The 110,905-nt window shown below is 47.0% G+C and overlaps 2 protein-coding genes across 4 annotated transcripts; one reads left to right on the top strand and one right to left on the bottom strand.

Moving 5' to 3' along the window:
* Positions 1-715: 715 nt before the first annotated feature.
* Positions 716-65,966, top strand: SLC66A2 (solute carrier family 66 member 2). Of its 3 annotated transcripts, XM_086472655.1 has the most exons (6): positions 728-930; positions 10,552-10,685; positions 14,762-14,815; positions 15,339-15,380; positions 45,016-45,232; positions 65,759-65,966. In XM_086472655.1, the coding sequence occupies exons 1-6, from the start codon at positions 728-730 to the stop codon at positions 65,964-65,966; spliced, it is 858 nt and encodes a 285-aa protein (XP_086328781.1). The 3 variants fall into 3 exon arrangements, with proteins under 3 accessions (XP_086328783.1, XP_086328781.1, XP_086328782.1); XM_086472657.1 differs by lacking the exon at positions 15,339-15,380 and having other exon boundaries at positions 716-930; XM_086472656.1 differs by lacking the exons at positions 14,762-14,815; positions 15,339-15,380.
* Positions 65,967-74,250: 8,284 nt separating this feature from the next.
* Positions 74,251-98,666, bottom strand: KCNG2 (potassium voltage-gated channel modifier subfamily G member 2). The gene is made up of 2 exons (XM_086472700.1): positions 97,911-98,666; positions 74,251-75,063 (listed from the first exon to the last, which is right to left on the bottom strand). The coding sequence occupies exons 1-2, from the start codon at positions 98,664-98,666 to the stop codon at positions 74,251-74,253; spliced, it is 1,569 nt and encodes a 522-aa protein (XP_086328826.1).
* Between the last annotated feature and the right edge of the window lie 12,239 nt (positions 98,667-110,905).

Raw genomic sequence — 110,905 nt, 5'->3', positions numbered from 1 at the left:
GGCCGGCCCCGCCAGCCCCGCGGCCGCCTCCCGCCCCACCGGCTGCCGCTGCCGCGGGGGCCCGCGCGCGCGCGGAATCGGCGGGGCGGCCCCGTCGCTCATTGGCGGAGAGCGCGGCCGGTCATCGTGGCGTCACGAGGCGCCCGGGGGCCGCCGCTGCCGCCGGCCCGTTGCCCTCTGTTGCGGCGCGGCGGCGGGCGGAGCTCGCGGAGCAGGTGGGGAGCGGTGGGCGCGCCGGCGCGGCCGCGGGTGAGCGGGGCGCGGCGGGGAGCGGGCGGGGGCGGGAGCGGGAGGCCCCTCAGAGGGACGCCCCAGCAGCCGGGGCGGCGTGTCCGAGCGCTCCTTGCCCGCCGCGCCGCAGCCAGGCGCCCCCGGTCGTGGGCGGGAAGTCCTCTCAGCGGGCGGCTGGCGCTCCCGGGCCGTGCCGGAACCGGGGTTCCCGGCTGCGAGGGAGCCGGTGCGAGGGCGGGAGCGCCGCGCTGTGTTGCGGGGGCGGCCCGCGGCAAGGCGGTGGTCTCGGCTCGCCGGCGTCCGGCTGGGGGCGGCCCGCGGCAGAGCCGGGCTGACGCCCCGTCCCCTCGGCAGGTGCTGCCCCCCGCCAGAGCGGCTCGGTCATGGTGCCGCATCCCGTGCGTGGCTGAAGGCGACCCCCCGCCGGCGAGCTGCAGCGGACAGGCGACCCCTCAGCGTGACTGCCCCCGGGGCAGCCTCCCCGCTTCCCCCCGGCATGGAGGCGGGGGGCTTGGAGTGGCTGCTGGTGCCGGTGCGGCAGCTGGTGTCGTGGGGAGCGGCGGGGGCCATGGTGTTCGGCGGCGTGGTGCCCTACATCCCCCAGTACCGAGACATCCGGCGGACGCAGAACGCGGAGGGCTTCTCCACCTACGTGTGCCTGGTGCTGCTGGTCGCCAACATCTTGCGGATACTTTTCTGGTGAGTTGGTTCGGGGAGGGGGGTGGTGTGGCTGGCTGGCTGAAGGTTCTTCTTCCTCGTTGTAAAGCTTTGGTTTGGAATATTTGAGGAAAGAATGGGGTTTACGTACTTCTTCCCCGCTCCTGAAGAGCAGAGCGCTGCCTTCCCGTGAGCGGGGGGAGCGAAGGGGGCTCAGGAGCGCTGCCTGTGGCCTCGCCAGGTCGGATTGTCAGTGCTCCCGTGTTCCGAAGTGCAACTTTTTAACTCGTCGGTGAAAAAAAGAGGTTTATTCGAAGTCAGATCTTTTTTGTGGCTGACCGTATTTTACGTTTCTCTTGCTCCTCCTGCTCCCTTTTCAGAGCAAAGGCCGCGGTCCCACATGCTTGTTCCAGCACCTAGAACATTATTACGGCACTGGGACACTTGCCATGCGTCCTTGCGTTTTCCCGGGATGCCAGGTGGCTTCAGAGGGGGTTTACTTCTGGAACTCTGTGCACGGCTACGGATGAAAACATTCATTCTTTGATAAGCAGGCAAAAGGTGGTCTGTCTTTCAAAGCAAATTCTTTTTGTTTTCAACACCACTTTCCATATTTAAAGGTGAATTCGTTTCCATATTTAGATCTTGTGCTGCTGGTCAAAGAAAATGTTACTAGGGCGAGATTTCCGTGAATTTTATTAACGTATATTCCTAATTGGTTCTTATAACATAGATGTTACAGCACTGGGAATGTACTTGAGAAACCAAAGATCAAATAGCCTGGGAGATTACTGCAGCCAAGAACAGTTACTCTAAGAATATTTTGACTACAAAATGCTGCTTTGTAGTCCACAAAGAACTGATGGGTAACAGGCCACATTCTTTTGTTGGTTTCCAGTTTCTTTTTAAAGCTCCTCTGGCTCTTTAAGTATAAGGAGCTTCCTGGATTCTTCTACAGCAAAATGCGAGTGCTGTGCTGGAGAGGAGAAAACAGGAGACCCTCTCTCAAGACCAAGCTGGCAGTCCGACTGAGGAGTCGGCACTAGACCCGAGCTACTTGTTGCATTGGACCTGTGTTTTCCTGGGGAGAAGTGTATGGAGCAGCTGTTGGAGAAAGCAGGGAGCAGAAGGGAAGCAGAGGAACTGGCAGGGGGAGAAGTGAAAAGCCCGAGCTGACAGTTGGAGAAGTAGAAGTTGTCTAATTTTTTGTTTCACTGGAGGTAGTTGAAATACATGAATGATTTGCACCTGAGTGGAGATGCCGGCAGTTTCTGGGTAACCCAGGCGAGTACATCTGTTAAATGAAACTTAGGCTATGGAAGAACTGAGAGATCTTTGAGTTGAGTTGATTTTAAGTATATCTAGTTAAGATATGTGGCAAAAGATTAAATACTACAAGTAATGAAAAGTTATAATTGATGTCAATGTTAAAAGATTTATCAGTGCTTCAAAAGAGAGAGAATGCAGTTCTGTTGACAAGATTATGTAGTTTTTAACTGTGAGTATTTAAGCCACGTAATAGTATCACCCTCTGACATGGGCTAGCTCTGCGTAGGCTCTGGTCGTGGAGCTTGGTGATGGTGTGGAATGGCTTCCCGCAGCACGCACATGCTTAGGTGTGCCTGGCTAGGGGGGTGTGCAAGGCACGCTGCTGGCTTGTGGGGCAGCCACTGCTGTGGGGAAGCGTTGCAGGCGTGAGCCTGCAGGATCCTTTCTGCCTGCACTTGCAATGAATTGTCTCTTTCTAGTTCTGTTGAACTGAAAGACAGAAAAGAAGCCTTGCAGATGATAATTCAGTGTTCCCTGCGAGAGAATGTTTTGCTTCTCTGCGTATCAAGATCAGGCATCCCTGGTAGTTCATTATAAACACCAGTAAGTCGTGAAAGCAGCATTGGGGCATATGGATGATTAAAGGAAGGCAGCAGAGCAGGAGCGTCTGATTTCTGTGAACTTGTTTAAAATGCACCCGTAGAGCAGCTTGGCAATTCAGTTTTTGCATTAGTTGTTTAATGTCACCTACGGTTGATGTATTATCTGGGACACAGCACTCCAGATAATTTGACATAAACAGCAGAATTATTTTTATTGTGTATGTAATATTCATTGGAGGGAATTGTTTCTTTTGTTTTAAATTCATTAAATAATTCAATCCATTCTTCTGCTGGAACAAACTGTTCCTACAAGTAATTTTGTTTGTGTATAATTTTTCCCCAATCTGACTTTCAAAGTACCGGTCGATAAGATTACTCGTACTTCCCTTTAGCAAACCAGTCAAGACCTTAACCCGAGTTTCTTCTCTGAAAACTTTACTGACTTATAGCTGCTGGTTTCAGTAGGTTTTAGTTTCTATTCATTACCCCTGGTTATTAAGCATGTGATTTGTGCCAGATTCATCCCTCCCGACTTCCCCTCCATCCTGATCCAAAAATAAGCGCTTGAAGTGGTAACCTTAAAAACTTTAACTTTCAAGTTCCAATAGTGTTGCTTTTCAGGCCTTAATTATTTCTTTAGCTGGCTCATGTTTTGTGTTTTTGTTGTGTTTTTTTTTTTTAAAAAAAAACTTCAAAAACATTTCTGTAATTTGTTTCTGTTGTTACTTCCAGATTTTCCCTGAATTTCATATATTCTTGAATTTGGGGCTCACAGAGTGGAATGTTATGTAGGCAACAGGAACAGACAGTTCCTGCCTTCTGTGCCACGTTTCCTCTGTATTTTCACTCTTGAGTAGCGCTGGTCTTTCTGTACCTCTGTCACTTACAACAGCCCCAGTCCCCCCTTTCCTGTGGCACTACTGTACTTTGTTCACCTCACCTGTGGGGGCAATTCCCTAATTTCCTATTTGTGAAATGGCAGATTCCATGTGTTCTTAAACTGCACTTAACCTGGGAGGGGTTTTTGTTTATGTGTTTTTTGTTTGTTTGTTTTTTTTTCCTAAATGTCTGGTTTTGCAGTAGGTGAAGTTTGACCTTTTGTCTCCCCTCCAAAGAGAATATTTACTTCCTAATCTTCTTGGTGTGTTTTATGTGTCAGTAGAGTTGCAGCTGGTGTATTGGGCTGTGACAGTAGACAATGAACAAAGTACTGCTGAGATCAAGGGTAACAATCCTGCTCCCAGTTACCTGTTTTCACAATTTCTCTTCCTCCAATTAGACTGTCTCTGGTAAGCCACCTTTTAAAGTCAAGAGAACTCAGTGCAGTGCCTCTCTTCTTTTGTCTTCCTCCCACCCAGTCCCTTATTTTCAGGGTATGCTCAAAGAACTTCTGTTTTCGAGTGATGACAGTAACACATGATCCATTAAGTTATTTTTCATGCTTCTCTACTTCACCATGTCTCAAAATGTCATCTTTAAAGAGACACTTAGGCTTTCACTTATGTGTGTTTGGCCTTGCTCTGCTCCAACAATGAGTTACACACCAGAACTTTGTGGAAAAGCGGTGAGAGAGGGCTGGTTTGCAAGAAGGAAGAGTGCCTATGGATAGCACTGGGTGTGGTTCCATTTCGCTTTGTTTGTGCAGACATGGGTTTTGTTTAGGAAAAAGAAAGTAGAAATTTGACCCTGCAAACTTGTGTGGACTGTATGGGAAGTCTTTAGCCCTTTTAAAGAGGATTCTGGAAAAAAAAAATAATTTTGAGAAGTAGACAGTCAGTGCTCACTGCATCACACAATGGGGTCTCTGGTTACCTGTGTGGAAAGCAGATTTTGTGCCGTGACTAGACTTAATATCAAGTTAGCTTTATTTTTAGTAATAATCTATTGTTATAACTTTATGTAATGCTTTAAAGCAGCATTTATTTTGGGGTGCCAGTGTAGCTGCTGGTCATGACTTATGATAGATACCAGCTGCTTCTTTGTTCTAGTCCTCCTGCCATTGTCAGTACTGCTTCTCCCGTCTGTATTCTCCAGACCCCGGAGGTCATTGTTTCTCGCTCTCCACTGAGATCAACTTCTAGACTGGTCAGCCTGGAGAAGATCTGCGCTGTGGGTGAAGAGGCAGTGCAGAACTCAGTGCCTTCAGTTCTGGTACATGAGAAGAGAGAGGGCGTGCTCCAAAAAATCTGATCATTTTTTTTTCCCCCTCTACATTTTTAATAAAACACTTCGTTACCGTTTTTGTTAGCTGATGGCTTATTGTACTTGCTAGAGTTAGCTCTGATTACTTGTTCAAGACTGGTTGTTAAAATACCTGAGGGATACCCTGAGTATTACTGATGCTTGAGCTTTGGGGTGGTTAATCATCTGGTTAGGCTGTCCTAAGCTGTTTTGAAGTTGTGGGCCAGCTTCAGAGTGCACCGTGGCACTTGAACTCCATTGTGACCAAGATGGACCCGTCCTCATGGTTGATGTGGCCTGCAGCCTGCCAGCTGACTAGCTTTGCATCGTCATGATCAAGAACAGGAACAAGAAGGCGGGTGAGAGTTGTGTAATCAGTTGGGGGTGGAGGATACAGAAGAACTTATTTGTGAGTTCTCCCTCTCTTCCCCCATTCTTTTTTTTTTTTTTTAAACAGAGCTTATGATGAGATAAATTATGGATTGGGGTTTTTTTTAAATATTAAAATCAGAATAAACAGCTAGAGGAAAGCGAACTACAGATTTCTTAGAAGTCAGCAGTAGGCATTTTTATTTGTATCTTGAGTAAGTTCAGCCAAAAGTACTTACGCTCCCTGCTAGTCCCAGAATTCTTTGGACTTTTTTTCAGTTTTGCAGCCCATAAAATGCTTTATGTAGTAGTATAATACAGCTTGTATGTTTTCTAGGAAGACAATATTCTTTTCAAAGTTTTTGAGATGCGATTCTGTGGGCCACTGGCCTAAACCTCATACAGCAAAACCATAGAAATCCCAACAACCGAAAATAAAACTGTCCAGTTTTGGAGTTGTTCTCACAAAATAGCTGCTTTAAGACAAACTCTGGAAACAAGTTCTGACAGTCAGGGAAAAGATGAAAGCCATGGAGCGTGTTATTTTTGAGCAAGGGTAGCCCTCTACCCATTCCACATCAGTTCACCTGAAACAAAGTGGCTTCTGAAAACTGTAATGTCAGTAGAACTGGGAGCGCTCTGTGCTGGAGTCAGTGGAATAAGCTCCCTGTTACGAGTAGAGGTTTATTGAGACAAGTATGCAGCTGGAGGTAATTTATAGGAAAATGTTGGACTTGCTGTTGTCTGGGGTGGATTCCTACATATTTATTTATTTTGCTGTAGCGCCTACAGCGCTCCTTGTGGATCAGGTCCCTGCTGTCAGGTGTTCCTGTCGTTTCAGATGGTGGGTCAGCAATGCCTACCTGTAGGGCTTCCTGTGGGAAGGAGAAACTTTTGCTTTTAAGACTTCTGTTTCAAAAATGAATCTTGCCAGCTTTTACCATGTGGGGAACGTGGGATGATGCTATAAACTAAGCTGACAGAGTGACTACAACTTTGAAAGATTGTGTTATATATGGCCTGCTGGTGGAATCTTGCTCAGGCATCGAGAGCAAAGGTGTTATGCAATTCCTCCTTTTTATAAACGTTGGAGAGCAATGATAAAAGGCACTGCTCTTTTGTACAAAAAGTAAAGCTAGGGAGGATTTTGTATGCCCAAGTGAGAAGTTTGTTTTGGGTGCTCTGTAAAGTCCTGGAAGTTTACACGTCGAGGAGAAGCTTGTATCGAGATCCTGCAGTAAAACTAGTTTGTTTCTTGTTCTTCCTGCCGATTAAATTCTGCCGTTGTACGGGCTGTCTTTCAGACAGCTGCCATGCTCCTGCCCTGGGCTATCCGTCATGGCCCCGGGGGGTGTGCGGTACCCCCCATGCCTTCCAGGTTGCCCAGAATCCATAACTTCCCGAAGAGCTGGAAAAGTCAACCCAGAGTGGTGAGGCCTGTGGTAACGATGGTGGCTTCCACTCTTGCAGTGAGCGGAACCGCCGCTGTGAGCTGCGGCGGTGCCATGCTGGGCCTGCCCGTGTCCAGGCGGAGGAGAGGCCCGTGCCCTGCCCCGGGACAGCAGCTGCCGGCGGAGGCCGAAATGGCCTCCTGGAGTGCAGGAGGAAGCAGTGCGGTCAGGGTGGTGGTTTATCTGATTGAACCAACAGCAGTCAGTTCCTTTTCTGAGACATCTTGGGGGAAGAGATGCGCAAACCTCTTGCGTTTGGTCCCGTTTGGGCTTCTTTTGCAGAATTGGCGTTGGCCGTTTTGAGTAGGCCCAGGGCTGGAACAGCAGGGTTATTGTAAGAGGATTGAGTCGTAAGGACAGAATTACATAGATTTGTCAATAGTTAATCTCTGCTGTGACTTGGATGTTTGCTCCCCTTGTCTTTGTCACCCTGAACGTGCATTAATTGTTTTAAGGCTGTTGAAATACTACTGAAATGTAAGACCCTCCCCCCCTTTATTGTCACATTTGACTAGTACAGGAAAAAAATAAGTTCTTTCATTTTTACAATACTGAGTAAACAGCAAAAAACCCTTTGTCTCTTTGTAGTGTGACATGATTATAATACTATGTATTATTATAAGTCTGAGTTCCCTGAATACTGCACGTCACTGTTGTTCACTTTATGTTGCGTAACATTGTAGTTGTGGGGTGAAAATGCACAATAATGATGGTGACCCTCTCATCCCCAGGACTTCGAAGTTGTTCTTTTCCTCAAGCCTGTTCTAGTATCCTAAGGCTCTTCTAATCTGCTTTAATGTTCCTCTCCTCCCAGCTCCTGCTTAGGCAAAGGGATAACGTCTGCAGGCAGAAAGCAAACACCATGGCACAGCACTCTCTGCTGCAGGGCTTGCATCGTGCAGTGCTCCCAGCTCAGGCTGGCTTGAGGCGTCTTAAACTGGATTAGTGTTGCTTTGGCAGGCCCTAATACCAATGCAAGGCACCGTAAGCAGCTTGGAGTGGTGTTTGTTTCCGTGACCCTGAGCAAAACGAGTATTCTGGCTTTACTTTTGAAGCTTCAAGAACCCAACAGTGGTCCTCGACGCTGGTGTTCCCTTCAGCCGTCTTGTCCAGATAGTGTGATGTAGGCCATGTCCCGTGTGCTCTGCCTGTCGGTGCCCGTGGCAGCTGTTTGATTCCCTGTAGGTGTGACCTAGCTTAGAGGGTTGTGCTGCCTGCAAGGCTCGACTTGGAGTGGTGTTGGAGGGATGTATTTCACATGAGTATGTTTTGATGTGTAACCTGTATTGTCTTTGACTGGAGGGATGTAAAAAAAAGAAATCTACAGGTGGTGTGCGTTGTTTGAAGTTCCTGTAAGAAATTTTGCATTTCCAGTTTACCTGTGTGAGTTTTGTTTTACATTTTTTTCAAATTTTAAGGGATCGAGGATCTGCAGCAATACTTCCAGTAAGGCAGTGGTGATGGCAGATTGTGACGATCAGACAGCAGGTGGCCATGCTTATGTGTGTTTGTAGTGGGTGGGTGTTTATTCTGCAAGCAATACTTCTGTGAGGCACCCATTACTGAGTGGCAAATAATCTCATCAGCGGGCAGAAACTAACCTTGCAGTGACCTGCAGCTGGATTTACCATCATAATAGCTTCTAGCTTATCGTGCTGCTAGCTCAGGCCTTCTTAAATGCATTACTGTACTTTGACATGCAAATGTATTTGTGATCAGAAACGGTTTTTCTAAACCTGATGTAAACCGTTTTAACTGCTCTGTAATTCTGAGTAAGTCTTTCCCATTTTTTTTCTCGTTCCCTGAATAAGAGACAAATGGAACAGTAGTGAATTCCAGTAGATCAGGGGAACTGGGCCACAGTCAGCAGCACAGGGTGACTGAGCTTTAGGATCGTGGGCATAGGGCATAGGCTCTGCCAAACTTGTTCTTCTCCCGTTTTAGCTCCTAGTGTAGTGAAGACCTTATCCAGAGTGCACGCTGCCTGTGATTACGTGCATCAGTTGTGTTCCTTACTTCCTTCTTCATAGCTTCCTCCAAATCTCTTATGATAATGGCTCTCATGTGCCCACCGCAAATCCATCAACAGTAGAAAGAAAGGGGGGACTAAGGTACACGAAACTGCTATTCTTCCAGTAGCTACTGGTGGTGCCTTTGGCAGCGGTGCGGAGGCTTAAGGTGGTGGTGGGGCACTTCTCCTTAGCTGTATGCCGTTAGGCAGGAAATAGTTGGCTGTTTTCATTGGCGTGGGCTGCTTGGCTGTTCTGCACAGGAGGATTTCCAAGGAAGCTAGTCAAGGACTTTACCATCTCTCTCCTGTTTTGTGTTAGTTGGCTCGTAACAAGAAAACATCTCTGGTGGAATGGCTGTAGTGGGAATATGCAGAATTGTGTGAGAGTGTGTGATGGTGAACCTCGCTGGTTTTTACTCATGTGGGGCTCTACCATGAAAGTAGCTCAAACGTAAGAAACTAAATTTTGCCAGGGTGCTAGAAACCAAAACTGTCAAGAGGAGGGCAATGGCTAACATGCCTGTGGGGCTGGGGTCTGAGGCAGCATGATGTGCTGTGAGGAAATGCAGAAAGCTTGCGTGCCTCACGGTGCAGGCTGAAGGAGTTGGGGAGCACAGCAATGTGTTTTCACCACATCCCTCCCTCAGCCTCTCTTGTCTTCAGGGTGTGAAACCTGGCAGAACTGAGCACTGTGATGTGTGTGCAGCCTTCCTATTGTAAATCTAATACGCTTTGAGGGCTGCATATGAAAAGCTTCCACCCTTTACCCCTGATGCGCTTCCTGAGTGAGTCTGGTGGGGATTGCTGAGCTTTCATCAAGTAACGCAGGAAGAGGAGCTTGGAGCTTCACTGGCCATCACCGCAGGGTCTCATTTTATTGGGGCATAACCTTGTGCAAGGACCCAAGAGTGAGCTCTTCGGTCAAGACTGGCCACAATCTGAGTTCGTCTCTCTGTGTTATGTGCAGGAAGGGCTCAGTAGTCCCAACCAAGCATCATCTGTGAGCGAGGAGAAATGAAATTGGGGCAAGGGGGGAGGGCAGTGGAGGACAAGTTACGTGTGTTGGAATCCCACAGCTTTTGGACTTCATTACTTCCCCCAGCCTTGGTCCAAATTGGACACAAATTGATGAATTGATTGGTGTGTTCTGCAACCAGCTTTTTCCACTCAGGTGTCTAGAGGCGGTTGAAGCAGAATACTTTCCCAGCCTTGTAGGAAGATGTTGTATTAAACCTAGCAAGCAAATACCTGTGGGTATTTATTTCTTTGTAGGGCAAGTGCTGTTGTTTTTATGACTTCACCTTAAAAATGAAAAATGGAGAAAGGTAAGTTTTGCACAGAAATCCTTGTGAAATCTACAGACTGGATGTGGAGAGGACACGTAACTGGTATTAGTGCAACATAACTCTCTGGTCTGTCTGTACTGCCTTGGCTGCTCAATGAATCTGCTTCTGCTTTCAAAATAATAGGTTTGCTACTGGCTTTGGAGACAAAGCCTTAAGCTTCTGGTTTCAGAATTTCTAGGGTCAGACCACAGGGATGTTGTAATAAGGTTCTCATACTCCTGTAAGGGGATGGTGACTCTGAGCTGCTCTATGTGCATCTAGGTTTGGCTGGTGACTTTCTCTTCCTCAGCCTTTTGTACCTGTTACTGTTAGGATTTGCTTTTTCAGGTGCTTAGATAGGATCAAAGAATGAAAGTAACTGTGTAACAAGTGATATTTGTCATCTTTGAGATGTTTTATATATTTTCTTTTCCTGTTTTTTTTTTTTTTTTTAGGTTTGGAAGGCGTTTTGAATCCCCCCTTTTGTGGCAAAGCATTATCATGATCATTACTATGTTACTGATGCTGAAACTGTGCACTGAAGTACGTGTGTCCAACGAGCTAAACATAAAACGCCGCTCTTTTGCAGGTTAGTGACAGGAACTGGCTTTTGCAGGATAAATCTTTTTGAAAGCATGGTGTACTGAATTTTGGACAAAAGTTCTGTCTGAATTGCGGTCCGGTCTCCTTTCTTGATAATTCAGTGTAGCATTTCCTGAACTTCTTTTTTGCAACTGCTTTTTTCCAGATAAATATGTCAAGCTGTAATTTTATTTCAGACAAGTCTTGGTTCAGTCTAGAAATCAGAGTTCTCCTTCATATTTTGAACCACGCCCTGGGTATAGAGCTGGATGTTATGCCATTGTGCTAGCCTGGGTTTTTTTTAAGATCTTGGCCAGATTAAGAAGTTATTTTCTTCAGCTGTGCTTTCTACCAAGTTCTTAGGTGTGATCGTACACTATTATCTGAAATTTTATTTTGCAATTGCAAACACTTTCTTTTGTACATTATTTTCTACTTACTGAGTTATTTGCTGACAAAATAGGAGGTGCTGTCATATCGTAGTTGCGAAACTGTCTTTTTGTATACTGTTTCCTTGGGCTTTAGTGTGGGATTAGTTGGGGTTTATGGAAATTTTCACATATATTTTATTTTGGTTATTTTTTAATTTTTAGGCATTGATAACTTCAGTCGGGGCCAGAGTATTATGCTTTACTTAACGAAAATGTTCAAGCGCTGTGAGAAGTCTGTGCTTTTTTCCCCAGAGAAGAAATGTGAGAAGGGTAGTTTTTGTGTTTCTCTGTTGACTTTAACTTAAAACATTTTGTTACAGCTTATTACCAACAAGAACAGAATTAATGCTGTCAGCTTTTTGTCAGTTGTTTTGCCAATATGGATATATAATTTATTCTCTCCGTCTGTTCCCTTCCCTCACTCCCTAATAGTCGAGGGTCTGAGCCAGTTCCAGATCTCCGCAGCCGTCACTCGAAGGCAGCAGGAGCTGGCTGTGCAGTGGGCTAGTTTATCTGGTAGCTCAGGGAGCTGCTCCCCTTCCTGCCCATGGTGAGCGTAGTGGGAAACCACTCAGGTAAGTGAACTCACGTGGCAGAGGAGCGGCACTCCAGCTCCCAAACACGAGCTGCTGTGTTCACAAGGGTTGTTGGTCTGGTAGGATGAATGGCTTTAAAACTCCTTTCAGCCAGATTTAGCAGCAGTTAAGATCCAGGAAGCATTTGGGAGGGGCATGTGTGCTTTCTCCCTCCTTTGCTCTCTGCACTAGTCTTTTGGGAGGTGGCAGAAAGGTTTCTCTGTTTGCCCTTTCCGAGGGGAAATGATCCTCGTGCACCTTTACACACACACACACACTCTTGCAGGCTCCTTCGGTAGCCTTTGGACAAAAAGGGAGGCTATTCAGTTTAGTAGCTAGCCCTCTTTAAACATATGGTCTTCTAAAGGATCATCGCTCTTTCCCTGGCCAGGTAATGGAAACTCCTCGAGGTTGTGTTGTGTCCTTTGATCCTTTTTCCTGAAACTCAGTGTGTCATGTGTTCGATTGGCTGGAGAGACTGATTTTTACCTACTTGTGGACCTTCGTTATTCGTTTTCATGGAGAAGCTTGCATCCTCCCACGAACTTTGAGAACAGCTGAAATCTTTTTCTTACCTGTGATTGATTTTTAGTAAGGCCAGCTATAATGTGGTGGCTCAGACTAAGCGTATAAATGCGTAGAGAGCTCCTTTCAAGTGAGGCAGAAAGGTAGGTTGTATTTCAGGCACAGTGTGAGTAGGAGCGAGATCCGTGTTTCTAATCCTACGCCTAATCTTATCTCTTAAATTTTATGGTGATCTAGGCAAGCTGATAAATCTGTGACTTACTTTCTTTCCTCATAGCTTACTGGGGCGGTGAGAAGCCAGGTTTGAAGTCAGTGTTTTTGATTAACCTTACAGAATCCTGAGGGGAAGGTGCATAATTTCTGAACGATAATATAATTTAGTATTTCTCACATGGCCAGTCTTCAATTTAAACATTTTTCTTCTTTAATTTCTATCCTCCCTCTGAATGTTTCTGCAAAATAATACAAAATATTTGGAATGTGAATACAATAGTATATTTCAGTGGAAGGGAGTTTGCTATTTTCTTGTATTGCTATTAAATGTGGTATTCCCCCCCCGCCCCAGTCACATTAGTATATGTTTATCTGTGTGTTTTGAATTATTTGGGAGTTGCCTGCCTTTTTCTTTTTTTTTTTTTTTTTTTATTATTCTCAGATAAGGTCCCTTAAGTAATAGCTAGTTCAGAAGGAATCTACTTAAAATTTCTTGAAGCATTAAGCAGCAATCTCTCCTAATCCTGACAAGCTTGTTCTCTAGTCTGTTTTGTGGTGTTACTGGGTTAAAATACATATCAATAGCTATTCAGAACCTAGACATAAAGCCATTCAGTTGAAATGCTTGTACTTTCATTTACAGGGTAACTATCATAGCATGAAAAATACAGTCTCCCTGGACTCGTTGCATTAGTGTTTGATGATTTCTCTGTTATTTCTCAATTATGGGATTTCCTCCCCTGCCTTCTAGTCTTGAAATGTGGAAGTTGAAAGTGGCAGAGCCCATCTTGTGCTGCTGCTGCCTTCTCTGACTTTCTGTTACGGGTACATAAACTTTGTCCTTCAATTACATGATTGGAGACAGAGTAAGTCCTCTTTATATATCCAACTAGTATTATTTTTAAAACTTTGACCGTATAGACTGTTTTTAACTGTTCTGAATTGGAAAAAACCACCAAACAAACCCAAAACAACAAAACCCACTGACTTTATTTTAAAAGCTCCAATGATAAGACAGTTCTCTGTCCTGCATATGAATACTTTGAAAGCTATGTGAAGGAGATTAAATCGGCAGGCATGAACAATACCTCCTTATCTTTTAACCTTTATTTCACGCCACTTTAATTACATCTTGACTGCTTTAATGCAGATCTCCTGGTGCTGCCATTGTTGTGGTAACAATAGCTCTCCTTATGAAGTTCCCACTTTTAAATTGGTGTCTGTGCAGCTCTATGTATGCTGTGTCATTGGCGCAGCGATAGTTTCTTTTGTTACAGTTGGTTTTGTTCAAAGCATTGCAGTATTTCTGGGGCATGATGGTGCTACCGCGCTGGAGAGCTAAAGATTGAAAAGCAAAATGTGCATGTGCCATGTGTTGACTGGAGAATCGGGAGGAGGCTGAAGCAAGGTGCGTACAGATACAGACAGCTAAAAACGCCTGATCAGCTCTCGAAAATGTTGGCAGGCCAGAGCAGTCTCTTCATATTCTTGCAGAGACAGACACTGTACAAACAACCCTCTCCTGCTTTCCCCAACCTCTCTCACACAAGGATTTGATTTCCGTTATGCCCAAGACGTTGTGACAGCTTTTGAGCGCCTTCAATGATTCTGAGCATGCTGAGTGGATGAACTGTACTGAAAACCAGTGGATGGTGTTTGTTAAAAACGGGCTCCTGGACGTCTCTTCTTATCCCAGTACCACCCAGGCTCCTTCACAGGAACACGGGCTCCTGTGTTTTCACGTGAAGGTGATTTCCTCTAGTCACTCGTGCAGTTTTGTCTTCCTTCCAACTGCTGGTTGTCTTAGCCTGCTTTAGAACCTGTATCCTATTATAGCACTCTGATCCCTTGAAGAGCTCTGGTTTTGGCACTGGAAAGCACTCTTGCGTAATACAGGGTTTTCAACTGACAGAAGAAGGCTGGAGTGAGAAGATTTAGCATGCAGAATGATTGCAGATGAGGTCTGCTCTGTCCTTTTTGATATGACTGGCTTAAGCTCAGGCTTTTTGAAACTATTTTAGAACAGCATTTGCCACAGGAGGCAAGGCAACTGTTATTGTCTTAGCTGATTATACACACATATGTCCACGCTCGGTGTTGCTGAGGTGACAACTTGTTTTCTCTGATCCTGAAAAGTGTATACAGGAACAGTTAAGCTGTCTTGGTTCGCTGTTTTTAAGTCTTCATTTTCTTCCTCTAGGTACGCTGCTGATTATTTTTTTTATAAGCAAAATGTACTAACTGACTAAACTGTAACTAAAAGACCCACTGTTGCATTTAATCATACAAGTCTGTTTGTCTCTCCTTCCTTTTATTTTCCTCAACTGTTTTTTATGTAGCTGCAGATAGTAAGGATGAAGAAATCAAAGCACCTCCCAAGAGATCCTATCTGGGTATGTACTGTACAAACCCATTCTGCATGGAGTTGTCCTCTCAACTGCGTATTTCGTGCTTTGCTACTTTTTGTAACCATTTTTAGAAATGACCGCATGATCATTTCTGTAGAGAATTTTTGTGTTACCTTTTCTTGACATACTAAAACTTGGTGCATGCTTTTTTTTTTAATTTTCCCTTCCCCACTTTTAATTTTAATAGAGGAAAAGCTGCTTTTAGCTCTATTTCAGAAACCAGATTTTTGAAGACAGTTGAATTTACCACGTTGTGTATCTTAAAGTTATCTTCCTTTTTCCTTCCCCAAGCTAGACAACCAAAATGTTACATAATACAGGGATCCATCTTTTCAGACTCGTATTCCTCCTCTTCCAGCTCTGACTCTGGAGTAAACTGTGAGAAATACAGGAGTATGTTTCAGCATTGTTCAGAGTGCTAGATAAGGCATTTCCCACAATGCTTGCTGTTCAAGCAAAATGCCTTCATCCTTGTGACATTTTCTGGCTTGTTCCCCTCTTCAATTAGAACAGCCTCAAAGTCATCATTTGGGAACTAGTAACACTTCAGGTGAGAGCTTCGAGTCTTCAGTTTCAGAGTAGGACTCTATGCTCTTTAATTTACCTAGGGAAGAGGAGATAGTAGGTGAAAACCAGCTTTGCAGTATTTTAAACTCTCAGTAGTTGAAAAGGCAGTTTTAGCCAAGTCATGGCAATTTTGTTTTAAATTAGTTGGGGTATTGCATTAAGGAAGTTGTACCAACTGGAGACCCAGAAGTTCCCCGTAGTAACTTGTAGGCTGATTTTAATGGAACTGACTCAGAGTCTCACATTGATACTAGTTATGCTCTGCTGCAATTCTTGAGTTAGCAAAGGGTCAGCTGCAAAAATACAGGGTAAAGCAGAATGTTACTGGTGCAAAAGGAGAGTCTCCTGTATTTGCCAACACGCACAGTTAATTAAACTGGAGTTAGCTCTGAGAAACACTGCCGGAGAGTGATGTTAACCTGAGTGCTTTCTTGAGGCCATAAGACCGTTCCTGCTAAGGTTAAAGACTCTCTTCTAATGATTCATCTTCCATATCTCCCCTTTCAGATTTAGGGGCAAAATACACCCTTTGGGAAATTTACCTTTATTGGTCCGATACCAGTATTTTGCAAAGCACCTTTTCCTTTTGTGTTCTCAAAGCGTTTTTTCTGGACTTGGAATAAAACTATTTTGGTTTTCTCTTTGTCTTTAATTGTAGTTTGTAGTCATTCTTACTGGCTTGCAACACTAACCAATGGAATGTAAACTTTAAGCAGTCCTGTCTTCCTTGTGCCTGTATTCCTCTTGTCTTTTACTGGTATTCAGCAATGCTTTATTTACAGTGTCAGAGCTCCTAGCTGTGATTGAGTGGATTATTTAAAAATGCTTTAAGTGGTTAAAATTAAACAGAAATAAGTTACTTAATGTGACCTTTTACTCATTTAAGATTTTTTTTTTTTTTTCCTTGTCTGTCTTTGGTTGAAAAGTCGTTGGCTTGGTAGTTTGATAGGGTAAAAAGCTGAGTTTTGTAGAAAATAGCACCATACCTCTTAATCCAGCTGATTTAAGCCTGAAACATTTAGTTAATAAACGTTACTTGAACTTCATTTTGGGATTGCTTAGCAAAATGGCATGAATTGAATTATCGCTAAGGAACAGGACAGTCTTACACTACCGCTCAGAAGTTTAAAGACTGGGCTGGACAAGTCTGAATGGGGTGATTGCTCCTGGTGTAAACAAATGAGAAATGTTTTGAGGTGTTTGTGTGTAAAGTACATACAGAAGTGTATCCTGGTGGTTCAAGGAGTGGGATGGTGCTTTACGTCACAGCGTAAGTCATACTTCAACTCACGGAGGGCCTAACTGAGCGGTGTCCTGCAGTGCTGGGCTTTGCTGCAGCTCTGGGGAAGCTCACTTGGAGGTTAGGTAAGGGGAGTATTTGCTGTACTGTCACGTGGTAGTGGATTCTCACAACGTCTTTTAGTGAATTTGGATTAAACTTTTGTTGAAGAAGAACAGATTGGCTTTTTCATTTCCCCTGTTTATTTCAGTGGTGTAAAAAATATTCTTCAGTATGTTTTTAGGCTTCAGAAACCATTATATTACTTTCTTTTTCTGGTTACATAGTAAACATTATTTTCTTGTAGAACCATTAATCTGAAAATGTGTTGGTCTACCAATGAATGTCAGGTGAGCTTGTTAGATAAATACAGAGGCATTTGTTTGATGCCTTTCTTTGAATAGCAACTGAGCTCCTGCTGTGCTCCCTGGGGTTGCTTTTAGGTCTGTGTTATTGTCAGTAATCTAACAAACCACTCAATGCCACTGTTTTTCCACACGTTACCTGAAAAAAGCCTTTATCTGGCACATGACTCTGAAAACTGACTTAGCAGTCAGTGCTGAGGGAAGTTGAGGGTGTGGGGGAAGGTTGCTGCAGTTTCACTGACCTAAGTAAAATAAATATCATTTATAGTATGGTGGGCCCCGGAGTGTAGGTTTCCTGATTTCATACAGAAATAAAATTATTCCCCTTTCTCTGGGCAAAGGGAGGATTAAAAAGGATTAAGTATCCAGTTCTGAAGGAACGATGCTTTATTCCCTTTGTTTTATGATGCAAGTATCTAGTTCTGCCTAGCGCCGGCTAGCGTTTGATGGCTGCCGCTGAGGTGAGCAAAGCAGCAGCTGAGTGATGTTGGTTTGGTTTTTTCTTGATGAGGTGTTTTAGAACAAATGTGGATCGATGTCTTAATCTGTTACACTAAAATACAAGTTTCCTGGAGGGAGAGCCAGCGAGTGCGCGTGCCCTCTGCGTGTTGGAGATTGTTGGGGCAGAGGTAAGAGAACACGGAACAAGGCATTGCTCCAAAGAGGCTGTGTCTTTTGAAGGTGTTCAGAGTGGTCTCCTTGGTGTGGCAGGCAAGTGAATGGGACTGGTTTGATTTTTTTTTTTTTTTAAGTAAATGTTTAAACATTTTGAAGGACTCTTATAGTAGATCACAAGGGTTTTCCTTCCTCCTCTGAAGCTGGTTTTAAGACTTGCCGTATTACTGAACCCTGAACCTTGCTTTTAGCCCAACCAAAGAGTTGTCCAAGTAATATCAAGTTTTAAACCAGTAGTAATAAAATGACAAAAACTTAGATTCACCAAATAGCTGTTAAAAAATATTTAAAACTAAGTTTTTGGGAGGAAAAAAAATGTACAGCATCTGTGTAGTTAACTTCACAGAGTTAGTATCTGCATAATAACGAAGAGAAGATATTGAGCAGGTGCAGTTATCTGCTGCATGGTTTACACTGGCAGTGTGACTGCCTGGTGAATAATTCACACTTTCACCTCTTTTTTTGTCCACATGCTTTACGTACCATGAGCCAGCCGATGCCCCGAGTTAAGTTAAGCGTTGGCACTCTTTGGAACAGCACTATAGCTTAGGTGTGCCGTGAAGGATGTAAAGGTCATTCAGTCAGCTCTCTGGCTCCCTCTGTTCAGAGTGGTTGGTCTCCTGGGGTTCTGTGCGGGCGTCTGGCTTGCACGCGTGCGGGCGTCTGGCTTGCACGCGTGCGGGCGTCTGGCTTGCACGCGTGCGGGCGTGCGCTGTGATTTTCTGCGGGGCCCTGTAATAACGTACACCCTGAGCAGAGCTGAGGACGGAGCAGAGACACGGTTTCCCTTGGCTGGTGGTGGCAGCCCTTTGGTTTCGTTCGAAGCGTGTGACTTCTGCACCGCTGCATTCCCTGCAGGGCTGCTGCAGCTACGTACCTAACAAAAGCACAGCTGCTGCTGGGCTGCCACTGCCACCGCTGCCGCTCGTGCATGACCGCACATGGACCTGGAGGGCTTTAGATCCCTTCTCCCCAGGATTATGTGTATCCTTGTTAAACTAATTTTAGAGGATTTTGTGGATTTTTTTAGGGGGGGTGTCCAGGAGAGGGGATTGTAACGTGTGTCTCTGTGAAACTAGGTTACCAAAAGGACTTTTTTTGTTTATTAACAGAGTTCTAGTTGTTGAAGAATTAAGGTCTATTTTGCCTGAGGAAGTGGCACCTGGCTGCTTTGGCACTTTGGGTGTAGTTCTATGTACAGTAGGAACAGTTATTTCCCCTTGTCTTTCTCTGCACCATTATTTAGACCTTTTCAGGAGACAAAAGAAATGAAGAAATGGAGATTCTAAGGATGAAGTGGCAATTTTCAGTTTGTTACAAGTAAATACTTAAGTTGAAAACTGTAGAATCCTTGGGGTTCTTTTCCTAATACATAATTTTGGTTTCTTAGTTGATGTTGCAGATGAAACGAACAGAAGTCTGGAAGATATCTTGTCTATCCAGGTATGGGTCTGTGCTGGAGGTCTAAGTTACTGTTCAGACATTTCAGAATAATTCAGTCCAAATGGAACACTATTAATTTTTTTTTAAAGGAACTTAGAACTCTTTGGCGTATTGAATGATAACTTTTTTTTTAAGATGCAGACAAGGGGAGGGAATCATTTAATTAAAAAGGTTGTTCTTTTATTTTCATGATGAATTTGTTTCCTGAATCATTGCAAAACCAATACTAAAATACTTTTCTTTCAGAAAACTTGAGAAAAATAGGTTTGTGTCAGTCTGTTTTCTGGGTCCAGTGTTATGTTTCTCAGTAGACGCTCTCTTTCAAGCTTCAAAGTACCATTTAGTGTAAATCTTTCTTCAGTTCCTCAGGCTAATGGGCCTCAGATGAAAAGTTGTACTGTGGCCTTTTCTGTCCTGTTGAAAAGTGCTGGAAGTCCTCAGCGGGAGGGCATACCTTTTTGCAGGCCTAGCTAGTGTTATTCAGAAGTTATAAACGGCAAGAATGAGTTTATTTACTTAAGCTCTATATTCCAGAGAGACGTTTTCCTTTTAGAAAAGACAGCTGGGAACAGAGGAACCCAAATAATGGTTTATGATTGTTGAGGCCTCTGTGCAACTATGATCTGCCCTCTGGTAGTTTGCCCTTTCAGTAGCATGAGAGACTCAAACACATACACATGCACCCAGTGAGGTGCTGGGAGGAGGCCAGTATGTTTACTGCCCGCCTGTGTGCTTGTTACAGGGTGGAACATGGCGCTCTGTGTGAAAGCACATTCCTGGCCACGGCGCAGTATTGGCTTTTCTCTTGTTCCCTGATTCCCCTGTGCCGAAGGCAACTGGGGCACACGGCTGTGAGGGGGAGCAAGGAGGGAGACTTGCAGTAAGTCTGTCCGTAGACTTGGAGCTGCTGTGGAGAGGGATCCAGGTGGGCAGGTTGCTCTGGCAGTGCATGGCACGTAGCAGGTTTGTACGTGAGAGACCAGCGGTGAGGTGCGTGAGGGTGAAGTGTTCACCAGCTGTTTGTTTTCGTGGGAAACATGGGTGAACTCGGCGACGGTCGGGGAAGAGGCTGACGTTGTCTGCATGGGCGAGACATAAAGTATGAGGCTTCCAAGCCTTAAGCCGATTTCAGGTGTATTGCTCCATCCATGAACTACAGACATACCATCTGTAGTCGGACTAAGGCCACAGGGAATAACGTGGCTGTCCCAGTGGTGTGGACTTTCTCGGGTCGGCAGCTCAGCCCCACCAGCCGCTCGCGCACTCCCCTGCAGCGGCGTGGCGGGGAGAATCAGAAGAGTGAAAGGGAGAAAACTCAGGGGTTGAGATAAAGACGATGTAATAGGTAATGCAAAAGCTGCATGGACAGGAATCTCAAGCTTCAGTAAGGTGCCTCTATCACAGGCCTGTGTTATCTTAACACAGGTGTTCTACTTGGCCAACACACGAGACTACACAAAATTAGTATGATACGCGTGGTTTTTCGACACCCCAGCTGCCATCACTTGAGCATGTTTACAGTCTTCCTTGTCAATCCTACGTTATTTTCCCACAATGAGCATCTGCATAAGGACCATTTATCTAGATTGATTAAATACCAATATTGCACCAAGTAGTCAGTTTTTAGACATCTTGGCATTCCTGCCTCAAATGGTTTGTCTTGAGTTTCCTCTTGGAGAAAGGTAAGGTATTTGGAATGTTTATTATATAAAAAGAGAAGAAAAACAAAAAGAAAAGCTGGTTCTGTCCAGACACCAAGAAATGCCAAGGACTCATGTCTTAATCCTGCTTTCTGGTTTATTAGTGTGTGTGTGTGTGATCTCTGGAGAACCTGTTACTTCATGCTAGCACAGGGGTCCTTTTCAAGTTGCAGTCTACATTCTTAGTCAGCACAGTTCATGCTGAGTTCTTACTGGGTCTGACTGTTATCTGAAAGTGGAATGACGTGTATCTGCCAAGTAGACAGCTCTTTTGCCTGCTGCCCTGCTGTTTTCTTTGTGTAGGTGGCATCATTCGGGGACGAGAGGGGTCTTGTTTGGGTGGTAGCACTTAATCCTGTTTCCAGAATTTTGGTTAGCACAATGATGGCTGAACAGGTTCCTGCTGATTCCAGGCTTTGGATTGGAACTTACATATTTTATCTTCTTTTAAGATGAGACTAAGATTGGCAGGCAGAGAGGTGATGTCCTTTAACAGACTGCTTGGACGGGGGGGGGGAATGTTTTCAGCTGTACAAGCTCTTGTGCAGGTCTCAAACAGAAACAGTGAACTTCAAGCTTGATTCAGTTTGGAAGCTATTTTTCTCCAAGTTTAACTTGTTTGTCAGACCAGTTAAGTGAGAAGAACAGTGTCTACCTGTCAGGTCATGGTCCCCCGTGGGATGGAGAATGGGATAAACACCTGCCGTGGAATGTGGATGGGTGAGTTGTGTTTCAGGAAATACTTTTAGCATGCAATGCAGCCAGCAGTTCTAGAGTGTCTATAATTTTTGATAACCATTGATGAATTTTAGTTTCTAGGCTTGTCATTTGGCACCTTGACAGGAAAAATTTCTTCCTGGAGGCTTCCTCTCAGAGATCAGAGATGGCGTCTTTGACAATGGAAACCTTATCTGGCCGGTAATGTTTCTGTCCTTTGAGTTTGTTTGTGAGAGTTTGTGTATAGTGGTTGTTCCATATTAGCCACATGTTTTCCACCAGGCCATTTGATACACTGAGTGAAATATTTTACATTCAGTGATAAGTATAAGTAGCATCCCTAGGCTTAGAGGGCTGTATTGGAAGGGTCGTTGTAGAAAGTATTTTTTCAAAAGGCTTGGGACACTGGGAATGCCACTGTCCTGGTTTGGCTGGGACAGAATCGTGGCTCAGCCATGCTGGGCAGCCCGTTAGCAGTCTCACACCAGCCAGGGTGGCTGACCTGAGTGAGCTACAGGTGTAGCCCATACCATCGTGTCATGGTCACTATGAAGGGGGAAGGTTTACTGAGGAGAGAGAGCTTCTGTGAGGTTCCTGCTGAGGTTCCTCCTGCTCCTTCTCTGGCTTCTCCCGAGGACTGCTCTCCGGTCGGTTGTGACAACTGCACGTTCATTTGGCTGAGTACATCTCTGTTGGTATTGGTGGTGTTTTCATTAAATCTGTTGCACTTCTGCCCACGGGGCTGCTCTCGTTTTTTCCCCGGTTTCCCTCCCTGGCTGGTGAGGGTTCATCGGGTGATAGAGCGACTGTTACAGTTTAGCCCTGGGTACAGCCTGCCCACACCTTCTTTTGGTTCTTAAACTTCCAAAACGTTAAGGGCTGAAGGGATTATTCTTATCAATGCATGATGTGGGCAATAACATTATGCTTATGTAGTATTGTAGTACACGCAGTAACCTGTAGTCAAGCTGGTTCATCATCATAGTTTGAAAATCTACAGTTTCTTGATCCGAAAGGTCCGAAGTACCACTTGGTCAAGTGAAATGTCCTCTGGTTTTATATTTTAACAGGTTAGCTTTGAACAAGGGACTGGACTAGATGTCCTGCAGAGGGCTCTTCCAATCCAGGCCACTGTGGGATTGTAAATAAAATATTCTGCTGATGGTTTACTGTGAGACCACCACATGTGATTTGAAAATAAGTCCTTTTGTTCCTTTTACTCACTTCTCCATTTCAGTGTAGGATATGTATGTTAGCTAATGAAGAGTACTTCTACAGTAATCAGAAGTACACTATGTTCTTAGTTTTGTCCGCTGTATTAGCTTTGTAGTGTTTTGCATCGTACATGTTAATTCATTTGGCTCCTGTTGGTGGTGGTAATCGAACAATATACATCTTCTCTATCCCTAAAACAGGGAGTTGAGAACGTGTTAACATGTGTTTACTAGTGATCAGGGCAGGGAACCTGGAGGGCGGTGATATATTTATGGGGCTACCACATTTTAAAATTATTATTTAGCTCCCTTTGAGTTTTCAGCTTGCAGGCAGTAGGGAAAACAGCCAGACAGAGACTTGTAAAATCTCTGTTGAGTCAGAATGGGCCTTCTGATCCCTCCTCTTGAACCAGCCTCGCTACTGCTTTTCAGTGGCTTCAAGGCGCAGATGGAAGCAGGCCGTTCTTTTTATTGACTTCTGAGGCAGTTTACAGTGCTTGAGCTTCTAGCTGAAAATGCTCTGCCAGGTTGAAGGTGGCGTGTGAAGGGCCCATCCCTGTTCTGCAAGCCTGTCTGCTGCGGGAGAAAGGGGCTGGAGGGGCAGGACATGGAGGCAGGTTAAGTGGAGCGAGCGAGGCTTGGGCAGCAGGGAGGCCTTTCCTTTGCCAGGCAGCGTGGAGCGCACGCTGCAGGGGTTGGGGGAGCTGGGGGGAGCACTGTGGCTGTTGGTCTCTCAGCCCTTTTTTATTAAAAAAAAAAAAAGAAAAAGAAAAAGAGGGGGGCAGGGAAAAGAAAAAAATCCTTATCTGCTACAAAGAAATTCTGGTTTTATCTTAAACTGAGAGAAAACTGTCCTTCCACACCCTGGGAGAGAAGACAGATGCTAAAGGTGGCTCTCCAGTTTGGCGTGAGCAGTAATACCGACCGTTTCAGGAGTGTGCTGCTCGGGATTCTCGCCGGCTCTGGCTGCGCGTGCCCCTGGCCAGCCCTGTGGGACCTGTCACCCAGCCCTGGAGTCTTGTGGAAAGAAGATGGTGTGGACAAGGTCTGTTGGAAGAATGTGCAGCGGGAGAATTGTCACTTCTGGCACAAGTACCGCTTCTAGTTGGGGGGCGGGGGGGGGGAACAAACCTGCGAATAAAACGTGGCCTTTGCTTGTGCTGCCTGTGATGTGAGAGGAGGAAGGAGAGCTGATAGCCACATCGAGCCGTGCGGGGGTGTTCCAGGGTTTTCCAATCTTGCCTGCTGAGCTGCTCAACTGGAACCTGGGTGAGGAGCCTGATCCTGCCTTAGGGCTGCGATGGTAACTGTAGAAATAGTGAATAAACAGAGATTTTGAAAAAATCCTTTCCTTCGTGGTGGGAGCCAGAATAATTAGGTGCTTTAACATCAGCAGTGAAACATCTAAATGTTCAAAGACAACCAATTTCTCTGCCCATCCTGCAGATTGAGGAGCACGTATGCAGCAAAGCTGCTGCTTCAGTTTGATGGATGTGAGAAGCTTTTGCAGTTGCCTGCTGCTTGAGCATGTCACATGCAGCTGTGTACTTGGTCACCTCTGGATCTAAATGGTGAGATTTGTTCTTTAAACAAGGTCACAGAATAATTTGGCTTGGAAGGGACCTCAGAGGTTATTTGGTCCAGTTTCCTGCTTGAAGCAGGTCCAGTTAGAGGAGGTTGCTTGGGGTCTTGTCCAGGTAGGTTGTGAGTATCTCCAGAGATGGAGATTCCACAACCTCTTTGGCACCTGTGCCAGTGTCTGACTGTCTTCACGGTGACAAAGTTTTTCTTCCATCTAATTGGAATTTCCCATGTTGTAACTCGTGTCTGTTACCTCCTGTCCTGTCACCATATGCCTTCAAGAAGAGCCTGCCTCCATCTTTCCTACACTCTCCCCTTAGATAGCTGTGGGTAGCAAGAAGCGTTATCTTCTTAAAGAGAACAAGCTTGGTTCTCTTAGCCTCTTCAGGTACACCGTGTACCTTAGCCCTTTAATCATCTTGGTGGCCCACCGCCGGGCTCGTTTCAGTAGGTCAATGTCGTTCTTGGACTTGGGAGCACAAAACTGAACACAGTACAGTCTTGCAGGTATTGAACAAAGAGGAATAAACACGCCTTTCCATCTGCTGGCCACACGCTTGCTCAACTGTACAGCCTAGTAAGTGATCAGCTGCCTTTGCCGTGAGGACACACCGCAGGCTCGTGCTCAAACTGTCTGCCAGGCTACCCTGCGCCAGTCTACAGAGCTGCTGTCTAGTGAGTCAGCCCCTGCACCCGTACCGGGGTGTGTGGTTACTCCTTCCCAGCTGCACGATAACCCTGAACTTCACGGCATTCCTGTCAGCCCCTGTCTCCAGGCTTTTGAATAGCCGTGCTGTCCCTCAGTTTAGCACTCGCTCACCCTAATTTGATACCGTTAGTGAACTTGTTAATAAAAGATATTAAGAGTGTTGGGCCTAGTACTGATCACTGTGAGCTGCCTTGTAACTGGCCATAAATTGAGTGTTTTTCCTTTGCAGGAAAAATCCTTTGAGCCTGATGATCCAGCTGATTTTCTACCTTTTTTATTGTCCACTTGCCAGTTGATATTTTGCTAATAATGATACTGTAGGAGACTCCCAACAGCCTTGCTAAAGGCACTGCAAACAATAGCCACTGCTCTTGTCCTTAAAGGCAGCTGTCTCACAATAGAAGGCAATCAGGTTGGTCAGGTGCAGTTTGCCCTTGGTAAATCCGTGCTGGCTTTTCCTAGTCACCTTCTTGTCCTTCATGTGCTTTGAAATGACTTCCACGAGGACTTCTTCCATAACTGTCCCAGGGATGAGGTTAGGCTGACTGACCTGTAGTTCCCTGGATCATCCTCCTTGAAGACAAGTGTGATACTTTTTTTTTCTTGTCTTCCCCCCCGACCAGTCATAGAGAACCTCTCCCCATCACCGTGACCTTCCAGAGGTGATAAAGCAGCCTTGCAAAGATGTCAGCCTGCACCAACACCCTCAGATGCTTCCCATCTGTGTCCCATGATATGCATAAATCCATCAATTTTAGGTGCTCCCAAACCCATTCCTTCCTGTTCTGTGGGAGCTGCTCCACACTCTCAACTTTGCTAGCAGGGCTCGGGACCTGTAGGTGGCAGACCTTACCAGCGAAAGCACATTAAAGCAGCGTTAATGCAAGAAGGCAAAAGTAAGTTTAAAGCCATGGTGAGAATTAGTTGTCTAGCTTTCATGGTGATATCCTGCTTCGCTGCTTGTCTGGTCTTTCGGTGTCTGTAAGCAAAACAGGTGAGAAGAGAAAAGATGATTTTCTAGGTGATGGCCAGGTTGCCACTTCAGTGCGAAAGGTATAAGTAATGGAACATTTAAAGGGTAACTTGACTCCCCACAGACTTCAGAATAAACTCAAGCTGAGGTGATTTTAGTTGTTAGTAAAGTTGCATTAATAGCTCGCTTCTATTTTTTTTTTCCTAAGTGTTCTGTAACCCTAGGTGACAGGGTGTGTGCTTAAAGAAGCGCTGTTACCCAGCACTGTCTGCTCAGACGTAATGGATTGTCTAGACAGCTTGCTAGGGGAAAATAGTTCTGGCTGCAGTGCATTTTTAGGATCTTGTTATAGATCCTGGCACCTCCACATTTTGTAGATTTCATGTATTTTTAAAGAATATTATCTTTGCATTTATGTAAGTGGTATAGAATCAGTAGTTCAACACGTGAACACATCATCAGAGTCAACATATGAAGAGTTCGATGTGCTGTACAGGAGATGGGCGCACAGCACTGTTTCTGCCGCTGGCTCTGTATGTGGACTCCGTGTGACACAGGCACGCTGTCACTCTGGGAAGCTGCTCTTCGTATGGTGAGGCCCTGCGGGCATCATTTGCTCAGGACCTTTGCTTCTGTTTACAGTTTGTCTTAGTCTGTTGAGATGAGCCTGCTGAGATAGCCATACCTACTGCAGTATAGGGAGTGGGAGGAATGGACAATGACGTGACCCGAAGTCTAATACTTTGAAGTGCTGAGCTGAGTGACAGCTCTCGCTTGGTCCCAGTTAAACTGGTGCTACAAGGGGCTGGTGTGACACAGTAGGATGTCTGAGCTGACATAGTATGCTCTGTGAACTGCGTGTGGAGGTGATGCTCAAGGCACAACCTGAGCGTTGCACTGAGCCTGATTTTTTTTTTTTGCTGCATTTTATGTCTTACATGTTTTATTAGACGCCTTTTTTTTTTTTTAAAGTGCACTGGGTATATGAAGTTACTAGTTTCTATTAAGCTAGAAATAGGAAATATATTTAATAAGTCTGCATTTCTGAAGCTCTTACAAATAATGATATGTTAACAAGACATTTCCTTATGCTGGATATTGAGAAGTACATACCACTGAAGCATCAATGCGTTGCCGTTTTCGTTGCTGTATCAAGGGAAAATGAAATAAAACCTTTTCTATTTAGACACAAATGTCATTCTTCTAAGCTGTAATGCACTCAGCTGACCATCCTTGACTGAAAACAGTTAGGGACAGCTTTATTTTACTGAAAGATTGGCACCTTCCCTCCGCTCCACACCCGCACTTTGCAAGCAGTGATGCACATTTATTGGAAAAGGCTTTTTAAGCCCCAGAGGGACGTTTCAAGTGAGAAAGAAGAGTGAGCTTTGTTACAGTCCAGTTAGCCAGTCTCCCTTGGCTGTTCACTTTTGAGAGATGACGCGGGAGTTTCCATGTTATGCCCCAGCTCTGAAGCAGGAAAGCTGAGCAGTGGAACCTAGGTGCTCCATATCTGTATTGAACTGTGGAATAGTTTGGCCTGAAAGGAACCTTTAAAGGCCATCTAGTTGTAGTTCGATCAAGTTGCTCAGAGCCCCGTCCAACCTGACCTCGAATGTTTCCAGGGATGGGGCTTCTACTACCTCTCTGGGCAGCCTGGGCCAGTGTTTCACCACCCTCATCATAAAGGATTTCTTTATATCTAGTCTGAATCTGCCCTCCTTTAGTTTAAAACCATTACTCCTTGTCCTATCGCAGCAGGCCCTGCTAAAACAACTGCCTCCATCTTTCTTATAGGCCCCCTTTCAGCACTGAAGGCCGCTCCAAGGTCTCCCCGGAGCCTTCTCTTCTCCAGGCTGAACACCCCCAACTCTCCCAGCCTGTCCTCACAGGGAGCTGCTCCAGCCCCTCAGCATCTTCGTGGCCTCCTCTGGACCCGCTCGAGCAGGTCCGTGTCTGTCTCGTGCCGAGATGGCAGTGCTACGCAAGGATGAATCGGGGCGGGGGGCTCAGGTGCTCCTGCTTTCCTCTGTGTTCTGGATCCCCTGTTGCCGTCACAGAAAGGATGCATGCAATCGGCTCTGATTTGCCCTCGCCCCCATTTAGTTTGTGCCTGCCTCTGCCCCTGAATGCTTTTAGCCTTGTAAAGACTGGTCCTGAAACAGCCCAGCTCTACCGGCTCTAAGCCAGGGTCGTGGCACTTGCATGGGATGCGAAAGATGGAGGTGGAGTTTTTCCCACTTGCATGGATAACTCGGTGTATTGTCTTGAGCAAAGCAGCTCTGGTGGTGCCCCGGGAAGCCAGGCTGCAGGGGGGGCCCAGTGGGAGCCTGAAGAGAGCACGCTGGCCCTCAGGCTGTTCGGGTACTCAGGTTCCCTGTCTTTGAACGTGCGTGCGTACTGTGGGATTTCCTCCTGACTTGGAACGGAGAAATATCTGAAATCTCACCGTTTCCTCTACAAGAAAAAGGCTGCCTGTCCAGTTCTCCCCTTGACTCCCCGTCCTCGCCCAAGGAAGCTGAAGGCAGGAGAGCCTCTCTCCATTGCTTGTAGAGGGCCTGAGTCCCCAGCTCAGGGTGCTGGGCTGGACTCTCAAGTCTGGTGAGATGGGTACTGCCCTTTGGGGTGTTGAGCTTAGTGCTGCATCACGGAAAACTTGCCTCTGCCTTACTACGTTTCACTGAGTAATTTTCTTTTGCGACAGTAAGTTCACAGTTGCCTTTATTTGTGTTTATTTTTTGAGTCCTTTTTTTATGAACCTGCAGGCCCAAGGCATGCTGAAGAGTGAAAACCAAACCAAACACCCCTCTGGTGTGAATGCCAGGTTGTCGCTTCTGATGTTTGGCAGTTAACAGGTGCCCAAAGAACAACTTACAAATGCTGAAGAAATTTGTTTATGAGTTTTTCATCGGCTCTGTTCCTGTGTGTGGGGAGATGGGCATTGTTACGGAAAATGGCATAGACCTTGGCATTTAGTGCGGAGGCAGTTTGGTGGGGATGCTTGAGTAGCACAGACTTGGCCTATGTATAGAAGTTAATAACTAAACACTCCTGCTCTGTTGTACTTTTGACAATATAAGACATTTGTTTCTTCTGAACTCTGTGGCTCAGCTACCTTTTTCCTGTCCCCATGTGCCGTCTCATTATCACTGAGACATGACAGTCAACTTTTGAAGATAGGCAGTACATCATCTTCTCCCCTCCTTCTCCCGGGCACGATACCTTTTAGTATTGCACGCACCCTAAATAGGTTATTTCAGGAGAGGTGATTGTGTTAGATATTGGGACAAATTATTTAGACATGTAGTGGTGTGACGGTGCAGAGTGTTCCGCAGCACCGCCTTACAGCCATGTTCCAGATCGTGTCCAGGACTGCTGGAGAGTTGCACAGGACCTTGTGTCAAGGGGGAGACAGCATTAAGGTGGAAGGATTTTTTTTGCAAGCCATATCAGGTCCTGAATTCACTTCAAACTCTTGTCCCACTAACAATTGTTCCTACTTTAAGGCCCAAGCCATCTCTCTTTGACTTCCAAAGACTCTAGTTCCTTGAAGTGTGATGAGGAAGTCTTATATTGTAAAAGATTTTTTCCTCTTTCTTTGTGAGGGTGGTTTGCTTTGGGGCTGCCTTTGCCAATCATGGTTTAAATTATCAATATGGGAATAAAATAAATGATTGTATATCTTCCATTTACTGATGAAAGCTTGGTTCACATGGTGACGTGTGTAGCAATATAGTCATTGTGCTGAAGTAAGTTTTGTTGCCGATGAAGGAAATGTAATACGCACACATTCTAGTAATGATACAGTATAATATGTGATCCATTCAAATTACATTCTTGATTATGTTAAAAATACATTAAATGGTCATGTATTAGATTACTTTTACTCACAACCTGTATCAAGCTGTTTTGGTTGAAAACAGCTTTTAGTGATAGGACGAGGGGAAATGACCTCAAGTTGTGCCAGGGGAGGTTTAGATTGGACATTAGGAAAATTTCTTTGCTGAAAGAGTGGTCAAGCACTGGAACAGGCTGCCCAGGGAAGTGGTGGAGTCACCATCCCTGGAGGTGTTCAAAAAACGTGTTGATGTGGCACTTCTGGACATGGTGGTGTTGGGTTGATGGTTGGACTTGATCTTAGAGGTCTTTTCCAAATTAATGATTCTATTCTATGAAAATTGATTTCAAATAGAAATGTGGAATGCCTTATTTAAATTTTAAAAGTGTAAGTAAACTGTGGTGTTTGTACTGAAGGTACATTTTGTGGAAACATCTTTTTTAAAAAAACAGCAGGTATTATTTTTAGATAGATTTTTAGTATAATTCATTTACTTTTTTTTTTTTTTGCTCATCCCATCCTTTTATACTCTCAGCCACTATTCAAAGACACAGAACAAAGCAGGTGTTACTCGGGTCCCAATCAGTTTCTTATTGTTTGAATAAATGAGATGTTTTTATTAAACCAAAGTGAAAAAGTGAAAAGTTATTCTTGCAGAAGCAGATAAAGCTTTCTAAGCTCTGGTTCCAGTGCATCAGCCAGTAATTCTTTAGATTTCATATTTGACTAGTTAAAGCTATGCAGTAGATGCTCAGTGATTTAAATGATAATAGATTGGCAAATGTAGGCCTTATTAGAAATGTGCATAATCACAAAATTTAATATTTTAATTTATTTTTCGAGTAAATATTTTTAACTTCAAAATTTTATTTTCTCTTGTTACTGAAAGAATTCTGTGCAGCCTCTGTCTACGTGAGGTCATGACATAACGTTGAGCAAGGCTGGGGAAGAATGGCGTAGCTTAGCTGTTCGTGAGAAGGTGCTTCCTGTGTCCTCTCGAATCGACAGCAGAAAAGGGGTGATTTTTAGGTGACTCATGAATTTATGGTGAGGGTCAGGGTGTATGCAGTCTCCCTCCCAACACTCGGATTGTTAGTAATCAGCCTGTTTCCATCCTTGGGGGGGGATACCACCACTGTTCCTGAAGTGATGAGCATCGCCTTTCCTATGCATTTATTATGTGCCCTACTTTCTCTTTGCTCTGCTCTGCGATCAGTATGCATTACATCGGCTGCAGCAGGATCCTATGTTCCCTCCCATGGGTAGGGGAAAAAATCCAAACCCCAGAATTCAGTTCTGGCAGATTTATTTTTACTTGCATTGTGCATTTAAAAAAACGGGTCTTGTTCATCCTGGATGATTCCATGGAGACATAGAAACTAGTGGAAGGAAGACAGAGCCTGAGTATTTCAGGGAAACATTTTTTATTTTTAATAGCTGCTTAAAGCTGTCTTTCTTACTATTGCTCATTGCAACTCAAAAGCCTGATGAGAACTGGGGAGATGCAACATTTTAAATATTCAGAACATCGCTGTTTTTTCACTGAAGGTGTATGAGTTTCAGAATTTTTTTCCCATCAAAATCAGGACCAATACTGATTTTTCTAAAATACATAAACTGCTTTGGTTTTTATACACACCTCAGTGGCCTTTTCAAGCTTGCTGCATTTTTGGGGCGTGCATACGTGCATAGTTAATCTTTAAAATTTTAAGTCTACCTTTATATTCATGATAATAAAAATTTTGCCAACCTCTCTTACTTAAAGTGACTGTGCAGTTGTTGCTAGGTAAATGTTCTCCCTCTCTTTATCTCCAGTTTGTATAGCCTTTGGAAAGAAGTGGTTGCTGGTCTTGAAATTCTCTGCTTCCTCTAACCCCCATTTTTTATCCATTTATTCAAACCACCAAAAACTTGGAATGACTCCTTGCTTACATTAAGGTTTTACACTGATGCCCTTTATTGTCTTTGCCCCCCTTGGCATGTAAAAATCAGGCGCAGTTAGTTCAGAAAATGTCTTCTGCCTTGAATTTTTTACTGTGTCTCCAGAGATGCTGTTTACTCCATCGTGCCTTTCTTCACCCTCTGTTGGGAGTAGGTTGTAGTAGAAGAACATGTAACAGCACTCAGGGAATAGAGCAAACTTAATATCGAAACGGCTTAAAATAACCTTATCCACAAGTTCCTCATTAAATTTCTGTGTACAGTAGATGTCAAAGAACTGCTCAATCTTTGAAGAAAAGTGCTGTTTCTTCACAGAAGAACACAGAAATTCAGTGAGGAAGTTGTGGAGGGGACTGTTGTTGGGCAGCTCATTGTTCATGGTTCACCTGCCATCGTTCTCCACGTCCCCTGCGCTCCTGAGTACGGGATGTGTAAGGGACACAGCAATGGAGGGCAAATCCCTGTGTCACTTGGCGAGGAATAAACGGACTGTACCCTGTGGTGGCAAAGTCATCTCACTGGTGGTCACTGTCAGTGCACTCTCTTCTGCCTGTTTTGGTGTGGAGTTTTTTTGTTGTGCCTTTTAAAACTAATTATGAAGGGACACAACAGCCAAAGTCTTTTGCCTCCAGCAGTGGCTGGGTGCCAGGGTGTTTGGCAGCAGCACCAGCCTAAGATACTCCTGATCCTCTTTTTCCCCCCCACTCATTCTTGCCCCCTCAGTTGTGCTGACAGAATGGTTCGTGGGATTGTGTTTTAAACCAAATAAGTGAACAGATCTGGCTTAATACAGGCTTGTTCTTTCTTGTGTGTAAAATCGTAAGGAAAAAAACCCAAACCTGAAAAGCCCACGTTTTGTGGTTTCAGTGAGAAACGCTTCAGGGAGCTGAACAGTTGTCCTGCTCCAGCTTGAGAGGGGCTTAAACCTCTGCTGGGAAATGTGAGCAATTTGTGAATACACACCTGTGTCACCACCAGACTCTTCATGACAGAGCTACTTAAACCTGCTGCTGTTACCTTTCTTTCCAGATCTTGAAGGTACGCTGACTACGGAGCGTTAAACCGCAGACGCAAGGTGTTCAGAAGCTGCGGTACTCAGGAGTGCATCTTGCGTAACAACCACTGCTCGTGCCAAAGCAGGGATTTATCTGTGGTCAGACTAAACAGCTGGGAAGTTGAAGGGGAAATTCTGTTTCAGGAGAGCTCTGTCTTGCTTGGCTCCTCCAGTTACAAGTGCTGTAATCAGTAAGGCAGTCTGCAAGCACTCAAGTGAAATTCTGAACGGATCTCCCTCCCTATAAATTCTTCCTGCTAATGCAATGAAGTAATTTGTGTGGAAATTCCTCCTGTTTGGTCACAGTATACAGTAATTTAGATCTGTGCAGACTTTTTTTAAATAGAGTAAGTTTTGGTTTAAAGGTTGTGACAGCACACTGCAGGCATGTAGGTTCTGGAAAACCTTCTGCTATCAGAAGTCCTTTTTTTTCCCTTTCCCTGGAAAGTCATATGGAGATTGAAATTATTCCCAGCTTCATCTACCTACATTTTTAAAAAATAAGTGGATGAACTTCCATAGTCGACGTTACAAATGTCAGTATGCTTAAATGATGTTTATGGTAGCAAATGAGAAATTGTAAGTTGAGATTTCTCTGCTACTACTGTCCAGAAATTCGTGAATTGATTGTTGGGGATAAGGATTGTCACTGGTGAATGGTCACATCTTCACAAACATATACATAAATTATTCAAATGAGTTTGTTTGTCAAAGTTGTTCATGTGGAAAGGGCAGAATTTATGCTGAGAGGAGATGCTTTGTGACCTGACTGGGCAACAGCCTCACGAGTGGGTGCTCTGTTAGGACATGGAAGAACCTAGGTGGAAGGTCCTTAATTTAAATCAGAGACATTAAAAATTCAAACTTGTTTCCCAAATCCCATCTGAATGTTTGCCTCTCTCTTCATCCTCCCCCATGTCTTCCAGCATGGAACAAAAATCCAGAAATATCAATTTCCTTTTTTTCAAAATGGGATTCTTGTTCACTAGCCTACCCTGTTATTCTTAACTGGCATAGATATGAAGCCCTATGAAATGGAGTATATTGTGCACTCGTTTTGAGATAATTAAAGAAAACATGACTAACATTTTCGCATGTGTAGCAGGGACTGGGCAGAGGAGAGAGGCAAGTGAAAAATGGACCAGGAAGCTTCCTACAATTTCCTCCATGCTTGTAATGATTTTGAAGCGTTATACTGTCGATACTAAAATGGGTCATTCTGAGGTTAATGAGGCGCTTGCCAAGAGATGTTTAGCAGGCCACATGGCATTATTTTAGCAAAGGAGGTGGCTGCACAAGGCATTATTCTGTTTGGATGCTGAATTAGTGTGGCCAGTTTGGGGCCTAAAGTTTGTCTTGGCTGGTGGTGGGTTACCTAGAAAACAAGGATTAAACTTTCCCCCCCAAAAAATCCTAAATGAGGAGAGGAGTTTATATTTTTAGGAAGAGTGTTTAATTTTGTGTTGTATACAGACTTAAACGTGCATGTATGCGTGCCTGACTTCAGTATCTGAAAAACCCCACATAAACTCTTTCTTTTTGTGGTGTCCTCTCTATAGAGGAGATAGGGTCTCGGGTACGTCAGGCTCAGAGAAGGCTGAAAAAGAGAGGGATCGTGTATCTTTAGGCAGGTTCCTGGCTATCCAGCATTTTCCCCGGAGATCCACAGTTCAAAAGGGGGGTGAAATATTACCTGACAGTTACTTCCAGAGTTTCTGGGAGTAACTTGCTGTGTTATACATGCAACCTGGCATTGTAATCCCTGGTGTGGTGGTATCTGAGGCAGCCTGCATCTGGGCTAATGCACAGCTTGGTTTTGTAATATTTAGAAGAACTTTTATTCATCTCTTTAATTGCAGTCTTTGAATGAGGAGTATGATAAGTGCGTATTTTTTTCTAATATTATAGTAGTCTTGATATCTTCTGAGACTTGAACTTCAAAGAATAAGTTTCAGTACTATTCAAAATAAATCAAACTGTTTTCATAGAGCATTTCTAACTCCAACTGCAAGAATTTGGAGCTAAGGCTGCCTGCTCTGCAGTGCTTAACTTACTCCATTTTAGTCTTTTGTCTGGAGGCCTTTGTGTGCTGCCTGGTAGGGCCGTGGGTGATAGCTTCGATAAACCATGCTGAGGATAGTGTAAAATGTCGTTAAAACGATTGTAAAAATAGTAACTTGGTACTCCACGTTCTTCTTGCTGTGACATTCTCGTCATCCCTGCTTAACTCGCTATCAGAAAACGAAGTCTCTTTCTATAGTTGGCGTAGGAAGGCGTGTCTAGCCAAAAGAAGAGTGAGCTTGGCTCTAATCTGCCGCCTCCATCATTAGCGCAGTTGGGAGCAAAGGCCTTACTGCAGAGCTGTGCTTGCAGGTGGAGGCTTGGGGGATTTATTTCTTTAGTTTGACTTGCTTTGGGATTTTGGATGCTCCCAGCATAGGAGGTCAGCAGAATCAGGAGCATTTGCAGTGAAAGCACTGGCTTCCCTGAGTAATCAAACCCCTGCTCTGGTGCTTCCTGGGCTTCCCATTTCCCTCCCGTGCTGCGCCTTGAGAGGAGGACTTCCTCCTGAAGTCCATGCTCTCTGTCTCACGGGGTTTCGGAAGGTGTTCATGTTGCTTTCACTCCACCTTTTACACACACAGAGCTTATTTTCCATCGCAGTGATTCCTTTGGGCCACAGCTGCCTCATTCCAGTGGCTTTCCTAGGCCTGTCATCTCCCTAGTTATTAGGCTGTTCTCCTCCATCGGCTCTTGCCAGCTGTTGAGACAAGCTCATAGAGACAGTGACTAAGAAGAATGGTCGATACCTTGGAACAGAAAGAAGAGAGACTTCTGTACAGAATAGGCAAAAGTAGCAGGAACAACAGTAGGTAATTTCAGAAGTGATGTTACTGAGGAGGGCAGCCTTCACAGGGGAAGTACAGTCCCGTAACTACGTTGATTTAGATATAGCTAGGCTTAAGCTAAGTGCCTTGCCGCAGGAGCAGGATCGATATGTACCTGTGGTAGTGGTTGTCTGTCTTTTTTCTTCTTCTGATCTTACTGGCCCGCTCTAGCAGTACAGACCTGGTGTTTTCTCTTAGCCGGGCTTGGGAAGAAAACAGAGTTTGGCATATGTTGCACCAGGTAAGTTGGTAGGGGGTTGCAAGTGTTGCCTGCAAGATTGCCTCAACAGTGTCTGCCATCTGGAGAACTCCCAAGATATGTCTTTGCTTAGGAAGAGACTAGTCCAGAGTACGCTTCTGCAGGCTTTTTTGGGGGGAGCAGGGAAGGAGTTTGCTTCTGGCTCACCCAGCATGGGTTACACTTGTTCTGCAGGAATGAGCAGGGGTGGCTGGGTTGAGCTGTACTGTTCCATGTGGATTTCCCAGCTCAGCTGGCATTCACCAGCAGGCTCTGAGCCCAGCAGTTGGAGCCTTGTTCACAGATACCGTACTTGCTAAAACTTCCTCTGTATTAGAACAAAAAAACTTTGTTCTCCCGTCCTTGCTTTTATAATTTTTGCTTTCTTTTTAACGCTTATAACATTATCAGTTGTGCTGTGAGGAAGAGGTATGTATGTGTATGCAGGCATATTGAGGTGTGTATGTAAACACACACAAATTAAGATTTTGACAGGGCTGGTAACAGTGCAGCGCAAGTGATGTAAACAGTTCTGTGTCCTTTTGTAAGACAATGGAAAATGTCAAGGCTGAATTAAAGGTCAGCCTAATTTGTGGGTTTATACATCTGCATTTTTCTCCAAAATGTGGGGGGGGGTTTATTTTTTTATTTTTTTTTTTCTCTTTACTGTGAGACTCCTGTAAACCGAAGCTGTGTACAAAGCAAATTGCACCGCAGATAGCACAGCAAAGGCTGTCAGCTGCACAGGAGGTGCCCAGGGTATGAGCACTTCGGTTTAGGTTTTCACTTTTACTTGTGCTGTGTGTTGTTAGCAGCAGGGGTAAAACTTTCAGACTAAGTGTAACTTTTTAATTGCTGTTCTTCAGGGTTCACAAAATGGTCAATAAAGCTGTTATTGCTAATGATCTCTGGTCAAGACCGCTGTGCTAGGTGGTATTCAAAGGATTCCCTTAAACCAAAGGCTGTAAAATCAGGAAAGTAGCAAATTAATGGGAAAGGCAGGGTGTTACGAAATAGAGTGTGGATTGTCTGACTTTTTTCTATATAGCAGTGCATTTCTGTGTGATTTTTTTGAAGTAGTTGTAACTAACGTGTTTCTTAACCTTGCAATTCCTAATTCCCTTTGGTGAGGGGCTAGAGTGGACCTCATAGGACCTGAAGGGAGAGGGCAGAGCTGTTGCTGATGCTTGGAGGTGTGTTGTGCTGGGGGACAGTATGGGAGATGAGTGAGAAGCCCTGAGGTGGCGGACAGTGCTGGAAAAATTTCAGCCCACTTACATATAAGTTTTTGAGAAGGAGGAAGAAGAGTGGATAAGCAGCTTGATGGTGGGTAAAAAACATGAACCTGATGTGGCAAAATGGACACCCAGCATAAGAGATTTTAGAAGCTGGTGACACGACATAAAATGAGGCAAAGAAAACCAGGGCAAGTGCTTGCCTTCAAAGTAGAGGAGATGACTGAGGGAGACAGGAATAACGGTGATGTAGAGGAGGTTTTGTCATAGTTGAGCTTCTTGCTAATCTCAGGTCTTCAGCAGTCCTCCATCAAGTACCAAAAAGCTCCAGTGAGCTTTTTAAAACAAAGGTTCTTTGTATGAATCTTTGAGGTTTATTTGGGTTAGGCTTTCAGCCTTTTTCTCTGCAATTAAGATTTGACATTTTTCCCCTTTCACATGAAAATTTACTGGCTACTTTTTGTTAACTAAAGGACTTTGTGCCGGGGTGTTAAGGAGAGTCAAATACTAAGAGGATTGGCACTATTGAAACTCTGACATGAGTGTAGATGTGGCCAAGGAAAGGCACTGTATGGGCCAAGGGATGTCAAAAATGGATGTCATTAAATGACAGTAGTTTGTTTAGTATAGGCTGGGGTGATATTTTCAGAAGGTTCAAGGCCCTCTGCAATATTTTGCTCCCATCTTAGATGTGCTTGAGAGGAAGAAGTGACAGCCTTTGGGAACTGCCCCTTGTGAAGGCCAGATGACAACAGCCTGTAGAGGGGAATGTTGTCAGGTAAAGGCACCTGGAGAGGTGCTCAGGTACTGTGGTGACAGGGCTGTGCAGACACTTGAAAGTGCACAGGGGTGCAGAAATTCCAGGGTCACAGGCCTGAAGGAATGGAGATGGAGGATGGTGATGTTAGCATCTTTATAGAGACTATGCAAGGTGGTCGATTGCTTAAATTTTTTTCAAAAGGAGAGCTGTTTGGATCAGAATCAGAAGGTTTTGGTGCTGAGCTCTCATTTATTCTGTTTTGTACCACGAGTGAAACATAACAAGTCCCTTTTCAATCTCAGTGAGTGTAAAAGAAACGCTGGCTTCAGACGGCATTTTGCAGGTTTCTGTCACTTAAAAAAGGAAGAAAGAAAATCTAAATGTATCAGTTCTGTCTGTCTCTAATGCTGCTTCCTTCCTGCTTTCTGGATGGAAAGAAGGTGCGTAGCTGGGGGTGTATGGATGAGAGCGAGAGAGAGGTTACGGCTCGCCCAGCAACAGTCACGCAGAGCCTTCCTCCTCTTGTCACCCCAGTTACTGCCTGGGTGCCCCGCGGGAATTTCAGAGCAGAGGACCGGAGAAGCCCGCCTGCCGGCTGGGAGCTGCTGGGCATGAGCAAGGTGGGCGTGCTGGCCAGCCTGTGCTTCTGTGACCCTGCTGCTGCTTTGAGAGGAGGCATCTGAAATCGGGATTGCCGGGGAGACAGGTCATGCCTGAGGCAAATGCCTGAGGATTTGCCGCAGCTGGAGGACTGCAAGTGTAAAAGTCTCCTTTTCAGGATCCACTGCCCGGCCCCCCCCTCCGGTGGCAGGTGTCTCCCAAATCCTCTTCAGTGGATGTGGCAAAATGTATTTACTTTAAAAGGCCACTGCTGAGTGCCGTGCCAGTGTGTACTTTAGAGCATTCGCTCAAGGTGTGAGAGGTCTGAGGTAGTTTCTCTTGTCAGCCTGGGGACACCAGTCTTTGTCTTCCAGCTGTCCAAAGAGTCGCCCTTGTTGCCAGGCTGGCATGAGGAGGGGCATCGTATTTGCCTGCTGCTCAGCGCCGAACCCCTTCTACAGCAGAGACCACGAGCTTCTCGAGACAAGCAAAAAGAAGCAGCGAGGGGGAGCCTGCCACCCCGTAGCCCAGAGGTTAAGACCCACAGGCAGGGCAGAGAGTTGGAGGTGTCAGCTCCTGCATCTTTGAACTGTGTGTACATTTTACAGTAAACAGACCATGGATAATAAGCTGAAATAATTCCCAGCCATGACTGCGTTTTGTAACTGTTCCAGGTTGGCTGAATTACCATTATCAGGCCCTTTCACAGCATCTAAGCCCTCAGGTTTTGGATGCCAGTGTTGTTAAGGGAGGCGTTGGATGTCTGACTGCTCAGGCTGGACGCCTTTGATCGTGTGCAGAAGTAGGCTGTGACAGGAACAGTCAGGTCAGGTGGGCAGGCGCTGTGGTGCAGAGTTAGATGATGGAAATTGGAGGTTGTTTGAACAGCACTGCAGTCTCCCAAAGCACAAGACTTAGCTGTAACCTGCGGGGAGGAGGATTAACTACCCAGGCATCTGTTTAGAAAGGCAGTCAGGAGTAGAGGCTGTCCAGCATGCTCTTAGAATGAGGTAGTGAGAAGTGTTTTTCATACAGGAGGTCAAAGGTTTGATTATGGGAGGCAGTTTGGGTGAATGGCTATGAACTGGTGGTGTTTGTAAGGAGTGGGAGGGAGGACTGTAAAATAAAACCAGTAGCCTTCACAAGAAGGAAAGAGTTCATTTCCTTGGTGAAGCTCTACAAGGGCCTCAAAGGCAAGCTCTCCCACGTTGCGAAGACAGGGAATGCAAATGGCAAGCCCTTCACTGACCTCAAGTGAGAGAAGGAAGCGAACAGAAAGTGGGAGCTGGGTCAAATGACTAAAGACAAGTAGAAGTGAATGGAGCGCAAGGATGTAAGTACAGAATTAGAAAGGTCGAGGCACAAAATGAGATGCAACTAGCAAGAGAAACTGAGAGCTACAGTAAATAATTTTTAGGATGTCGAAGTCTTTGCTTCACTTTCCCAAAAGGAACTAGCGTGGTAGCTGACTTGGTATAAAATGCTTCTTGACTAAAAATAATGTAGCTGTTTGGACCTCTGTGTCATCCTCGAGTGAAAGCTGATAGCGTGGACTCTTCTTCGTGTCACTTGGCATTTATCCCACACCAGAATCTTGGATTTCGTACTTGCATTTTGGCCTGACTAGTGCTAGCCATAGTTATTTGCAATGCTGTCTCTGCCTGCTTTACATTTTTCATATCTGACATGCAATGTGCCTCCCAGAGGAGGTCTTTTAATCTCATCTTTCTGCACCCTCAAGCTGTGTAGACTTTTCTCCAGTCAGCGCACAAAGAACCTACTGAGCTGCTCCTTCTCCCAGCATCAATAGGATTTTCCAACATAAATCTCTCATCTATCAATGGATTAACATGTTTATCATGCAACTCACTGAGTGGATTAAAGAGCTCAGGCATGGGTAATAAGATATAGTACCTTTCGCTGCAGTAATGCCAATTCAGCCCAATCCAGGACGTTAGTGGCGGGGAGTTACCAGTGGAACTGCATCGACTGAGAATGGTTACAACCTCGTGTCATGGATTTCTCCCTGGGCAGGGTGGGGAGCTAGTGAATGGAGTGAGCTGTGCAAGCAGTGTCTTCCCATTTCAGGGAACAGAAAGATATGCATCCAGATATAACTTGGACAGATTTTAAGACGTTTGATAGAAGTAAATTGTGGTGCTTTGGGATTTCTTGGTTTGCCCTTTTAAAGAGGGGAGGGGGGTGCAAAAATCCCAGTATCATCTTTATTATTCGCAGTTTTCTTCAAATGTGAATAACGTTTGCAATAGTATTTATAACTTTGTTCAGTTCTGCACCTCAGATGACGTGGCCCAGGACACTGATTGGTGCCCTTTGGCTATCTTCTTGGGGCAGTTGTGGATTTTTGAGGCTCCCCGCTGGTGCAGATTGCTCTGTATGGAGGGGGACGGGACTGGGCTGCACACACAGGCGGATTTTGTTCTGGTTTTAGAACTTTTTTTTTTTTTTGAAGGGACAGTTTACTTTTGTTTTTAAGCATTTAAAACTCTCCTGTCACAGTACTGTGCACAACCAACTTTTTTTTTTTTATTTGAAAGTATATAGCTCCTGTTACAGAACTAATGTGTTTGGACCCCCTTGAGAAGGGAGTCACTTGGAAAATGAGTCACAGTTTATTTCCAAACCTTGAAGTGATGGGTATGTGATTTATTTTTTTTTTTTTTTTTTTTTTCCCTTCTGGATTTTTTGAAACTGTTTGTCAGAGAAGATAAGCTTCAGCCTTGGTTAAAAAGAATAAATTATGTGGCAAAACAATTTAGGAGTTCAATTGAGGGCCAGAGAAAGTACGATCCATATGAAAGGTCAGGTATGCTGTTCTCTATTTTTTTTTTTTTTTTTTTTAAGTTCAGTCATTCTTTTACTTCTCCCTGGAAGTAGTTGGTAATGCAGAGTTTGGTGATGTGTAGAGTCCTAAAATAGGCTTCTGCATTTGGAAAATACGTCTGTTAGTACAGCAATTAGTGGTTATGTATTGGGTTGTTCTTAAGATAATGTTTCTGTAAGGCTGTTACTAAGGTTATGATTGTTCTTGCATCATTTTGTCTTTCTTTCTTTCAGGAAAACATTACCAAGCAAAATTTACAGCAGAAACGAGAACTTACTCATAACCTAGTATAGTGAAGTGGAGACTATATAGCATCATGATAGTTTTGAGGAAAAGAGCATCTCGATCGCTTTCCTATGCTAGTAATTAACTCTCCTGCTTCAGCTGATAGTCCTGTTGCACACGATGGCTTTCTCATCTATGTATGTTATTATAACAGAAATAATACTTAAGATTTTCAGACAAAAGAGGATGAGTAAATTATCATCATTACCAGATTTCTTGGCTGCCTAATACTAGGTTCAGGGATGTTAGTACTTAGGTGAATGGAAATGGGCTTCAGAGCAGCAGTACTGAATAGGCACGTGAGCAGCCGGCATAGCAGGAGGTAACTGTGTGTGTGAGTGTTTGCATGGGTCCACGGATTTTGTAGCTGGCCTCACGGTAGCTGTGTGAACGGGGACTTTTTTGTTCCATGAACTTCCGAAGCTTTTGCACCCCCATGTAGATTTTCTTTCATTTCTATTATGAAAGTAAACTTGGGGAAATAAGGATTTGGTGTAGAGGGATGGGTATTTTTAAAAGGACCCTTGAGCTTGTGGAGAATGCAGGAGGAGAAACACAGTGCATGCAAGGCGGCCCTGACGGCTGGTGGGGGGATTTAGTGAGTGAGGGGCCAAGGGTCCTGCATGCCCAAGGCAGAGCGGCACCCAGAACCAAACGAAGGCTGTCGAGGCCAGGATTCGAGGTGCAATGACTATATAGCTATCTGGAGAGCCAAGGTGGTCTCTTCTAGAGATGGAACTGTCTGGAAGAGGGTGCTTCATGTGTCCTTGCCTACGGCTGCCACCAGTTGCTAGTTTTCAGGTATTGGTCTGAGACAGTATCTTATCTGTTGAACACTGTGTTGAATGACCCTTGCTGGAAAGTAAATGCAGGTTTTCCACTCAGCGTGTCTGAATGCGAGAGCTCAGGATTAAAATGAAACACTTGCCTTTTTGAGGATTGAAAGCCAGTGCTTTAGGCGTCTGTGAAGAAACTAGAGGCTGCGTGAGAACATCCCAGAAGGTTTAAAGAAAGAATCTGGTAAAAGTAGCAGTTACGTCTTACTCAAAAGCCATCAGTAGCTCTCCTTTTCCAGAATGGAGGTTGCTTTTTAAAATGTCCTGAAACCTCACCAATTTTGTCTTTCTCTTCATCCCCTTTTCTTCTGCTCTTCATTATTCTGTCCCCACTGTAAGCCCAAGTGCCTCTGTCCCAGAGAGCATCTCTTGCACGTGTAACAGTTGTGTAGTGTCACGCTTGTTGTGTTGGGTCAGGCCGTTTGCTTGGTGTTGCTCATGAAGCTGGCATAATTAGTGTGAATTTACTCTGTTACGCCTCTTGCTATTTTATGTTGTGCAGACGTAGGTCAGGCAAAGTGAAAGGAGTGGGAGTTCTGGGTGTCTCTTACTCCTTCTATCTTGTCAGAGGTTCTTGTTGACTCTGGTCCTCTCCAGAAAATGCAGTGGAGATACATTAAAATGGATAATGTTTTTCCTCTGTTTTTGGTTGTGGTTGTCATGTGCCTTCCTTTTTCTGCTTCATTCTTTGTTCTTCATCTCCAAAAAGGAAAGCGTTTGCAAAGCTTTAGAAATGTATGATGCTCACATGCTGTGTGGGCTGTGCCAGCACTGGGTGTACCTTTTATTTAGTCTTGTGCCCCCGAATTCTGAGGCTGAGGAGCCACTGCCATAACATACTGAAGGTCAGCGTTACATTGACAGTGGCTTTGCCACAGATTATTAAATTCAGTTCTGGGTGATGGCTGACAATGCTACCGGTTGCGTACAACTCCTGGCCAGTTTTGCCTTCCTCTTTGGGTGGCCAAGTGAAGTGATTCAGCTGGATGCAGTCGATAGTTGTCCTGAGGCGTGGGCTTGGCGAGTGCTAAGAAGGGGAGACTAGCTAATAAAGAGTGTCAGAGGGCCAGGCTGACAAAGGTATGGAAGTGTGAAAAGATGCAGAAAGTGAAACGATTATTTGGCATGTATGTGTGTCCTTCGGCAGCTGAGTGCCTGTATTCCTGTTTCATTGAATTTGTTGGTGGTGTTAGTCAGCAGAGGTCAATGCCTTCCTTGCCTGAGTGAACGGTAGGACTTTTTTGTGGCATTCTGTACTTGCGTGGAGGAGGCAGCCACAGAAATCTTCTAGTGATGTGCTGGTGTGTTGCACATATTTGGGCTGGTTGCAATAACCCTGTTAGGATGATGGTTTGTTGTCTTGATAATTAATGGAATCCAGTTGGTCTGAGGTAGGTATTTTTAACTTCAAGTGCTTTTAAGAAAGGAAGACATGAACAGCACTTGCTAATGAACAGTTATTTCAGAGTTCTTATTGTTCAAAATCATGTTGTGATTTTGCTGTACAGCCAATGGTAATGGGGTTGCATATTTTATTATTCATCCATGAGATAGCTACGTGTCTTCTGGCGGTACGCTGTAATGTGCTAAGCAAATGCCGTGGTTGGTTGTTCGTTCTCTCCTCCTCTCAAGAGAGGATATTGTGTTTTGTGGTCTAGTGTTTTGTTCGGATGGATGCAGAAATGGCTGTACACCCTGCACTCGTTGGCACTGGCAAAGGCAACAGTGAGGCGCGTTTTTCCCTTGGAGTGGGAAGCGATGACATCTGTGGGAGGCCTTGTTCCGGGGGGATTCTTGTCACGGCCCTGCACCTACCTCAGTAAAGCTGTACCAGCTGCACGTGGCAGCTTGCCCTTCGCCGCGGGCAGCTGCACCGCACCGGGGAACAGAGCTGTGGGCTTCAGGTGACCTTCCTGGCAGCTTGGAGTGGGGCAATTTGAAGGTAGAGATAATGACCTAAGAGAGAGAGCACTCGTGTTGATGTATCTAGGGCCTGTACTTAGTGTTGTTTGTGAAACACAGTTGTTTGTGAAACATTTCCTGTGCCAGCTCTGCTAGAGTCATATCCAGAGTTCTTCATATTCGATACCTTTGAATATAGGTCAATGCTTTCTCTTTAAAAGCCATCTTTGTAAATATTTCGGTAGTTTGCAAGCCTTTGTTTTATTGTTTCTTTATTGAACACCCACCAAAAATGTTTTCCAAATCAAGACTCCTATTTTTGATATTTCCTGTTGGTTTTGAGTTTGATGGGGGAGTTGCCTTTTTTGTTTTGTTTTTGTTTTTATTTTTTTAATCCTTTCCCTTGTTTTCTACCTTCCCCTACATCCAAGACTGACAGTGGCTCCCTCATGCTTCCCAGTTCTCAGTTCCACCCTGAATAACTTTGACTCTGGTTGGGAAAACAGATTTTACTCTCCTTCCATTCCTATTCTGTTGCAGATTTTGACTTGAACTATTTTTGGCATTGGAGCAAGTTTACAGACTACATCCAGTGTGTCCTGACCTTCACTGGTGTGACCGGTTACATCACTTACCTCTGGCTTGACTCCTCGCTCTTTGTGGAAATGCTGGGCTTCCTTGCCGTGTTCACCGAGGCCATGCTAGGCGTGCCGCAGCTCTACCGTAACCACCAGAACAGGTCCACAGAAGGAATGAGGTACAGTGTTTGTCATACATAAAACAAGCAAGGGAGGGGGGTGTGCGTGTAGGTGAATGTTTGTGTACTGTGGGAAGACTTTTCTAGGAAGGGCAATGTCATCTTTCTAAATTTTACTTGAAAATGCAGCAGCTGCCAGAGTAGGTTCTCTGTCAGCTGGAGCTGGTGCAGCACTGCTGCAGGCGGTGGGAGCGCCGTTACACCTCTGAGGTCTGACCCATTGCTCAAGCCCAGCTGGTCAGTTCCAAGGCAGAACATGTTTTAGTGCCAGAAACGTGTAAAACTGATGCGGTTGCCATGAGCGACATATTGCAGTTCAGCTCAAGCTGTGCTACACTGGTAATTAGAAATGGACTGAAGAGATCTTGCCTATCAAAAATAATGAAGTGGAAGAAAATGTTCTGAGCCTGCAGCGAATAACTCTGTCAGCGTAATTCAAATATTAGCTCATCACTTTTTCTCACGTATCTACTCATCGCTTTTGCATGATACATTATTATGTGTGTAGCAAATGACATGAGTGTTTATTTTTGTGTCAAAGCTTCTAACTGACATTTAAAAAAAGCTCAAAGGAAATGTTTACAGTCAGGAGTAGGAAGCCCTCTGTAAACAAGTGTGGGACAGAAAACTTTAATCTCGTGCCCACTGTTGGGGCGTTAAACTAGATTGCCTTTTCATACTGTTGACTGGATATCTCAGTGATAACACTAAGATTTCCAAATGGCAAAGGCAACTCGTAAAGCTTTCAAGAGAAAAGATGTTCACTGTGGTGCATCAGTGCACTGGTCTGTGGAAACAGTACAGCAGCAAATTCAGCTGACAGAGTGCTTTGGCTCTGTCTTCTCTTTCCTTGCTTTTACACTTGCCAGGATCATTTTTACTTTGGTCGAAACAACTAACCAGTCCCCACTGACCCCAAACCAAAGCAATTCTGTCCTTTGTCTGTTGACATCGTTCCCTTTACTTCTTCGGCCTGGAGATGCCTATACCAGCTACTTTAAGCTATTTTCTAGCTTGAAATGTTGTTGAGGGAATGTTCAGAAATTTGCTCTGATGCTTAACACATTTTCTGATGGGGAGCCCCTTCGGTACAGAGTGAGTCAGGATTTACTTCCGGAATATTGGGGTATTTTTCATGCATACACTGCCTTGGAAAATTCTGTACCCATGATATCCAGAAGGCAATTTACTTCCTAGACCTTCTTTATGCTCTGGTTTGACTTTTCCCTTTTTGTTTTTTATCTGTGAGTCACAGTGTCATAATGCCATATTATGATAGCCGCTGCCAGATAATGGTTTGTGTTTCCTTGGCTCCTCTCTGGGGACCCGAGTTTCACTTTTCCAATTTCCTGTATATGCTATTTAGCAAAAGGAGAAAAAAACCCTTTGTTCTTCACAGCGAGAGTTTCTTTGTAAAGCATTAAGCACAGAATTGCAGAAGTGTCATCTAAAACTGCTTGGCGAGTGTGCTGTGTTTTTTCAAGAGAAAATAGCATAAAAGCTCTTGTTGCCTTGTCATCAAACAGAACCAGGTCCAGCAATAGCCACCCTCCTTACCGTGTCCTTGTCCCCACGGGTTTTCCCTTGAGGCAGTACTTTGCGTGGCATTGGACATCGATGGGTCTGGGGACCGATGAGGCAACAGACAGCTTGTGCTGCTTTCCTGCCGTTGGAGTATGTTCATGGAAACGCACCTGTTGGAACTCTTTCTTTTTTGGGGTTATATTGCAGTTTGATACATGTTGCAGGCACCACGCACACTTTCTAGCACCATGCCATCCTGAGTTGACTTGATGGTCTCTAAGCCCTACTGGGCTGTTCCCACTGTGAGAATGACTCCTGCTAGTGTATTACCTGCTGGTGAAGGAGCTGTTGGAAATATTTCCTCAAACTGCCTTTCCTGTGCCTGCTTCTCTGTCTAGGAGAATGTCGGAGAACAGACCCCAAGTCCTGGAGGCGCTGCAGGGAGCATGTAGCAGTCCAGCAAGGCTACGCATAGGACTCAAGTTCATAAACTACTTGCCTGGGTCTTGACCAGATAGGGGCTACTTGAGCCCACTGCTCTGTGCAGTTATTTACTGCTCAGTGCAGAAAGAACATGCGTGTGGATGGTCACACTGTCAGAAGGCGTTGGACCGGTGATCCTCTGCCCATCAGCCGGGCCATAATGGCTGGCCACCAGACATGCTCTTAGCCAGCATCAGTGACAACGTAAAAGAGATGAGTTTCAAGTGTCTTTGTGGCTTTAAGGTCAATGGGGAGAGCAATGAGAATTAAGCTGTTCTATTTAGTGATCTTTTGGACCGTATCACATCCTAGTTGGAGGTGGTAACTCCTTAAACCACGGTAGTTCTGCCCCCTGTGGTGCATGAATGGAGCCCTGATAAACATCACAGCCTTTAGTGCTGCCAGAGGAGGGGTTGTTTGGAGGTCCTCATGGCGTGGTGGAGAAAAGCAGCAACATGCATCTGTCTCGGAATTGGGGACATGGCAGCTGCTGCGTTAAGTCTCTTTCTACTTTAGCAAATAATTCCTTTCCTAAAAGTAAACTGACATAATAGAAGTGGAGAATAAAGTTCCAGTATGTGGCCATGTCTAATCAGAGTATCCTGCCAGACTCCTCAGGCATTGTACTGTTTCTGAAAAAAGGCAGCAAACAAATAACCCCCCAGCCCCCCCTCCGATCCCCCTTTCTGTTTAAAGGAGAAGCTGAGGACATCTCATGCCCGAGGTACCAGTCACTTCCTGGTAAGCAAACTTGGAGACCAGAGGCCGTGAGAGAGGTGAATGGGACAGGTGGCTGTGGTGGCAGGCAGGATAGCCTTTGGGGGTCTGTTGTGAAAAGGGCCACATCACCTCGTCTCTGAATTTCAATCTGCTGCTGCCTGCAAAGTCCCCTACTGAAAATGTGCTCAGTGTCTGAGGCAAACATCCAGAGGACATCTGCAGCTGAGTCAGTTGTGTTTATTGTAACAAGGCGTGGCTGGAGTGAAGAAATCACAGTTAATGTGCATTGTAGTGCTCCTGAGAATGAGTCTTCCAGTTCTTTGAAACCTCTGTTCTGCTGGATAGAGCTCCTCACTTCTTGTTTTTATTTATGTCTTCATTTCTCCCTATTTTTCTCATTTTCTCTCTTTGTAGCCATATCACTATTAGGCCCTATAGTTTCCTCTGGTGTTCTCAGAGAGCAGAGCCCGAAGGAGAAGTTGGAATGAGATGGAAACAACAAAAGCAGAAAGGAGGTTCAAGCTGAGTAAGAGTTTTTGTGGAGAGAAGATAGTGTAGTATGTCCTGGTGGGCTGATGATTGAAGAGGGGAAACTATCCCATGATTAAGTAAACAGAACTAAGCCAATGAAAGGAACAGAAATTTCCATGATGTACTGTTTGACAATTCACCTGATTACTTTTAGAGTTAGTACTTCGTAGAAACTTAGAGCTCTGCTCAAGCATTTAAGTACTTTTGAATAGTTGCAAACCTACATAGTGCAGTCGTAGTTCTATTAATTATGGTACTAACCTTGACAGAAGTGCTTTTTTAATCAATTGTGTCAATACCTATCAAAGAAATAATAAGTGATTCAGTTCGAGAAGTGAACTAGTTCTGTCCAGTCACCTAGTAAAAGAGTAATTTAATGACATTAATTGTTGTCAGGATGGATTAGAATCATGAGTATGATTATGTTTGCATTGGGTAGAAACAGGAAAGCAACCTCAAAACTTAAGAGCTGTGGAATATAGGAGGCATCCTGTTGTATGGGAAAAAAGACATTATGAGGTTAAAAGATGGCTCATCGCTTATAAATTTTTTTTACATTATGTGGTAAAATCTTTCAAGATCTTGACATCACCAGCAACCCCCCTCTCCCATCTTCCAGGAGGCAGAGCTACTGACGGCTACAGCTGGGATCTGATGCCCCCCTCCTATTACTAACTGCTTTTGCTTTGTGACAAAACCCAGGCAGACAAGAACTTCCTCTGTCATTTATCTTTATGTCCCCACTCCTCAGATACTTGCCTCCCAGTCGCTTTCCCCTTCTCATAAAGAGCGGTCATGAGAAAAGGCAGTGCTCGGTGTTCAGCGTGAGGGAGGGTTGGCTCTGGATCTGGCAGCAGTGCTGCTGTGCACAGAGGTCAGTTCATTGGGAGAATCGCATCCTGGTGGGGACGGTAGCTTTTGGGGAGCTCCTGCAGGGAGGAAGCGTGTGCTTTTGCACAGGGGTGGGGAGAACCTCATCTCCATGGGAGGCAAGGGCTTGTGCAGGCCCTGGTGTTACCTCATAATCCCATCAGACCTGCCTCCACCAAAGGAAGAAAGGTGGAGGGTGTTTCTCTGTGTGTCTGTGACAAAGCTGTGGGTGTGTTGTCCTACCCAAGGATGTGTTAACCCCGGCACTGCACAGGGGTGGATTTGCTCCAGGGCAGCCTGTTGTATTGCATTCCTGTCTGCTGCCCTTTGGAAAAAATAACTGCCCGTGGTTGAAAGTTTTTCACAAAAGCTCACCAAATTCACCTGGCAGTCACCGTTTTTTTTTTTTTTTGACTGTCAGCTGCTGCCCCAACCCTGTGGAGCAACGGCTCCTTTTCAGTCAGTGCTTGGAGTTCAGAGCAGCTGGATGGCAGAATGTCCCCAGGTCCAAGAAAGAGGTCTGGCAGCAGGACTGAGCTGGGCTGCGTGTCTTGAAGCCTCAGAAGCTACAGTCCAGGTGATACCCAAACGTGCCCATCAGTGGTTAGCTTGGAAGTGGGTCCAGTAAGCAAGGTCCTCTGGCAGGGGTTGTCGAGCTCCTGGTGTGCACTGTTGTCTCTTGCCTGGCTGCACTCTGGGTGGGAGGCAGCACGCGCTGAGGATGCAGCTGCGGGGGCGGAGGGACAGAACCAGGGACGGGCTGGGTCGTCCCTCTACCTTTTCTAGCTCGTGGCCAGTTTTCAGTCTGCTTGAAAGGAGCCTCCTTTCTGCACATCTTTGACTGTCATATTTGGCTGGTGTTGGGTCAGAGGCTCAAAACTTTGACACCCAGAGACAGCCGGCTGTTGTGCTGATGTGTTGATAGGAGCTGGTCTTGAGAAATCTGGTCTGAAAAGGCCGGATGAGGAAAATCTCAGTATTGCATTCAATCAGATTATTGTGCGATGAAATAAAGCAAATACTAATTTACTCCCTCCTGTGGCAGTACTGGGTCAGTAAGGGAGATTATCCTGGTTTAAAAACCGCAAGTCACTGAAGGAGAAACAGTCGGCATTTGTTGCCTCAGAAGCTACTGGAGCCAAGAGCTGCAAATTTTACGAATTTTAAGCTTTTACATTCGGGAGTGTTTTATGAGGTGAGCAGCAGCTGTGAGCTAGTTACAGCAGGCATGTATCTGAAATGTACCCAGTGAAATAAGTGCAGTGTAAAGAGGTCTGAAAGAAAGAAATGGTATTAAATGTATATCCTGAAATGTTATTTCCTCTTTTCCCCTATAGATAATATTAGAAGTACCAGAAGACAGTATTTCTTAGGGAGATAAAATATTGTTGTGGTGTGCTTTTATCTAGTATTGCTCTAGAGCTTTTTCCTTTATGACACATGCAGCTCTCTATATCATTTTTTAAATGCAGCTTTTGAGGACACTGTTTGTCCCAGAGACAAATCCTGGCTTTATTCAAACTCTGTGAAGATTAATGCGAGCTGCTAGATTTTTCTGCCTGCGTTGGATTAGCCAGGTGCTGTGATGAACAGATGTAGAGGCTTTATTCAGGATTGGCTAACTGATGTCTGGCCACCTCCTCTAGTGAGATTTTAGATTTAAGGAGGTTGGGCAAGTGTTCTGAAATGCCACGGCTCTGGTTTCTTGGCATTTTTTAGGCTGAGGGAATTTTTGAATAGCGAATAGGTAAAACAGCTCCCGTGAGTTACTTCCTTTGGAGTTCTGCTGTTTAAAAGAAAAGAAACCCCTGAGCTAGAGAGAATTAGCAAGAGTTGTGGATATTTCTGCTCAGGCACTAACTACGCATTAGCTTCTTAACTAAAGAATAAATTTAGTTCCATTGAAAAGAGATGTTAGATGCAATTGTCATCCGTTACAGCAGCTTCGTTTCGTATCTGTGCTTCTTTGGGGAGGCTTAGTAAAGGAGTGGGAGCGATTATCTTGAAAAGAACTTAAAAAGTGCTAAAAAGGCGGCCAGTTAAAAGAGGATGATGCAGGCAATGGCAGTATTGATTTTTTTTAGGGTTTTTTTTCCCAGCTCCTGTTTCTCACTGACAGAAATTGCGCAGATGAGAGCAAAATCAAAGAAATAGGAGCAGGGATAATGGATGCCTACACGAGAGATTTCCTTTTCTGAGTATGCCATATCCGTAGAGCAGACACTGGCCATTGCAGCAGTGACCCAAGTTAGCAGCGCGTTGCGTCCAGTCCGGGACTAGCACCGAGGAAGCTGCTGGAGGGAGAGCTGTTTCTCTCGGGCTTTGGAACTGTAGCCTCCAGGTGCTGATATAACAGTGTCTACCCTTATTCTTAAACTAGTAGCTGCTTTATGTATTAAACAGTCCAAACAGAGGAGGTGGAAGAGGGGTACGGAAAATGGGGGCCACTTAGCTTCAAAAAAAAAAAAAAAAGGCAGAATGGCTTTGTGGGTTCAAATCGTCTGACCCAACGGAGAAGCGGGTTTTCGTTACAGATAGCATCGTGTAGGCAATCTTAAGGACTAAGTTATAAAAGAGAAAGTAGTTTTCAAGAGAATAATTAGGAACTAAAAGGTAAATCTGGGACCCAGGCAAATGGAGGAACCCAGGTCTTAAGTGTGAGCCAGAAATACATTGGGTAAATGCAAAATTATTAGCACTACTTAAAAGTGGTTTGTACTTCATGTTGTATAGGCCATTCCTTAGTGCCACTGCCTTTCCTGTTGCACTGACTTAATCAAAACTGTCAGTGTGCTTACAGATTGCCTGTTTTAAACTATTCTTATAACTTACTGTAGTTCTGTGACTGTTTTCATTTGTCTTCCTAAATGCCATTTCTCTCTACTCAGGTCTTTAGTTTTCTCCGTGCGTCTGCAAAAATCGTTGTCATTGCTTCTGAGGCTCCAGCCAGCATTCATACAATTTTCTGGAGAAGTTGTTAACTTGTGCTGTCGTTTTGCTTTGGTGACGTTTCTTCTTTCACTACTGTGGCACTGATCAGCTGGTTACTATTGTCCTTTATATAAAATAGCCTGGGGTTTCTTATTTTTGGTGTCATTTTTTGCGCACATATCCAGGCTTGCAGGAATTTGCGGAGTAGTCAGTAAATAATTTTCACGACTGGATGGACCAGGTTTTTGTACAACTGGAAGGATTACCACTTCCAGCTGCTTTTCCCTCTCCCCCTTTTCATTTGTGGTTGTAATAGATACCAGGAACATCAGATTCCTTTCCTGAATCTGGCTGTTTTAGAGTTAAGAGGTTGAAGAAAGTGGTCTGTAGTCCTCAGGAGATTTCTAGTTCTTCTCCCTTTGAAGTGTTACTGCATCTGGAACGTAAACAGGCTTAGTCTTGGTGTCTCCTTAGTGCACTCGGGATAAGGGCAGAGTCCTGTCAGCATGTGAACAGATAGACTGAACCCGTTTTGTTCTGATCCCTGGAAGCAACCAGATTCTGCCCTCTTCTCCACACCGTCTTCTCGGTGACAGCATGTCTGTGCTCGGCGCTGCCGGTTCAAGGACCTTCACTCGCTGCTTGACTCTCTGCGGACGCGTGCCCTGCGGGTGGCGGTGCCGGGGTCAGCACCGCATGCCCCTCCGTGCTTGCCTGCTGCATCTCCCCAGAGCTGTTCTCTCAAGGCTTGCACGCCGTGAGGCTCCAAAGACAATTCTTTGTGCCCTGTGCACTCAGCACATCTGAGAATTTCAGGAACCGAAAGAGGAGGCAGGTGGAAAAACCCAGGAGGCAGCGGGAGGCCTTCCTTCCCTCACCCTCCCTGCACTTCTGACGGCGCGAGCAGCAGTATCCACTGCCATTAAGCATTGTCTGTCCAGGTTGTAGCACAGTGTGAACTGCTAAAGCTCTTGCACATACTGAACCTCTTTCTCATTTCTCTTCCCCTGGCACCTCATCCCATCAGTTCAAAAAGTAAATTCAAAGCAAATGACTTCAAACCAAAAGCATTCATCTTTTACAAATAGTTCAAGGCTTCTGTACAGTGATAGGAATAAAAGCGCTGCTGGCATGTCTAATCAGTGCTCGCTGCAGTTGGTGCTTTTCTCTGTGTCCTGAAAATTTGAAATACAAGAGAAAAATTATTGTACTTCTATTACAAAAACTTCCCATTAAGTTTGGGCACTCCGTTTTCTGCTGGCAAGGAAGTGTCATGTGAGGGATTTTGCATAGTTAAGGTCAGGGCTTGCCAAGTCACAAAAGGTCAGAATTGAGCCTACTCTGAAGGCACCCGAGAGATGGACGTTTTCTAAAAATGTCTTTCTCCTCTGTTACCTAACAAATTTGGGAACAAAAGTGCCTCCATTCTTGAAATCCAGCACCTGTATTGTTTTGCTAGAGTTCCCCACAGCCCGTTGTGTAAGTGGGGTAAGTTACCTGCTTTGTGGTTGCAGAATTGTCTCCTTCAGTGCAGTAGGACTGAGTGGGATTAGAAATACAGAATGAAAGTAAAATGAGATTTGGGGTTGAAGAAATGTAGGTTGAGATGCAAGGATGCAAATATCCATCATGGGAATACTGACTGTGATGAAGATCTGTGAAGTGAGCAGCGTGGTGAGTAATATGAGTGGTTAATAAATGAGCTGGAACAGCAGGAAAAAGAGGTTGGAGGAACTTAGGCCAGGGAGTGACTTTGCAGGGTGGTCCAGAAAGACGAGAGGTTCTCTGTTTCCAGTTGACCTGCAGTGGTGCCTTTGGTCCCCTGCTGCTCAGACACCGAGGGGCAAACAAACATAAGAAGCGTGGGAAGTGCAGTGACTGACATGTTGGATGATCTGCCCAAAAACTGAGACAAGGGAGGAAGTGCTCGGAGCATTCTTGAGTGGGATGTAAAAAGAAACAAAACTCGGTGTCAAAAAAAGCTGTTTCGGTAAGGCTCAAAGGTAGAGTTTTAATTGGTTCTGGGGAGGATGGCTGGGAATGGTGCGTGTCCGCGTACGTGAGCGGAATTCAGTGCCAAGCAAGATGTCGTGGCGTTGTCAGGTGAGCTCTCAGGGTCGCGGTGGAAGCCCTGTCCCTTCAGATACTAAATCTTGTACTAGAGAATGTCCTAAAACAGGGTCTGTAGTGTGCAAAGGGGCGGGTGGCAAGAGCCTGGGCATGAAGATAGGCTGGGGGATGGCTGTCCTTTTTGACCTGCAAAGACCCTGCTCGGGCTGAAACGTTAAGGTTTGTGTCATCACGTTACTGTGTGTGGGGTGCGATTGTGACGCTTTTTCCCCTCCCTGCAGCAGGCGGTTCTGTCCGCAGCAGGGCTTTAAAGCACCGCTCGGCATCCGCCGCGGGTCAGCGGTAAGGCTGCGCAGGGGAAGCGGCTCGGGCAGTGCTGCTTGGTGGTGGCACCTTCTGGCAAAGCACAGCCCTCCTGCAGGGCCTGCCCTGAGGAGCAGCACATCGCTCCATGAGGTGCGGGCATCGCTCTCGCCATCAGCCTCGCTTCTGTACCTCTGGGCGCCTGGAGGGAAAGGGGAAAACCTGGCACGTCATGGGAAGGCTTAGGCGCTGACATACCTTCCCGTAGAGCTTGCAAGGGCTTATTCCCTTAGAACGGCAAAGTGGTTTTGAGAAGAACGTGAGCTTGCTTTCTTGCAAAAATGTTACCTTATCTCCAGGCAGTAATCTGGCTGGAAAGTAGGATTTTGTCCCTGAGTGTTCACTCTTACTTTACACACTCGTGTGTTTGGGGTTTTCATTTCTCCAGTGTTTTCTTAGAATATGAGAAGCATTTTACTAGCTGAAGGGCATGATTAATTCATGAAAAGTAATGACTCTGATACCATTAGATTTTGTCCTGGGGGCTCTGGCTTCGGAGACAACCACTGAATGCCGGTGATCTAGAACAAGGTAAGCACTAGAGCTAGGGCTGTTACCTCGTGTGCGCTGCCCGAAGTGATAACTGCAGTTACGGAATTGGAATACTAAAAGCGTGCTCAGGCTGTGTGCTAGTTACCGTACGAAGATAAAGGGGCAAATGTGCTCAAATTACCTCAAGGTAACTTGGATGATGAGTCTGATGATTTCTTTGTTGTCTAGGGCAGGAAGAAAGGAAGATTTAAAAGCGTTATGATTTGAGCCTTGGGATACACAGCTGTGCTGAGGCAAAGCTCTATTCCCTCCTGTCCTTTTATTACCTTTCCACCTGAATGTGTCCCAAGTTATTTCGAACTAGAGAAGGAAATACACCGAACGGTTTTGCACAGGGACGTTATTTTGCCATCTCTTAGCACTGGCCCTGCGGGGCACAGCAGCGATGTCCCCCGTGGCAGCGGGTAGGTTGTGGGGGACCAGTCCGCCCTGCCAGGAGGCAAGCCGTGTGAAGGAGTGCTCTTTCCCGGGACTTGCTGCCGGCTGGCTGCACGGCAGCAGGGGCGTGGGGACGGCCCTTTCACCACCCACCTTTCCGTGGGTGCCATGGGGCCCTGGAGGTGGCAAGGTGACCGGTTCAGCTAGCTGTGCCAAGCGGCTGGAGGGTACACGGGCAGGAGGAGAGCAGCTAGAGCAGCATTCCCCAGCAGCTGTCATGGCTGGAGCAGGAGGTGCGAGACAGGGAGAGAGGGACAGGTACTCCAGAACAACTTCAGGAGCAAGGTGCTCCCTTAAGTGTGCTCTGCACCACGCGCGTTAAGCTGACGCTCCGGTGTGCACTGGCAGGTGAGTGCCTCACCCCCTGCCAGCAGCGCAGGGCATGGCGGGCTGCCCCGGCACCTCAGGAAAGCCGCTCTCCCCACAGCAGCAGCTCTCGAAGCTTCCAGGTCTGCCAGCAGCAGAGCCTGTCTCATACGTGTTCGTGCCACGTGTCCGAGCAGGCCTGAGCCGTGCAGTCTGGCCAGCGTCCGTGTGGCTCCTAGCAGGCAGGGCGCTGGCGTGAGTTCTGGTGCAAGTCTTTCCTCCGATCCGCAGAAGAGGTTTACTTTCACCCCCTCTGCACAGACTTAGGGTGTCTGAGGCCGTTACGACCTGCTGCCTTTCTTTCTGCAGCACAGGCTGTACAGTACTAGAACTACTTTGTGGGTGTGCAGGGTTACCAGTTACAGACTAGACTTCAGGCACAGCTGCTTGAAATAGCCAGGGGCCCTACCAGTGATCCTGGACTACCAGCCCCATGTTGCGTGGCTTGGAGTTTCTCCTTTGGCAGACATGCTCTAACAAATACTGGCTTTTGGGTGGGGGTGCTAAGTGGAGGCAAAATGCCTGGCACCCTGCCACTCTTGGGAGTTGAGAAGAAAAGACTGACAAATACCTGTTTACCTCATTTCTCCATAAAACTTTGTTGTTTATTTGTGAGTCTGCATAGAACGCATGTATTAAAAAAGAAGCCACCAACAAACAATCCCTTTAGGCTGCATCTTTCTGGGCTGGTTTGATGGTGTTCCAGAGTGAAATCCTCCATTTCATCTCCCCTCAGTGCCGTGTACCGTCCTTGAAAGTCACAGGAGCTCTCAGGTAGTTCGCAGCCCTCTGTGGTAGCCGTTGCTCACGGATGCAGCTCTGGCTCAACTGCTTTAGCTGGGTGCCAGAGATCCAAAACCCTGGATCTCTCCTGCCGCATGCTCCCCTTAGCTCCTGCTGGCGTGGCAGGGCTGGGCAGATGGTTGGCTCCCTCTGGAGATGGTCAGTGCTGCTCCAGCCTCGGAGGAACTGCTGAGAAGCGAGGTGGAGCACGTAGGACTGAGTTAGCGCCGAGGCAGAGCTTGTGGGACTGGTGAACAGTTTCATGCTTGGATTCCCAACTGGCTGTGCAGTGTTTAAAAACCAGATCTATGCTTGCTCACACAGAATGGCCTGTCTTGGAGTGTGCACATTTGGTTTCCAGATTTTCAAACTTCAGACATTTTGGATATCTGATCCCAATGTTTTCTTCTTCTCTTTTTTTTTTTTTTTTTTGTTTTCCTTTTAATAATTTTTGGCAGGCTAAACAACTTGGTTAGCATCAGGAGAACTCCTTTTTCTGTTAAGCCATATGGCTTTTGGCTAGGAACAAATGCTCTATTTATTAATTTTTGTTTGTTTTGTGCGGTGTTAAAAATACCGTGGCATTTGGGTTTCATGTTTTCTGGTCTGTGTTTCACTGTTGAAGGCAGGCCAGCCTCTGATTGAAGTGCAGTGTTATGGATGCTTGCTGTCTTCTCTAAGTAGACTATTTTGGAGCTGCAAATGGGAGCTGAAAGTTTTCCAAAGTCAGGATGTTATAACTGAATCTGCTTTCTCTTCCAGACATTCCCATGCAAATGGCTTGTGGGAGGTAACAGCTTAAAAGGTTGCAGGAGAGATACCTTCTGTACCCTCTTCCTCGCTTCCCAAAACCAAATGGAGTGTTCAAAATACTCATTGACAGGCTGTTTCGATGTGGACCTTATTCCTGGAGGGAATACTAGCTTGTCAGCTCTTAAATGATTTTATTCTGGTTTTATATCATTTAAAGAATTGTCACCATTTTTTAAGATATATGGAAGTCAAGTGCTAATATATGGAGAAATGTCTGAAACTGTGGCAATCTAAAAAGTAATTTTTTTTAAAATCTAGCATCACCTGTGTTTTGGGCTAGCACTGAGCCATGATGTGGGGAAGTCATGGTCAACTTCCACAGATTCCTGAACAAAAAGAGTCCAGGCTAATTTCTCCTCTTTTTAGTTCCAGTTGCCTGGGATAGAAAGGGGAAAAAAAGCAGCTTTCAATGTAGGTAAAGGTCAAAAAATCATACTAATTTTTCTGTTATTGAAAATAACTTAGGATTTTTGAGTTCATTGACTGTCTGAGCACAATTAGCATGAAGTTTGTGACTGTAACAGGATGTAATTACATCAGGGCAACACGTACCTCCTGTTGCTATTTGTGCTGAAATGTCTGGTCAAACCACTACAGCATTTCTCAGCGGAAGTCACTGTCTAATGTCGGATTCTCTTTGTGTCTTCCCGCTTGCCAGGGTATTTTTGGGTTTGTGTGTTAAGCTACAAACATGCAGAGTCATAACATTGATGTGAGGAAATCTGCAGTGCAAATAGGCAGCGAGTGTTGCCGTGTCTGTCATCTTGTGTAGGTTTTGTGCTAAGTACCAGCCTGGGCTCTGCAGCTCTGCTAATGTGCTCCTGTTTGTAAGTTATTTGATGGATGCTTGCAAATAGTCTTAAGACAGACAGGTTTCCCAGGGAGGAGGAAGAGGGGGCTTCACATCGTGTATTTTTTTACAAGATCCTTTTTTTTTTGTAGTTTTTGCTCTTTCAGAAGGAGGAAGGTGTAATGACCAAGAAGTGACTAATGTTGAGCAGAGTGTGCAGAGTCCAATGGGAAATCAGAGACTTGAGGCTGCTGCAACCAGGTTTTGAGCAGAAGGACTAAAGATGCTGAAAAGCTTTGATTCAAGTAGCATTAGTGCTGGATTAGAGAGGTTGAGCCTAAATATCTGGCTAATACTGTTCTGCAAATTACTCAGCTTCTAGTACAGTTCCTCAAAGAGAAGCAACAGAAAGTTGTTTTGTTTTGTTTTCCTTTTGAATGCACTTTACAAGCTCTTTCTACATCTGAATAATTTCAGGAGTATTCTGTAAAACTTACAGTTTGTAAAAGAAACCAACCAACCAACCAAAAAAACCCCTTATGGTGTGCTAATAAGTGGGTATTTTACCTCTAGCTGCTGTCATTTCAGAATTAATACACAATGTATAAGGAACCTAAGTGAAGCAAGTTGTTCCTTGAGAAAAGGGAGTGCTGTTTTCCAGCATGCCGTTTATTTATTTAGCAAATGAAGATTGGTACAGTGTCTTTATGAAGTCTGCTATCAGTGATAAAGAACAGCAGTGCTGTAGGGCATTTTTACATTTCCATATTAAAAACCAGCATTTAGCAACCCATCCCTAGTCTAGGGTCTGATCAGAAGTGATGGTGTCTTTCTGAGAATTCATTCCAACAGCAGAATAAATAAGTGCTCGTTCAGATTTTAAAAGCAGTTGGAAAAACCCAGCTTTTCCTCTTTGTGGTCGATTGCAATTTGCCCAGACTTGACACTGTTCCTACATTAGCAGCTCCTTGTAATGAGCTCGACTGTAAGGGAGGCGCTTGCTTTGAGGAGGTTTGTTGTCGCTGGATGCTGCAGTACTGATTTACATTACTGGGAAGTGCTATTTTTACCGCAAGTCTGCTTCAGCCTCTGGCAATACCAGCTATTTCAGCGCAGTTCCTGCCTCCTGCCCCTCTGCTTGGCACCTCTGTTGTCACACAACCCAATGCTGCCATTTGTTTATTTCTGCTTCCCCAAATTGCTCTGTGGCACTGCTCCCCCCTAACCCGCTCACTCGTTTCTGCTAAGAGCTGGTGTGCTGTCCTGCTGCACCGTATCCTCCATATCAACAAGGTGAGCGTTTCCCGCCTTCCACACCTCCCCAGCTGAGAACCACAGAATCATGAGGTTGGAAAAGACCTCCAAGATCACCAAGTCCAACTGTCAACCCAAAACCACCGTGCCCGCCAAACCATGTCCCTAAGCACCACATCTACATGTCTTTTAAACACCTCCAGGGATGGTGACTCCACCACATCCCTGGGCAGCCTGTTCCAGGGCTTGACAGCCCTTTCGGTGAAGAAATTCTTCCTCGTGTCCAATCTAAACCTCCCCTGGTGCAACTTGAGGCCGTTTCCTCTTGTCCTGTCACTTGTTACTTGGAGAAGAGACCGACCCCCACCTCACCACAACCTCCTCTCAGGCAGTTGCAGAGAGCGATCAGGTCTCCCCTCAGCCTCCTCTTCTCCAGGCTGAACACCCCCAGATCCCTCAGCCGCTCCTCACAGACCTGTTCTCCAGACCCCTCACCAGCTTCGCTGCCCTTCTCTGGACACGCTCCAGCACCTCAGGGTCTGTCTTGTCCTGAGGGGCCCAAAACTGCACCCAGCATTCGAGGGGTGGCCTCACCAGTGCCCAGTCCAGGGGCACGATCCCCTCCCTGCTCCTGCTGGCCACCCCATGGCTGACACAGGCCAGGCTGCTGGTGGCCTTCTTGCCCACCTGGGCACACTGCCGGCTCATGTCCAGCCGGCTGTCGACCAGCACCCCCAGGTCCCTCTCTGCCTGCCTTACCTTTGGGCTGTTTCAGGAAAGACCTCGGTTTATTTACTCCTAAATCCTGCTTTGCTCTGTAGCCGGTGCTGCTCAGAACAGCTTCACTCACGTGGCCTTGCAGATGTCAGGAGGATACGGTGAGGAGTTGCTCTTTGTGAGGTGGGTTAGGAAAGTTTTGCTGAATGCAGCCTCCTAGTGCCGTGCCCTCTCAGGCAGTTGATGGTGGGCCCTGACCGCCTTTGGCAGCGAAACCCCCTCTGTGTTACCAGCACAGCATGTTCTGTTGCGCCGGGAAGCCGAGGGCCAGATGAACGCCAGCGGGCTGCCGTCTGCCAGCCAGCGGCGCCTGCCACGGGGCGTTGCAAAGGAGCAGAGCCACGCGGAGGGCTTGTTCTGCACCGTCGGCAGCCTGCGCTGGAGCTGCTGCTGTGTCCTGCGGCTCTCTGGGAGGCTGGCGCCTCGTGCTGTGATCCCACAGGTTTTCCGTCCTGTGGCGTGCAGAGGACTGCAGGGGAAGAAAGCCGAGGCGAGAGGGTTGCCCCCTTTGGTGGACTGGTGGCTTGTCAAACATGAGCCTCACGTCTCTTACGGGAAAGGACAGGAGCTTCGTTCAGCAAATGGAGGTTACAGCACAGCAGTGGAAGAAGGGCTTGTGTGGGCTCCCCCCTTTTTCTTCTTCTTTCCCCACAACTGGCTGAAAACTCAGTTTCTTTTGGGCAATAAAGCCCTCCCTTTCTGCACAGACACTGGTCTTCTCTGTGGCAGGTAAGAGGCAGGTCTCTGCCCAGGATAGGTTGGTTTCTTTTTTTTCTACCCCAGAAGTAAGAATAAATACAAGAATGGCCTCTCTTCCCTGAGGGAGAGGGCGAAGTTGAGAAGCTGCAGGCAAAAACTGGCTTTTGTGTTCTGTGTGGCATCCTGCAGTGACACCATAGCTGGAGTGTGAGAGCAGAGATGGTGTATCCATGCGATCAGTCATGCATAGTCACGCACTATTGCATTATTGCAACGGCATTTGCATATGCAGCGAGGACAAGGCGAGTGCACCGCCCAAGTAAGGGGGGAGGGCCATTGCTGTTGGACCCCAGTGTCTGGGAGTTACGGTGTGGCAGAAGCCGTGTCGATGGTGTTGGTTCAGCCTCCTGAAGCGTGGGCCTGTGATGGGGTAGTGGGCACGGGGGGGGGCTCTATTCGCCCCTGAGATGCCACACACACACTCGATGGGTTTCTCAGCTGAACCTTCAGACTGGGGGTGCAAACAGGTGCTGGTGGAGATGGGGGAAGAGCCAACAGCAGTTGTAGCTTTTCCCCTCCCTAGGGCGGGCGCTGGAGGAGTGAGACATGTACTTCATTGGAGAGGGCGCTGGGGGCATTCAGGGATGCTTGCAGACATTGCAGAGATGAGGTGGGGGTCCTGGGCCAGCGCACATCTCTCCTGCTCATTCCCTAGCTTCACCCTTGTGGTGGGTTGACCCTGGCTGGATGCTGGGCACCCACCATGCTGCTGTATCACTCCCCTCAACTGCACAGGGTGAGAGGAAGATACTGCAAAAGGCTCGTGGGTTGAGGTAAGGACAGAGATATCCCACCTGTTACAGGCAAAACAGACTCAACTCGGGGAACTTAATTTATTGCCATTCAAAATCAGAGTAGGATAATGAGAAATAAAACCAAATCTAAAAACACCTCCCCCCCCCCCCCCCCCCCCCCTCTTCTTCCTGGGCTCAACTTCACTCCCAATTTCTCTGCCTCCTCCCCCTGAGCAGCACAGGGGGAGAGGCCTGCAGTCAGTTCATCACACACTCTCTCTGCTCCTCTTCCTCCTCAGGGGGAGGACTCTTCGCACTCTTCCCCTGCTCCAGCGTGGGGTCCCTCCCACAGCAGACAGTCCTTCACAAACCTCTTCAAAGTGAGTCCTTCCCATGGGCTGCAGTTCTTCACAAACTGCTCCAGCGTGGGTCCCTTCCGTGGGGTCACAATCACAAGGGTGGTGAGGCCCTGGCCCAGGCTGCCCAGAGCAGCCGTGGCTGCCCCCTCCCTGGCAGGGCTCAAGGCCAGGCTGGATGGGCTGGGAGCAACCTGCTCTGGTGGGAGGTGTCCCTGCCCAGGGCAGGGGGTTGGACTAGAGGATCTTTAAGGTCCCTTCCCACCCAGACCATTCTGTGATTCTATGAAGTCCTGCCAGCAAACCTGCTCCAGCCTGGACTCCTCTCTCCGTGGGTCCGCAGGTCCTGCCAGGAGCCTGCTCCAGCGCAGGCTTCCCACGGGCTCACAGCTTCCTTCGGGCATGTCCACTTGCTCCGGTGTGGGGTCCCCCGTGGCCTGCACGTTGCTATCTGCTCCACCGTGGACCTCCACGGGCTGCAGGGGCACAGCCTGCCTCGCCGTGGTCTGCACCACAGGCTGCAGGGGAGTCTCTGCTCCAGCGCCTGGAGCACCTCCTGCCCCTCCTTCTGCACTGACCTGGCTGTCTGCAGGGTGGTCTCTGTCACATGTGCTCACTCCTTTTTCCCAGCTGCTGCTGTTACGCAGCAACTTTCCCCCTTCTTAAACACGTTCTCCCAGAGGCGCCTCCACCATTGCTGATGGGCTCGGCCTTGGCCAGTGGCAGGTCCGTCTTGGAGCCGGCTGGCATTGGCTCTGTCAGACGTGGGGGAAGCTTCTAGCAGCTTCTCACAGAAGCCACTCCTGTAGCACACACCCCCCCACCCCTCCCGGCTACCAAAACCTTGCCACACAAACCCAGTACAACCCTGAACGCCCTTGTCCCACGCTGTGCTCCTCCATCTGTCTACCCCAAACTCAGGTCATTTCCAAAGACTTGTGTCCCAGGCTCCCAGTTCTCTTCTGTTCCTGTCATTCTCTGTCCTGCTCCAGCCTCAGTCCAGCAGCAGTACCAAGGTTTTGTGGAACATCAAGTGTTTTATATATTTTTATTTTGTGTTTCTATAGTACCTTGGTGATTTGCAGATTTTCTCTGCCGTTTTGTCCAAGCTACTGGACAGAGGAGGGTATGTGGTTTCTGATTCAGTGACAGACCAGTGGTGTTAGCTCTTTAAACTACCTGTTACCTTTTTACAAATCATCTCTGCCACGGACAAGTTGAGATATTCCTGTGTGGAGCATTGCCATGTCCCAGTGAGAAGCCCAGGCACGATGCTGACTTCCTTGAGCCTCTGGCGCATGGGCTGAAGAGCGGGGCTCTGGATCACGCACAGGCTGGTTACCCAGTCGGTGTTGCAGGCTGCCCAGTTCACAGGTGGCTTCCCAGCCAAGGCCAGAATTGCCCTGGCCAACGCAGCCCGGTGTGTGAGACGGCTCGAGGTGTGCTTCTGGCGCTTGGCTCCCGCGGCGCTGCTGAACCGCACGTGCCTCTAAGTTATCCCCCAGTGATTATTCTTTCTTTGGGGAAGTAAACTCTTGTGTAGGCTGTACATCTTCTGACCCTGTGTGTTTTCTCTTCCACATCTGCACTGCACCGTGGGGTCACTTTTAAAACCCTGCTAGCTTTCTCCATGGGGAATATGTGACAAATACCCTTTGCACGTTAAATTCCTATTCAGATATTTTGTGGCATCCCTGCTTTGCCTTTCTGTCAACAGCGAGCGGTTAGTTTGACCTGCCAGCTTTAGCCTGTGCCCTTAGTGAGGGTCCCCAACACGCCAGGGCAGATTCACAGTTAAGTTGTGATCAGTTGCCCAGCAAACACTGATAAGCTTAAAACCGGAGAAGGAGGAATGCTGGCTGCCTGCAAGCAAGGTGCCAGTTTTATTACCCTCAGAGTTAATCGCCCTTCTTAATTAAAATCCCAAACAATCCCCCCCCCCCCCCCACCTGCGTCTGTAAACCTCCAGTAAGCGTGAGGGGACTCGGTGTGACCGGGAACACGCGCAGAGCAGGTGGTGCAGGCTGCACCCAGCACAGATGACACAGTGGGTTCAGCAGTTCTTCTCCTTCTCTGAGGATTTATTTACATTTTTAGAACGACCTTGGGTGGGGAATGACTGCTTACCCAACCCCGGGTCCTGCTTGCACCTCCACCCAGAGACCCTGGGGAAGGTCCGCAGGACTGCAGACCCGCTTTACCCTCTCGCTCTCACGGCACGAGTTACAAAAAGGCCGGGGTTGCCGTAGTGTGACAGGGCAGTTGGGACTGATGCTCTTGGCCACCCTTCCCGTTTGGGGAGAGCTGCAGCACTTGGCTTGCAATAGCATCATGTACTTGTGTCCAAAATACAACTTGTGCTAGCTCCCTGCCTGCATGTTTGAGAAATGAGTGCTGCGTCCTGCCCTGCTGCACGGGCCCGACTGCGTCTGATGAATTGGAGTCCGAGCTGGCAGCACGTAATTGCCCATAATTATGACAAATAACGCGCCATGCTCGTACTGTGAAGTACAAAGCTTCTCTCCGCTGCTGCTTATCCCGCTGCTTAAAAAGCTCCTCTGTTAAAGTGCATGAAGCTCGGAAATGACCTTCAGGATCCGGTAGTTCAGATTTTGTTGAGGGCACTGAAAAAAAACCTGGTCTGTTTGAAGAGCTTGCTTCTATTTCCCAGAGTTTCCCCTGCTGTGGGGGAGCAGGAGCTGGGCTGCAGGACTGGGGATGGCTCAGCAGTACAGCAAGATGAAAGCAGGGATGACTATTAAAAGGCAGTCTGAGCATTGCTCTTGATCTGTGTCCTGGATAAAAATCCCCAGTGAGGTTCACTCTTCCAGTTACAGCTGCAGGCACGTCGGTTCCCCTCTTTCTGTATTACCGGACAATCTGTCTTTCGGGTTTTTTGGGTTTGTGTTTTCTGCAGTAAGAACTGGTTTCTTGTGTGTATCGAGGTGTGTGTTTCAGCATGAGGGAGCAGCCTGTGTGTGCCCTCGCCTTGCAGAACGGCCAGCACAAGAAGCAACTGCTGGGATGAGCTGCCGTTTTTCCAGGCGCTCTATTACTTGGGTTTACAGTCAGTGCCATCAGCTCGTAGCAGTCCTGGTCACAGGGCACCGCTGAGGCAAATATCCCAGCTGGGTGTTTCAAAACGTTGGGATGCCTCCATAGCCGCAGGCGTTGGAGCTGTAAGTGCCAAGACAAGGGCGCTGCGTCCCTGGGGTGGGGCGCTGGGCCCTCCCTCCTTCCCGAGCGCCGCGCTGCACGCCACGGCCAGGCACGCTGCCCCCCTCACGGGGACTCCCGCCCGCTGCTGAGCACAAACCCGCGCTCAGGGGGGTGGGATCCTCTGGCACGGCAGGTCTCATCAGACACCAAGCTCTTCTCGCTACATACTCTTTCCTTCTTCTCTGTCTTGTAGCGTCAAGATGGTGCTGATGTGGACCAGTGGTGACACGTTCAAGACTGTTTACTTCATCTTGAATCAGGCCCCTTTCCAGTTCTCCATCTGTGGACTCCTGCAGGTTTTTGTGGACATCGCTATCCTGTTGCAGGTTTACTTGTACAGCTGCTACCCTCAGAAGCCCGTGTCCCACGCCGCACACCCGGCCAGCACCAAGGCCCTGTGAGGCACCCCGCTGGGCCGGTTGCAGGTCAACAGCGCTGCGGAGTCGGCCACGGCAGCTCCTCTTCTGCTTGTAAATACTCCTGTGATGCCAAGTTGAAAGCAGAAATGAGAACAAGGGTTGAAAATCCAGCGGCACTTCCAGCTCGGGAGGTTTTATTTTAAATAACTTGCTCTCTCTGATTTCAGACTTCGCTGTACAGAATTGTTTCTCGGTGGGGGGAGGGCCACTTTATTTTGCATATGTACCTATGAGCCTTATCAATTCACAGATGTTTGTATATTTAATCACAAGGGCTGGATAGTTTGTGGTTTTAATGCTATTTAAAAATGTTACACTGCAGAAATGACAGGATATTTTGTCTGAAACTTTTACCTATTTATGTAATACAAAGTCTGTATCGGCAGGAAGTTTGCGGCACGCGCGAGCACTCGGTACCTCCCCGAGGCAGGAAGAAGGACTGAAGAGCAAATGCAGGAGCTTCCTCTTTTCTTTAAGCAGGGTGTCTGGTGAGCTGGAAGGTGAGGGCGGGAGGCCCTGTAAAGAGGGGAGCGGCCAGCAAGGAACCAGTTGCACACAGCGTAAAGCCTCTGCGCGCTGAAGAGTGACTGGCCCGTGTTCGCCCCCGCTGCGGGACCGGTGCGGCAGGTGGGCACGGCAAGGAGCTGATGAAGGGGGTCTGAGTATGCTGGAGCCATGTTGAGAGCAGGCACAAGTGCTCTGCTGAAAGGAGGAGCTAACAGGAGACTGCAGGTAACTTTGGTAGTCGTGCTCCGGAGCGACGGGGCTTGGGCAGCCCTGCACAGGAGGGAGCTGGGCTGTAGGACGTCTTTCTTCCACAAACCACGGGGCCAGCAGATGTGTGTGGCCAGTATTGCCAGGCAAGTATTTCTAGATGGCGGTTGAGCCACCATGGTAGAAGTAACTCCACATCCATTGCCTCAGAAGGGGAAGTGAAGAAGTTTGAGACAAGGTGGAGTAGGACCAGCAGCTGACAGCTTGATTTGTGGGGGCTGAGATTCACGTTCATGTTGTTTAATGCCAAACAAGAACCAGTTTGTTCTGGGGTGTTTCTTGCATTGACCCAACAAGGAAGGAGTCCCCGTTTGCTGTTGCTGGAGATCTTCTAGGCTCTTAGAAGAATCAGCAGCCTGTACTTAGACTGAGAAAGCTGAAAGAGCGGAGAGTTTATTTGCAAGTGTAGATGTTGTCTCTCAGGGCTGTTTGCCAGCGTAGGTCACCGGGCTCCTGAGAACGGCACGTGTCTCACTGCTGCAGGTGCTGTGGACCCGCAGGGGGCCGTGACCGAGCCCCTGGGCTTCTGCCAGGTGCCGTCACGAAACCACCCTGGTTGGTATGAGGCAGCTACACGAGACGCTTCGTCCCAGGAACGGCTGCGCTGGTGCTGCTCGCTTCTTCCCGAGGCTCCCTCCCCGCTGCCGGGTGAACCCCGTCTGACCGCAGCACGGCGTTAGAGCTGGGACGGATGGCGGAGAATCCTGTTTTCGTCAAGAGCTTGGGTTTTCTTACCGATGGCAGCAAGTCTGAGGTTTAGGAACTTCAGTGTCTAAATCAGATACTTCCCGTGCCCTGTTTCATTTGGGAACCTCATGAGTGGAGCCTGGACTGTCTTCGTGGGTGGCAGACTGTCCTCCGGAGGGGAGGCGTCAGCAGGCTGCAGCAGCAGTTGCGTGACGCTCCACTGGGAGTGTCCGTCGTAAGACAGGGAAGAGGGGGCTGTCCCTGTGCTGCTTTACAGGCTCGTGCCCCTCTCACTACCCAGGTAGCCCCAGGCTGATGCCGGGGCTCCCACCGCGTGAGCCGTTGGGTTCTGGAGCCCACACGCTGGTGGCGGAGGGCTGGGGCCCAAACCTGCGGGCAGAAGTCCTGCCCTGGGGCCAAGCCGTCCTGCCGCTGGGCGGGGGCACTGCGGGAGGAGGAAGGAAGGGCGTCCTCGGGAGGTCCCTCCTGCCCTGGCACATCCAGTCGGATCTGCCCGAGTGAAGCAGAGCCGAGGAGAGCGGCGGTTTCCGAGGGCTGGGCACGGGGCGCTCTGCCCGGGCCCCGACTCCACGCTCGTTCTTCAATACCCTACTCTTTCAGGCCTGAAGTGACCTTACAAAGATGATGCACCCGGCATGGCAGACTATGAATGTTCTGTTCCTCTCTTTTCTCCAAGGTTCTGGTCGTGTTGCAGGAACATCTGGGCTTTTTGTCTTTTTTAATTGAAAACTTACTTAACAACTGGCTTCTCCGGTATGCTGCTTTAATGAGGACTGTATTTCTACTGTATGCAAACACTTTCTTGTGTGTTTTAATGGTCTGAAGTTTTTTTTAGTAACTTGTAATGATAAGATTTTTGTATATGGTGGTCTTTTTCTAATATTCTATGAAACGGGGATACAAGAAATAAATGGTTCTTAAGGAATACACTTCTGTATGTTACAGCTTCACCTGGGAGTGCACACTTTTGGCCACCTCTTTGGCTTTGAACTACAGGTATTACTGAGGATAAAACAACTGGGTTTTTTTTTTTCCTTTTGGGACTATTCCCTGGGCAGATTCTTGAGTCTGTCATCAGTCCCCAAACCTGCAGATGCTCTCACTCACACCAGAGCTGCAAATGCTGGAAGAGGAGCCATGAAACCACGTCTGAAGTCATCTTCTGTACGTGGCATTTAGCAAGGTAGGACTCTTGGCCAGGAGCTCTTGAACTTCATCTCGCAAGATATTAGAGGGACAAAATGTTACAGAACTTCGGGTTTGTTCTTTAATTGTCAGGAAGGATCTGTATCAATGGTCACCTCAGAGAATAAGAAATCAATTACTTTAAATACATCTCTTTGAATGTACGGCACATTTCATGGAGTTTTTCTCTGTCAGTTGCAATGTTTTTTTAAATAAAAATTACCTATTATGTATAAACTGCAGTGTTGCTTTGTTTTGTTCGGATAGAAGATGCACTCTTCTTAACTCGTATGTAACTCATCTTGTCTAGAGCATTGTCCGTCAGAATAATTACCTGCTTTTTCCTCCTGATGGGCGGGTAAGCCCAAGGCATAAACTGTCCTGAGATCACGATGCACGGCAGGGATTCTGGATTTCTGTCCCCTGCTCTTCCACACATCCTGGGGTAAACTTGCCCTCGTGACCACTTAACTCTGTTATGCTCATGATGCTCACAGTAAAAACCAATTACTGACAGATCAGTGTGCAGCTTTAAAAAAACCCTGTATCGTGCAAACTGCGTAGTGAGGTCACAGATGGGACGTGCTCTTCAAAGCCTCTGCACAGAAGATGAGGGAACTGGGTGTGTCATCTCCCGGCCAGCTGCTGTGCCGAGAGGAGTCGACCTCCCTCCCTGTTGGTTCGGGACGTGAACACAAGCCAAGCCGGTCGGGACCAGCCTGGCGGCCAGTGTGTGCCCTCCTGGGCTGTTCGGCTGCGCCGCCACGGGGAGACGCTTTGCTGCTGCTGCGTGCGGTGGCTGTGGAAGCTGGAGAAGGGGAGTTGGTGAGGAGAGAGGGCTGGGGGCACAGGGGAGAGGGTCAGGCAGGGCAGGAGGATGGAAGTGGGGGACACTGAGCTTGCTGAAATAAGGGGCTGAAGGGAGAGACTCCTGAAGGGGAGGGAATGAAGGAAAACCAAGACCTGGAAGGGCAAAGGCAGGTCAATCGGTGATGTGGGGGTAAAGGAGGAGGAAGATGAAGGTGGAGAGTAAAACCTGCCTGCTCTGATACAGTCTGCGGGCAGCAGAGACCATGGAGGGCAATGGCCCAAGCAGTTCCCATGACAGCCGAGCCTGCTCACTAGTCACAGCGGCTGCACCATCTATCCCAAATAGTACTGGTGTTACTGGCTGCTGCTTGGGCACTCACTGAGGGGAAGCCAACAGTGGGACTGGCCTTAAATGAAACAACGGGGAGCCCCTTCAGCAAAGGGGGGCTCTCAGGGCAGGGCAGCAGCAGGGCCCTGGCCTGGCCTGGGGGCAAAGCGGGGCGGGCAGGGCCCTGTGCCGCGGCCCTGCAGAGATGGAGGTGCCGTGGTGGGCGTTTGGGCGTGTGTATCTATGTGGGCAGTCGGATGCGATTAAAACCATTTTAAGACCAAAGGCAAAACTCAAATTCGGCACTGGGTAGCAAAGCAAAAGTTGGCCCACAGTTGCCGTTGGTTAAATTTGGTTGTGACCCTTAGCTTGGGCTTGAGTGCCAAGAAGGCTTCAAGGACCTGACTGACAGCTTGGTTGGTGGCTTGCTGTAGCAGAAAGACCACGTTAATGCGCAAGTCAACAATATGCCAATAAATAAACACGCTGCCTGGAGCCCTGTGCCAACAGCAGTAAACGCGGCACGGCCGAGAGCAAAGCGGGAGGCGCAGCCCGGCGCAGGGGTGGATCTCCCTGTGACAGCCTTGTAAAGCGGCCAGGTCCCAAGCGGACATCAGCATCTGGAAATGCCCCGGCAGCAAACACGGACTTAGGACACGCATCCCGCCCCCCCCCCCCCCCCCCCCCCCCGCCCTTTCTGTGTCCCAGTTTATGTGGGTTTGGCTCTTGTAGGTGCTGGGAGACCGAGGGGCTTTGCCCAGCCTCAGGCGGGCCGGCAGAACCACGCTGGGTTTCTCTGCCCATCAGCCCATCCGCCCGCCTCTGTCCTCTTCGGCCCCAAGGCTTCACACTCGTTACGGCTGTAGCCCGTAGGCGCCAGGCCCTGCGCGAGCCAAGGCCACTTGCTGCCCGGGACGCCCGCGCTGGGAGGCTGCCGCGGGCTGGGCCTCATCGGCGTGGGACAGCAACCGCTGCCCGGCTCACTGCTGGCGGGGGTGATACCGGTGTCCTGCTTTTCTTACAATTAGTGCTTTTTCTTAATTGAGGGTGCTATGAGGTAGAAGATGGCCGTGCACGTTTGACTTGGCCCATCCCTCTCACGCTGCCCCTGTACCAGTTACCGCAGCCTCAGCTCTCGCACACAGTGACGGCTTTCAGGGCGTTATTGTTGCCAACAGCCAGAATTTCTATGCCCAGGCCCACGCGTGCTGCCACCGAGATGGCTGTGTGGAAGAGGCGGCTTTGCTCGTGTGTGCTGTGAGTCTCTGTCCCACAGGAGAGAGGAAGGTTTGGTTGTTTTTTTTTTTCTCTTGGGGCAACACCAATGTGCTACAATCGTGAAGCACCAGCTTGTGTTTAAAAGAAACTGGTATAACTACCCGCTGGCAGCGGCATGCATCCAGACAGCAGTGTAGTATTTATTATAGTCAGAGATAAATGACATTAAATCATGTATGATGTGTCAAAGGAAAATACAACCACCACCATGCACAACAAACCCAACACTTCGCCGATGGCTGATTGAAAGCAGTAATAAGCACCACCCCTAACAACAGCTACGCTGGGTGAACCTCGCACTCCTCTGGGGATCTTTTATGTCTGGCAACGTGTGCATCACAATTTTACACAGCTTCCAAAAATAACTTGTTTAAAAGGTTTCTGGTTTATATTTGTTTCCTCATCTGTCATCTCAATAGAGAAAATGAAACTTTATTAAAAGCCAGGCCTTGACTAACAGACATAATGAGTGGGTTTTGTCACTTTATTAAAACGCTGTGCGTGCTGGAATTAATTATGTGCCTTTTGAAAAATATAAAGGACTCACTATTGTAGGACAATAGCGACTTGATGGAGCACAGCAATAATACAGCGTGTGCGTCACCAGTCTCCTGCACAGCTGCTGAGCTGCGGCTGGCTGTCCGGGTGCTGGGTTCTTCGTGCCGCGGGGCCAAAGGCGGCAGTCATTTACGGTTATTTGCTAGCACTGCAAACACGAAACTCGTCACTCTGCAAGGATGGCTACTCCACACGGCTCTTCTAAGAGCAAGCTAATGCTGCCGAGCCCTCGCGGGCCTCACCACCTTGCGGAGCTGTGTTCTGCACCCTCTGTGCACACTGGCCACGATCGCCGCCTTCACAACAGAGCTGTAGCACTAACCAGCACCCCAGGATGCACGACCCAAAGAAAGGTGAACTTGTGGGTCCCACCTGAAGCCCCTGAATGGCACCGTAAAACGCGCTGCTGCCCCTCCGCACCATGCCACACTTGGCCCCCACACTCGCCTCGCTTTGCTGGTTTGCAAAGCCGCCATCCCTGATGCCAAACCGTAATAAGCCTTAATGCAAGAAGTGCCTGCATCAGGACTAAAAAAAATAATACAATTAAAATCCCTCATGAGTCACAGCAACCCAGTGCTGGCAGCGCTTCGCCAGGAGTCTGAGTCAGCCCAGGCACCATCCAGCAGCCCTTGGCCCTCCTCGCCTGGCACAAGGAGGGGCTGCGATGCCGGGGCCGGCGGGCTGTGGGCGCCGGGCAGAGCCCTGGCGCGGGCCGCCGCGGGCGGTGGGCTCGCGGTTCCATCCAGGCGGGGGGCGGCAGCCCCAGATGCAGCCTGCAGGCCGGGGGGGGGCTCATTTTTGCCACCTGTGTCTCTCGCAGCGCTCGCCAGCGAGCTGGGGGTGTAACGCGCGTGCCGTGCCGAGCTGGGTCAGCCGGCCAAGCCCCCGCCGCGCTGCTCGGGGCCGTCCGGCCTGGCGAAGGAGCAGCACCAAGGCTGCCACGGCCCAGAGCAGGCCAGTGCTGCGGGACCCTGGCTGGAGCACCGCACGCGTGGCTTCACGTCAGCACGGTGAAACACCGCCCACCCCCGGCATCCGAACCACCAGAGGCGAGCATGCAGCCACAAAGCTTCTAATTTTTATTAAAATAAAGTGTAACCTTTTATATTCCCTCGCTCCGTTCCCATAAGGAATGGCTTGATGCAGGAGCTTGCTAATGTCGGATTGGTGTTACAACATACACTGAGGCAAAAAACACCCAAACCAGACAAATCCCACCTTCAATACACCAGCTTTTTGATCCCTTCCTGGCAGGGGGAGAATACAGAGGGCGACACTGGGTGGCTTTGATACAAACGGGGGCGTAGGTACAAGAGGCTGTTGTGCTCCATCTTCCTCCATCCCCTGAGCGCATCCCACCCATAGGAGCACTGAGAGTCCCCCCAGTGCCCTGACTGGGACCAGCTACACAGCTGCGCTAGGGGGCGCGGCCGGAGAGCTCACAGGGCTGGCGCAGATGCCACCGTATGATTCATTTTCCCTTTAAATTGCCTTAGATCTTTTGAGAATGAGGAAGAAGAGCCAGAACAGTAATTCTAATTTTTAGATGTCAGGATTGTCTTTTTCTTAGTAGGAAAAAAAAACCCAAACCACCCAACCAAAAAAAGACTGCTCCTGACATGGAGCACAGCTGCTACGCTGCAGCTCGGGCCAGAGCCCACTGCAGACCTCCATCTCATTGACTTCGCTGGGTTTGGACGATTCCTGTTTGCCCATGACTGCAGTCAACGCAGCCACCACCACTGAGGAAAAGTATGCAGAGCTGGGGAGTCGCTGCTGGTTTAACATCACCCTCCCCTTCTTGGGCTGGTTTAGTCAGCTGTTACACACATTTTTTGATACATGATGGAAATAGTTAACAGAAAGTGGAGGAATGCCATGATTTGGAAAGATACTTGTTATATTCAACTGTTAGCAAAGGAAAAAAAAACCAAGTTAACATTCAGTACCATAGTCGGGAAGATTGTCTATGTCTATTGCTGTCCTGGGGCTAAGATCCAAAGCTCAGGGTGGTAAATGCGCCGATGTACTACCTACTGCGTACTGCACTAGCGCACGAGGCAGAGCCGGCAGCCGGGGCTGCCCCAGCTGTCACCAGGCAAACCCAAGCCCCTGGGAAAGCCAAAGGGCTGTTTCTGCCCTCCTCTTGCCCCCGCCCCTTGGCTGGTCTGAGGTTTACCTTCCTCGGCAGAGCTGCTGAAACACCCCACCACGCGTGGGGGGGTCGCAGCACGGGGAGCCCCTCGCTCGGCCCCTCGCATGCGGCGTGTCACCGAGCAGGGAGGAGGTGGCTGCTCCGCCGAGCGGCGCCCCGGCACAGGCTGTGCTTCACGGTACGTCCTCCTGGCTGGCTACATTCAATGGCTGCTCCTTGGGGGTTGCCAAAAATACTTGTGCAATAGAAAAGCCCTACGGAAAGCGATGGAGCAGAGCTGTACTTGGCAGAGTTTCTAGGGGCGCTTTTCAGAGGGCCCTTAAGATCAAAAGCTGGTCTTTAGAGATGACCGTGCGTGTGTCTGCCCCTCATTTGTGTAGTTCAGGAGGTTCTTCTTGCAGAACTGACCCCCCCTTGTCCACTGCTTCTTGTGCTGCCAACCAACATACATCTTCAGCTGTTCAGAGTCAACAACTTCCCTTGGCTTCCCGGTCCAGCGCGGGCTGACCCTCCTGCCCAGCAGCATCGGGTGGGAATGTGACACCCAGCCCCTGTGTGCCGTCGCCACCCGGGAGTTTGGTGCTCTCTTCCAGCTGGCGCATCTGCCTGCTTGCTGCTCGTTGCTGCTGCTCCTTCAGCTCACTGTAGGAACGGGAGAAGGTGTGAAAGATGGACGTGACTGGGAAAGCCATCAGCAAAATCCCACTCAAGATACTGCTCAGGGCTACCACCTGTCCAGGGATGCTACGAGGCACCATGTCCCCGTAGCCAACAGTTGTCATGGAGATCACAGCCCACCAGTAACTGGTGGGGACGCTTGTGAATTCCTGCTTCGCTCCCAGTTCGCTCTCAGCCAAGTACACCAGCGGCGAGAAGAGGGCCATGGCGACACAGAGGAAGAGCAGGAGGAGCCCGAACTCCCTGGTGCAGCGGCGCACGGTGAGCCCCAGCGTCTGCAGCCCCAGCGAGTGCCGCGCCAACCGCATCACGTACAGGATGCGCAGCGCCCGCAGGAAGCGCAGCACCAGGCCCACTCGTTCCAGGTACTTGTTCCCAGCTGCCCCACTGGGCTTGCTGCTGTTTTTCGTGGAGACCATATCCACAATGAGAGAGACGTAGAAAGGCAGGATGGCCAGGATGTCGATGATGTTGAGAGGGGTTTTCAGGAAAGCGCACTTGTTCTCTGCCTGGATGGATCGCAGCAGGAACTCAAACGAGAACCACGCCACGCACACCGTCTCCAGCACGAAGATGTCATAGCACTTCTGGGAGCATTCGCCCTGGGGAGAAGAGGAGCGAGAAACACAGAAAAGGGAGAAGGAAAAGATTTAGCCAGGGGAGTGAACCAAAGACAGCAGCGGTGGCAGTTCTTAAAGGAAAACACCATGTGAAATGGATACGAATGGCGAGGTACCAACGTAAAACCAGTGCTGCTGAGAGCAGCTGGAATGGGTAACTAAAACCAGAGCTACCAGCTACGTGTTTGGCTGCAGGACAGGTCAGCGACGCTCAGGAGTATCCCAAGGGTGCCAAGAATTTGGTGTGACCGTATCAGCTGTTGGCCAGCCAGCCCACTGCTGAAAGGCCAGTGGCTCACAGCTCATTTCTAACCAAGCCTTTAACACCCTTTAGAAAGGATTAGTAGAGGAATCATGGATTTTAATAATGGTTGATCCCTCCCTCCCTTCCTGATCAATAAATTGCTTATAAAAGTCTCATAAACACCTACAGCACTCTATTTATGCGCTTGGAGTCATCTATATTATTTACAGAATATAGAATATTCTTTATATGCCAGTAAACATTTATTAACACACTAGCCCTATGGTGAAAAGCTTATTTAAAGTATTGATAAATGTAGGTATCTCCAAAAGAACAAGTACCACAGGAACAGAGGGGGGAGAGAAGCATTTGTAACAACCAATGACCACGATGGCCTCCTCAAGCGTTCTGAGGTGCTCCTCCACGCACGCTCCCTCAGTGGTTCTGTAACCCGCCCGCCTCGGCGCACTGGAACCGCAATAAGCCCTGCCGCTGGTGACGGCTGCTCTTCGATGGCTAATTCAACAGCACAAATGCTACGGCAATTCTCTGCTACTCGCTGTTAGTAACTGCTGCTGAATAATAATCCGCTGCTCAAAATAAACTGATTTTGATGTGGACAATTACAGGGCTAGTGCTGTTTCCTCTGTAAATGCTCACAGAAAGGTGTTAATCCTCTGCGGGCTTTGAGCGGAAGGCAAGTGTATATTTATTTAAGGGAAGTGTATATTTATTTAAGGGAAGTGTATATTTATTCGAAAAGCCGGTTTTTCTCTGAACAGTTCATGAAAACTCTTGTAAGCATGTAGAAGTCCATCCATGCTAGTGGGGTGCGTGACTCTCACTGGATGCATTAGGTATTAGGTACCAATGTAAAACCTCGTTTTGCTCGCCTATGCTGAATTACAGCAATAAAATACCACTCAGGAGTGGTGAGGCTGGGTCAAGCTGGTCCCCATTTCACCACTGGAGAAGCTGAGAGCCTGGCACATCGAGAAACAGTTCTGCCCACATACTCCCCACGGGTGTCATTTGCCAGGCAGAGCCGAGGAAGTTTTTGCTGCACAGCACCACATCCTAACTTCATCCCTCTCTGCTTGTGCGCAGTTCTGCCCTGTTGTGAAAGAAAACAGCAAAGGAGTGATGAGACTTTTGCCCTCGTCACTAACCACAGCACTCCCCAAAATGGGGGGGAGTGGCTGGACACAGGTTTCAAGGGCTGCTGCGCTGCCAGCAGCCAGAGCAGTGTCATCGCACCGAGTATAAACCCTGGTGGCAACCAAAATGCTGAGTCTCTTAAGAAGAGACTGAGACAATGACCGAAGAGATGTCTATAGGAAAAAAAAATAAAATGAAAAGGAATCCTCAGAGCTGGCGTTTATGAGCCTTGTGTTAAACAGGGTGAATGGCTGTAGTGCCTCGTGTTTATAGATTTTTTTTGTATTCCACTTTCACTTGGCATATGATGTTGCTCCCACTGTTTCCCAGGGGGTCATGCTGATATGGAGAGAAGAATGACTTGTCCCGGTGAAATTGCTGTCAAGATTTCAAGCATATTGCAGGGAGGAAGGATAATCTTGTTCTACTAGTCTAAAAGTGGCTCAGAGAGCCTGACTTTAACTTCCTAATTTTGATAGGTGTGAAGACTAGAAAAGCTTAATTTACATCTGCCTCAGCAAACTAATTTGGTCATATATAAATATTTTTATCACGGTCATAACACATAGGACAAGACATTTTGGTTTTAGGTGCTTCGCTCCTGTCGCAGCCTAATCAAGCTGTCAGGCGCTCCCATCAGCTACAGAACCAAGATGCTTTCACGCCACCGCCCAAGTCCGGCTCTGTGGGCCAGAGCCAAAGCTCAGGAAGTCAGCGGAAGGACTCTGCCTGTGCCACTGAAACTTCCCACCCTATTACCAAAAGCCATCAGATCGACGCTGCCCCAGAGCCCTGCTGCCTGGGACTCTCTCGTCAGGGCATGCTTGATCTCACACCCAAGGCTGCAGGTGATCTGCAGCCCCCAGGGCTATCCTTGCACGCGCACAAAAGCATCAGTTTGAGACGAGAGGAAGACAACCCGCAGAAGAACAGCTATCGCTTGAGCAAAGCAAGAAGGAAAAAACACCCCAATGTGCAAATCTGTATTTTCTGAAGGGTACATCACTACCAGGACCAGCCTGCAGGGAAACCAGGGTGCAGCTTGCCTTGAGAGACCTGCCTGGCGGGAAGCGTTCTGGATTCCGATGTGCACGTACATAACCTTTGTGCCACTAGAAGTTTAAGGAAAGTCAGTGAAGCCTGTGGAGAATTTAGCCTTGGAGTAGACCTACAAAGACACGGAGGCGTTTAGTAGCTAATTTGACATTTAATTTCCCCAGCCCTCTCTATGCAGTGTGTAAGGAAAGGAAACTCCACACTCCTTCTGCGTATGAGTTGTGGTGTGGGAGCAAACAGGAGTGAAAATTGCTCCTCGTGAACGGACTGCCAGAGGAGATGGCTTTTGGAAGCCTCCATCTGCTCTCCCACACTCTGACATGTTCATCCTGAGTAGGTTCACGAACCTACAGCTTTGCTGTTCGGGCCGCCGAACCTCCTGCAGACCCCCAGCGAAAACGCGAGCGCAGGAGCAGCCTGGCCCCCTTCGCTCAGCCGGGCACAGAGCCTTGGCCGTTCCCGAAGCTCGGGTCAGCCCACGCGGCAGAACCCACCCGGCATCCCTGCCCAGCGCTGCAAGGAGGCGCTGAAACGTGCTCCATCCAGGGCTGCTGCCGGGCTCTGGCTTTTCTCTGCTCGCCCCACTGTCCCCAGCTGACAGCTAACACCGTGAATGCCGAAGTGTTTACTTCCAGCAGAATGAAGCGATCATGCTCTGCTACACAGAGTTCATTTTAATGGGATGAAACAATCCCCTCTTTTAGCTAATGCACAATTATTTTCGGCAAAGTGCTAGTCTTCCTCAGTGTTGTTATTAACCTATGGCAATCCGAACAAGGCAGGCTCTGTCCGAAGGCTGTCCTGTGAACAAGAGGGTCTGAACAGGCTTTCAGAAAACGGACCTGTATGTCAATTAACCTGCCAGAGGCTGTTTTTTCACTAATTAAATGTATTGCTGTCCCCTGGACCATGTTTCAGTATCATCTAGGTATGACCTATGATTATCCTCACATGAAATCAAAAACAGCAACAGCAAAAACGTGTTTCATGCTCTTTGCACTTTGCTTCTTTCAGCTGCAGCTGCTTTTCCTTGCAGTTTTTTCCCCTTGATTACAATATTGTGAAAAGATAAAAAAGGCAATTTTTCTCTTTCTAAAACTTGTAGCTATGTATTCGAGTCCAACCGGATGCTGTAGCTCGGCTTAGGGTTTTGAGGTTTTTCCATTCAAGAAAACAAAAATGTAAAGACAGACACACACAGCGATGGAAGAAAGCAATCAAGAATTAATCAGCCATCAGAATAAGAGAAAAACAAGTCCTAACAGAATAGGATAGCATCCTGCCCAAAATAGGTCTGTATCAAATCTGTGTGCTCTCAAAAAAGATCAAGCTATACCAACTCATGGCCATAAACACGCACATTAACAACTACTACACACTGCTTTTTACTTTTTGTCACCGAAATAGCTAGCTCTCGTACTAGCCAACCTTCCTGCATCTTGTAATCTCATGGATACACTTTTATGATTACATTTTTCATTCCTAGCTTTATGAAGCTGGGACACAGGAAAACTTTGTTTTTCATAACAATTTCATTAATTTTTGTCTTTTAGCGGTCTAAACAAAAAATAGCATGAATGGCAATCACAAAGGACACCCCCATTGCACTTTTCTAGTATTAAAACACTAACACTCTTTTTTTTTTTTTTTTTTTAATGTGTATATAACTGTGCAATTAAATAAACAGTATCTTGGGCTTTTGATTATAAAAAGCAGTGGTATAATAAAAATATATGGAGGCAGTTGTTCTTTACAGGATGTACATGTTTGTTTATGTCTGTACATGTGTTTCCTTCAAATAGCAAGTAGGGTTTTTTTTCCTGTGTAGAAATTACTTGAGTATGGGGAAATGTTTGCAGTTGCACAGGATTTTGCGGCCATATACTAAAGTCAGCTCAGGGCACAAGAAAAGAAAAGAAGGAAGGTCTCAGTGAGTAACTCTATGCAGTCCAATTAAAGTAAGTCTCCTTCACCAGGATTTATTGAAATTTTCTGTCAAAAAGCCAACCGCAGTATCTTTCTTCTGGAGAAACATTTTCTTTGCCAAAGCTTCCTTTGGCAAAAGCAGAATTACAAAAAGAAAAGCTGGTGTCACTGGAGTTCACATCCAGCTGTACTCACTGCTCTGGAAGGGCTGTCTAAAATCCGCAGGCATCTTTTAGAGCGCTTTGGTGTGGCTTGTGGGGTCCCTTTCACTGGCACTTCCCTGTACTGCACCTCAAAAAAATTCTCCACTGTGTGTTGTGTGACTTCTTAGCCCTGCCTTTGTCCTCTGGCCTTCTGAGAAGAAATTCTGACTCCCCTCTACGCTCTCGCAGGCTTTGGTGCCACCTCCCCCCTCTGGCATTAGAAGATGTCAAAAGCCAGATCACCTCTAACTGCCCCAGTTCCTTTGTTGCTCTGCACAGGCATTTTTGTACGGTCAGCAGCTCCACAGCACTTTCAAGGCAGACATTTCAATGCTGCCCACTTTCCCCCTACAGTGAAGTTTCCCTCCCTGTCAAACGTATATGTTAAAAAAGAAAACAAACAGCCCAACCATGAGAGCCATTGCATACAAAACTACTTACACAGGCTTGAATCATGACATTTCTAAAATGATGGGGTTTTGTCTTCCACTTGCCCCCTGTTACTTGAGCCTTTTGGGTCACACATTTCGTGTGTTTCTCTGCGCACATCGGATCAAACTCTAACAACAATGTGGAACTGGAAATTTTGATGTAACCAAGGTCTCAGCTCCAGAGATCAGCGCTGAGGGACCTGCAAGCGAAGTCCCTGAGGCTGCTCCCCAAGGTCTGCCCGCAGCCCGGATGCGGTGCTGCCAAGAGCCACAGTCCCCTGCGGCGCGGGGTGTTGCCCTCGGATTTGGGCAGCCGCCTGTTTCAATGAATGTGTGCAGGGAGGGTCAGAGGACAGACCTCCCAATTACAATTGTCATAGAATCACAGGATCATGAAGTAGTTTGGGCTGGAAGGGACCTCTAAAACCCATCTAGCCCAACCCCCTGCAGTGAGCAGGGACACCTTTAGCTGGATCAGGCTGCTCAGAGCCCCATCCAACCTGGCCTTGAACGTTTCCAGGGATGGGGCTTCCACCACCTCTCAGGGCAGCCTGGGCCAGTGTTTCACCACCCTCAGTGTAAAGAATTTCTTCCTTCTATCTAATCCTAAATCTGCCCTCTTTTAGTTTAAAATCATTTCTCCTTGTCCTATCACAACAGGCCCTTGTAAAAAGATTGCCCTCATCTTTCTTACAGGCCCCAAATTATTCAGCAGCCCAACTCTGGGACCGCCGGGGAGACCCAGCTCCTGCTCCTAAGCCGGCAGGGTGGAAGCCTCTGTCTCGCTCTCCCCCGGCCTGCGGGAGCGCCTGGAGCTCCGGGTGCTGGGTCACCCCCCTCTCTCACCCCAGCTATTGCTGTGAAATGAAGATGCTTTCCCTGAGAAAAATGCCCAGAAACTTGCCTCCCCAACAAAACCCCAAGATTTTGCTCACGCTGTCACTTCCTGATGAAAAGCAATTTTCTGACAAGGAGCGATTTTTGGATGAAAGCAAGGAACCAGCTCATTTTCACAGCGAGGCCGAGCGCCTGACTGCTGCGATGTGACCCGCTGTTGGAAGGGGAGCATCACACCCTGCCCTCGGGCGCAGGCACGCTCCCCTCCCCACTGACCACCTACGGCCTTGGCGATTGTCTTCCAGCACATCTGCCACTGAAGCTCGGGTCAGGCTGAACTTGCAGCCAGCCTGCTCCGAGTATTTCTTGTGCTCCCGAGCAAAGATGATTCAGCTACTGCACAGTCTGTCCTCGAAGCTGGCTGGCTGTGAATATAAAGTAACCCCTTCTGTTTTTGAAGTCTCCAAGGGGCCACAAAAGAGCCCTCTCCTTCTTGCTGTACACACTCTGATCTGTTACTAGAGCTTTGCTCCTGCTTCATCTTCAGCCCAGCTGTTCGAAAAGGTAACCAGAGCCTCGCCTTCGGTGGGCAGGGTTGTCACTAACGGTTTGTAGTCCTGTTAGGGACGCAAGATAGCTCTTGTACCATTGTTCCTGTGCCACTTGTCTTTGTTGAAGAGAAAGGCCCAGGAGGTGGGCAGGAGCTATACCTACTTTAGACTTCTCTCTCTGGATTTCCTTTGATCCTGAGACAGCACAGCCCCAAATCACCACTTTTCAAAACCTCTCTGCCTGTCATTTTTATTCTGCCAGTGAAGCTGCAAATAAACATGGAACACAGGAGATGCCAAAACGCTATGGCAACTGCTAGAAGGTAACTTTGGGGTGTGCTAAAAGGCGCAGCGAGGGTAATCAGCCTGTAAAATCACCTGCCGTGCGGTTCAGTTGCAGTCAGGTAGCCAAGGGGTTACTGACATATGGCCACCTGCCCCCCATTTCTGTCTCAAATTGCTCTCCTGACGTGCAACCACGAAGCCAAACGGCTACATTCATGGGAAGCTCAGGAAAGGGTCTGGGAGTCACTGGGAGGGCAGGGAAGCCCATGTGCGCGAGGAGCCTGCCCGTGCCTGGGGCAGCCTGCGGCCGCCCCTGCAGACCGAGTCGGGGGGAGGCGCAGGGACACCCCCAGTGCGGGAGCTGGGGGGGAACCAGCTGCGTTTCCTGGCGGTGCTCTGCCCAGGGCACAGGCAGCCGGCTGCTTTGGGCCGTCTCCGCCCCACGCTGCACGGCCCAAGTTAGATATTGTAGGTAGGAATTGCGCTTCTAAGCCAGAAATATGGAGCCTTGAGACCTGTTTAACGGCCACCTTTTCCCCTGCAAATGCCGTAGGTGTCTTAACAGCAGTACTGTGACTGCAGGGATTTGGTGTATACATCTGAATTGTGGGGAAAGGCACAAACACAGGCGACTTGATCACCTACCCACCAGCAAGACTGTTGTTGTGCTCCTAAGGCTGTCCTCCATTTCCCTGTCTCCTTCACTTACTGTCCCTGACACATGCAGGTATATTCTTCAGTCCCCTGTCCCTTCTGCCCCAGCAGAGTTGCTGGCAAGAATGGAAAGCAGGTAAGTAGTACTACAGATGCACAAAATGCCCTCTTACTAATAATCTTCTTCTCAGCCAGCTTTTCTCGCACCTGCATCCACTTGTAGCACACACTTCTCCACAAGCACCAGTATTTGTTGGAGGGAAACAAATGTTCTCTGGCTTTACTTTATGGCAAGCAACCAAAAACTAAAGTCTGCAAGAAACATATGAAGAATGAAACAGGCCATAAATACCTCTGAAACAGAACACCATCAACTTGCCTGATCTCCAGATGCCTATCAGGAACAGCACAGTGCCCCCCCAGAGAGGCTGGGGGGGTATGTAAAGACATCGAACTTAGAACAACTCAGACTCTGTGACTGTGGCTGGGAGCAGTGGGAGGGAGCAGCATGTGCTCCAGCAGCCAGCTGCTACCCTCTCCCAGTCTGATCCCAGCCCACACCAGGAGAGAGGGGCTATACTGTAACTTCAAGAGGAGCGATGTACCCTGGGTGACGCTTTCTTTGAGGATACTTCTTGAGACTCTGCCCCATTCTCACCGCCTAGTGTCCTCCTCACGGGCTAGTACTCCTTTCACGTTGTATTTCTTTGGTTTTCTCATGTTTGTAATCTGCTTCACTACAATGAGCACACACAGCTTCTCACAACCTGTGGTTTTCACCCCTGAAACAAGCCTTGACACCAGTTCCTTCTTGCTTACCAAATACAGACATGCCAAACAACCAACACTTGTATCTGGAGCTTGCTGATAGGTCCCAATATGTAAGTGAAGGATTCAATTTGTTCAGGAACCACCCGTGTTGAACAAGGATGATTTGGACTGGAATGAGTTGGGAGAGGAACCCAAGGTTACTTGGATGGCTAGTGGAATGGAAAACCTATCTTAAAAACAGACAATTAAATGCATTTGACTTGTTTACCATCTTCAAATGAAGGCAGGGAAGAGACATGCTTGCTGTCTATAAACATATCAAGGGGATGAAGAGAAGCACTGTTTAATGGTGTGGTCAAACATTCTCATTCAGATCTCTCTGGGCCTGCTGAAAGTACTGACTGCTGCCTCCATCTACTACCTGTCTGTTTACAATCCGCAGCTCAGCCCACAGAACGGCACGCATGATCATTCCTTAACCCTCTTCACTGCAAAGTCAGAGGGTAACTCACCGGTCAGTTAAGCTACAACACCCGACTTTCTTCAGGAGGGGCTGGGAAGGGCAACACCATCAGCCAAGTAATGGCAATCAGCAGGCGCGGCAGGAGCGGGAAGGAGAGGGACCGAACGTGCTCCGTTTGCACTAGCTACTTGCAAAGGGAACCCATCGCTAACTGAAAGGGCAGTGTTGGTGGGAGAAGGAATAGCTACAGCAGCTTTCAGAATCTGGGCTCCAGAAGACGCAGAAGGTTCCAAAAGAGCCCCCTTGCAAGAACAGGGAAGGCCAGAGACCTTTTAAGATGAAGCTTCTCAGTTTCTGGAAACGGTGGTGTGATGTGGTACCCATGACAACAGGGGACTGCACTCACCTCGGAGGATCCCACCAAGTCTTACCTGCTCATAATGTTCAACTAGCAAAGGAAAACGTGCACTTGATGCTGCTGGAGCTGGGCCTCGGGGGGTCTGAGCTCCCGACCTGGTTTGTCCACAGCTTTCATCTGTGCTTGTGTGTAAGACCTAAGTAGGCTATAAATAATATTTAGAGAATTAGAACCTATATGTACAGCAATAGGTTTACTGCCATTTGTTTGAACAAACATTGTGAGTCAGAACATTGGTTTGGTATCTGGGGTCTGCTTTGGCGATTTCACCACCTCTCAGTGCCATTTGGGAACTGTCCGAAGACAAGCAGCTACACAAGACATGGGTCCATGAGAACAAGGCATTCTATCTGAAACTCGTCAACTCCCATGGCATTCGAGGCGGGATTTCACAGGCCACTGCCCGTACAGTTTGTTTTCTGGCAGCTTTGCCCTGCAGCAGACGCCCTCTGTGGGAAGCACCCTCGGGTGACACAGCTGTCCAGGCGCGTCCACGGCTCCCACACAGCCTGCTGGGCTTGGACCAGGCATGACCCGCCCAGCCTGACCGCCCAGCGCAGAGGATTTGTTCATCAGCATCACTGCCACGGACAGAGGCAGTAATGCAGAAAAAAGAATGGTGGTTTCACCAAGTGAAGGTGTCCTCCAAAGAACAGCTTCAGTTTAGAAACACCGATGTTCTTAGTGTTCCTGCGTAAAAAATACCTTGAAAATTTCTATCTCCAGGTTGCAGTTCTTGGTTTTGGCCCACTTTTTCACTGAAACTGAAATAAAAAAAACCCAAGAGAATAATTAAGCACCAGAAGCCCCCTTGCTGACAAGCATCCCCCTCTCCCCCTGATTTCACATGAACTAGAAATCTTCCTCCTCAGCCCACACTCTCTTCTAGCTCTGACAGAGGCATCATAGCCTCCACGGCTCGGAAACTACAATGCTTTTTTGGAAAATCCATTCCCTGTAAACCTAAGCAAATGCTTATGCTGATCTTGTACATGAAGAAGCCCAGTTACATCACAAATTAGCAAATCTTCTGATTTCTGGAGAATAATCCTAGCTTGTATTTTCTATCCTAGTTCTCTGAAAACAAGACAGACTCAGTTCTTGCTTGAAAAAACTTGAGCAATGGCACTTGGCACTTACAGCACACCTACTTCTCATAAACATGGCAGGACTGCAAAAATAAAGAGGGGGGCTATCTCCAGTAAGTGGCAGCATAAATCAAAACACTGCAGAACTGGAGCTGAGTCTTTGCCAAGGGCACTTATCTGCAGCTCAAACAGTTTCCCCAGGGGATGACAACACTTAGACCCAACACTTCCCTCCGAAAGGCCCAGCCCAAGAGAGACAGGGCATTCCCATGCTTTCACACCTACCCGACACCTGGGAAAAGGGGATGGTGTGGTGGCCCCTGGCTGCGCTCATCAATACGTGCAGATGCGCAGTGTCTAGAACTGCGGTCTTCCTAAACCCAGCAACCTGCTTTCTTCTGCTGCTCCTCAAGCTGGCCTCATGCTAAAAAAGACTCTCAGTCTTGTTTTCTCTCTCTCACTACTGCATTAAAAAGAACAACTGATTCTTTTTAAAGTGTATTTTCCCTCTTATTTCCCCTAGTTTTTCCCCTTCTTTAAATCCCTGGTTTAGAAGCTCTTCTCCTCCTCCTGCCTCCCACTCATTGCTGGTTCTGTTTTACTGACCCACATTAGTTTTACTGGTTCCTGCAGCCCTGTAACATGCTATAAAAGTTGGGGGTGTCTGTTTTTTTCTCTTGGAGGAAAGGAGGACAGAGTCAAGTTTACTCTTTGGCTCTTACATTTTTTTTCAAAGCTGTTTTTTCCCCCCTCTCTCTCCCTTTATCCTATTATCTGAAAGCAAGTGAAGGATTTGCCTATGTTGCCTGTGGGTACATTTGCTCTCCTGCTAGTAGCGGCGCTGTCGCAGCTGGCAGTCTGCTACTGCATTGCCCTTGCACTGAAATGCTGTAAGTGGACCCCTGCGCTTGCCAAGTGGATGAATTTTTGCAAGATGGATCTGACCACTGCAAAACCCCGCACCCTTTCATTTTCTCTCTTTCTGCTCAAGGCAACAGTAACGGTGACAGCAGTGCAGAATGTAAGAACTGCATGACTTACCTTAAATTAGCCAATATTTCTACTATGTACAAAGGCAACTAGCTGGGGACTGGGAGAAAACATTCACGGCTTCTGCCCACAGACACTCGGTGCGTGGACCTCTCAGGAGGGTGCTGCAGTTTCTGTTCTGTCGCCACCTCTACCCAGCGCAGCATGTGCCAAGTTTCCAGCACGGCTCAGGATGTATTGGATGGCTGGGACCTTCACACTATTCTCTGTATTTCCTATTTGTATCCAGGCTCAGAAAACGAGCTGGAGCAGAGGGAAAGGGATTGTGTGCCTGCAAGGGAAGGTGAGGGCACAAGGCCCTGCCAGCGAGCGGCCAGAGGGCTGGGCTGGCACATACCCTGGTGAATAGCCCGTCCCGGCTGACGCATCCCGCTTGCGAGTGACCCACCAGCTCCAGTCTGAACAGCAGCTAACACTGGGACTAAGCCCTGCCAGCGAGATTTCCCAGCCCCACCAGCAGCCCCCGCAAACACAGCCAACGCTGGGCAAGACACCTTGGTCAGGACGCTGCTTTCACGGGGCCAGACTCACGCCGTGTCACTCCTCTTCAGAAAGCTTCCAGGCTTCGGAGGTTTCTGGCTGCCCTCGCCTTTAATCACAACGATGAACGGCCGCTGCTCGTTTCACCTTACCGATGACTTCAGGTCTGAACACACACAAGGGCCAAGGCAGCCCCAGATGTCCGGCGTCCTCGCTGGCCCCTCCTGCCCAGGGGCCAGCGCTCTGCACGAGCCGGCCGGGGACGGGACGGCAGTTGCTCGCCGAGCGTAAGGGCAGAGGGGCCCTGGAGCTAACCCCTGCGGGTCTCACCGTGGGGCTCACGGGTGGTTCCAACCGAGCTGAGCCATAGCGTTTAGAAGGACTGACAGAACGTATTTAAAACCCGCACGAGATGTACGCCAGCAGCGCTAGGTAAATGGTACCCACACCGTAACAGGCTTTATTTAGAGCAGGAGTTCGTCTAGCTGCAGGTTCCAGTTATTGTTCACTGTTGTCCCCAGACATTTGCTTATTCTGCTGTTTACTGCATTAAAACCCCAAGTTCTCATGTCTCACTATAAAGCAGAATTTTCAGATTTAAAATAATTCTTTCAACTTCTTTTTCAACTTCCCTGTTTAATGGATACCAACCTGGACACAGTATCTCAAGCCTCACGCTTTGCCTCTTAGCTAGCATGACAGATGGGAAATCGCGTAGAGCCAGCAGCTCCACAGGGTCTCTAAATCCTTTCTGAGCCCCCACTTCCCAAAAGAGCCTTTTGTCCAGGGCGCCCTGTGCTCCCTCCACTGACAGGCTGCACCCCCTGCTGATGAACACGCAGTCACCTCCCCGTGTTCTAATCCGCTCAGCTAACTGTGCCAGAAACTGCCGGTCCCCGACCAGCGTGCCATTTCTGTCCTACCTGTAAATGCCATTGGCAATGGTGTTCTGTTTTGTCCCAAATCACCAGCAGAACACCTACGCAGCTCTGGGCCAACACCAGAGGCACTTGCATGCCCTTCTGCGTACGCCGTCACGGGATGGTGATGTCTCATGTTAGTTTTCTGCTACTTCGAGATCCAAGAGAAATTTAAAACCAAAATTAATAAGGGAGGTAAGTCTTGGAAAACGCCATTTTTATTAAGGAAGGATGTTGTGTGGTGCTAATTCAAATATTTTACAGAAGTATAAGTACCTACATCGGAAGTTTGGGGTTTTTTTCAGAAAATTTTATAACCTCATAAAAATTATACTAAGCTTGACTAATGAGTGGTGTTCCACATAGACTAGAATTAATTATGCTGTTGTCCTAAAAAATGTTGCCAATTGTACTCAGTACCATCTTTTTCACGGTTTTACTTGGAACTAATATCATGCTGTACTTTAGAAAAATCCAACAACCTTATGGTCTTCTCCTGGTCCTTTCTTAAGCCTTTGTTAAAAATCTGTTGCAAAAAACGTTTTAACTTTTTCTTTTTCCATTTGTATACCACTCTTCTAACTTGTCTTGAATCTAAATGTCTCCACGGATGCTACAAAATGTCCCCAATTTCAAAAACTTCTATATTTCATCTCGATTGCCATATTTTAAGCAATGAAAATGTAAGCATTTATAATGTTAAATGATTTAATGCAATTTTTCTAAGTGGTGTACACATGAATCAGCTCATTACCTCAGCCTAGCTATATGAGGTCTAGCCAAACATAAATCTGGTTGCTTTCTTTCATTCCAAACCTCCAGAATTGATAGCAACATAACACGGAGATCTGAGATGAAATTTCCAGATGATATCTTTATTACAAAGAAATGAAAGAGTTCCCTCTTTCAGAACACTAGGACAGTACTCAATATGCCCACAGAGCACAAGCTCTCTTGCAAAAGGCAGTGGAGCAACCTAGGGATCGAGGAAGCTGCCCTGTGCCCTCAGGACACTACAGAGCAGGCTATGCCGAGCAGCTGTAGTCATTTCACAAACACGACTGGAGGCCAAGCAACTATTACTGTGAGATTGCTGCAGAGACTCCCGGGATGATTCACCTGGAAGCTAGGAGAGCAAACCCACTGGTAGGTAGAGATAGTTATGGTGGTAGAACCAGAGAAATATTAAAAGAAATTAAATACGGAGCATATTTTGCTGGGGGAGCCACATTGCACCAAACATAAACCAGTTAACAATGTGACAGCTACCAATGCTTTTATGGAAGAGTCTTAGCTGTTTAATTATTTATCACTAATGTTATATTACAACATATTTATACAATATTTAAAAGAAGGCCTGAGCCTGCTATTTATTCATGAGAAGATATCTATCCCGTAGACTGAAAGAGTTCATTAGCGCAGCATAAAGTTATTAACAAGTCAACAGGAATTTTATCTTATTCAACTCTTGCCTCATCACCAAGCTAACAGTGCAGGGAAATACTCTCCATTTTTTGATTTATAAGCCTAAACCACTGCAGAGGTGGTCCCCAAAGTCTATATTGTAACCTGTCCTCAAAATCTTCCAGGGCAGCTCCTTGTCCCATATGGATTTCTCTCTTGACTTGGGAAAAGCAACTCAGGAAAAGACGCTGCAGTGAGACCCCGAGTTGGTAAGAGCCAGGCACGAACAGCTCTGGCAGTAACTTTGCTGAGATGGGGAATTTCGAGCAGAGGGTCTGCAGGCTCACTGTGCAAACCTGTTCCACAGTGCCATGTCCCCACCCCCCAGTCCAAAGGCAACTCTTAGTGAAGAAAAGACAACATTCCTCCTAACCCTCCTGATACAACAGAGAAAGATTTTCTTACTAGAACCATGTTTCCTTTACCTTCCCTTGAAGGAGCTGCCATGACAGAACAACTAGATAGATCTGCTAAGTTTCAATAGCTTCAATCAAGCAGGAAGGCTGGATTTATTAATTTTTTTTCAGAGAAGGGAGGACTGCAGAAAGTCATTCTCTTTTTTTTTTTTTTTTTTTTTTTGTCCCCAAGAGGAGCAAGCAAGCCAAGGAGAAGAAATGGCAAGAGCTCTCCAAAAGCAGTCAGGACTAAATACAACTAGCCGTTATTCAGCACTCTGTCCGCACAACCAGTATCAAGAAAAACAATTCCTTCAAACGTTTTCTACTCATTAGCAGCTTAAGGTGGCCTTGCAAAGGGGAAGGACTATCTCTGAGAAGAGCTGGCAAAGCTTGCACGTGGTGTGCGATTTGATCAGGGGCTTTCCAGGCAGCTGGAGTCCTGGGCAGGGGTGGGCAGAGCCAGTGCAGCGGGCAGCGTGTGGTGCAACAGCAATGCCGAGGACCCACAGCACCAAACGTGTTTCCCTGGTGTGTGAATACACAATCCTGAACTTGGTAAAATAAAGTGATACTGATACGCTCTAACGCTAACAGCTGGGTTTGGACAACCAGTAACAGAGAGGTTTAGATTCAGATCCACGAAGGAAAGATTAATACAGCTATTTATTTTACATTAAGGACTGAATCATTCAGATGGTTCATAGACAAGCACAGTTCCCAGTGAAACGATCAAAGCACACAATCACCACTGCTTGATATTCACAAAGAACATTTTGACATTAGTCTTATATTTGCAGATTCCCTGGGAGTCAGATAAAAGACGTACACCACTCAAAACCCCCACACGACTCAATGTTTAAGGTTTAGATAGAGCAGTGCAGAGGTTCTCGACTCCTTGATTTTAAAGCTCTCTTTGTGACCCACAGAAGCCACATCACTTTTGTCTTTCAAACTTCATCACTTCCAACTGCTTTCAGACAAACCTGAGCTGTCTGCGAGGCAACACACAGAGCAGATTTTCTGACCATCAGACAGGAGCTGGGAGACCACACTACAACGACTCAGACTTGCACTGCAGAGCTCTGCAGTTACTCCTCAGTTTCGGACTAAGGATGTCATACAGTAATTGCATCTTGCATGAACTAAGTTGGTCTCGCTTGTGAAAAGACAAAAATTTCCTTGCTTAGAAACCTAGCTAACAGCCTGAGGCACGAGGAACGTGCCCATGTACCTGAACAGCAGCACAGGCGTAATTTTTACTTCTGTTATCATGATGGTCATAAGCATTGTGTTCAGGACATTCTGCCCCAAAGCATTCACAGCCTAAGCGCAGGACTACACCGAACGGGTGATGAAACACACGAGGCAGATTGAGCACAAAAACAACAAAGCAAACTTCTGCTTATTGCTGATGACTAAAGCTCTGGGTAAAGGATGCTCTCAAAGCTTGTGATTTGGACTCAGTGTTACCACTTTGATTTAAGCACCGTCTGAGCAGAAACTTTAAGCTTAGGAAAGAAAAAAAAAAGAAACACCTTTTAGTTAAACTACAGCTCTCCAGTGCTGCAAGTCCTACAGTCCTTAAGCAAGGGCATGTGACTGTGAAAGTGAACAGGAATCTCCTGTGTCCGCAGGAACTCCCTTGTGCACAGTGCTGCACAAAAGGCGGGTGACAATTCTTACAGAGTCACTTGGTCTTTCCCTGGCCCGCAGCCAGCTGTGGCCTGAACTGCCCGGAGCAAACACCACAGGCAAACTAGCAGCACAGGGGACGAGTACGTCAGTGGATCCATCCAGATGCCGTAACTGGTGATACTGCTACAGCTCATGGGCTTTGCATTTAAACAGCAGAGCTGAGAGAAGGTATAGCGAATTCTCAGATGATCCCCAGGGAAATTAGTTAGTCCAATTCTCCAAGATTCTTTTTATAAAAAGTCACCCTTGGCGCCTATATACTATAAATAGTTATCTGTAATACCTGCAGGGAGGTTTTTTTCAATACGTGTTTTATGTTGACTATGTTGTAATTTCTAGAACAGTTTATTCCATAAAGAAAGGAAAAACACAAGCTGCAATTCTATTAAGACTTTCATTCATGAAAACAAATCATCTATGCATCACACAAACGTGTGCCTCTAAGTTAAAATCAAAGTCTCACTATCACATGCAGAAACAGCTGAACAGTCACAAAAGGGAGAAAGTGCTAAAAATGAGCTCTTCAGTAATGACAAGCTTCATATCAGAGCATCATGTTAGGATAGAAAGCACCATCAATAACAACTGGTTTTCTCCTTTACATTACTCTTCACTGAAATAAGTAAATTATTTAATGTAAAAATGACATTTTCCCCACCCAGAAGTACCTCAAACTGGAAGAGTTTTGAGACAAGATGGTATCGCTCATTCAACAAAATGTTTGGCATTTCTGACACACTAAGGCCCTGAATACTTACATTTCTTCCTATTTAGCCACCTATTTAGATGACAAACCTAAAGACAAACCACAGAATCACAGAATGGCTGAGGTTGGATGGGAGCTCTGGAGGTCATCTGGTCCAGCCCCCTCCACCTGCTCAAACAGGGCCACCCAGTTGCCCAGGACTGCGTGCAGACAGCTTTTGAGTATCTTCAAGGACGGAGATGCCATGACCATCCTGGGCAACCTGTGCCAGCGCTCAGTCACCCTCACAGTGTTCCCTGACATTCAGAGGGAACCTCCTGTGTTTGTGCCCATTACCTCTGGTCCTGTCACTAAGCACCACTGAAGAGGGCCTGGCTCAGTCTTTACACCCTCCCTCCAGGTATTTATAGACATTATAGATGTCCCTGAGCCTTGTCCTCTCCAGGCTGAGCAGTCCCAGCTCTCTCAGACTCTCCTCCCATGTGAGATGCTCCAGCCCGTCATCTTCACGGCGCTCTGGATCTTCTCCCGTGTGCCCACATCGCTCTTGTACTGATGAGCCCAGAACTGGACATGGCTCCAGGGTGGCCTCGCTAGTGCCGAGCCGAGGGGAAGGATCTCCTCCCTCGACCTGCTGGCAATCCTTTGCCTAACGCAGCCCCAGATACCGGGAGCTGCCTTTGCTGCCAGGGCACGTTGCTGGCTCATGGTAAACTTGGTGTCTACCTGGATCCCCAGGGCCTTTTCTGCCAAGCTGCTTTCCAGCTGGCTGGCCCCCAGCACATGCTGGTGTGTGGGGTTGTTCCTCCCCAGGTGCAGGACTCTGCATTTCTCCTTGCTGAGCTTCTCGAGGTTCCTGCCAGCCCATCTCTCCAGCCTGTCAAGGTCGTTCGGGATGGCAGCACAACTCTCTGGCCTATCACTCACTTGTCCAAAGTTTGTGTCATAGAAAACTTGCTGAGGGTACACTCTGCTCCATCCTCCAGATCACTCATGAAGATGTTGAACAGGACTGGGCCTAGTATGGGCCCCTGGGGTACACCACTGGTTACTGACCTCCAACTAGACTTTGTGTGTAATCACTACCCTCTGGGCCTGGCTGTTCAACTGACCTCATCCAGCCCCTACATCGACAGCTTGTCCATGAAAAACTCTTGAGAATCATTATATAAGACTCTCTTAACCTTGTCTGAAATTACTTTTGTGTGTACCTTTGTGGAATGAAATCTTCAGTCACAAGATTGTTCGAAACGCACATTCACAATTTATCTATTCCCCATCCTTGCAATATGAAAGCTGAAGCACAGTGTGTAAATTAAGCTTAAAAGGTTAAATAGTTTCAGGCTTCTTTATGAGCTATTATTAACTTCATTATTTATGAGTCTCTCTCTTTGTTGTAACGTTCTTCAGCTGAAGGTTATTGAACTGTAACTTCCTATCACAGCATCTTTAATTAGACTGGCTTTTCCCAATACATTAGGAAGCACGGTGAAGAAGGAAGTACTCTCTGATCATCTTCTCCTTTTTTACACTGTGGTACTACAAATGATTGACCTCAGTGGGACTCAGGTCTACAAATGCTTTTGTGAATCAGGACAAAATGCTTCATGTTAATCTCTGAGTTCACCACCTTTTTTCTGTGATGAGGAAGACTATCTAACAAAAGAAAGAAGCTTTCTTCTTCAGATAGAAATGGTCGACATATTTTCTGTTTTCAGCAAGAAAAAAATTAAAAGCCAAGTATATGACCATCTCATTTTCAGTTGAATCTCTCAATGTCTTTTGGTTGTTCAGCTCTTACTGCATTGTTAAAGCTTTTGCTGTAATGCTTCCCCAACTGGTTTAACACTGCTGTGATGTATTAACTGCTTTCCTTGAGCCACTCGATGCTTGCCATTTGTGTAGAGTTGAGAAGCCCACTTAAAGGTATCATATGCCCAAAATGCCTTAAGGATACTCTATGCCTCTGGCTATTTTTCTGTCCTGCAGATCATTTTTGTGGTGGTCTTGAAAGAACTCAGCACCTGAAGGCTCCTGCTACGATTTTGTGTCAGCAGTATTTTGCCTTAAGAGGGGACTTTTCACCATTAAACCCTGATCTTGCATAGAAATCTCCCATTCTGAAAATGTCAAAATTAAAAATTAATTACTGCTTTGTTACTTTACATTGAAGAACCTGACTCTCTTCACTTTATACCCCTTTCCTGAAATGTCCAGAAGCAGCTATTATGCACATTATTGGATTGGTGGGGTTTATTTCATTTAATCAGTAAATAAAAGCTAAAAGAGAAAAAAACATGACAAGATAAAACATATGTCCTAGTCTGGTACGTAAAAAGTAGCTTAGGATCTGATCCTGTCAGCTTTATTGAAAATTGTGCAGCACCTGAAATACAAGATACTAGCTCCAAAAAAGAGTTAACGCTCGAGATGAATCAGAGTGACCATCACAGAGAATGAGACAGCTACAGTACATGGGAACACGATCCTTCCCACTCTTGCTAAACCACTGGGGATTGCCACTGTCATCTAAAACATCTGGAGCAGTTAATAAAGTGAACAAAATGCATGATTGATTCTTCTTCTGTACTTTGAAAGAGATAGGCAGGCACCTAAAATAATTTCCTCACCCACTTGGTAATTACTTCTAACTTCTCAGGTCCCTCGCTTGCATCTGTGTGAGGTCACTTACACCTCTGCAGGACATCACTGGGTCTAACACCTGGTCCGTTCAGATGACGTTAAAGAATTGGGGCACGAAAAATTGCTCTCCAGCATGTTTTTTTCATGACTGGCTCCTCTCTCTTCCCTTGAAGCATTAACAGGACAGGTAAGTGGCAAATAAAGCTTTGGTTTGCTGGAAAACGCGATCTCAAGGAAAAGACCACTGCTTCTTAGGTAGAGTATCTAGGACAGCTCTGACATGGAAGCCTAAGAAGAGTAATGCCAGCCAGAGAGCTTGGAAAATGTACAGATCGAGTACAATGCGTCCTTGAAATGATGTTTGCTGTTTATTTGTTCCTTAGCCAGGAGGGATGCACATACATTTTCTGCTTGTCAGAAGACTCCAAAACCAGACCAAAGAGCTCTCCTGGACAGGAATTTGAAGCTGGGTACTAGGGATGCAGCTCAGGATGATTAACATGACTTTGAATTCACACAAGCTCTCTTCTCTCCACACTCATTATCTGAGGGGCTGCATCGGTTTGCTAAGCCAGTTGCAGATGACGCGCAAGCAGCGTGCAGCCTAGGTCTGGGATCCTACAAGCAATTCCACGTGGGCAGATGCCCCACTCCTTGCCCACCCTTACTGCGGCTGGAAAGATCTACGTGGGTGTTTACATCCATTTGTGCAGGACCAAAACCAAGTCACTGCATTTGACTCCTGGCATGACTAATTCCAACTCAAACAGAGCATTGACCCGCATCGATTCAGGAGCAGGCGAGGAACATTGGGAATGAACTAAGCTAAGTAAGATCCTTCACCCATCCCCTGTGCTAGAGAACCACCTTCTTCTCCAACACCATAACCGTTTCCACTCTGTCCACAGACCTTCCCTACGCTGAACAGAGCCTATTTGCAGGAGCTCTGTGCTTTTAGAATTTAAGGGCACAGAGAAACATCAGATCATGTATTCTGATTTCCTCTGTATTGCAAGCATTTCACCTTTGTAACTTGAACTGAAACCAGTAATTTACTTTTGAGGGAAGCAGAGTGTGTTTAGCTGAAGGCTACCTTCCAGAAGGGCATTGAGCTTTGAACTGAAAACATCAAAAAATACAAAATCCACTAATTCTCTTTCTAGTCTGCCCCATTAATTAATCACTATGGTATTAAAAATTGGCACCTCGTTTCCCACATGAATTTATGAGGGTTCATCTTTCAACCATGCACCCTTTCACTGCTTAATTTAAAGGTCTTTTAGATGATACAGTTCTCCTCCCCCCATAAAACCCACATATTGCTTGATCCACTCACCTTCCTTTTGATAATCTACATAAACGGAAATGTTCAAATTTCTTATTGTTTGGCCTTTTCTCCAGGTTCCTAATATTTATAAGTTTTTTCACCCTCTCCAATTTTTCAAAACACCATTTAAAAATATGAACGTGAGGACTGACTGCAGCATCTTAGTGTCAGCCTCACCAATGCCGCATACAGGCGCAAAATCATCTTCCAGCTCCTAATCACTACTCCCCAGCTTAGATATTCAAGGATCACATTAACCCTTCTGCCTTTCTGCTGCAAGAGGAAGTTAGATTTAGTTGCTTGTATCCTAAATCCTATTTAGAGTCTCATTTGGGGAATCAGACTCTCTGCTTTTGTAAGAGCAAGTCTGCATTCATCTTTATTGTACAATTTTGCATTTGACTATGAAAATGTGCTCTTTTTAATGATTCCAGCTTATTACCCTGTTCCACCCAACAAATATTATTAGCCTATTATTATGAGTCCCTGTTTCTGCTCAGATCATTAGTAAAAATATAAGGTGCCTAAACTCTGGCAATTCTGAAAGCAATTATTCAGCTCTCACTTAAAGCCAGGAACATCTAAACACTAAATACATCCCAGTTTTCAACCGTAAAATATCCCCTGTGCCTAAAATTCCAGCATACTGGAGCACCGTTGGTTAATTACAGTAAAAGGCGTGTGTTTTGTAAATGATCTTTTTTAAAACTTACTAGGACAATATAGTTTTGACTAGTACCCAGTACTACTACCCTCAAATTTTACATCATAAAAAGCCCTTAAAACAAACATCTTATAATAAATCAAATATCAAACAACATACCAAATGTTTTGCCTTTTTTCCTGGCTGCTGCTGAATTAGTGTGATTCCAAATCAAACAACTCAGTTGATATTTAATCTGAACATATCTCACAAGCATAGGGTGGGTTTAACTGCACATGAGGTACTCAGTCAAATGCAGGGGTCTCTCTGGAGTTGCTGGACCCATTTTCCACCAGCATGCTTTTTACTCGCAATGCTACAAACCAGTAAACGCCTCCTGTCAGGTAATGACCACTCTCTTTTCCGCCAGTGGCAGTGAGCGATGAGCCATTCTGTGCCCAGGTGACAGCACACAAGAAGGGTTCTGCTTTCAGGAGAGCTCAGCCTTCAGCCGAGAGGCAGAACTTGACAGGATGAAGTACTGTCTTAGTAGGTGAAGTTCACAATCACGTTTAATGACCATGGGGCTGGGAAATAAGCCCAAATGTTTAGTGTCAAGCTCGGATTTGAGCAAAACTAAAGAGGCCATGAACTCTTCAAAAAGTCCCCACCCCCCAAACCCCACAGATTGCATTTCAGCACATATTTAATAAAAATGTGAACGACCTTATCGATCTCATTGGCTTACGTTCAGCTAATCCTAGGAATCTGAACCGCTTGCACAAATAAGGGACTAAACCCTTAGGAAATTTGTTGAACTAAAGAATAAACAAAATATCCATAAGACTTGATTTTCAATGGCATGAAGCATCCACCGCTTACACTTGAGAACACTAAGCATGTCTGAAAATTGAGGCATTTCCTTTGTTTCTGCTGTTGAATTGCTGCCTCAGTTTCCCTGCCCTTTACCTCACTTGTAGCATCAAAATACTTTAGATGTGGTTTTACAGCAGGGTACTGAGAGTTCATTCAAAGGTCTGTATGTTAAAGTACCTTTAAGGAAAAGTGATCTGTTAGCTCTTAACCCACCTTCAAAACATTAAGCCTCAGGCAAGGCTGATTTTTAGATTCACAATAGCTAGTTTGTCATCTGCTTAGAGATGCTAGAAAACAAACCTGCTAGGTAAAGCCGTCTGCTGGTGTCAACTGGCAAAGCTGTGCTGGCACGGCAGAGTTTGGCCCAGCCTTCTCGCAGTACTACGTGACATAAGGCTTTCTGTGCTCTACCCCAGCCAGCCCTCCACATCATCAATACCGAATGCAATACCTGCACGACTGCTGGAGTGACTTTGCCCGTCACCTTCCCCGAGGAGACAACAATGCAAAACAGGCTTTACTTTGAGAAAAGCTGCACTCACCCGATCTTCTTGTTCCCTGACATCTGGCATGGTGCTGATGCAGAGGCTGACTGCAGTGATGGCAACAAAAGAGACTGAAATACAAGCAAAGATCTTTCCTGGGATCCCCGAGTGGGGGTTCTCCACCATGTCCCTGAGCTTTCGCATGCACAAACTCAATCGGCTGCTGTCCTGGAAGGCACATGGCGTAGTTTCACTAAATACCATCTCCCCTTCATATAGCCTGGCCTCAGCTGCCTCCTCCTCTTTCTGTCGCAATCTCTTTTTACAGCACCACTCCAGGTGGTCCTCTTCTAAACCCCAGTACACAAGTTCCTCCTGAAAAGAAAGAGCGCACATCTCCCTGAGAAGCCTCAGCTTCCCAGCTGTCAGGAAAGTCATGATCGTCCTGAAGGCACTAGGATTACGGTCAAAAAAAAATTCATTGCAGCTAACATCATAATCGTCGCAGATGTTCATGATCTCATCATAATTGTTGCAAGATTTTAGCTTCCCAAGCCTGGTCAAGGGGCAGTTCTCCAAGGTGGTCCATGGAACTTTGTATTTAATGCCACCGACATTGATGATCACAAACCTGGTCCGGTCATCCAGGTGGGCTAAGCAGCACAAGTCTTCCCCAGGGTGCAGAAGTTTGGCCTTTTTGTAGAAGAATCCTTTCTTGGTTTGCACTTCACACAGGTTTTCCAAGTTATTGAAGGAGTAGGAGCTGAACTCAGGATCTGCATTCCCAGTGAGCAATGCCATTTCGAGATACATTTGTTGAGTCCATAGGGAGGTTGAGGCTACTCAAACAAACGCATCTGGAGCTCGACTGGAGAGTCAATCTGTAAAACAGAATTTTTAAATGACAATAAAATAAAGGTTGTTGCTAGATGAAAATCAATCAGTTTCAAGAAACTTTTCTCCATGGCATTATTTTTTCCTCTATTATTTTAGACTATCTTTGCTTGATAGTTCACTCAGGGAAAGGAACTGCAATAAGATCAGAAGCCCTGTTGATACTTCTAGAGGGTTTAGTCAGTGAATAAATGGAAACAGACCATAGAATGCATTGGGCTGGAAGGGACCCCCAAAGCCCCTCTAGTCCAACCCCCTGCAGTCAGCAGGGACATCTTTCGCTGCATCAGGTTGCTCAGAGCCTCATCAAGCCTGACCTTGAATGTCTCCAGGGATGGGGCCTCCACCACCTCTCTGGGCAAACTGTTCCAGTGCTTTACTCCCCTTATGGTAAAGAACTTCTTCCCAATATCCAATCTAAATCTGCCGGTTTCTAGTTTAAAACCACTGCCCCTCAGCCTATTGCTACGTGCCCTTGTAAACAGTCCCTCCCCACCTCTCCTGCAGCCCCCCTTAAGCACTGAAGGCCGCTCTAAGGTCTCCCCGGAGCCTTCTCATCTCCAGGCTGAACACCCCCAACTCTCCCAGCCTGTCCTCACAGGGAGCTGCTCCAGCCCCTCAGCATCTTCGTGGCCTCCTCTGGACCCGCTCGAGCAGGTCCATGCCCTTCTTGTGCTGGGAGCCCCAGAGCTGGACGCAGCCCTGCAGGTAGAGGGGCAGAGTCACCCTTGTGATGGGTGCACGGCCGCACTTCTCTTGATACAGCCCAGGATGCGACTGGCCTTCTGGGCTGCGAGCGTGCATTGTTGGCTCATACCCAGCTTTTCATCCTCTAGTACCCCCACGTTGTTCTTGGCAGGGCTGCTCTCTATCACATCACCCCCCAGCTTATATTGATTACAAGGATTACCCCAGCCCAGGTGCAGGACCTTGCACTTGGCCTTGTTGAATCTCATGAGATTCACACGCGCCCACCTCTCCAGCTTGTCCAGGTCCCTTTGGATGGCATCCCATCCCTCAGACGTGTTGACTGCACCGCTCAGCTTGGTATCATCTGCAAACATGCTGAGGGTGCACTCGATCCCACTGTCTATATCATTGATGAAGATATGAAACAGCACTGGTCCCAGCATGGACCCCTGAGGGACACCACTCATCACCCGCCTCCATCTGGACATCGAGCCATTGACCACTACCCTCTGGATGTGACCATCCAGCCAATTACTTATCCACCAAACAGTTCACCCATCAAATCCATATCTCTCCAACTTAGAGAGAAGGATGTTGTGGGGGACCACGTTAAAGGCCTTGCAGAAGTCCAGATGGAATCACAGAATCATTGAACAGTTTGGGTTGGAAGAGACCTTCAAGATCATCGAGTCCAGCCTTTGTCCCAGCTCTACCAACACCACTAAACCATGTCTCTAAGCTCAACATCTACCCGTCTCTTAAACACCTCCAGGGATGGTGACTCCCCCACCTCTCCGGGCAGGCTGTTCCAAAGCCTGACAGCCCTTTCAGTAAAGAAATTCTTCCTAATCTCCAGCCTGAACCTCCCCTGGTGCAGCTTCAGGCCATTTCCCCTTGTTCTGTCACTTGTTACTAGGGAGAACAGACCGACCCCCACCTCGCCACAACCTCCTCTCAGGTAGCTGCAGAGATAAATAACATCCATAGCTCTTCCTTTGTCCACTGATGCAGTCACTTTCTTTTCTCGAGGTTTGAGCTACATCCTGGATATCAATGGACATGGGAAGGGAAAACAGGTCTTTTGGATAAATGGCAATTTACATTTTAGCAACTTAATAAAGAAACTTAATGTTTCTATTACAAAAAGCCTATAGTGTGAGGATAAAATGGATACCCACAGTACAGTCAGAAATGTGACTGCAGAAATGCTGGTAACTCCCAGTTTATATGCACCAAGCTTAGGTACCAGTAGAAAGGAGTATGTGGGAGCTGAGAATCCAGCCTGCAGCCAGCACCCAAGCAGGTTCAGGTGCTTGAGCACAAAGTGAGTGCTACCAAGATTCACTTGTCTCTGGTACCCCAGCTGACTGGATGAAAGCTATGTTGGGCATATCCACCCGAACAGCCCCACTTCTAAAAGGTAGTGAAGCTTTTGTTCTCGTGCTGGGGTGCCTGCTGTCAGGCTAGGGACATCTCCGGCAGGGAGGTGCACAGCCCGGGTCTGAGCGGAGACCAGAGCTCGCCTGGGACCCCAGAGCTGCTGGAAGCTCTGCTGCAGCTTTGACTGCAGGAGGTGGACAGGGTGCCCCGCAGCCTGGCAGCAGCTCTGAAGTGTGAGACCGAACATAAGAACAAAGCAGAGCTGGAAGGGACCTGCTCACTGCTCTTACTTCTGGTTAATGCAGAACCTAACCGGTCACATTGAGCAGGAATTAGGCACATTATGTGTAATTCCAGGATTTAATTTGTGCCTTCTGCTTACCCCTCCTTTACCACACCACAATCCACAGGTATTCGGAGCACATTTTTTCACCTGCCACATTGCTTCCTCACTTGCTCTAGAGCTCTCCACCCAGGTTCTCCAAAGCTGTCTCTCCAAAGCAGTACAGGATGTCCTGAAATGCTACTACATAATCACACTAGTGAAGAGCCTAAAACTTCCTGAATTGCTCAAACAGGAAGGAGGAAACAAGAAATTGGCATAGGATTGTTGTGTCTGCACACAAAAGACCTGGACTGAGAATGGATGCAGTGATAGGGAACAATCTTAAGCAGGGGACGTAGAAACCTTACAAGTTGACAAAAGACAGGGGAAAAAGCTGAGTTTTGAAGGATAGACTGACATTATTGATGACAGGATGGTAACCACGAGGCAGTAACTCCATAATTTATAAGCAACATTCTCCAATTCCCTTTGAACCTCATGCCTCAGCCTGGAGAGAACACTGAACAAGTAGGTGCTAGGAAAAACTCGGGAGCACACACATTCAAACACATTCCCAGAGCAGCATCTTCCTTTATCCATAATCAGCTCACTAACTCTTAACTCATTAGACTCAACCAAAACAATCTCCAACAGAAAGTGGCAAAAACTTGCTACTCACAGCCCTGAGTCACCCTCTAAATATTCTTACCAACCACACTCAAACAGCTGAATCACAGCAACAGCAGTGGTGCTCCCGCTTCAACATTTCTGTGAGGATCCAGCCACCGAGTTTTAGAAAGGCATTTACGCTGGATATTTATAAAAGTCAGAGAAAGGCCGGTTTACATACAAAAACCCAAAAGTCACCTAAAGATACTTTTCAGCACTGTGAAAATTTCAGAAGAACTAATGATGCCAAAATCTCTCTGATTTCACTTTGGACAAAAAAATTGTTTAAACATCCATTTATAGTGAGCAACATGAACAACGGAGAAAAGCTCCTTTGTCTGGCTAAGGGCCAGTGAAGGGTAAGAGGCAGCAATACGTGTTCTGAGAAATGGGTGCTTTTACAGCACAGGCTTGAGTGCAGCTGGGACTGCAAATACCACGACTGTCACAATGAGAGTGCACTGTCAGCACGGCATATGCTTTAAGGATTTAGTCTCTCGTTGCTTTTTGTTGGTGAGCTAAAATATTCATGGCCATTACTAAGGGCACTGCACTTTTGTCTTCATGCCTCACTTGTTACACAAGTCAACATACAAAAAGTAGTTTACATTGTTTTGACATCGAGGCCGGGTTTTGCTTTTCTCCTCTCCCCTGGGTAGCAGGTCATTGCTTAAAGGGGACAGATATATTTCACAGAATTATTTTGAATGTAATCTTACATGCCCTTCTTCCAAGAAGCAGTTAACTCAATGTGAAAATCCATAAGCATGTTGTTTATTACAAAATCTCTGAATTACAGAAGGTTAGTCTTTTATTTTGTGGCTACAAAATGATGTTGATTAAATACAAAGCTTAAGGAAGCAGCTATTCATTTTTTTTGTATCATCAGTGGATAAACAGAAAGCGGTAACAGCAGTAGTTATCGATATTACTGCCTGTGGTTTAACAGGCTGATTCTGGACAGCACTGGTCAGATGCTGGCATTAAGTTACTAAAGCGAATTTTCTGACCTCACATTTCAAGATCCTGGAATCCATAACAGTATATACATTATTAGTTCGCAGCATTTGTTTTGGAAATCTCAGCTAACAAGATAAGCATGTGAAGAGAGTTGTACATATTATTCTCCTTGGCATCTCTGTGAGGTGGTCGCCCTAAACCAGGGCTCAGATGTCAGTGGAACAGCATGGAAAACCTTGTGGTACCACTTTAACTGTCCTGCAGAAACCCAGAATACACCACTGTGGGCTCCCAGTTTGGCATTTATCCTGAGACGTAAAATAAGCCTGGAAGGTCTGTTTCTGATCTTATGTGCATGGAATGTATCATGACTGTCACTGAATATTAAAGGGTGTTTCAAAATTATGTGGGTCTTAAAATACTCTCCGCATACCAAGGTTATCTAACGTATGCACATGCCTACAGCAAAGCATCCCATTGAAGATTAACTTTAAAAGCCAATACTTCCAGAAATGATACTACATTATCATCCAGTTGGCATTTCTACCATTTAATCTGACACATGGGTGCAAGAGAGACTATTAAAACACAGCCTGTAATAAGCTGTCCACTGCAGGGACACAGGACAGAATTGGACTCTATATTTGTTGTTCATCATTTTAAAATGCTGTGGGAGAAACGCTATATAAATGTTTCAGTTTGATGATCATGCACAGGGTGGGTCATACATATTGTGGATTCTTTTTTAAGTAGAGTCAAACAATTTTTATTGACTAAGAAGTCATTTCTTTGACCATCTATGTATGCATATGTGTGTGTCTACACACGCACACACACAAGTTCAGCCTAATTCTGTCAACAGCAGACAACAGAGATCTTTAAAATACAGGTATTTCTCAGCAAAGATTTTAAAGATTAAATAAATGTCAGAAGCATACAACTGCTTCATATTCTCCTTTTTGTTGAATTATTTTCTCAATGGAAATCGGGCTATTTCCCCACTTTTCTTGCCTGCTCCCATCACCATTCTTCACAGAAACATTCTCATTAACCCATTTTATCAATATCATTGCATCTAAGTCATACAGGGTTTTGCATGTGGCTCCACCGGTCTCAAATTGCCTTGAATAAGAATGAAAAATGGGGCAAAAGCATCCCTGCTGAGAGGGTGGCCAGCCTGGTGAGGAGAGCTTTAAAATAGTGACAATGGGGAGGAAGCGGAGGAGCAAAGGGTGCAGGGTGACATGGCCAGGAGAGACCTTATGATCAGAAGAGGGCTGAAGGGTGACCACATCAAGCATATGCACATCAATGGGGGCAGGCCTACAGGAAAGTGTCACGGACACAGCATTCACACCCTTGCTGGGAAATCATCATGACTAGGTGCCCCTCAAGTGCCCACACACTAGGGCATGCAGCCAGGTGGGGTGGTTTGACCCTGGCTGGATGCCAGTGGCCCACCAAATCTATCACTCCCCCTCCTCAACTGGACAGGGGAGAGAAAAATGTAACAACAGGCTTGTGGGGTCGAGATAAGGACAGGGAGATCACTCGGCATTTACCACCATGGGCAAAACAGACTCGACTTGGGAAAAAATGTAATTTATTACCAATCAACTCAGAGAGGAGTAATGAGAAATAAAACTAAATCCTAAAACACCTTCCCCCCCACCCCTCCCTTCTTTCCCAGGCTTAACTTTATTCCCAATTTCTCTCCCTCCTCCCCCTGAGTGCCGCAGGGGACAGGGAATGGGGGTTGGGGTCAGTTCATCCCCCTGTTGTTCCTGCCGCTCCTTCCTCCTCAGGGGAGGGCTCCTCACACGCTTCCCCTGCCCCAATGTGGGGTCCCTTCTCACGGCAGACAGTCCTCCGTGACTGCTCCAGCGTGAGTCCTTCCCACAGGCTACAGTTCTTCATGAACTGCTCCAGCGTGAGCCCCCCCATGGGGTCACCAGCAGCAAATCTGCTCCAGCATGGGCTTCTCTCTCCCCACAGGTCCTGCCAGGAGCCTGCTCCGGTGCAGGCTTCCCACGGGGTCACAGCTTCCTTCAGGGATCCACCTACTCCGGCGTGGGGGCCCTCCACGGGGTGTAGGCAGTCATCTGCTCCACCGCCCATGGGCTGCAGGGGCACAGCCTGCCTCACCATGGTCTTCACCACAGGCCGCAGGGGAATCGCTGCTCCGGCGCCTGGGGCATCTCCTGCCCCTCCTTCTGCACTGACCTGGGTGTCTGCAGAACGTTTCTCTCACACATTCTCACTCCTCTCACTCGCTGCAATTCCTGCTGCACAGTAACTTTTTTCCTCTCTCAAACACGTTCTCCCTGAGGTGCTACCACCGTCACTGATGTCAGCCTCAGCCATCGGCGGGTCCATCTTGGAGCCAGCTGGCACAGGCTGTATCGGACATATGAGAAGCTTCCAGCAGCTTCTCACAGAAGCCACCCCTGTAACCTCCCCACTACCAAAACCTTGCCCCGCAAACCCGTTATACCAGGGAGCAAACAGGAAGAATTCAGAGGTGTGTGTGCAGTTGCCCAGAAGAAACTGGTGCTATGAGGGTGGTCAAACACTGGAACAGGATGCCAAGAGAGGTCGTGGAGTCTCCATCCTTGGGGATATTCAAAAAACGCATCCAGACAGAGTCCTGAGTGACTTGCTCTGTCTGATGCAGCTTTGAGCAGTGGGAGTTAAACTAGATAAACTTCTGAGGTCCCTTCCTACCTTGACGACTCCGTGACCTTGTGAACAGTCTCTTTTTAACTGCTGCTGTAAGTTACAAAGTACTGGAGGTTTACACTTGTACTATGGAAGCAAGAGGAAGCCATGAGGCTTTTTAGTAATTAATGATTTAATGTTTTTCTTGTGAAATGAAACTCACTTTGACAAAGAACAGGTTATTGCGCCATAATTTAAAGGCACAGACATGAAACATATATTAGGGTGACCACAAGACGTTTTCTCTCAAGTCCAACGGGAGCTGAGTCAGTGAATCCATTCTGCAGTGCTCAGTCATCTCCAGTCAGAGACGTGCTGGAACATGACATTGCTGCCTAGGACCACAGCAACTCCCGCTGCTTACTGTGCCATGAGTTATAATTTACAACACACACAATAATTTAAAAGTAAAGCTTACACACGCAATTGACCATACATTTGGTGGTACTGCAGCCAGCGCTTTGGATGAAGAGGTTCAGGAGATCCAGGTTATTCTTGTACTTAGTACATTTTGGTAGAACCTGGACTCTCACTTGTGAGTCCCTGCCAGCACTGTGGAAACACGAGGAGAGGAAAGCACCTGCCCATGAAGCTTGCAAAATACAGACCAGATGGGGTGCAATCAATACACAAATTTAAAAAAAAAAAAAAAGAAAGGAAAATGAGACTAGGGAGATACGGAGGATATGGAAACAATAAAACAGACACAGCTTAGCAAGAAGGCAGATTCTTCACCTGATTTGGGGGAATTAGCTTCTGAGTTTGTCCACATTGAACAAAAATATGGCTCCCTACATACTCATGGTCATAGAATCACAGAATATTTTAGGTTGGAAAACTCCAGCTGTTAACCTAACACTGCCAACGTCTCTAAATCACATCCCTAAGCACCACATCTACACGTCTTTTAAACACCTCCAGGGATGCTGACTCCACCACATCCCTGGGCAGCCTGTTCCAGGGCTTGACAGCCCTTTCGGTGAAGAAATTCTTCCCTATGTCCAATCTAAACCTCCCCTGGCACAACCTGAGGCCGTTTCCTCTCATCCTATCGCTTATTACTTGGGAGAAGAGACCGACCCCCACCTCACCACAACCTCCTCTCAGGCAGTTGCAGAGCGATCAGGTCTCCCCTCAGCCTCCTCTTCTCCAGGCTGAACAGCCCCAGATCCCTCAGCCGCTCCTCACAGACCTGTTCTCCAGACCCCTCACCAGCTTCGCTGCCCTTCTCTGGACACACTCCAGCACCTCAGGGTCTGTCTTGTCCTGGGGGGCCCAAAACTGCACCCAGCATTCGAGGGGCGGCCTCACCAGTGCCCAGAACAGGGGCACGATCCCCTCCCTGCTCCTGCTGGCCACGCAGAAAAGCAGGCTGTGCCAGTCCAGTCAGGGCCACACAGTATCCAACTCTACTGCTTCTTGCCCTCAAGTTAACCCATTCAGGCCTGACATGGGTATCTTTGCACAGCCTGATGCTTTTCCCTGCAGACAGAGCACTCATAACTTTAAAGATGACATCACGCTACCTCTCACAACCATGTCGTGACTATATTCAAATTCTCTCGCTAAGGGAACCCTTCAACATGTGTCCCAGTAGAACCAAAGTACACACCAGGACATGCAGTGAGGTTGATGGGGGACTACAACTCGGACACAAAACTGGGAAGAGGTCAAGCACAGCTATACAGATCCAACACTTTCTACCTCAGCACTCCAATCTATGTTAAAGTGTCATTATACAAAGATATGGACAGTATTTCTCTCACACTTTGCTTCCAATTTTCGTTTGAAGTTTTCTAAGCATATTTGTACCCCACCAAGCACAACAGGGGGTCTGAACTCTGCCTGCTGCTTTGCTGCTTTTATGTCATGAAAGTGTTGCTTCATAAGGAATAAGACTAAGTAACATTGCTTAAACCAGAAGCATCAAGGGATTCTTCTGCAAGCTTTCTGAAGTAAAGGAATCAGTGCTGAAAGTAATTTTGAGAAGAGTCTAGATTTTAAAAATCATGAAGATGTGTAAATCCAACTTTTCTGCTGTATATGTTGCCAGCTTCACTCTCAAAATGTTCAAAAAAAAAGAAAATTAGAACTGTTATAATCTATAAAAGTATACACTGCAAAGGACAAAGGAGAGTCAGGCTGATTTCACTCAGAGTATTTCCTATGTAACTCCAAAAAGTTGTATTTTACATATTTCTGTATTTATCAGTAAGCTTCAATAGCCCTAACCTCTTAAGCCACCATCATTCTTGCTTAGAAAAGGCAATAGTCCAAGAAGTTGAAAAGGTACTAGAATTTTGAACAGTCCTTCATTTTGACCATTTACTTCATCAGAGTTACAGGAGGCAGGGACCCAGTCCTACACACCTAGCTGAGCTGTCCCCATCTCACAGAGAAAGGCAGGCTCCTTGTGTAGCAGTGGACCAGAATAGCTAAGATAGCCCCAAAGTACTCTCTGGAGAAGCCTATGAGGAAAACTCTGCATCAGTCAATCCAACAAGAAGTTCAGGAAGAGTCACAGTGTAATGGAGGTTGCAAAATTCTGCATGTGAAGCTGGACATTGTTTGCATACTCTGAGTGTACAGTTTCCTTAATAGTTCCATTAATCTAGTGGAGGAAAAAAGGAATAGTTTCTCTGATCATCCCTCATTGCATTTATGTCATGCTATGTAATTAGCTGAAACAAATTTGTTAAATGAACAAATAAAATTAACTTGAACCAACACTAATTATTCTGACATGCGTCCATAGCTGTTTGTCTCCGTTAGACTGATTTTATTACTTATCTAGAGTTACTGCACTTGTCAGAGCTGTAAAGTACTCATAGAATCATAAGGTTGGAAGAGACCTCGTAAGATCATCAAGTCCAACCAACAACCCAACACCACCGTGCCCACAAAACCATGTCCCTAAGCACCACATCTACACGTCTTTTAAACACCTCCAGGGATGGTGACTCCACCACTTCCCTGGGCAGCCTGTTCCAGGGCTTGGCAGCCCTTTCGGTGAAGAAATTCTTCCTCGTGTCCAATCTAAACCTCCCCTGGCACAACTTGAGGCCGTTTCCTCTCATCCTATCGCTTATTACTTGGGAGAAGAGACCGACCCCCACCTCACCACAACCTCCTCTCAGGCAGTTGCAGAGCGATCAGGTCTCCCCTCAGCCTCCTCTTCTCCAGGCTGAACACCCCCAGATCCCTCAGCCGCTCCTCACAGACCTGTTCTCCAGACCCCTCACCAGCTTCGCTGCCCTTCTCTGGACACACTCCAGCACCTCAGTGTCTCTCTTGTCCTGGGGGGCCCAAAACTGCACCCAGCATTCGAGGGGCGGCCTCACCAGTGCCCAGTCCAGGGGCACGATCCCCTCCCTGCTCCTGCTGGCCACCCCATGGCTGACACAGGCCAGGCTGCTGGTGGCCTTCTTGCCCACCTGGGCACACTGCTGGCTCATGTCCAGCCGGCTGTCGACCAGCACCCCCAGGTCCCTCTCTGCCGGGCAGCTCTCCAGCCACTCCTCCCCAGCCTGCAGCGCTGCTGGGGTTGGTGTGACCCAAGGGCAGGACCCGGCACTTGGCCTTCCTGAACCTCATACAGCTGGCATCGGCCCAGCGATCCAGCCTGTCCAGATCCCTCTGCAGAGCCTTCCTGCCCTCCAGCAGATCAACACTCCACCCAATTTAGTGTCACCTGCAAACGGACTGAGGGAGCACTCCATCCCCTCATCCAGATCATTGATAAACAAGACTGGCCCCAGTACTAAGCCCTGAGGGACACCCCTTGTGACCGGCCATCAGCTGGATTGAACTCCATTCATCACCACTCTCTGTGCTTGGCCGTCCAGCCAGTTTTTTACCCAGCTTAGACTGTATGCCTCTCTAGGCCATGAGCTGCCAGCTTTCCTAGGAGAACGCAGTGGGAGATGGTATCAAAGGCTTTACTGAAGTCCAGGTAGATGACATCCACAGCCTTCCCCTCAACTATTAATACTGTGACATCTTTAAGAAATCAGAGATCTGGTCAAACTAACTACCTGAAGGTACAGGATCCTTACCTGTATATTCGTAGCACAAAACAACCTTTTCCTGCACTTCCACAAGTTTTCAGTGCCCATTTATCTTTGTACCCTAGACAGGGCTTAACTATGGTTTCTATGAAGTTATTTGCATGCTTCAGTTGCACAGCAGACGAGGGCAGCTGTGCTAGATAAAGGATAGACAGAGGTAGCACCGCTTGCTTTTGCATTCTCCCCAGAATTACAGAATTCTGTTCAGGCCACTGAGCTTCAAGATTTCACAAATGCCCTAAAATACAAAGTGCTTTTGCAGTGTATTTCACTGAACGGAATTATCTGTATCCTGAGCAATAAAAAGCTAGCACAGCCTGCAAGGTTAAGACAGATCTTACAAGGATTAGGTAGAAAAGTTTTCCCCCACAGAACTGTTATTGCTTACCATAATAACAAAGCATCATGTTCAAACCATGCTTTATTTGTTTAGGCATATTAACCCTATTTGGTTACAAGAAAAACCACCTTTCTAAAATGTGCTTTCATTCTCAGTTCATATATTCACATCTGAACAGACATCAGATGTGCACAAAGCGAGTGATGGGCTAAAGTGAACAGACTTCAGGCCAGGAGCTGTGCTTCTCCGAGTCTGAGGAGATTAGATTGCACGCGGAGATTTGTTTGATCCAGTTCCTGTTAACTGCAACCATGGATTAAGTATACAGCCTCAAGGGCCTAAAATTAAAACGTGTTCTGTCTGCACTTGCTTGGTCAGTGATTGAACCCTGCTAACAGGGTACCTTTGACCCTGACTGGCAGCCACTAGATAGTGAAGCTTCTATCCTTCCATGAATCACAGACAAGTTTATTTTAGGAGCCTTAACCATTAACCCTTTTAGTACCCTGTTTAATCAACCAGTCTAAGAGACTCAGATCAGGCACTAAGCTCTGCTACTCATGATGGTGTTCCTTGCCAATCTGAAATATTTCCTTCCCTCTCATCGGGTTGTTGCATTTCAAGATAACCAATCATCAAAATCCATTTTTTAAAATATCTGCTCCAGTCATGACTACGCTCCCACAACTGGCCTGAAGTACAATGTGACAGCATTATCAAATGCAAAAGTGACAGACTGTGTAGTATGTTAAGACAGCATTGTTTATTCCTCTCACCCAGGAAATTAAACAGATTGTCTCATTTCTGTTGCCAAAATTCTGGAAGGATGAAAAAACAAACGAGTTATGGCGTCTTTGCAAATCACAGAATTATCATTCAGGTGTTCCAGTGGGTGGGCACATCACTGCAGGGGGGAAAAGCTGAGGAGCACAGGCAAAACAGAACACAGGCTACAGAAAAGGCACTGAAAAAAGTGGGATGGAAGAGAAATACCACATACAGCTCAAGC

Source organism: Leptosomus discolor, chromosome 13 (assembly GCF_034619465.1).
Source record: "Leptosomus discolor isolate bLepDis1 chromosome 13, bLepDis1.hap2, whole genome shotgun sequence".
NCBI lineage: Eukaryota > Metazoa > Chordata > Aves > Leptosomiformes > Leptosomidae > Leptosomus > Leptosomus discolor.
Note: the sequence above shows the minus strand (reverse complement) of the source record. Positions and strands in the feature narration are given on the sequence as shown.

Coding starts and splice junctions, on each gene's coding strand:
- SLC66A2 (XM_086472655.1), top strand. CDS start 728: ATGGAGGCGGGGGGCTTGGAGTGGCTGCTGGTGCCGGTGCGGCAGCTG. Junction 14,816..15,338: donor TCCCAAGAGATCCTATCTGG/GTATGTACTGTA, acceptor CTCTTCAATTAG/AACAGCCTCAAAGTCATCAT. Junction 15,381..45,015: donor GGGAACTAGTAACACTTCAG/GTGAGAGCTTCG, acceptor ATTCTGTTGCAG/ATTTTGACTTGAACTATTTT.
- KCNG2 (XM_086472700.1), bottom strand. CDS start 98,666: ATGTATCTCGAAATGGCATTGCTCACTGGGAATGCAGATCCTGAGTTC. Junction 75,064..97,910: donor TCAGGGAACAAGAAGATCGG/GTGAGTGCAGCT, acceptor TCTTCTCCCCAG/GGCGAATGCTCCCAGAAGTG.